We start from the raw sequence: 143,335 nt of genomic DNA on the forward strand, positions 1-143,335 counted from the left end.
GAGATTCTTTAACCACATCTAGAGTGGCTCACAACCTGCTGGGAAAATAAAATTTACACTGCACCAGGGATACTGCTAGCACTTTAATTAAAAAGTAGATCAGTATAGTTAAGGGAATAAGAAAAAATATATCACCTCCTAACCTACATTCTTCTTAGTGTTAGTGCAGCTAAACTGGCAGCTAAGTCTTGCTGCTGAAATAACTTATCCCAGGCAAGGGACTGATTTAGACATATCGGCACAAAGATTTGGGGTTTATTTGCCAGGATAGGGCTGCATTTTCACTGGGCCAAACTAGCAAACACTTTTTGTCGCAGACAAGCCCTTGAGCATTGAGTAACACCACGTAAAAGTGAATAGCCTTAATATAAACCCTTTCACTTCATTCTGTGTAAGGCCATATTGTGAGAAGGGCGACATTTCCAGCCCTGGACCTAGTCTGAGGTTAAAGATGTTCCTTTTTGCAGCTGAAGGAATAGTAAAGCTGGTAGGTCTGTTTTCTCACCCTTTTACTGTGGTCTGGTTGGCTCCTGCTGCTTCTTTCTCCATAGGGTGTTCTCCTGGGAGGCTGGGAACGTGCCCAGCCTCGGGCCTTGTACACTGGACTGCAACCCTCTTCCTGCCGGGCTCGGGGACCAACAGCGCTCCAGCCTGGTGGCCAAGGATCTGCTGGTTGGTCTGCAGCACAGGGAGCTGACTCAAACGCTGCTGCCAGGCTGGGCAAGACATCGCACTTTGGTGAAACGCAGCAGAAGGGCCCAGTTTGCCCACCCTTGAGCACCCTAGAGCATTCGGCCGCTCTCAACCGGGCACCGATCTCCAGTAAAGTTTGAACCAGTTTCACCCATGACCTCTTTTTCCCACCCCCAGCTTAACCTCGGGGTGAGCCTGGTGCTGTGTAGGTACCTGGCTGCTGCTCCTCACCCGTGCTCAAAGGCAGGCAGCTGAGGCAGCTTTCCACAGTGTCCCCCCTCTAACAAGGAAGTGGAGTCTAGACACAGATTAAGCAGCTAAAGCACAAGACCAGAAACCAAAAAGAGAAAAAAGAAAAAAAGCAAAGAGAGAGAGAGAGAGGGGGGGGGGGAAAGCGCTGTTCTAGCCCCAGCTCTGTGTCTGCCACAGATTCCTGTGAGAATTTGGGCAGGCAAGGTAATTTCTTTGTCTTCCTCACCTGAGTCATATGGGATAATATTTCCCTTTCTGGCAAGGCTATAGTCAGCGTTCATTAGCATTTGAAAAGTACTTTGAAAGGGAAGATGCATTTGGAATAGTGAAGTATTATTACTGGAACTGGGTGAATGGCTCACAGGGTCAGGAAGCATTTCACTTTTTTTGCCCTGTGGGTGGAATAGCTTGGAGAATATTGTGATTCCTTCAGATTTATTCATTATTCACATATCTCGTACATATCAGGTATCTGAAATAGAACTTGCTTTGGATTTTTATTGTATGAAATACTGGATTGCAGATACATGAAATCCAACCTACGTTGTCCAGACAAATAAATCACATGACCTTGTTTCTCTTCACCCACTGGCAACAACTCTCTTGGCAACTCTCTGCCCAAGGACGGGCATTTAAAATCTGTTTTCCATGACTCCCTTCACAAGATTTTGAAAGGTTTGCCAGTTAAACAAGCTCTTGCAAGAGTCTCCAGGAAGCAAAGTGAGGGCCCTGTACTGAAACAAGTACATGTAAAAATATCAAATGGGCATGTTTTGTTTGCTTAGGCCCTGATTCTGCAGGATGTTTTAAGGTATTCATTTGCAGTCTTGTGATTGCTGAAGTGAGTGGAACTGTTCCTGGGCAGAGTCAGGCAGATGCTTAAATACCCTGCTAAATACAGCTTCCAGTTATTATTTCATCGGCCCAAGTGCTCTTCTACTGTATTTTAAAGACTTCCTGTGTATTTTTTCACCATCTTCCCCTGTTCATTCTAATGCCAATTGCTGCTGAGCTCAGGTTGGAAACACACCATTTCTGTTGCCCATGAAACACACATTAGTCTATAAAAAATGTGTTTTTCATTCCAGGAAACTTCCAGTAAATTAAAAAAAAAAAAAAAAAAAAAAAAAAAAAAAAGGTTGTGGAGCACATTTTCAAAGCTGTGCTGGGTTGGGAGGGAGGTTGGATGGTTGGATCTCTAGCTCTACGTCTCTCATTAACCGCAGTTGAAATAGCCTAGCTACCCATGCAGCTGTGGCACAATGCTTTGGAAACTCGCTTTGAAAGAGATGCATTTTGGAAGCAGAGCCTTCAGGTTCCTGTATGGAAATGCAGATTGGGATTGATTTGGACCTCACATATACAGAGCTTTGCTTGCTTTGATCGCATTGAGTTCAGTGGTGTTACTCCAGTTGACTCCTGCATGTACAACAGGCATATCAGGCATATTTTTAGATAAACCATGGTGCAATAGAAGTACCTAGTAGATCCCACTTAGAGAGGAGAACACAGATTAAAACAATCCTCTAATCCCAGGGGTTTCTATCCTGTAGTCGAGTCAGAGAGATCACTCACTGCTCAGTCTGCACCGAATCAGCTGGTGCCCACCTCAGCCAAGAGAAGTCCTGCACATTGGATAATCGAAAGATATTTAGACTGACTGCAGTTGCCCTCCTTAGCTGCGTATGCTTTCTTTCTTTGAGGTCTGAGGCAGGGGCCCCACTGTACATGGAAGTAGGTTGAAACCCCCAGGTTTGCAAGCCACCAGCTGCAGGGTGATGGCGTATGTCCATAACATCCACCCTGTGCTTGCGTAGTGCCAGGACAGGGAAAAAGCCACAAGGAAGATGGTGATCAGGGCTTTGGCCTGGTTAAATTCCTAACTTATTAATTTCAAAGGGAAATGGCCTTCAAAAGCAAGGCTACAGGTATGGCTAAACACCCTGGGGAAGTTAAAAGTCACAGATGAGTATGCCACAGCTGCCCTGCAGTAACTGCCCATGCTCACATGTTGTATCAGAGTACACATGAAATGGGAGACCCCTGACCTGACTGAGCTATTTGCCCAGTTGGCAAGTGTGTGCCCTTAGGCATTTACCTCCAAATAACACACAACATGACAAATTCATCTCCTGGCTCAGTACACTGCTGTTCATTCATGCTGTCAGCACCTAGCTCTCTGTCTGTCTTCATCTCCTTTCCTCACAAATTCACCTCTGAAGGATTTCAGTGCAGTTAACATGGTTATCTACCGAATTGTATCTAGGACTGCTGGCAGAGGAATGTGTACTGGTCCTGCGTGAGTGCAGCTAAATCTCATCACCCATCTGCACCATGGTAATGAGGTCTATATGGCAAGGGAATAGCAGTCCTTACTTGCCTCAGGATAAGTGCTTCTGAGTCGTGTTATCACCATACTATTTTGTACTCATGTACTAATTCTGAAGTACCCTCGCAGCAGCAAAGGGCTCTTAAATGCAGCACTAAAACCACACAAGTTCTGGTCCAAACTGTAGTGCTGGAGTTTCTTTAAGTGCTTCCTGCTACGTGCAGTAGGCCCTATACCCCTGTGACGTGCCTCTCTGCTAAAGTCTGTGCTTCACCTAAAAATGCTGCAATATCCAGCTGAATGGAGAGCAACATGGACACTGAAGCAGAGCTGTGTGAACAGCTGGGTCTGAGGCAGTCCCATTGTTGTTTAACCCAAATTCTCCTCTTGAGAACACCTGCCCGCTTCTTCACCCTCAGAGGCAAAGATGGACAGTCCCAATTTAAACATCCATTTAAGCTCCTCTGTTCCTCTGACTCATGATTTGAGGTATTTGTGCCAAGGCATACTTTCTCCCTTTGCCTTATGAAGCTTGCTCCCACTCACAGCAAAAAGGAGTGCGAGCCTACTTTATCCACGGGAGACCTAGCCTCTTGCTGTTAATATTTAATGACAGCTCTGCAAGCTGGTGATATTCTCAGATTCAATTTCAGCTGGTCAGGTTTCATACAAACTATTTTCAGCAAACACTGTAAATCTACAGAGCATTAAGCTATTTAGTAACACTGGGACAGATTCAGAGGAATCTAAAGAAAACTTAATTGGTGTAACTTACCTCTTCTGAAGGCTTTCCCTACATCCAGACTTAATATTTTTCACCTTTCATATGCAAAATGCATGGTCTAGCGCTGTGCCACTTGTGCAGTAACAAACATGAATCCAACAATGTGCACCAGAGGGTCATAACTAAACAGGACAGAAACGTCCCCCCATCTCTCCCAGACAGGTTACTATTCTTTAGCAGAGTCCTGCATGAGAAGTGGTGTCAGATGGCTTCCTAGAGTAAATTAATGCAGCTCCACTATGTTAGGCCAACAGATAGCAGTGGAGAATTCAGACAGCTAATTTTTAACCTTCTCCGATTTCGCTTTGGCTCATGAAACCATTTCCTGCCCCAGTCTTTCTGACAGTTCCCTGGTTACCCTCCAAGTATCTCTCCAGTAGAGAGAAAAAGCTAGTCATGATGTGCAAGAAGTTTAGGGCTTAAGATCATGCTAGTGTGATGTTAGGGAGCCCTAACACATCCTAAACTGATATTACTTAGATGGCCAGCAGTCCAGAAAAAATGGTAGGCCACAGCAGCTTAGCTAGGAATTTAAACCTATAGACCCAAACTCTGCCTTCATTTAAATCTCATTGTGGCCATAGAGGTGCTGCTCAGGGTAAATTTGATGCCTGCACTCTCTACTCTAACTGTTAACAATGATTGACCCAAGGTGCACATGTTTTCTGTTGATATTATTGGCAACTCACATCCAAGAAGGAGATTTGTAGCTGAGGGCAACTGCATGAAAATTTTGAAGTGCAAGAATTGGTCCTGACTGACTTGATGTTCTGTAAAGACTTTGGAAAGGTGTATGTTGCTTTGATTTTGTGAACAAAGTGAGCTTTTCACAGATCTAGGAACCCCTTCTTGCACACGATGTAGCAGTGATGGATTTGCCATGAGGGAAATCCTGGCTTGCAGCTGGTTTGCCCAGTCATAAACCTAGGCATCAGGAGGGAGTCAGACGGGTGTTGGCTTGGTGCAAGGACAAAGTGGAGGAAAGACTGTCCAAACCACGAAGATGAGCTTAAACACTTTCTTCCCTTCTGTGTTTCCTCCTCAAAAACCTAAAGGCTGTTAAGAAATGTGTGCCAAGGTATATTTCATCCATAAGCCAGGGGGGCTGAAAGTTGTCAGTTTGAATATCAAAGAAGAAAGTTCAGCAAAAAATCCCATTCTGACAAGCTGTCTGCAGCCACGAGTACTCCAGGCTCCACGTTACTCTGAAAGCCAGGGCCCTTGCTGTGCAACACAGTAAACAACACATCACTAGTGATCATGACTACCCCGGAGACTACCAAGCGAGAGCGTCTGAGGGAATACAGAGAGAACCAGTGTATTTTATTTCCTCCGCACATCCATAGCGCTGTTTCTAAGCGATGGGAAGAGCTCCTCTGCATGTATAGAGTTGCCTACATTCAGCTGAGCCCCAAACTGCCAGATGTTCACATGCACAAAACTCCACTTAAGCGTTACAGGAATAAGTTTGGACAAGATTTCTTGTCATGTTTGCTCAAATGTTCAGGCTCCTAGTTTGAACTCATTGGTTCAAACCTATGCCTAGTGCTGATTATAGTTCATGGCAAGGGACGGGTGAGCAAGCATGGTGGAGAGAGCTGGTGAGTCCTGCAGAAGATGCCTGAGGTAGGTAGATGGAGGCTAACACTGTGAGGCCACTTCTGTGAGTGCTAGTTTTAAGACATTCTTTTCTCTTTTTCACCCCCAGGGTGAAGGTGCCAGTCTTTACTATGGATGATTCTCCAGGAACAGCAGCAGACAGGGTTGTATCCAGTGAGGAGAGCTCTTTGCCCACCACAGGGCTCCTACCTCCTGCTGAAGTGCTCAAGCTGTGCTGCTATTATGAATCCTTTTTTTCCTTCTTCTTCCCCTAATTCTGTTTAAAATCATCTTTTTCTTAGGAATCAGATGTTCTCTGTCAAACCAGACGTGTTGTCTGTGGCCACTATAAGTAACCATAATAATCTGTAAGGCAATGTGCAGCTCTGATGTGCAAATGGGATTTAAGGAAGCTCTGCTAACGGAGTAATGCAGACAGCAGCATTTAAGCAGGGTTTCAAAGTGATCTTAATGCTTCATTTGATAAATGTCTGATTCTGAACTTTTTTAAGTCTTCAGAGCTTTAAGTAGAGAATGACAGTCTCTTGCATAATAAATCCTTAATATTTTGGGCTTTAAGTTAGAAAGAGAAAAAATCTAAGTAGAGGAGAAGCCACAAGGAGTATCTGATTTCACAACCTTCATCACACACCACTATGTATCATTTATTTTCCTTCCAAAGCCAGGGGCATATCTTCTCTAAATATTTACCTACTTTCTTTCTAAGGCCATGTCTGCACTGCAGTCACCTCACTGATTTGTGTTATAGACATACCCACCTCACTTTTGATCTAGTACCTCCAGGATCTAATAGCAAGCTGATAAAACCAAGGTCTAATATTTACAGTTTGCAAAATCTACTGGAATATCTTCTAGTCATTGGACTGTGGTGAGCAACTTGCTGCCTGACCTAAAGCTGCACCATGCTGCACTGCAGCTCTCGCAATGATACTGAGGACAAGCACTCTTTACTGGATATGAATATGCAGTTAAGGGAAATCCTTGCACCACACAGATCTCTAATGCCTTTCTGATGTGGAGCCACATCTTTCAGATCTCGTGATCCTAGCCCATAGAAATCCGGCTTGACTTCTTCAGGCACATCTTGCACAACAATAAAGCCCCATTTTTGTCCCAGCAACAATGTCAATGCTGTTCAGGGTATTTTCTACCTCACATCAGCATCTCAAATCAAGGGTATGAATTCCTCAAAGACATGTTGTTTTTCCCTTGTCTCACTTTCTTGTAGATGGGCAGTATCTCTCTGTCTTACAAAGGAAACTAAGGCACATTCAGACGCACAAAATGGCTCTATTTGAGGAAGCAGAAAATATCAAAGTTGATGAATCTTTGCATGGAAAATAAGGGTGGATGACCAAAAGGCTCACAGTGACGCAGTTTAGTTTTATCAGTACTGTGGGAGGCCTTTGCCATATCTTAACTAAAGTTGAAGAGAGATTTCCATTTAAAAGAAAATTTTCACAGTGTGACCTAAAACTAACATACAAACCCCACTTGTCCTAAGATTGCTGATTTCCTCAAGAGTCTTGCTGCCACCCTAGGCGAGTAATGTTTTAAAATGTTTCTTAAAATGTTTTGACCTTTATGTCTTGCCTAAGTTACATCTATGTCTATCTTGCTGCACATGATGCTAGGCAGCTAGTTTGAAAGCCTGAGTCTTCCTATATATGTGGCACAACCTGCCAACCAGGCACGGGGAGAGGGTTTGCAAGCCCTAGGCTCTATTTCCAGGATTGGCACTGTCTCGTTTTGTGTGACAGTAGCTCACTTACACCAGTCCTTCTCTCAGCTTCCCCCTGTAGAAAGTGGAAATAACTATCAACCCACAATGGACTGCAGATCAGAATATTTTCATTTCCTCAACTGGACAGTGCTGGAAACATGCAAAGTATTCTGTGCACGGTAACAGCCCCATCTCTTCATCTCCCCTTCCCCTGAGAAGACAGATCTAGCATTACTAAACTTCCTGCGCAGTTATATTTCCTGCATCCCCTGTAGCATTCTGGCTGTGCTCTCCTGTTTCTTTCCACTTGAGCTGCATCCTTTCTGTAACAACCAGAACCGTGCACGTATTCCAAATACGCCCTCAGCCAGCCTTTACGCGGTGCTCTGTTCTCTCGCCTGACCTACATGCCATACCTATGCGAGCCGTTTTTTCTGTTAGGCACTCTTTCAGAAACTTCAGGGAATACTTAGTACTTAGCTGTCTGGATGTCTTGCCCTGTCTGCCTCTTGGAGCTCCACGGCAGATCCTCAGAAGACAGGCTAAGACTGTAATGCAGTCACAAATGCAGCAGTCTGAAGTGCTAGCAGCACTTACTAGCAGCACTATCCTTTTACCTCAATTACCAACACTTCACTTCCCAAAGGTAAGAGGAAGGGGAAGATTTTCCTGAGCCCCTAATTAATTTAGGGGCAGTATTTCAGGAGTCTTAAAAGCCTAATTTTCAGTGGTTCCCATGAAATGTAAGAACCTGTTCACTTAGCTCTTTGTAAAATGGGACTTGGGTGCTCTTGGGAAACTCACCTGCAGCCTTTTCCCAGACTTTATGGTGGATTCATTTGAAATGTCTCTACATGTGAGTGACACCTACATGTGAACAAAACACCTTAGGCTCACTTAACAGAGAGAAACAGGTAGTTACAGGAAACAATTCATCTCATGTTATGATGGATACCTAAAATAGCCCAGAGCAATCACAAAATATCTGCTTCCTTCCATAAACTGTAAATACAATGTAGAGAAGCAGCTCAGCCCTCAACGTGTAGAGGAGGATTCAGTTGCATAGTGCTTTTTGAGCTATCGTAGGTTATATGAGATATTCGCATGGACAGGCAGGTGTGTACAATACAGAAGCCTGCAGGAGACAAATGTCCTTCCAGCATGTCACCTAAATGACAGGCAGGAGGCTGAACTAGTCTCAAAAAGCACCATTTTTAGGCAACTGAATTCCCTCCCACAAACACTACAGATTATGTTTTCTCAGGGATTTCAGTCCTACAGAATCAAATGGAAAAGTCCTATCTTTCTGCTCCTGGATAATTTTCCTTTCATTCTTCATTATGACTTTGTTGAGGAGGTTTAAAAACAAACCTTCAGCCTGCACATGGCAGTATTTCCAGGCCTCTGGCAGTATTCTCCCAGCAGTTTCACTCCACCTCCACTCACTTATCTCCCCTTACTCCTCCTGTTCAGATGCACAACTAGCTCCTGAAATCCTTTATGGGCTTTCCACAGGGTCCTGTTGTACCCAGGCGCTGGTTGCTCAGTGAGCACTGAAGGAACATTTGAGCCTCAGCTACAGAAGATATGCTTCTGTTTTGGTCCCAGCTAAGGGCTGTGAGACACCCCACCAAGACCATGGCAGTCAGAGTCCACACTAATGTCGGTGCCCTTCAGAGCAGGTGCCTTTAGCTGAGCCTGTAGTGACTAATACCCTTAGCTACGGAAATCCTGACTTCCACATCCCGTTACAGCCAAGATGACCATTGCCACTTTTGGGGTGGCTGAAATAAATACCGTCCATTGCATTCGAGTGTATATCTACTGCCTGCTAACACAAATGATCTGTACTGGTGTAGCTGAAAACCAGTAATCTGGCCCACAGCTAAAGAACAAAGCAAGGATTAGTAAAATAGCAGTTGCTTTTATTAAAAAGAAATGAAATCAAGTGAATTTTATGGAAAGTGCCAGGACAATGTGCAGGGATATCATTCAGGCTCTGCAGATAACTACCCCAACCAGGAAATGCATGCAAGATGTCACGTTACAAGTGTTACATCATCAGGAAAAAATCTCAGTGGTTGATCATAGCCTGAGGGGGATGTCAGTGCTCCTAGCTTCTGTGCAGAGAGTAAGGTTATAGGAATTAACTCTTTCCTAGGTTATATATACTGCTAGATTTTACCACTATTTCTTCCACTTTGCTTGCCCAAAATGGATCATCATTCTTTTTCTTTCTGTTTTTGTCTTTCATTCAGGTTGTAAACTGTGTGACTCTATGGTGACCGTAGTTGTCTGTCATGTCCACTGTGCTATTCTGGGGTTTCTCTCCTCCTCTTCGTGAGCAAATTTCACCGGACATTCAGTGTTCATTACATACAGCATTTCCATAGAAGGCAATAGATGTTATCCACTAAACACACAACAGCCTCCAGACAGCCTCCCTGTTGTCTGGAGAGCAGCTCTTTGTCTTACATGAAGAGATACTCGCTGTGCATGGCCAAAATGACCCATCCTGTGCTAATATCCAAGGCAGTGTGAAAATGGTGTGTTTTCTGTGAAATAAGTTCTGGGGGAACAAAGAATACATACAGGTTTTTCCCAACTCAAAGAGCATGCGCTTTGGCTGGTTACTGCTGACATTAAGGGAGCAGTGCCATGGCGATAGATGCACTCCGTTTCACCACAGCCTCACACCCAGCCAGAGCAGACCTCCAGACCCATTCCCAGAGAGGAAGCTTCCCCTCATCCTGGGGAGACAGAAGTGGCTGGGCCTTTCCCCAGCCCTCCAATCTCCAGCCCCGTAAAGATGTCCTTTCAAAGTCAAGGGAACAATAGACAGGATATATTTCCTTCTCCTCACTGACATTTTGTATATAAAGAAGCTGTTCTCAGCTCCCAGCAGGTGCCATGGTGCCTGAGTTATTCTTTACACCGGATTGCCATGGTTTATGTCTGGAAGCTGAAAGCTCCACTACAAACATATGCTGTAATTAATGCATGTGCTATCCTGTTGAAAATTCATCTTTGTTTCCTCGGTCAGCTTCACATAAGGCAAAAGGAGGTATACCTCATGCTCTCAAAGTTACTGTAACTTTCCCCCTCCCATTTATATTTTTTTCTTATTTGTTTTTCATCACTCTCTTGAGTGGAGGACATGAATTCATAAGTACCTTGTTTTGTTATATTCCCCCTTTTTTCCAGATGCAGAACTCTACTGCCTCATCTCTCCATCTCTCCAGGGTTTCCAAGCTGTCTATAGCATGGACAACACAGCCCACCTCCCCATTAATATCCACTGTTGAGTCTCATTTTTAGTTATCTTCAACCTACAGTCTGTGTCTAGACAGACGATGTTTCCCAGTTACCCAGTTTACTATCAGTGTGCTTTTTGCCCTTGGCATCACACTGAGAAGCACAGTGAAGTTCACTGACTTTATACAGATCTTCCAAACTTTAATTCTGTTCCTTAAATCTCTTCCTCTATACCAGCTCCTAAGCAAACCCTTTCCCCTGCTTTTTCTTTCTTGAGCATTAAAATACTATTTCTCTCACTTTCCTTCCCTCTCTTAACTATTCAGCTGCTATCCTCTTTTAAGCCGTGTGATGTTGCAGTCAGAGTAAAGAAGTGGAAGTCTAGGGAATTAATTCCTATTCCTAGCTCACAGCCACTGAAGCATAGGGGAATCCTCTAATGAGCCAAGCTCTCAAGTCTTTAGTTGGAAATCTGTAAAACATAAAACATGACCACACCTACTCATCACACAAGGATACGTTGCACTGCAAGGGCAAAAACCATTAGCATTTGAAGTTCTTGCAGGAGATGAATTTTATTACTAGCTTTTGTAGTCTATTCAGATTTCTCTGCTGAGCTTTATGTGGTGCTAGTCCATAGTCATAAATACAAGTTCCTAGAGTTTCCATGAGGAAGATAGATCTTATCCATATCCACTGAGCAACGAGGAAACAGAAACACCTCAGCAGCAGCTAAAGGGTCCCCCAGAGCTCACCTCTTCTTGGGCACCAAAGTCTGTCAACCTCGAGGCACCCAGGGTCGGGCCCAGCACCTGGCAGGAGCCCACCTTGGCCAGGACTTCTAGCTCACCCCATGGAACCTGTGCAGGCATCTGCAGGCATGCATCTGTGACCCCAGCTTCTTCCTTAGAAGATCCTTACTGACAGAAACCTCATCCCCTTACTGCTTTCCTTCTACCTTCACCAACCACAACATCCTCCCCTGCCTGCCCTTCTTCCTTTCCTCTTTTCTTTCCTTTTTTCTTCCTTCCTTTCTTTTTCTCCTTCCTTCCTCCTTCCTTCTTTCCTTCTATATCTTTTTCTTTCTCTTTCTCTCTTTGTTTCTCTTCCTTCCTTGTTTCCTCTTCTTCTCTTTCCTTCCTTCTTTCCTTTGAATTCAAGACCTTTATGCCCTTTCATGTTGTACAACCTTTATGTCTCCACACAAGCAACTTTCTTCCAGGGGAACTGAAGCCTCCCCCAGCACAGAGCACATACTGCGCTGCCCCTGAACATCCCATGAGCTCCAGGAAGCTTCAAGCCCCCATTGTTTGCAGTTCACAGAGTTCACCTGCATTTTAGTCTCCTCATCTATTAAAGAAAACAAAGTGGAAAGGAGAGAGAAGCAGAAATGTGGCTGTAAAACCAGCGGTCAGTCAGAGAGCACTCACGGTTTTGGTACCAGTTGTGGTCCAATCAATCAGTTGCAAACAGCCCACAGGAGAATAACTGCCCAACTTACCCAAATTTATTTTCTTTAATAACAGAATCCTCCTGTGACCCTGTGGTTAGTGCTGACACAAAGCAAGGCCTGCTTGAGTCTGATATCTGCTCCCCTGCTCCCTGCTGTGTGCTGAGCAATGGAGCCATCGTCCCCTTGTTTTCTGCAGACAGCAGCTTTAAATCACCACCAGCCACTTCTGTCTGCAAGGTCTGGCAGAGACGTTCTTATGCAGGTCACTCACTAGTACGCCTTTGCCCATGCTTGCTCACAGAGATTTCAGCTCTGTTTTTGCCTTTGCTATGTAAAACAAAGGCCAAAATGTCTGGGGATATCTGCTTGTTGTTTGGGTACTGGGCTCTCCCAGGGTTACAAACATGATTCGGGCGGTGCAGGGGCTAGACCATCACTCAGTTACCAGGTACAGGCAGAAAAGCACCGTAAAGTCTCTGTACACATGCCCTGGCCAAGCCAAGATTGGTATTGCTAGTCAGGAGACCAGTGTACCCCAAACAGCTAGACATTGAAATTAAATAAAGGAAAACTGAAACTTCAGGGTTTTAGGGCAGGGCTGTTCCAAAATCCTGGCCGATGGGTGTTCTCTGGGCAATACTGGAAGAGAAGTCCTTCTCATCCCTCAAGGTTCAGCTGTAAGGTAGGTCTCTGAAAGGTAAACAAAAGATTTTTTTTAAAGGACAAATTGAGATTTTCTAGGACTGACATAAAAAACACATTGTTCTTTGTGTAAAAATAGTCTGTTCCCATGTCTGTCTATACAGCCATGTCTGTAGGATAGGCAGAGTGGAAAACATACAGTCTGAAGCCTGACTTTTCTGAAGAACATTTACTTAGAAAACTGGAGGAGATACTAGTCCCTACAGACTTTATCCCAGATTCGAATCCTGCAACGCAACCTCTGCACAAGATCCGCAGCCCTCCACTACCTCCTTGCAATGCTTTGGCCACACTGGAGGAGACTTCTACCACTATCCAGAAAACTTAGTGGATTCCAATAAAAGATCACTCGTTGACTTCCACTCGGGGAATCCCAGCACTGGGTACAAGACATACATACTGCCTCAGCCACTTTGCCATACTGCTCATGGGGAAAGCATAGGGCTCCCTCTGTGACGCTGCTGGGATATACAGCTCTCTCCCCAGGTCTGTCTGCCTGCCAAATGCCTTTTCTCTGTGGAAAAGCAAGGGGAAAGAAAGAGTCCATGTCATCACAAACTGTACATTTGGTTTCAGCAGGATGAGTTAAGGTAGGGATTGCTATCACTGCAGTGCTATGCGTCACTGAAAGGGAAAATTCACATGTTACTCACATGATTGGCCTTTCTGCTGAACTTCACTTCAAGGTTACATTGAAGATTAAGCTTTGATTTAAGCTCCCTATCAGACATCTCTGAGAACAGGCCTGCTGCCCAAGGATGGAGATAAAGTACTTTATCCACTGAAGGAAAGAGAATTTTTTGCACTTGAGTTTTCTAATTTGGTGAAGGGGAAGGTTTGAGTTGCATTTTCTAGTCATGTAGGCACAGACCAGATCTCCTGTTAACAGTCCACAGGAGGCCAGATTTGACCATGCAGAGACAGTAAAACCGAAGAGCAGGTCATCTTGGACACTTCAATGAGAGTTTTAAAATGCTTTCTTTCCAAAACTGAGCTTTCTAAAACTCAAGAAATAATTACATGGAGAAATAACTGTGTTGTGTTTGAACTCAAGAGTAAATTCTGGAAAGAGAAGACGCACTCTGAAAGTGTAGGAACAGCCCTGAAACACAAAGTTTGGATCTAAATCCAAACCATTGCGTGAATCGGGAAAGGATGTCCTTCCCTTGGGAGAGCAAGGATAAGGCTGGGCCCTTGCCCTGCCAAAAAAGCCACTGCAACCAGGTAGGTTTAGCAAGACCAGAAGGGAGAAGGCTGAGAAATGAAAAGCTGGAGCACGAAGTGGACAGGTTACCGAGTATGGGGGTGCGCTATAGTGAGCCTATAGTAAGGAAGCATTTGTGGCCAACAAGTATTTCAAGTATTTCCAGGTGAGGCAATGCAGTCACTCTCTTACCTGTGTGCACGGGACGGTGTGGGTGTGCGCTGCAGCACGCCCCGGGGTCCGGGGCCTGTTATCAGCCCGATCAGAGATCTGGCTGGAGCCTGGCGCTCCCCTATCTGCCTCATGCACTCAGGTTTCTCTTCAATGAAAACCAGGGCGTGAAGAAAAGAGGAAAGGGGGAGGGAGGCAGCGAGCGGCTAATGTGCATCTGGATCTTATCTTGCTGCGGGGCAGGGATGTAGCTGGGGCCCGCACCTGGAGCTGGGAGCACTCCTGCATAGACGTAAGCCTGGGACCCCGGCCATTTAGGCTGAGCATGTCCCGTTGACAGCTGCATATCCACAACTCCTACCGCGCCGAGCGTTTTACATGGCTGGTCAATGCCTGCAAGGCGGGCAGGAGCACCACAGGCACCTCGCACGCATGCGAACACTGCTGTGTAATGCCCACATGCGTTGTGAGCCAAGAGCCTGTCCATGGGGAAGTCCTGTCTCCTTGTGACACATGGATTGGTTAATGGGCTACCAGCTAAAAAACTGCCATGAGCTGCAGACAAATGAATTTTTCTAGTCATCATCGTGTTTGCACTTGGATTTAATCCAAAGTGTATAAACCTTCCTGGGCCATTAATTGGCTTTTTATTGTGTGTCCCTCAAAATGGTGGGGAGCTTGGGGCTGATGCTGTTTAGCTTTTTGTAGGTTTGCTCAGCCCCCTAATCTTATGTGAAATTTATCTGGCATGAGTTCTGCAAGTCAAGAATGGCAAAAGTGTAATTAATTCCCTGTGTGAAATGAAAACCACAGATTTTCCACAGCATCAGCTTGAACATCAATAAGTCACAAAAGTAATAGCAAAAAGCGGATGAAATTTGCACACAGACAGCAAATATACTGAATTTTCATGGGGTAGCAGTGCTTCATATGCCACTGGATAAAAATATAAATACAGATCTGAAGTGCTCTTCATTCCCTTCAGGTAGTCAACTGAAAGTCTGGAACAGCCTACAATTACAATCTCTCTCTCTCTCTCTCTCCCTCTCTTTTCGGATTGGCATCTTAATACGAAGAACCTGTTGAGAAAGCATGTTCCTGTGAATTCCTACACTAACATCTTACAGAAATCTCCCCCACAAATCTCAGTGCAGAATGCAGATGATTATTTTTAACTGGGAATAGGGATTTAAGATAAGAAATTCCAGAAATCCAAACCCATCCATTACACTACCTAAAGTTTTCTCTTTGGAGAAAGGGAGCCTTAGGGAATTTCTCTGTGGCTATGAGTCATCTTCATTCCCATCTTTCTGTTCAAGGGCTGGGCTACTGGACCGTTAGAAATTGATTTGCACCATCTGCACCTGATTTAATAAACTCTGGTAGTTCTATCAAAGGTCTTCATTCCTCTTTCACCCCCTGAAACACATAGCAGCAGCCCCAGTTTGGCTGTCCTGGAGACCAGCTGGCATCTCTAGAAGCCAGCTAAAATGTCCCCGTGGGCTAATCTCGAAACTGGAACTACAGATTGCTCCGCATGGCCAACAGCTTAATTTGGTGAGGGTGGTCTCTGAAGGAAAACCCAAGCTGTTCACATGCCGGGGAAGCCACACTGTATTGCCAAGTGTAATAAGTGGTTTTGAAAAGCACTTCTCTAATCCCAGTCCAGTTCTGCTACAGGTGAGTTGCAAAGCAGAGATGAGAACTGAGTTATACTAAGATAGTGTCAAACACAACTTGTTCCTATTATCTGGGCTCCAGTGAGTATTCAGAACAGATGCTACTTATATATATCTCACCTCTTTGAAACCCTCCTGACACTTCCTGTTACATTCTGAAGCAGTAGTGATATTAAGTATTAATATTGATGTTAGACAAACTAGCATGTGCAAACAGTGAACAGAAATTCCTTATCTATTTTTTAATCTCTGTACTTAAAATAATTACCAGCTAGCATAGGTGTATGGCATGTATTAGTAAATGTGAATTTGTGGGAGCAACCACTATCCTATGTATTACAGTAACAGTGCCAATATTTGCAGTGTTGCTGTCTGTGATACTGTAAACCAAGAATTTCTGAAGAGAAGATCTGCCAGAGAGGGCATGTGTTCATTAGCTATTTTGCTTTCCCCAACATACATAGAGTGTTGTTAGTGGGTCTAATGGAGAGGGAAACCCATCTTCACCCTCTCCTGATTTCTGCTTTGTACTTTACACATCCCAGAAGCTTCTTCAACATCATGGAGACCTCTTTTATGCCTGTCTTTGCTGAGCAATTCACAGTGTAGGGACACGATAGCCCTTTGTGTATGTAAAGTGTAGCAGAAATGCTAACCCAAAGATCAAAGGCAGTTCTGTTCCTCAGATATTTTCCCTGACCCTTTAAACTGGTTAGGTGCAGAATGAATAATACGGACCAGGCTCTGTTATCAATTACATGGAAGTAAATCCAGAGTGGGCTGTTGTAAATCAAGTTACTTTGGAGTTGCACAGCGTAACTGGGAGCAGATTTGGGACCCAGGTCCGCAGGCCAAAGCATCATTTTGCAAGGGGAGAATCCTGCCTCTCTCCCACTCGGTTTCCTCTAAACACTCAGGTTCTTCAGACATGCAGCCCTGTCCACCTGCGTAAAAGAGTGCACAAAACGGCAGCCTTCCTATTTCAACCAGCCACAATAATCTCATCTTCAAGTACAGTTCCTGGATCACAAATAAATAAGAATGTTGTATAACTAATGCGGCAACATGCAGCCCAAAAGGACCAAGCACCAACTAATTTTTACCAGCAGCTATGAGGGGTGGGAGGGAAGGCTTGAATAGCCTGGGTTCAAAGGTTATTGGAGGAGAAATAGAACCAAAAAGTTCAGTGTTGAGTAATAGGTGTCTGGAAACCCATTTATATAATAAATCCTGTCTCTTCTCTTCCCACTACATGATGCTTCTCCCCCTCACACAAGCCTAATGCCTTAATCTAGCTAAATATTTGCAAATTGGCATCACATCTGATCAAGACAATAGAGGGGAATGAGCAAAGTGCTTCAAGCCATGATATACTTCTTATTACAGAGATAGCGTTTCACAAGATTAAAGGGGATTTTCTAGGCAATGGAGACAAATCCAGTGCCAGCTTTACTGAGCAAATGTCACAGATGCTTCACCCATTAACATGTGGTAGTGGAAACAAAGGAGATTATCTCCTTTTCCAAATGAGCACTATCAATGCTGCTATTTTATTTATTACACATTTTCCCACTCGCCCCTTCAAGTGTTCACTTTGAAAGTCAATGTATGTTGGCTGCAGAGACTTGGGTGAGTCAATGGAATATTCTGTGAAGCAGAAATTCCAGCCTGACTGCAGCACCCAGGGAAATTATAAATCAGTAACATCACTCTTGGGAATAACACTGCCAACTGGGATGAAAAAAAAGGGGGGCGGGGAAGAGGGGAAAAAAGGCAACCTCAAACCCCTCCATCATGGAGATTTTAAGAGCCATGTGTCCTGAGAACCTCCATTCTGGTCCTCCCATTGAGACAAAGCTATTTGTAAACACCAGATTGTGCTATCTTTCTGCCACCCTGATTGCTAATTAGTCAGAAACAGAAGGGCCTGGGTGAGGAATATAAAGTGTCAGGTGAAAATGAATAGGAACCTGCGTAACAATTGCTGTCCTCATTTTGGAAACCCTTCTGAAGTCAATAGATTCAGCTACAAAGCAAATGGGGGCTTTGGTTAAACAAGGACAGTCAGCTCCAGCCCTCTTCAATGCCAAGCACCTTTTTGTCCTCTATATTACAGAAATAACATCTGTCAGGACTGTGAATAGCCTCCACTATCCCGGGACACTACTCAGTCACTGCCCTGATCCTGCCCACTGCTACCACCATGGTCACTTCCATTTCTTTTATTATGCCCCTCTCTTCTCCTCGGTCTTCAGGACCCAAAGATCTATAGATCAGATTTCAAGCCTTGTAAAAAAACTCTCAGCTGTACAGTAAAGGGATGCAGAAGACCCATGAGGAAGTTGCTGTGGCACTTTGATTAGCTTTGAACTATTGTGGATCAATAAGGATCTCTGGCTGCTTCCTGGTCAGCCAGGCCTTGTTCCCACCAGAAGGTTTTACCTACAAAAGCCACCTCCCGTTCGAACAACCTGATCCTAATTAGGACAGCTCTACTGCACTTCCAAGGGGTTTTAGTGACCAATACTTTTGATGCTGCTGCTATCAGAAGTATTGAATTTAAAAGCTATCATCTGCTTTGATTTGCAACTGTAAAATACCTTATCATTCCTACAGGCTGCTTCTCACATCCTGGTAGTAAGCTCCTAGTGTGACAAGGGGGAGTTTAGTCTGTATAAAAACAAGGCTAGAGTCCAGCCTGATTTGTTCTTTTGCGCATTTCCTGCTAAAGGTAGCAGTTAAAATAATATCATACTCCGTTTCTTGCTAACCTAGTCAAGTGTTCCCATCGCCTGAAGTCAAACAATAACCAATGTGCATTGATGACAATTATTGTTGGGATAATAATAATGTTATTGTTGAAAAGCTGGAATCATAACCTCCCAGAATATTAGGAATATTTTTAAATTAGTGGACTAGATCTGCTCTCTAGGATCCCATTACAAATATTACACTTGCACAAGTGCCTTTTGTGATCAAACTTACTATGAGAACATTTCAATGTCATTTTGATAATATTTACTGAGTTTCCATTCTAACTAGGCAAATGATACATTCTGCACAAAACAGGTGTCTAGCCAGCCAAAACCAGCTTTAAGTTACACTTTAAACATGGATATAGAGACCCCTTTGTCAAAACACATTTTTAATAGAATATTATTTTCCACTTGTGCTATACCTTCCACCTGAGGCACCTTGAGCATTTTTATGGTTCAAAGGTCAAACATTTCAAATGTGACTGGAGATGTGCACAATCAGATTTAAAATATTGTGAAGGGGCCTCCTTTTCACTAGGTAGGTCATCAGCAAACCTATTAAGGAAGGCCTGGTTAGCTAACTATCAAAGGAAGTAGCCAAAAACTTGAACCACACAGAATTGGTAAGGTTGGAAGGGACCTCTGGAGATCACCTAGTCCACCCCCCCTGCTCAAGCAGGGTCACCCAGAGCATGTTAGACAGGGTTGCGTCCAGGCAGGCTTTGAAGATCTCCAGAGAAGGAGACTCCACAACCTCTCTGTGCAGCCTGGTCCAGTGCTCCGTCACTCTCACAGGGAAGAAATTCCCCCTCACGGTCAGGCGGAACTTCCTGTGGTTCAGTTTCTGCCCATTGCCTCTTGTTCTGTCACACGGAACAACTGAAAAGAGTTTGTCCCCATCCCCTTGACACCCTCCCTTCAGGTACTTGTACACATTGATAAGATCCCCCCTCAGTCTTCTCTTCCCCAGGCTGAAGAGGCCCAGCTCTCGCAGACGTTCCTCACAGGGCAGGTGCTCCAGCCCTCTGATCATCCTTGTAGCCCTACGCTGGACTCTCTCCAGTAGCTCCATGTCTCTCTTGTCCTGGGCAGCCCAGAACTGGACACAGGACTCGAGATGAGGCCTCCCCAGGGCTGAGGAGAGGGGCAGGATCACCTCCCTCCACCTGCTGGCAACACTCTTCCCAGTGCACCCCATTGGCCATTGGCCTTCATGGCCACAAGGGCACACTGCTGGCTCATGGTCAACTTGTCATCCACCAGCACTCCCAGGTCCTTCTCTGCAGAGCTGCTCTCCAGAAGGTCAGCCCTGACCCAGCTTGCACTGGTGCATGGGGTTATTTTTCCCTTGGTGCAGGACTCTTCACTTGCCCTTGTTGAACTTTATGAGGTTCCTCTCTGCCCAGCTCTCCAGCCTGTCCAGGTCTCTCTGAATGGCAGCACAGCCCTCAGGTGCATCAGCCACTCCTCCCAGCTTGGTATCATCTCCAAACTTGCTGAGGAGGCACTCTGTCCCTTCATCCAGGTCACTGATGAAGACGTTGAACAGGATGGGACCCAGTACTGAGCCCTGGGGGACGCCACTAGCCACAGGTCTCCAACTAGACTCCACGCCACTGATGACGACCCTCTGAGCTCTCCCTTCCAGCCAGTTCTCAATCCACCTCACTCTCCACTCATCTCACCCACACTTCCTGAGCTTATCTGAGAGGATGTTATGGGAGACAGTGTCAAATTCCTTGCTGAAGTCAAGGTACACAACGTCCACTGCTTTTCCCTCATCTACCCAACCAGTCGTTCTATCACAGAAGGCTATCAGATTGGTTAAGCAGGATTTCTCCTTGGTGAATCCATGCTGCCTACTCCTGATCACCTTCTTTTCCTAAGTATGCTTGGAGATGACACCCAGAATGAATTGAGCTATGTCTGAAAATCTTGGCCTAGCATACCAGAGCCTGATAGTACTCTAGCACAATAAGAAATTTTCCCTATCTATGTCCTCCTAGTTGAGGGGTTGATGCAGATAGCCATCATTTGCTTTTATCCATTGTAAGATCTCAGATTCACAGAAAAAAATTGTTCAGAGGAGTCCCTGGGAAGCTTCTGTACCCACCTGCCCCACCCCCTGCTCTTGCAGTGCTGAACCACTCTCACAACAATATTTCCCTTATGACCGTATGAAGGGTAGATGCTACAATAAAGAATAAGATCATGGACCACATGGATAAATACAATCGGTTAGGAAAGAGCTAGCATAGCTCTTCCGAAGGGAAACTCTGCTCAAAACCTGCTGGAGTTCTTTGGAGCTCTGCGGGGGTGATGCTGAGCCTGAGGACAGCTGGGGTCCAGGAACAAGGTATAATATGAATGGATTTCCAAAATGTTTTAGACGAGGTCCAACACCAAAGCTCATTGAAACAAAAGAAAAGGGGGGGGGAACATTAAGCTTTCCAAGGAAGAGTACTGGAATACAAAACAGCAGGTATGACTTTTACCAATGGTTCTTCTCTCCACCTGTCAGATCGGGAATGGTGGGGTTAGAGGAAGCACAGAGGACAGCAGCTGAAATGATCACAGGGATGGAGCAACTGCCTGAGGAGGAGAGATGGAAAAGGCTGGGACTCTTTAGCTAGGGAGAGAAAGGCAAAAACCTCTGTGTTTTACAGAACAAAGAAAGTGGTAGTTAAGGCCTCACCACAATTCACTTGGTTATCTGTAAACTGCTATTCACCAAATCCTGCAGTACCAGAGCTAGGAGGCACTGGATAAAGTGAGCAGGAGGCCAGTTTAAAACAAATAAAAGGATTTTTTTTTTTTTATGCAGTTGGTGCTGATCTTCTGCAACTGGCAGTCCTGGACAGCTGTATAGGCAGAGAGTATCGGCAAGGCATTAGACAAACTCATGAGCAATAGGTCATGAGCAAACAGATACTGAAAGGTCCAGGCAGGGATGTATCCACTGACATCCCTAATACAACTGCAGGTCTGAGTCAGATGCTAGAAAAGTAATCTAAACAAAAACAAAGCAAACAGACAAAAAAACCCACACAAAACACGGAGTTCCACATTACTTTATGTTTTCTGCCTGAATCCTCACTTATCTTCTTGGGTGTCATGGGGCTAGGTTTTGGCCTCCTTCTGGGTTACACCGACAAGATAAACATACGTGCTGCCAAAACTGTTTTCAGGAACTCCTTCCTCTCTTAGAAATTTCTTATCTTCTGATGGAGATTGTCAGAGGGTACTTCAAAGCCCTTTGAAAATGGCCAGGGCTCTGCCTGTCGCAGAGCAGACACCATGCCCACCCCAAGATGTCAACAGTCACCCCGCGTGCAGGCGTCCGGTGCCTCCTTATCACGGGCTTGTGCAGCTGTAACAAGCACGGGGAGAGACTTTACCCCCTTGCAATCATCGGCCAGTCTTTAGTCTTTGCTCTGAAATATGCTGCCCATTTTTTCCCCAAATTCATCCAGGCTGATTGCTGCAGATTATGAAAATGAGGGGAAAGAAAAGCAGTAGCTTTTCACGGCCCTGAGGAATAGTGAAGTCTGAAGCCTGCTGAGCTTATAATTAAAATGTGAAAAGGCACAAAGCTCAAAAGATACAGGAATGTGATACAGGGTGCATAAAAATGTTGAACATCAGACTTCAGGCAAAGTGCCATTTTGAATTAAGACTAAATGAGAAAATAGCCTATAGAGAGGGACGATGCAGGGGGGAAAGAGAGATACAAGGCACTGCAAAGAGAAGGAGACTGGGGGGAGCTGTTTTTCACGTACTACCATCAGATAAATCTTGTTTGGTGCTCCTCCACCAAAAGACTGCACGAAGCAGAGAGGTAAAAGAAAGCGATGCAGCTGCTTCATGGTGTTATTACCTTTGCTGTGCCATCAAAGAGTAAGTGCCAGGACAAAAGCAGCACAAACCAGCCTCTGTGTATCCAGCTCTCACTCCATCAGCAATTTGCAAATGGAAACGTGAAACATAAAAATCACATCTCTGTCTGGAGCTTGCTTTACCTGCCATCATAAACAACTAGCTTCGCTGCAGTCGCTGGGTGCCCAGGACACTGTCCAAGGTGGCCACAGAGGGCCCAAGGCACGTACACACCTGGGGATGTCCCCGGTGAGGGGAGAATGAGCAGCTATCCAGACTAAGATCCTATTTCATCTTGGGCACTAGTATCCATATCAACCCTGTTAGGCCATTGCTCCTAAAATTAGCATCTCAGAGAGAAAGATTTTAAAAAAGACATTTGAAATTAACAGAGTAAATAGTAAACCGGGAGTAGAAAGTATCAGATAAAATTACAGGGAAATTTATGATGACAATAATTTTAGAAAGGGTGAGCAAAATAATTTGCAAGAGGTTTTGGGCTGGGGCTGCATGAGTTAAGCCTGAGGGAGACACTTAAACTAGCTCCTTTGGGTAAATTAATGCTTATGCATAGAAATGGCAAGCTCAGATTTATGGGAGGCATGAAGCAAATGGGCTGGACTCAGGGGAACTCCCAGAGGACCAAAACTCTGAGACAGGAGATGATTAATATTCACCTCTCACAGTGAAGTTAGGAGGAAAAGAGCCATACACAGGTATGGCGACTACAAGCCCTCTTGCAACTCCAGAAGCTTACAGGGATCCCCCACTTCTGAATCCTTTCCATGCTACATAAAGCTTTGTAGGTCTGCAACTCTGTTGACCTCAGTGAAACGACTCCTCTTTAGCCCCCAGATAATAAGATCAGGATTGGGCCCAAATGCACTGAAGGACCACAAAAGCCTGGTTGCACTCTAGCACCCAGCTGCTACTGCCTGCACTGGCATTTGGGCTACATCTCCCAGCTCCACGCTGCAGGACAAGCATGGGCTCCTGGAGATTACTGCTGTCTCCTGCCGATCAGCTGGGCTGCTCCATATGGTCCCTTTCCTCATTTTCCTTGCTGAATTAAGGAGGTATAAAATCCAAGCTGGGGCTTTACACCTTTTCTAATACACACCACTGATTTATTTATCCTGTTAAAAGAGAGTGGGGAAATGAATCAGTAACACTGAAGATGGCAAAATTCATTGAATTACACAGTTGTTTGCTCCCCAATTTATACCATGGAGGACTGCACTAAATGGGTAATGAACAACCCTAATCATATTGCATCTTCCCACTAGCTGCCAGCAATATGGGAAGCTTAATCTTCAGAAGGTCCTATTGGTTCTTGAGGCCCTGCTGTTGGCTGGAAACCTATCCTGCTCTTTCAAAAACATTAAATACATTCGGACAGCCGTGCTGGATGATGCCAAAAGTCCACCTCATCCCATATCCTGTCCCTAGCCAGTGCAGATGCCTGGGGAAAGACTATGAGAACAGAGCAAACACAGAGTGATTTTTCCCTCCAGTCTGCAATGGTATTTCCTCCCAGCTTCCAACTATCCTCTACAATGATGGTTGCATTTTTGTACCTAACAGCCTTCATTGGGGCTGTTCATTTCTGTATGCAATTGTCTAGTTGAGCTTTTAAACTACTTATACTTAAAGTAGGTAGAAGTATTTTCTATCACACTGGCCCAGGAGTCCCTTTGCCCATTCTTCTGAGCTTTATAACATCTCTCTCTTTTCTGAGTAGCTGTTTTTGCCCTGCTGCCTACCTTGCTGCATGACAGGCCAGCACTAACAGAAGTTGACAGAGGTTTCTTCCACACAGTCATTCGAGCACGTGGATTACCTACTAGAGCTCAGAATTGTTGTTCATCTGTAAGGTCACACACATCTGTAACTAAGGTTCAACATTCAAACATAATACATATGACAATATCGGGTCACCTGCATGTAGCCGGACCAAGAGGCTGTCCCCTCCAGCAGTCTCTCCCTCCCTGTGGTCACTGACTGACGTCTAGGGAGCGAATAAGCAAGGAGGGTGGTAAGGCTTCCTTGAAAACACCCTCTCCTAGCTGGATCCAAAAGCCACATTTGTCAAGGTCTCAGCTCGAGATGACCCTCAGTCACACCCTCAAGGTGTGTAACAGACAAAATACATAGGAGAAATGGTAAGGGTAAATTTTTTTGCCATGCAAAAATAAATCCTTTTCTTAAAAAAAAAAAGGGGGGGGGAGCACTGGAAAAAAAATCACCTCTTGGCAACTTCCGTCCATCACAAAGTAGCAGTGATTTCGGCATTCTTGGTAAGCCTTATTTACAGCAGGCTTACTTCAATATGTTCTTATCAGCCTCAGCTGCCACCCCATTCAGTATCTCAGGCTGGGCCGTTGAAGGAGCCTTTTGATCACAGCAGCACACACATGTATAAAGTTACCATGCTGTAAAGGATGACCCGAGCTGGCAAATCCACACTTCGCCTTGTCCATATACTGGGATGCTTAGGAGAGCAGCCCAAAGAGTAGAGGAGCAACATGCGACAGGCAGCGCTAGTTTGAAAAGCCAAATACGTTTTTGCACAGGAATTCAGAAACAGTGGACTCAGAGCGTTCAGCTAACAGTCTCTTTTTCTGCAAGTCAGCATGCAGAGGTGCAGCAAGTTTGCCTCCAGTGAGCACACCCAGAATTTAAGCAACCCAGCTGAGGCCCAGCCTGATGTCATCTCAGCAACGTATGTTTCTGATTACATGCACAAACCAATGGGAACTGATTCTTCAAAGGCACCAGCAATGGCAGCTGCAATTAAGCAGCAGGTACTTACCAGAAATGAGCCCTGCAAACAGTTCGGGCACTAACAGAGGATCGCTGTGCTGCAGGTAGCACAAAGCAAACAAGCCTTCTAGCAATCTGCATTGCATTAGTTAATGAAACAGAAAAGTCAATACTTCATTGCAAATAGCAAGGAACAATAGGAAAGATGGTGTACAAATCTCCTTCCTGATGGTAACTGTTTGCAGATGCAAGCCCAGGGTGAAAACACCTTTTCTTGACCTGTACAACAGTCAAGTGCTTGAAGGGTCACAGGGCTCTTGCACTAAGGTGATGGTGACCTGCAAGTGAACAAGACCTCCACCTCCAGCCCAACATTACCCTAGGCTGAGACCTGTGCACAGCCACGGCTGTGCATGGGCTGCTCTTGGGGGTCTGAGCTCAAAAGCAGATGGGATCTCTGTCCTGAGAGCAGGAGGGAACAGGCTCAGCTCTTCCCAAAGCCCCAACTTGTGGCTTCTCCAGGGCATGTCTGGAACAACCGATTAAGTGGGAGATGTTGCACTTGTCCGAATTTCCCCTAGCTTTTCTGCTGAAGGCGCTACGCTCCTCTCGTCCTGTGCTCAGAGGCCGCACGAGTCCTGCTGTCGGAGGGGCCAGGTGCCATGCTGCGAGCCTGCAGAAACGGGCAGACGTGAAAGGCTGCCGCGAGCCCTGCTGTGTCCTCGGGCAGTGCCACCTGTCCTTCGCCCCCTGCACGGGAACAGGGGGGCCATTGGCATCTGCCTCGGCACCAGGGTATTTAGCCTGCAGGAAAAGCTGAAGGAATGGAGGGGAAAAGGCAGTAAGCCCCAGCAGAAAAGGAGCAAAAAGGGTCGATGACAGCACAGGATCAGCGGCGCTCCTGGGGAAAGGGCTCAGCTCAGCTGCAGGGTCAACCCGCGAGCTCCCAGAATTTAAAAACCTATTTTTAGGGCCCTCTGCAGAGGTTCAGAGCTGCGGCAGGCGCTGTCACGGCAGGGGCAGGAGGGGGGGCAGAAAGCCCACGTCCGCCCCTTCTCCACCCACCCACCCACGTCCCCATCAGGGGTGGGGAGCATGGGAGGAAGACGCTGTTTTTGCGCGCCGAAGCTTTCGCCTCCAGCCAAGGGAACGCAGGCCCCAAGCTAGTACCCAAGCAGCTGTGTCCTGACCCTTACGTAACGGCACTAAGAAAAGCAAAGTGCTTCCCTCCAGCCTAACCGGAGCAGGCAGAAGAGGCAGAGGCATATGCAGATCAGAATTTATTTCCAAATACCTCATTTATATCATTTGCACATGAAATATTTCTTTCAGAATATAGCCTACACTTAGAAGAGAATTTTATAAGGCACATCAGATTATAGACTACATAGAGACACTTCCCCCTCACTTGCGCTCATAAAATACTGGTGATTTTAAAAGTAATATTCTAAAACCTAGACCCTGTGTAGCCCCATGTAGAGCAGTATTCATAAAGTTATTAGACCTCAGTTTACATACACCTAGTAAAGGGCTATAACAAGTTGTATGTACATCACATTTTCAGAAATAGTCACAGCTGGCTACATTTAAAAGTAACGCTACTCCAGACTATGAAACAGGCTGCTTATAAAATATAACCTACTGTTTCCAGTATGGCATGATACAAAGCATTCTGATCTTGTAGAACAAATTCTGTTATTCTTGCAAGTAGGAGCTGCTCAGATTCAAGTCTTTCCCCTTCCAAAATCCACATTTTAGATCAACTGAGACCACTTTACAAAGAAGCAAAACACCCATGAGAAATTTGGCTTAATGGTTTTCCCCAAGATGACTGTATATCTGAAATCCAGTCAAACATTAGAGTAGAAAATATAAAGGCTCAGACGTTAACTTCATGACTAGTAAACATTAAATTATTATGAACCAGATGCAACCAAATTAAAGGCATTCAGCTTCTGTGCTATAGAATCTGCTTTTCCAGGCTGTTCCAATGCAGAAGCCAACACATTTTTATTGAATCAAACTCTATGTAAAGATTTCCATTCCACTTCAAATTTTTCAGTGCTGGAATGTTAGCATTCTGCACTCATTTTGCTATAGAGGAGGAAAAAATATTGCTTACGGAGCTTGCCAATGTATCCCAGAATCCATTTACATAGTGTCATTTTCCTTAATGGGCCAGAAGGTAAACTGTGGTTAGCTTTATCAATTCTAATGGCTTCCACAGTTCCTCTTTGTATCAGGCATTGATTCATTTCTGATGAAAAAGGTTCAGATTTTCTGTCACTGCAGTTTAGTTTAAGACTATGAAAAAGGTCACTTGAAGGCTATAGTCACATGAAAAAAAAAAAGAAAGAAAGAAAGAAAGAAAAAAGAAAGAAAGAAAGAAAGCCAGAAAATAATTTGATCTTGAAATACCTAGGAAAAAAGTAGTCAGGGCCATGAAAAGATAGACAGACAACACAAACTAAGTGTTTTCTGCAGAATAAGTTAAAGTACTGATACCTGCAGAGAGTCACGTTACCCCAAAGGTCTCCTGAGCCCAAGGGGGCTGGAATTAGGCTTAGTTTAGCAGGAACCAGATTTAGTCAGAGAGCAGGTCACACTCAACTCCACATTGTGTTAATCACTCAGCAACCTTTTGGGCACATTTCACTTTAATTTGTTGGACTGATCTGGGAAGGAATTATCAGTTAGCTTTCCAGAGTGGCCTCAGCCAGTTCCCAGAGTATGATCTTGGACAAGATTCAACGACAAGCAACTGTTGCCTTTAGAAGGGAAATACTAACTCGGTTGAAAACAGCATCATGAAGAGGACACAAACAGTCTCAGTTTCTAGAGTCCAGCTGGTTATAATCTTTATCTGCCTGATTCATGATTTGTTTAGCAGCCTCAAAAGGTGAGGAGGGGTGTTCTGAAACTCTTGGTTGCAGACTTAAAGAACGGATACAGTTTACATGGTGCTGCACGGATATTTGTTACAACTCTGAAAAGAAAATTTAAAAACTCAACACAACAACATTTACATTCCTTTCAGCTGAAATATATGAACTATCGTCATATCTGTATAAATACAAAGGAACTCACCACTATTCGAAGCAATGAGTTAAAGCTTAGTCATGTTCCTTGGGCTTCCATACAACTGCCAGGGAAGGATGGGGGAAAGAAGGTAGAACGATTTTCAAGTCAGGAGGTGACAAATGAGATGTCAGTTCCGTAACGTATTAGGTTCCCTAACAGCATATTGGAGGTATATGCATGACCTTTCCAACTACGGCATTTGCACATAGATTAGACCTCTTGCACACCCTTTTTAAAGCGATCTCTAAGAATATTGCTTTGGGAAGACATGGAGAAGAGAGCAGGAGCAGGTTTTTAAAGCTAAAAATGTCAGTTAGGAGGCACAGTGTTATTTTTCCCTTTAACCGTCCATGTACAGAGCTCTACATTTCCAGTCACCCACACGTTTCTCCTTTGTAGCCCTCGCAGCAAATGCCTTTGAGTTGTTCCTCCCCATCGCATATGCATTATGGCACAAGAAGTCAAATCCGTTGTACAAATCCTTCTAACCTCACAGACACATGGTGCATTTCTTCCTTAATGAAAGATTTTAGTCATGAAACTTGACGCCAGACCCGATTTATAGTAATTATTCAACTAAGAATCCTTTCCTTCTGTCACCCTCAAAAGGGCAACTAAGATATCCAATAGCAACATATACATATACATACAGATCTACACTATACACTCGGGACAACACAGAATGAGATTTCAGCTAATATAGCCTCTATTTGATTTCCTCAGAGCAGCACTTGGGTCTTTGCAACTCCTATACAAAACAGCAGTATTTTTTCCACCAAGATTTTGAGAGGTTTTTCATCTTGTCTGGAGTCCTACACTTTGATTTCTTTGGTTGCTGCTGGGTATCCGAATACTGAATACCAGCCACAATGGCCGCATCAAAGACCTCCTTGAGGTTTTTCTGAGTCAAGGCAGAGCACTCGATGTAGGATGCAGCTTTTATTTCCTCGGCACAGAGCTTCGCAGCCTCCTCTGAGACTGGCTTTTCTTTGCACTTGTCCAGCTCGATGAGAACTTTGACATCCTCTCGGAGGTCGGACTGCGTCCCAACCAGGATGATAGGCGCTTTGGGGCAGTGGCATCGGATTTCAGGAACCCACTTTTCACTCACGTTCTGGAAGGAGGAAGGGCTCACGACGCTGAAGCACAGCAAGAAGATGTCCGTATTGGTGTAGCACAGAGGCCGAAGCTTGTCAAATTCATCCTGCAGGGGACGACATTGCATTAGCACCCAACAAAAACAGCACGACCCTGGAGGATTCCCTAGCGTATTCCCTGCTCTAGCCTACTGCAGGCTTCTGGAGAAATCAAGGATCACATTCGGCTGCTGGCTTTAGAGATACCTAGACATCAGCCCTGAGACCACAGAGTGTTAGTAGCAGCAGTCACCCGTAACAAGTCTGGTGTTTTGTCCTGCACCACTGCTAGCCAAGAGGCACTCTGCCACTACGGGACACACGGAAGGAAGGTGGTAGCCTCCTGGCAGAGCTGAAATTCTCCAACTGATGCTCCAGCTTGTTTCAAGTGTTCAGGTATTTCTTTCAGTATTTGTACATAGGCCCTCTGCCCTGTTCCAGCAAAAGAGCAAAGCCAAGGAAAGCAGGTTAACGTATACTAGTGACAAAGCTAAAAATAGAGGAGGGAACGGCCACTTTATAGAGCTCTACCTTTAACAGGGCTGACGTCACCGAGCAGCTCCGATTCAAAGCACACATACCCCAAAGCCGCTTGCTCGCGCTGCCGTTCCTACCTTGAGATATGGGCAAGTGCAGAGCAGGCAAGTGGCAGCAAGTGTACATTGGCTGGAAACGTTTTAAGCTGGTGACTACTTAATAACATCCCACAGGATATGGGAGTAATTTCCCTGCTATTGTGCCCAGGGATTTAAATCTGATGGCGGCAATAACAAATCACAATGTGCAGGCTTAACATGCCAATGGCATGGACTAAGAGCTTTACCTTTCCCTCCCATCCATGCCACATCAAACAAACTGCAAACAGCTCTCCCAGCGCTATCGCAAGGCTCTCTTTTCAGCTTCAGGAGTTAGCCACAAGAAAGCCAAACACCTAAAGGTAACAAAAGACCTTGCCACAGAGGCATGCTGATCCTTGCAGCAGCTCCCAGAAGGGCAAGTGAAGAATGCAGCAGCAAGCAAGGGTTAATTCCACGCAGCCCGCTTTCATGCTGACAGCAGGATAAAAGCGCAGTAACACTAGCAGCCTGAGCAGGTAGGATTTGCCTCAACTACGGTGACATTTTAATTAAAATGCACTGTGTTCTCAAAAGCTCTTAATTTAAAGAAGTGGAAAGAGCAAACAGTTGAAAACATCTCTCTGGTACTGGTATTTTACTGCTCGGTTGCAAGTTACATGTAATTTTTAAGACTTGAGATTTTGTTTTAAAGCCTCTGAAGGCCTATGATATGCAGTTTAAAGCCCACTAGAAGCCTCAAAAGTCTCGTTGCACTTGAATGAATTTCTTTCAGCAGTAACTCTGAGAAAGACAACGATTTATAAAACAAGAGTCAAGAAAGCAAGCTTCATTAACTCTCTTGATTCTCAGATTAAGCCTCACAGGAAAACAAGCTCTCACCATTTGGCTTGAGAGAAACCCTATATTTACCAAGAATTGCAGCTCCGTACAGAGTGACGGGACCATTTAGGGAAAGGCACCTTGCCATGTAATTGCCTGTTCTTGCAGTGTGAGAAACCCTGAAGAGCTAGATTTAATGGCTTTGAAAGCCAAATCCAGATCTTAATGATTTCTACCCAGATGAAATAGGACCCTTTATATTCCAGGTACACTCCTACAGTTTCAATACAAATACAGGAACTGCAGGGACTCCACCTCTCTTTGAGCTCATGACACTGAAACACCTATAGTGTCACTGTACTTGGAGTGTCTTTTTAGCTACAGATTTCAGCAGCACTATTTTGCTAAAATATCCAGCTAGGTATCTTTTATTCAGGATGACTTCTGTCATTTAGATAGACCCAGTATTTTTAAGGAAGTGACTATACCCATTCCAGCTGCACTTGGACAGATAAAACAAACATCTTAGCCATTAACAGCAGCTAAGGCAAGAGGTGACTGGACCTGCTGATCCCTCCCACAACCTGCGGTTGCCATTTCATGGGCTGTCACCATGCCAGGATGGCCATTTCACCTGCCATGCTCTGTGTATGAATGCATCTCAACTAAGGCTGACAGTGTGTTATTGTACTAACCTGCCCTTTTGGCCAGGTGCTAAATCATGGGACAGCTTTGCTGTTTCATCTCATGTTATATTCCACGGGAGACTGTTGGAAGTCTATTAATTTAGGTTTGTAGGGCACAAGAAAGAGTCCTACAGTGTTGCCTAGGACTATGAGGCTTTTCAAATTCCTCCCCTAAGTAGGGCGCCCAGTTACAACTCACCTAAATAGGTCTGTATGTTAAGGCCACTGAGATTTCCCAGTATGGTTTTGGTGAAGGTGTAGACCCAGATTTACACATCTATTTAAAAACCTAACTCCCATGGCTCTCAAATGGGAGATCGGTACTGAAATACTTTCAGCCATCCAGCCTCAACCCCTTTCTAAGAGCTAACAGTGCTGTGCACTGCCCATGGACTAACAGAAAACATAATGCAGTAAAAAGTGGGTTTGCTTTACATACTGGACACACCAGGAGTTGAGAAACATTAGTCACTCTCAGATCTGCAGGAGTTAGACTAGTGCAGAGCCTGGCTTTGGGACAGGCAGCAGCGCTTTTCACGGAGTGGGAACAGCAAACGTGAAGTCTCCACGGACAACACCCAGCAGGACTTTTTTCTCCTGTAAGCTTCTGCCCCTTCAAAAACATGGCATCTACCTCTGCACACCTACAGCTCTGAGTGCTTTGCATATGTGTATGCCTCAAATATCACAGTTCTTAAACCTGCAGTTATTTAACAAAGAGTGACAACGAGTCTAGTGGAAAACCAGGTGGCCCTGAATCCCCAGTAACTCAGTCTTTCTAAGTGGAGCAGCAGTTTGAGCCAGCAGAGCAACAGCCTGTGCCCAGCCCACATACGGGAGGCACAGTATACCCCCCCCCGCCCTTCGACAGACAGTGGGGTGAAAATGCAGCAGTGAAAAGGATAGCAGTTTAATAAGATGATCAAACACTGGGAATCCTTTCAAATCCATGAAGTCATTAGCAGGACTACTTTGTGCAACAACTTCTCCCCTCCCGCTGTCTCTGAAATCAAATAAGTGGCTTCACTGACCTGACCAGCTGTGTCGCAGAGCTGCAGTCTCACTGGCTTGCCGTCGACAGACACGACAGCTTTGGGGAGAAAGGAGGAGGGAGGGGAAAAAGCATGGTGAATCCAACCTCAACACATTTCCCATTAAAAGAAAAAAATATATACAAAAAGAAAAAAGGAACGAAGATTTGCTATCCCTCAGCACTGACAGTCTTCAGTTAGTTTACATTTAACAACTTACAGAGCTGGAGCTGAGTCTATAACATTTGGGCACGCACAAGCCCTTCAGGGCTTTCCAGTGCATTTCAGCGCAAGTGATGAGGTAGTAAGTCCCCGAACTAAACCTCACCTAGCAGCGGGTGAGAGTGAACCAAACGCTCTGGCTTCTTTTTTCTGCTGCAGAGGATTTAGTTTATTATCTTCTTTACATTTTCAACAAGTCTGGAACGACCGAAAAATAAAACCCACGCCCGCCGCTGATCCAAAGGAAAACCCTGCAACTACAGCCTCTCCCACTGCAATTGCATTTCGCCGGTGAGACAACACATATGTGTATGATTTCCTTTCGGGTGCTCCCTGTCCAGCGGAGAGCTGCAAGTTTTGACCCGAGCTCATAGTTAAAAACCGGCTGTGGCCGGGCGGGCGAGCGCAGACGCCGGCTGCCAGCGGATCGCCGCTAGACGGGGGGACCCGCCGCGCCGCCCGCCGCTCCCCGCTGCGGGGCGAGCCACGGGCTGCCAGCGCCGGGGGGTCGCTCCCGAGCGGGCAAACACTGCCGCAGCCGCGCACCCCGCGCCCGCGGAGCCCCGCCGCGCCGCGCTGCGCCTCGCCCGGCCCGGCCCCGGTGGTGCCGCCGGCGCCCCGGGGGACGCCGCCGCCGCGGGGAGACCCCGCCGCCGGCTCTTACCGGAGAAGTTGTCGAAGGCGGTGGGGATGTACTCGGTGGGGTAGCCGTTGGTGGTGTAGCTCACCACCAGGCTGGTCTTGCCCACGGCGCCGTCCCCCACCAGCACGCACTTGATGCTGCGCCGCGGTTCGGCCGCGGCCGCGGCCCCTGCGCCGCCGCTCGCCGCCGCCCCGGCGCCGGCTCCCGCCGCCCGGCACCGGCCGCCCAGCGCCGCCCCCAGCGCCGCCGCCGCCCGGCCGCTGCGCACCCGGCGCGGCGGCACCGGCGGCACCTCGCAGCCGCCCGGCACCGGCTTGCTGATGTAGCCCGCCTCGCCCTCCTGCTGCGGCGGCATCCGCCCGGCGCCGGGCAGCCCCGCGGGGCGGCCGGCCGGGGGGCGGCGGGGCGGCTCCCGGCGGGGCGCGACGGCGGCGGCGGCGGCGGGCGCGCGGTGCGGGGCCGGTGCGGGGCGGCAGGCGCGGCGCGACCGCCGCGAAGCCAGCCCCGGCGCCGCTGGCCGCTGCCCGCGGGGAGGCGGCGGCGGGAGCCCGGTGCGCTGCGCTCGCCTCGCTCCGCGCTACCGAGTCGCGGCCGCCGGCCCCGCGCCGCCGCGTGACATAATGGTGCGCGGGGAGGAGCCGCGCGGCGGCGGCGGCGGCGGCGGCGGCGGCGGCGGCGGCGGCGCGGCCCGGCAGGCGGCGCCACAGCGCCCCGCGCAGCCCCGACGGCCGCGCCGCCGCCGCGGGGCGGGCGGCCGCGCTCGCTCCTCATTGGCCCGCCCGGCCCTGCCGCGCGGGGCCGCGCCGCGCCGCGCCGCCCCCGTGGGCCGCCCCGTCGGGGGCGCGCGCGCCCCGCCGGCGCCCCGACCTGCCCGCGCCCCCGCGCTGGTTTGTCGGCATCAGCCCGGCGGGATAGCGCGGGCGGGGAGGGGGGTTACCTTAGCGCACCTCAAGGCGCCCTAAAACCGACGTGGGCCGCGGTGCTGCGCTACCCGCTGCCCTCCAACCTGCGCAAGGCTGCGGGCCTCCCCCCCCCCCGCCAAATGCAAAGAAGTCGACAGGACTTACCGCAGCGGGACCACTCTTAAATTTTATATCTATGATCTGCTGCACGCGCATTTCCCGGGAAGCAACGCGTGCTCGATACATTTCCACCTGCAGAGCTGGGGAGGGAAAAACGAGGCCGTGTGTGGTGCGAAATAGGAGAACGCATTTTTAGCACCGTTGAAATGAGCTGACCTCGGAAAGTTTTGTGGCTGAAGCAGAAAATAAAATGTTGCTAATAGATTTGGCTCTGCCCTAAATTAGGGCAATTATTAACATGTATGCATGGTTTCTTCTGGGGCTCTTAGAGCACTGTACAAACATGAACGATACCTCCCAGAGAGCCGTGAAATACAGATCCTATTACCCTTGTTTTTAAGACAAAAAGCATGGGTAGCCTGAATGACTTACCCAAATCAGTGCTGGTAATTCTAGGACAGAGTCAAGCTTTCAGTTTACGCTTTTCAGCATCGTTCAGTTCCCAGCATCATCCAGTATGATATTCCCCACTTCCCTTACTTAACCAGAAATCCACATTATGCATCAGGGTTTGTACTGGAGTATGTGCCGCAGCTGCCCATCGTGCTGGACCACCTGCCCCACCGCTGCTAGGAAAGAGCTGGAAATGTCAGGCTTACAGGGGAGCTGTCGTCCTTCTGCCTCTATAAACCCTACAGGCTGCGGCCAAGAAGCGATTCTGTGTCAATTGCTTTCATGTATTGATCCACTGGTGATGAAGCCTGAGAAGAGAAGCTCACTCAGGTGGCTGAGCTTTGCCATTCTCCACAGACAGGAGGATTGGAGGAGGAGCCAGCCTACGCTCAGACATGCACCAGAATAACAGAAATGGCTTAATTCTTACCTTTGGGTATTTTGGTGCAAGTCCTCATGGGGATGCTTAGGTTAGAACAAAAGCATTCTGTTTTAATTGACTTTAATTATAGCTTGTCTACCTACAACTGCTGAATTGCTTTAACAATACTGTTACTCCCCAGAGTATGGATGCAGTTGTCCCAGTCTAAAGCTTACATGGCTTACTCTTGTCAGGAAAGGGAAATACGTTATGTGTGTAGGTGCAGGCTTGTTTTGCAAACAGCTGTAGCTGTTTAAAAGGTAGCACCGCGGCAGCCTGTTGCCGTACGTGTTCCAGGGGCTGCTCCCTCTGTAGCAGAGTCCTGAATCTGATCGCCTGGGTGATCCGTGATCCACAGCCACTTGGCTGCAAAGTTGCAGGGCTTGCTTAATTCAATATTAGGCTATTTAAGCCCAGTAGATGTTTCACTGAAGTGGATGAGAAGTCTTTACATAGGTGCTCTGCTGAATAGTTGAGGTGAGTCAGAGACCTGTGGTGTGGTGATAACTTGAGCACCAAAGCTGTTTCGACCGTGAGCTGCATGGCTTGGTATAGGAGTGGCTCTGTATGGGTAGCTCTGATCAAAATAGCTTTCCTAGTACCAAAAAATGTTAGAGATCATTCTTCCTTTTCTTCACCTGAGCAAAGAGGAAATGGGTGAACTGTAAAGACTTGTGTCTTTTGTTCTGAATTAAAAAAACAGTTTTTTTCAGTGAAAAATGGAATGTAGCCAGGACCTACCTGAGACAAGGAAAAACATCTTTTTTAATTTCTTTTCTTTTTTAATTAAGCACTTTGTAGGCCTGCATGGAGCATGGTTACTTGACCGTTTTATGCCTGATGTGTTTGCTCTCTACTGCTCTATGCAGAGGTCAGAGTCACATTTGCAATCCAATGTCTCTGTTTGGTCATTTTGATTTTGTGCTGTTCTGAATGTACACACAGCTGCACCTCTGCGCTAGACAAGGCAAGGTTAAAGAAAAGGGCATTTACAAGGGAAAGAGGTAAGGCTTGTGGTAGTTCCTTGTGCCTAGATGCTTGCTGCCCTTTCCCTTTGCTTGCCAAAGCCCAGCAGTCTATAGCTTTCCATGACTGGAAACACAGAGGAACTTTCCACCTCTGTGAACAAGAAAGTAGTAACAATTCAATAGGACAGACTAGGCTGACACCACATTTATGAAAGGAAACAAATAGAAGAAAAGAACTGTGATTAAACTTTAATGATTAAGGTATGGATTGTTTTATTAGCAAATGCATTTTAATCTTGACAGCATCCCATAAATCGTCTACCTTGATAGTGCTGTGAGGTGGCATGTGATCTGATGACGGAAGTCAGTGTAAGGCAAATGCCACCGTTTTAGTCATCTCGGGCAGCGTGTCAACACAGCAGACGGATTTCTGTCCTTTACGTACAATGCGCCAACTGAAGGCAGGCAGATGTACTGCACTCTCCAATGCCAGGTTGGAATATGACCCAGCCGAGGGCACAAGGATGTCTGAGCAGTGTCACCTCTTATCTGCCATGACAAATGGCAAATCCGTGTCCTGTACCAACGCGGTGAGGAGACGGCACGGAGAGCAAAGTTGCACAGACATAGGAAAAACTCCTGCAGGTGGAAAATGGGAGAGTGAGCGATACACTCTGGGCGGGGATCAATTGGAAGGGTGTTGAAGATGATTGACTTAACAAAGCTCTTCATGCAAATGCCGCAAGCAAAAACTGCCCGGGGTAAATGTTTAAACCTCCTCAGCAGACAAATACAGTCTGTTGAGCTAAACAGGCTCAGTTAGACAACTCTAAGTGTGTGCACTGTTCCTGCGCTTTGCTGGGGGCGGGGGCAGTGGATCCGGAGCTGCATGGTTGCACTGTATTGTAATGTGCCCTGTCAAACAGAGGAGGCTTTTGTGCCGGGGCTGAGCTAACTGCTTGTTTTGCAGAGGGGGTGCCCGGGTGCACCACAGTAGCAAGCCAGAGCAGCTCCCCGGCGGCGCTGCTGGAGGTGGGCTCAGGGCACGTTTATTTACAGATGCATGATAGATCATTGCTGTCCTCAAAGCTTTTGGCCACAGCCGCCATATCACACAGGCACATCTTACAGGTTTTAACCCCGTTGTTTTCCAAGCACTGAGCTGTGGGATAAGCAGGCTTAACTGCACGTAGGTCAATAGGGTAGCAGTTGTCTATCTCAGGGCTGAATTTCGCCCACTATCAGTTAGTTCACAAAAAAGCTCTTGCTCTGTCTTTTGTGCTGCGTTAGTCAAATATTATTCTTTCAGAAAAATGACAGAGAGAGGAAATTATTTTATCAAGACGTGAAGTAGGTCATTGTTATTTCCTCGGTTATCATTTTCCCTGTGATACAAAAAAAAAAAAAGAGAGAGAACTGGACGCAGGCCTTGGAGAATGAAAGCTTTCTTTTTTTGCTCACAGAAACTTGAAAAGCCTGACACGGAGAGAGGCGAGGGAGCGAGGCAGCGCGCTCCGAGCATGACGTGATGCGCTGTTGCCTGCTCAAGGGAAGAGCGCAGCCTGCGCTGCGGGGCTGTCGCCAGGATCCTGCTCTTTGTAAGGAGAGCAGCCCCCTGGTCTGAAAAAAAACATCTGTGAGGCACTTCTCCTTTTTTCCAAAGGGCAGGATCGTGGTGACACTGCTCAGCTGGCCGGTGGCTGGGGGAGGTGGGGAGAAAGGAAAGGGGAAGTAAGAGGGAGCAAAGAAAGGGCAACAGCCTGGGGAGGAAGAGGGAACTTGTATAAAGGACGGACTGGACCTGCTGTGATTCCAAAGAAGGGGTTTTGAGACTGTTCTTCCAGGCCAAGGAGTGAGAGGCCCCAGAGAAACACTAGATAGAAGTAGTATGAGATGTACTATATAGAAGTATTATAGTTTCATGATATATTTGAATTGTAACTTAACAAAACAAAACAAAACAAAATAAATTTGCCAGGACTACTTTTAAGGAATATTTTCAAAACCCAAGACACTCCTCTCAGGGAAGTTTTCAATACCTGAGAAAATGGATCAGTTATGGACATGTTACTAACACCATAATATCTTCCCACTCCTCATGTGGAGTTGTGCTTGAGAAGACACTATCAAAAATTCAAAGGCAAAAAGGCTTGTTGAGATAAACCTAAAAAGAAAACAAACCAGACCAAAACATAATGATTTCAAGCCTCATGAATTCCTGGTTAACTCAGAAAACAAAATAACTCAATCTCGTATCTGCAGTGGCTCTGCAGGGGTATCACCATGGGAGGTGAACTCTTTGTCTTGCTTTCAAAATCCTCTTCATCTGATTTTGGATCACAGCAGCTGGAAGATCATAAAGTTTGTGTGATAGTCACCATTCTGTCTGCTTGTCCTGAAGATCCTCACCACCCTGGGGCTGTCCCATCTGCACCGAGGCAGGAGGTCTCCTCCTGGCTGCTCGCCTCAGCACCCTTCCTGGTGGGTCAAACCAGCGGAGAGCAGGTGGCAGCAGTGGCACCAGCAGGGTGCCAGGCCACTGCTGGGGACAGACAGGGTAAGATCTTCGCAGTGGTGGCAAAGCGCTTCAGTAGGTGATATCAATATTGCCAAGCATCCAAATGAAGATGTTGAGCCTCCCTTTGCTCTGGGCACCCTGTGACGCGTTGCACTTCCTTGTGGTCCTGCTCGCATAGTTTTATAGCATGCTGTGCTATTTCTGTGCCAGGACTCCCTGTTTATAGGGACAGTTGGTAAGCAGGAGGCAAATCCAAGAGCTAAGCTGGACAACTCAGAGGAGAAAAGAAAAGAAAACATGCTTTGGCAATGTGCTGAGCATGGATGGGGAAGGTAAGAGTGGTAAGAATGAGAGCTGAGCAGAGAAACAACACCTTAGTTTGGATGCACATCTCCGAGGAACCTGGGGCTTGTGGCTAGCACTGTAGAGAGGCAGGGTGTCTGCAACAGGGACCTTCTTTGCTTTGCTCTGCTGGTCAGCCCAAATGTGAATCTCCTTACTAGCTTCCCCAAGCTGCTGCAATCTTAGCAGTGCTTCAGGTGGAAGATCTCTTCCCAGCACCCCTAAAACAGCCACTGAGTCCCTAGCCCACTCTATTTCTGGGCTCTAGGGGCTCTTTCCAGCAGCTGGGAAAAACATTCCTAAGTCCCTTCCTACTATGTAACTCCCTCCCTGTCTGCACACAGTAACGGGTAACTTTTCTTCCAGAGCCTTCCCGACATTTGTAGCACTCCAGGAGTGAAATGTCGCTGGCTGATGCTCCTGGTTCCTGTACCAGCCCTGCTCTCATCCCTGCTGTGAGCCCTCTCTTCATGCTTCACTGTTAACCCATGCTTGAGCTGAGGAGGCTTGCATTTATAGACTCTTTTATATGTGAATCACACAGGTAGTTCTCCATGGCATTCATGCTGTCCCGTCTGAGCCTAAACTGCAATCCATCATCTCCTGTGGACACTCTTATCCCAAACTTCAGTTTTCCTCAAATCATCTGTATCTCAAAGATATTTTCTGTACATCAGAGACATTTTCCTTACTAGCCAAGTTCAAAGACCTTTGTCTATTTGCCTCGCAGGATTATGTTAGACATCTGCTTTATGCTGATTAGAGTCATTCTGAATGGGGATGGACCCCAGCAGTCACTGTGTGCAGCTACTCCCTAATTAAATTTATCACACACCTTTATGCATGCCGCATACATGCTGCACATGGAAACCTCACCTTGCTGGCTTTTCAGGCCTCAGAGCTGTTTCAAACAGGAGCTATGTTGCAGAGCAGCCTGCCAGACATGGTTTTCTCCCCAGCATGTGCATGCTGGCAACACGACAGATTTAAGGAGTCAATTGTGCAGCATGAGAATAGATAATTTCAGGGGGGAGATTCCAGGTATGCAACGGGAGATGCAGAACTTGCTTTTGGACCTAGGAAGCCCTGAAACACCAGACCTAAAATTACTGACACTTTTAATAAAGTAAATGCAGGGATATTTCCTTGTGTTTTAGATGCAAGGCTGTATTTAAGAATAAGGCCCAGTTTGCAAATGAGCCATGACAGATGATGTGATCAAACCTGGCTGGAGGAATGTGAAGAGGCAGCCAAAGGGCAGCTTGATGAGGCAGAGAAGGAGACAATGAGGAATAAGCAAGGTGGAAGGAGACAGGCCTCAGCAGCATGCTTTTCCCCCCCCCCCTTTTTTTTTTTTTTTTTTTTTTCTTTTTTTTTTTTTGGTCTGAAAGCTAAATACAAACTTTACCACAGGAAGAGAGAGGGAAGGAGAACATAAGGGAGTGAACTGTATGGGTTTTCCATACACATAGATCTCCTGTACACATAAAGAACCAGCACACTGAATAACCTCATAATGCTGAGTGATGTCTTACAGTGCTTTATAAAATAAGTCCAGATCATGCTGCAATGGTCAATAGCCAGTGGGAACAGAGATTAATTTGCTCTGGAGATCTTTGCTGCCTCCCCAACATCCTCTGGGATAGATCCGGGTGTGAGAGCAGCTTCCAACCATGGGACTTCCTCTATCCAAGTGCTGTGAAGTGAGGGGACAGAAAGACCTATTTGCTCTTCAGGGAAGCTCGTGCTCTGATTTCTGTACCTACCCTCCCAAGTCAGGTAAGCCCCAACTCATGGATCTGTGATGATTTGGCTCCATTTGGCCCATGCATTTTTTGCTGGTTACTATTAAAATCCTCCCTCCCCCGCAAAAAAAATGGTGATTTCTCCTGGTGTCATCTTTTCTGCAGCTGGCTGCTTCCTCTTGGTGTCACACACAGAAGAATCCCATGGCTGCTGCTGAAAATCCTTTTCCTTTCCCATTTTTAAAGATCTTTTCTGAAAGCAGTCGCTAGGATCTTGTTGGTGGGGATTAAGACTTGGAATGGCCCAGCACAAATGTTGGTTTTATTGCAGGCTGTGCTTCCTTGATAGCTGCCCTACTTGCAACCCAGAGGTGCATCACAGGACAGCTTCTGCAGCCAGCTCCAGGACAGCTGAGCTGAGGGGAAGAAGCCACCTCTGTTTCTTTGCTGTATGGTGAAACAAAGGAAAGAAAGGAAAGAAAAGGCCGTGATTCACTTAGGCAGGGGGATCGTCTGCTTGGAGGAAACAGGTTAGCAAACTTTTCCATCCAAATCTCCACTGTCCTCTTTCATGCATTTCTAGGTGGAGGGTCCCAGGCCAGTGGCTAGACCAGATCTCACACTAATTCCCAGACTCAGAGTTGAGTCTCTGCCTACCTCCCCAGCCCTGGCTAGCACAGCTGGGAGGACAGCAGATATTTCTCAACATGCTGTTCTCTACCTAACTGCAAATCTACTTTGGGAGAGGTTTGGGATGCTGAGGTTGTTGTGTTTCGCTTCTTTTTCCGGGGAGGAGTAAAGACCTTCAGTTTCCAGGTTCCCAGACCAGAATTTTCAGACATAATAGGTGTACATAATTAGATGTAGAAGCCAGCCACAATATAAGTTACCTTTTTCCTTTCACGCATCCTATCTCTACCTGTGAGTGCTTTGCTAACTATTTTTGTAGCAGCTAGTGTGTCACCTGGCTAGAATACAGGGCCAGGATCAGGAAATCATCGATCCAGTCCCAGCTTTCCTGCTCACAAACCTCTTTTTGCCACAGGATTTAGCTGGATTTAGAGAGAGCTGGCAGGACAGTAGTACCAGCAGAGCTCCTCAGAGCAAACCCTTCCAGGGAAAAGGTGGTTTATATTGACACAACTGTGTTTTTACCAGCCTAGTTTAAAACAGCTTTCTGAACAGAATGAAATTCAGAGGACTTCCTTGCTGGATAACCTTGTCAGACTATGGCCTCTGCTAGCTGGGGAGGGAGGGAGCAAACAGAGTTCATACTCCCAAGTTCATACATCCAAGAAATGTAGCTGTGCAGGAAAACTTGTGCAGCATAAACTTAGCTTCAGTTCATCAGTGTATGAAAAGACATTTCCTGGATGTCTTGAGGTCCTTGGGCTGAAGATGTGCAACAAGGGTAAAGCACTGCTAGTGGATAAAGCAATACTGACTTAAAACCCACCTCTCACTACTTTACCGTTCTCCACATCTTTGAAAGAATGTATCAAAGCAGGAGAAACGATTAAACATAATGCAGACCCCCACCCCCCACCCAGCAGTTAAGGAGAGGGGGTTTCAGAGAAATCTAGGAGCTTTGAACACCAGAATCTGTTAAGGATAAAGACAAACCATTAAAATGCACTAGAGCTTTCCCACTAAAGTGAAGGCATTGGGAGCAGGAGATTAATAGGTCGCCAGCTGTGCAAGTGTGATAAGGCAAGCAAGGCCCCAGACGCCTTCAGTCGCGAGTGGATTGAGACCCCAGCAGGGACACTTGGCAAAGCAGCACAGAAGCCACACGGGGAAAATGCGCTGGGCACCCTGGGCAAACACTCCCTGGCGCTGGCTTGCGGCAGCAGGAACAGCACTGTAAAAGAGGCAGCAAAATATTTGCCCCAGAAGAGGAGGAAAAGGTCCAAAAGATTTTTAGGGGCTGTAAGTATGCATTTTAAAACATTGCTGTTGTCCTCAGAAACTTATCATTGAAAATGAACAGGCAAAATCAGCCGACTTCTCCCTAAAGGCTGGTTGGTTGTTCGCTTCACTTGATTTCACATCGCTGTGCTGGCAGGAACGCTGCCTGCCGGTACTGCTGCCTTCCAGAGGCAGCCAGGAACGTACAAAACAGCCCAAAACACGGCTGGGATAATTACCCCATCTAGGCTGATTTAGTACCAAGTAGGACTCCAGGGAGAGGCAGAATGCAGAAGTCTAGGGCTTTCTGCAAGGTGATGTTCCCTCCCTTTCCCAGAACTCCTGCACCTTGGGAAAGCAGCCTGTCCCAATTACTTCCCTCGGCTTTTGCTTTGCTTCCCAGATTTATTGTCTTCATTAAGGCTAATTAATGGAGCAGTGGGTGAGGCACACATTTCTTGGATGGACTTTTTTTGTTCCTAGTAGTTTTCATTGTGCTGGGTTTTTGTTGTTGTTGTTGTTGTTATTTTGGAGGGGGTGCTTCTAAACTGTTTTGGTGATGGAAGAAAAAAATCTTTCCTATCAGAGGCAGTGCAGATAAGACTCATCAAGGACAATAATAATTAGAGAAAGGTCATAAGCAGGTTCCACCTCCTTGCTGGGGTCTAATCTTGCAGCTCCACCCTGGGTGTGATGGGTCCTCACTGTGCCTCAGCCGGGAGTGTCCTGGAGCCAGCAGAGGTGCAAATATTCCCACCACGCAGGAGGTGGGCAGGTGTGAGCAAGAGGTGAGAAGAGGAGAACAAAAGGCTGAGATAAATGCAGCTGAAGGCTCAGAGCCTGGATCTGGCCAGCCAACACACCCCACACTTCACCCCTAAGTCCTGCAGGGCCTCAGGGTGGCTGCTGATCTGAGCAAGGCACCATGCCCAGCTGTGGGCTCAGCCACATCCTGGCCACATGCCACACCGCCAGCGCTGGCGAGGCACCACAGCTCCCCATGTCCTTGTCGTCTGCAGTAAACCCACACAGGGGATGGGCAAGCCTCTAGAGGGCTTTTAAAAATGGATCTGGGCAATTGCTGTGGAAAAACCATGGGAATTCTATTAAAAAGTCCCAATCGTGACTTTTCAGATATCAAAATACCAATACTGCTTATCACAGAATCCCAGAATGGTTCAGGTTGGAAGGGACCTCTGGAGATCATCTAGTCCAACCTCTCTGCTCAGCAAGGTCACCTAGACCATGATAGACAGGGTTGCACCCAGGCAGGCTTTGAATATCTCCAGAGAAGGAGACTCCACAACCTCTCTGGGCAACCTGTGCCAGTGCTCTGTCACTCTCACAGGGAAGAGAGGAAATAAGTTCTTCCTCATATTCAGGTGGCAGTTTGTGCCCATTTCCTCTTGTCCTGTCACATGGCACCACTGGAAAGAGTCCAGCTGCATCCTCTTGACACCCTCCCATAAGGTACTTACACACACTGATAAGATCCCCTCTCAGTCTTCTCTTCCCCAGGCTGAAGAGGCCCAGCTCTCCAAGCCATTCCTCAGAGGGCAGGTGCTCCAGCCCTCTGATCATCTTTGTAGCCCTACGCTGGACTCTCTCCAGTAGCTCCATGTCTCTCTTGTCCTGGGGAGCCCAGAACTGGACACAGGACTCGAGATGAGGCCTCTCCAGGGCTGAGTAGAGAGGCAGGATCACCTCCCTCCACCTGCTGGCAACACTCTTCCCAATGCACCCCAGGAGACCATTGGTCTTCCTGGCCACAAGGGCACATTGCTGGCTCATGGTCAACTTGTCATCCACCAGCACTCCCAGGTCCTTCTCTGCAGAGCTGCTCTCCAGAAGGTCAGCCCCGACCCAGCTTGTATTAATGCCCGGGGTTATTCCTCCCTAGGTGCAGGACTCTGCACTTGACCTTGTTGAACCTCAGGAGGTTCCTCTCTGCCCAGCTCTCCAGCCTGTCCAGGTCTCTCTGAATGGCAGCACAGCCCTCAGCTGTATCAGCCACTCCTCCCAGCTTGGTATCATCTCCAAACTTGCTGAGGAGGCACTCTGTCCCCTCATCCAGGTCACTGATGAAGAAGTTGAACAGGATGGGACCCAGTACTGAGCCCTGGGGGACGCCACTAGCCACAGGCCTCCAACTAGACTCCACACCACTGATGACGACCCTCTGAGCTCTGCCTTCCAGCCAGTTCTCAATCCACCTCACTCTCTACTCATCTCACCCACACTTCCTGAGCTTATCTGAGAGGATGTTATGGGAGACAGTGTCAAATTCCTTGCTGAAGTCAAGGTACACAACGTCCACTGTTCTTCCCTCATCTACCCAACCAGTCGTTCTATCACAGAAGGCTATCAGATTGGTTAAGCAGGATTTCTCCTTGGTGAATCCATGCTGCCTACTCCTGATCACCTTCTTTTCCTCCATATGTCTGGAGATGACATCCAGAACGAGCTGTTCCATCACCTTTCCAGGGATGGGGGTGAGGCTGACCGGCCTATAGTTGCCTGGGTCCTCCTTCTTGCCCTTTTTGAAGACTGGAGTGACATTGGCTTTCTTCCAGTCCTCAGGCACCTCTCCAGTTCTCCACAACCTCTCAAAGATGATGGAGAGTGTCCTAGCAACAACATCTGCCAGCTCCCTCAGTATCCGTGGGTGCATCCCATCTGGGCCCACAGATTTGTGGATATCTCTAACCCTATCCTCTTCAACCAAAGGAAAGTCTTCCTTTCTTCAGAGTTTCTCCCTTGTCTCCAGGCTACAGGATTCCTGAGGGCTGCCCTTAGCAGTGCAGACTGAAGCAAAGAAGGCATTTAGTAACTCTGCCTTCTCTATATCCTCCGTCACCAGGGCTAAAGCTGCTGCATTAGACTGGGAATTGAACCCAGGCCTGCCGCGTGGCAGGCAAGAATTCTACCACTGAACCACCAATGCCAGCATGTCAAAATTACAAAATGTAATTGTAGATAAGTGCATTTCTGCATGAAACTCTTGGATAAAGCCTTAGTTTAAAAATGTGGATTCTCTCTGTTTGCTGTCACTGACACTGTGGTGATGAGCATGATAGAAGAGCAGAGCCAGTTAATGCAGACATGGAGACACTGAGCAGAGAAGAATCATGATGCTGATCTGCTTTTTATTTACAAATTACACGTGTACATTTAAAATGTGGACTCAAGAGTCTCTAGTAAGGCAATAGTGTACAACGCGGAGGACACAGGTTCCCGTGTAAGCCCATGAAAGTCCCTAAGAGTCATGTGAGATGCGAGCCTGACCCTGTCCCCAAGGCCAGACTTGCCCACCCCAGGGTCCATTTGCTGAGCCTAAGGTCCACTGCTGTGCTTAACGATCCCCACAGCAGCTATTTCTTGATCCTCCAGAAGAGGAGAGCTGCACACAGCCTGCCTGCTGGGAACAACCCACGCCAGCTCCCAAAACATGCCTGGGCACTGGCAGCGAGAATATTTGTTGATCTGGGACAAAACCATGAAAGGACAACACAAAGCATTAGTACTGGCAAGAGCTTGGGCCTGTGCCCTGCCTCTGTTTTGTTTATTCATGTGCTACTATTATCTATAGGCTTATAGATAGGGAGCCTGTGCTTAAGGTCCATAAAGCACCTGTGAGGAAAAAATCCAAAGCATTTCATCTGCTTTTATAAAAAGCATCCCCTACATCCAGCCGCAACGTCCTCCCCGGCGCTGCTGCGGCTGTGCTCCGCGGTGGGTGGGCAGCTGGGGAGCCCTCACCGCCCTGCGTTTCTCCTGACCGGTAGTGTCTCGCCGTTCCCCCCGGGCCGCCTGCTGCATCTGCCTGCTGGTTGCCACGTTACTCACTTTTCAAAGCACAACTAGTTTTTGTACAGTGCTTGCCCAGTGAGTGCCGGCTGTCGTGCATCACTGCCATCCGAGCAGATGCGGCTGCTAATAAGAATAATAATATGACCTGGTTTAAGACCGGTCTGCCTCGCAGGAATATAATGATCCCAGTGGCCAACTTGCCAAAGGGAACAAAGAAATGATTATAGGTTCAAGGGAAAAAAAATGAAAAGAAAACTAAAATGAAACAAAGAACCATTGACAAGAGGCACAAATTAGTTGGGTCTTAAGTGTCGTTCTCCATCTGATAAAACAAAAATGTCCAGAGCAACGATTAAGAAAAAGGCCTGACGGATGAAATATCACTGCTCAGCCCAAGGTAGTGGCTATACAGAGAGCTCTTGTTTTGTGCTTTAGGTTATCTTAGTTCTGTGTTAATGCAGAGCTGGTTGCATGCTTAAGTGTGTGCAATGCAGTTTTAGGAGATGGCTTTTGCCTAGCATACGCCCCAGGAAGACGGAGGAGAAGCAAAATAACGAAGTGAGTGCAGAGGAAGTGGTAACGTACCTGTGAAATACAGCTAGGAATGAGATCTTGAAAAGGACTCAGAGCTGGAGGTACTCCATGGTGCAAAGGTAGCGAAAGTTGCACTGGACAAAACCAATGAAACAGGAAAGGCAAGCCATGGAGCATGCCGTTCTGGGGCTGCTCCAGGTGCCCAGGTCGTGGCTGACTCACGAGCCACCGGCACAGAGCAAACGGGTGGACAGCCTCCGTGAAAGGACTGTACGAGCAGCGGGTGCAGCTAGAGGGGTGCCGTACGCAGCCCGGCTGGGCCTGCGCTTCTGTCTTGCCCCATTGCAGGAACAGGATCCATCTGATCCAGAGCAGAGAACCAGGGGCATCACCGAACAGCCTTTACTTGGTAAAAGCCACACCAGAGAGAAAGGGAAGGGCCTGTTCTCTGCAGCACATGGAGGAGAATAGGACAAGAAACAATGAGCTCATATTGCAGCAAGGAAAGTTCAAGATAGGTATCAGAGAAAGCTTTCTAATAGCAGGGCAGGGACATTACATACGGCATTATATACGGGACATTATGTATTCTTCCTGGCAGCACAGTCACCATGAGGGTGAGACATGCCAGGCATTGGGAATGGTTGGGTACAACCAATCTTATTGCAGGGCAGCAGGGGATGTGCTAGTGTTTCCTGACAGCTTCTCCTCCAACCTCACTTTTGGAAAGCAGTCTAAGGACTGTCAAGCCCTGGGGCACCATGGTGATTTTCCAGCAAAGCCTAAATATGTGTCAATACTCTTGCTCCCTTGCTGTAGTATTTGTTTACACATATGGAAACAGGTGCACCTGCTTGGTTTGCTTTTTCTCCATCCACTTCACTGACCACCTTCTGTCACCCTGTGGCTCCCCAGTGTGTCTGTGAAACACAGTCTGAAAGCTGCAGGACTAGATGTCCTCCTGAGCACCCTCCTGGCTCTCTCCCCATGTGAGCATGAGCTCAGCCAACTGGTTCGTGGTGCTGACTGCAGACCGGGCGGTATTGCTGCGGTCTGGTGCGGCGCACCATGACATCTGCCTCCAAAGAGACTTCTGCCCCACTCAGACTGCCAGCCCGTTTCCAAGAAATCAGCCATAAGATACAATCGAGAGCCTTCAGATGGACAGCTAGAGCCTTTTAAATGCCGCCTGTTCTGGATTTCAGATTACACTTTATCAGAAAGATCATAGGAACAGTAAATAACACTTGCCTCACCCTACTTAGTGTTTGCAGGCAGCAGCTGTTTTTACTTGAATTTTGTCATGGAATTCCCTGCACATTCTCACTTTAAGAATGTGGTTTACAGAGACTCTTTTTCCCCAGATGCTACAGTTAAAGACTCAACTTGTGCCCTCAAAATTGGTCTGGATTCCTCCTACTTTTGACAGCAACTACTAGCACTATAGATTATCCAGTCAAAGCTTAGCTAACAATTTTGTTACCATGGTATGAAGCAGAAGAGAGAAACCTATCTTTACTTTTGCTGCATTAGGTTCTGTAGTGCAAATAATAATTAAAGTTTCTTTTGTCAGGAAACTGAGCAAACATGAATTGGCGACGAACAAACAAAAATATGGGGGGGGGGGGAATGATACTAATGGCACAATTCTGCAAACCCTGTTTTTCTTCCTTCACTGTTAACCTGAGCGTAAATGTTCCTCTGCTGCCTGCCTGCCTCCTCTGGCTGGAGCTCCACTTTAAAAGAACTATTGCTTCTGCACAGCCTGTCCTTCAAAAGCTAAATGACAGTAAGAAAATGTCCTGCTCAAACAAGAGACCTGTTTCACCTTTTCACTACACTCATAAAAACAATAGCAGTGCTAAATACACCTAAAGATCAAAGTCCTGCTGTGCCAAACAGATTCTGTGCACCAAATTGACTGGCTTCTTACAGATTTGTTGCTATGGTGCTATTGCCTTGACAAGTTAAAATATCCCTTGTCAGTCTCCATGGGAGCTCACATATAGAAGAGTAACTATCAACAATATTGGAACATTTCTTTGACTACAGTCATTGAACAGTTAATTTTTTTTTATTTATTTTTTAAAACAGCTTTAATCATCCTTAACTTCATGTTTTAGTACTAACCCATCAACTGATCATTAATTATAGGCAATGAATGACTGCTTTCCAGAGGATTGTTCCAAAGCTGGGTTGGTATTTCATTTTTTCCTGAATGACTTGAGTATCTCCCAGCAGCACACACACAACCTATTGAATCCCCCTTGAGAATCGTGGCTAAACAGGGAGGTACTTGCAGGTTATCTGCCTATAAACACACTGCTCGGAGCTGATAAACTCACTGCGGCTGTATCCCGCTTGCCAGTTGAACTCAAGCCGTACTAAGTGGCAGGAGTAACCTGCCTGAATTGCTGTGGGTCACAGCGTGAGCTCTTTAATCAACATTCCCACCTAAGTCATCTGGGGCTTAGCTGCCCTGAAACTCCAAACAGGATTTTGCTCGTGTTTACCTGAGTGCTTGTCCTTTTTATTTCAGCATAACTGATTTAATGTTGCTTTAGAAATGATCAAATGCCGAGTGGATTTCTTCCCCCCCCCCAACCTCCAGCTTAAAAACGCCGACCCCGGGAATTTTCTAGTGGCAACTTGCTTAGCCTGATTACAGATATCTGCTAATAAAAGAAAGGAGGATTTTTTTTTTCAAAAATAAACTCTTCTGACTCATAGTCCTTATATGAAGCCACAAGACCCAGACTAGCCTTCCCTTCTGACTTAAAATCCGTAAGACTGAAGAAGCTGACTCTGACTCACCACAGGAGGGCTGGGGTTGGCCGCTGTGGACAGCCTCTCTTCCTGCCACAACATGGCCAAAAGCAAGATGAGAGAAGGCCTCCACTATGCTGGCCTTGATCTCTCTTTGGGAATCACTGCAGGGTTGATGGCTCCCATTGGCATCAAGCTCATGTTTGTAAGTAGCAGTCTTAAACGTCCTTACATCTGTAGGCATAAAACATAAGAAAATATGTATTTATTTCCACGATTGATGCACATTTGAACTTTATTTGTAAGTACCTCTGTCAGACCAGTAGAAGCATAACAGCAGCTTTGGAATTAAAAACTTCTCGCTACACCTTTCAAGCTAAGTATTTCCAGCTTGTTCTGCATAGCAGTTTTCAGCAAAATAATTTTCACCGAAAAATACGAATTCCTTAAACCATTGGGGTGTGTGTGTGTGTGCATGTATTTTTGTGGGAGCAAGGCTGTGCTGCTGGGGAGTGCTCCAGGCGAGCAAACAGGCCAGTGGCCATCTCAGAAACTGCTGCCAGCCTGAGGCTCTGCAGCACATGAAACTGGGCAGGAATCGTCTGAAATGGGGAAGAATAATTCTTGAATTAAACGAAGTTTCCAGTTGCAGAAACGCGATCGTCATTTCATAGTCAGCAGGAAGAATGTCCCAGTGCATCGAAAATACTAAGTTCCCTATTTGTTTCTAGTGCTAAAATCCTGCAAGGAAAACAACCAACAACAACAACAAAAAAAATAACAAAAAAAAAAAAACTGTTGCTGTGCATAGGGAGAGACTGCTCCCAGTGGGGACAAAGTTAACAGTGATTTATCAGGTTGTAGCCAAGAAGGTGTAGAGGTAGCTGCTGCTGCATTTTACTCACATTAAGAGTATCTCTCTCCAGCCCTGCACCTTGGTGGGACCAGGACTGTAAAGCAACAGTCTGGCTTCACCTCGCACCTGTGTAAAGCCGTTTCCTTGGACTCTGCAAGCCACACTAGAAAGTTTTCCACCTCCCAGCAACAAATCAGCGCTTTGACTGGCACCGTTTATAACAGGGCCTCAGGCAAAAAGCCCTGGTATAACTAAAAACCCCACTTCCACGCTCACCGAGCCGCCAGCGCCCCTGCGGGCAGGAGCCCCAGTAAAACCCAAACCCCCGAGCAGCAGCGCTGCGCCAGCCGTGCTTGCCGCACGCACTCGGCACGGATGCTGCGCGGCCGGGCCGGGCCGGGCCACGGCGCTGCGCTGCGCTGCGGAGCCCGGCCCGGGGGGCTGCCGGGCTGCGTGCCCTGTGCGGGCAGGGCTGGGGGGCTGCCGGACTGCGGGGGCTGCATGGCTGGGGGGTGCTGCAGGGCTGGGGGGTGCTGCAGGGCTGGGGGGCTGCAGGGCTGGGGGGGGCTGCCGGGCTGGGGGGCTGCATGGCTGGGGGGTGCTGCAGGGTTGGGGGGTGCTGCAGGGCTGGGGAGCTGCAGGGCTGGGGGGGGCTGCCGGGCTGGGGGGCTGCATGGCTGGGGGGTGCTGCAGGGTTGGGGGGTGCTGCAGGGCTAGGGGGGCTGCATGGCTGGGGGGTGCTGCAGGGTTGGGGGGTGCTGCAGGGTTAGGGGGGCTGCATGGCTGGGGGGTGCTGCAGGGTTGGGGGCTGCAGGGCTAGGGGGGCTGCATGGCTGGGGGGTGCTGCAGGGCTGGGGGGGGGCTGCCAGGCTGGGGGGCTGCACGGCTGGGGGTGCTGCAGGACTGGGGGGGCTGCAGGACTGGGGGGCGCTGCAGGACTGGGGGGGGGCTGCCGGGCTGGGGGGCTGCATGGCTGGGGGGTGCTGCAGGGTTGGGGGGTGCTGCAGGGCTAGGGGGGCTGCATGGCTGGGGGCTGCAGGGTTGGGGGGCTGCAGGGCTAGGGGGGCTGCATGGCTGGGGGGTGCTGCAGGGTTGGGGGCTGCAGGGCTAGGGGGGCTGCATGGCTGGGGGGTGCTGCAGGGTTGGGGGGCTGCAGGGCTAGGGGGGCTGCATGGCTGGGGGGTGCTGCAGGGTTGGGGGGCTGCAGGGCTAGGGGGGCTGCATGGCTGGGGGGTGCTGCAGGGCTGGGGGGGGGGCTGCCAGGCTGGGGGGCTGCACGGCTGGGGGGGCTGCAGGACTGGGGGGGCTGCAGGACTGGGGGGCGCTGCAGGACTGGGGGGCGCTGCAGGACTGGGGGGGGCTGCCGGGCTGGGGGGCTGCAGGACTGGGGGGGCTGCCGGGCTGGGGGGCTGCACGGCTGGGGGGGCTGCAGGACTGGGGGGCGCTGCAGGGTTGGGGGGCGCTGCAGGGCTGGGAGGGGTTGGGGGCGCTGCCGGGCTGGGGGGCTGCACGGCTGGGGGGGCTGCCGGGCTGGGGGGGCTGCCGGGCTGGGGGGCTGCACGGCTGGGGGTGCTGCAGGACTGGGGGGCGCTGCAGGGTTGGGGGGCGCTGCAGGGCTGGGAGGGGCTGGGGGCGCTGCCGGGCTGGGGGGGCTGCCGGGCTGGGGGGCTGCACGGCTGGGGGGCTGCAGGGGCGCTGCGGGAGGCGGCGGCGGGTTGCGGCGGCCGCGGTCGCCCCCTGCTGCCGGCGCTAAATCCCCGTTAAGCGGCACAGCAAACTCAGGCGTCCTTAGAGCAGGATGGGTCTAACCGGGCTCCCCCCCAGAGACCACCAGGACGTGCACAGGCACTGCCGACCCCCTGCCACAGCTGCAGCTACTTTTTATCCTTTTGCTGCATTCTGTTGCTTTCCAGGCTTAAAAAGCCCTCTGCTGTCAGAAATACTGTCCCGGTAGATGCACAAATAGACTGTGCTGCACTCACCTCTTAATCTCCTTTCAGATGAACTAAAAAATTACTCGCGTGGTTAATTATTTCTCATCAAATAGAGGCAGTACTAACCTCTAGTACGCTGCATGCAGCCCAGCGAGTTTCCCAGAGCTGTTCTGTACCACTCGGTGCAGTGTCAGCAGCACAGCTAGGACTCAGGGGGCGAGATCAGGTACAGCATGTTTCTCAGACTTTACATCACCTGCGGACCATTTCTGTAATCTTTACAAGCAGACAAAAAATAATGCTTGAACTGCTTATGAACAGCAGGAGCCAGAGACAGCAGGTCACGTCCCAGGGCAGGGTAGACATGCAGAAGTTGCCCTGTCAGTCCTCCCTTCCCTGACAGACTGTTCAAGCACTGGACTAAGGGAAAAACATTTCCCTGCACAGATTGTTAGGTTTACCCTGTTTTAAATTACAAACCCTGATAAGAAGCTTTTTCCAGCAGTGGTGCAGACCTTCTGGCATGAATTTAAGCCAATAGACAAGACGGTTGATTTTTTTTAGCTCCCTTTCCCCTATAGATAACCCAAAGATCCCCTCAGGGCTTGCAGACAATAGCTTGCAAACTGTTGGCATTGACAGATGAGTTACCTCCTCCCTCCCCAGAGCTTGGAAAAGTGCTTGCTTCTCTGTTACTTAAACAACTTAAATATTTAACTCCAAACAATGCTGGAGAGAATAACAGAAATATGGACTGGTTTAAGATTTGTGCCTCCTGATCCCTTCCATTCTCCCTAATGACCCACAGGAATGAGATCTTGTCATAGGCAGAAGCAAATACAGACAACTGCAGCACCAGCAGGGAAATATATATACACAGAAGCAGGGATATATCTAGTGCTGTAGACTCCTGGAGGCAAGCTCGGCTTACAATTCCCATACCCACGTGCCAAGGCACTAGTACACGCTGTGGTATAGCAAACCCATCATGGCAAAACTCTGGAACTGCTTTAAGAGTAGGAAAAGATCTGTCTAACAAGCAAGCTTTGTGTATTTGGGCCTGGCTCTGTTAAAAATCTTCTTGTTTCCTCCAGAATATTGGAAATAATGAAACAACCTGCAGTAAAACACCCGACAAGCCTCTCCTCCTATAGAGAGAGAATAAATGCGTGTCATTTTCCAATTAGCTTTTGCTCTGAGCAATTATGCTGATCAAATAATTGAATAAGTGACAGGAATGTGAATCTGGAGACAGTTAATTTCATTCATCTGCCAGTTTATAGCTTGCCTTGCATGAGCACAGGAACCAGGCTGATGTGTTATTTATAATTGGAAATACAGTTATAATAGTCAACATGAAGAGTTGTATGTCCAGTGCGCAGAGAAAAAGGCTTCTGCTAACAAATTGTAATGCTAGCGGCATAACGGGTGAGTCCGTAGTTTTTAGGCCAGCCCATAGGACAGGAAGGATGTGTGTCTTGTGTTTGAAAAAGTGAACAAGGTTGACGTCACTGCTGGTAGGGGTGGAAACGTCCCTGACCTGAATGTGCAGTGGAATGGGATGCACAGCCCAAGTGCTACTTCCACGTTTTATAAGACACTGCGTATGCACTGCTCCAGGGACTGTCAATGCGGGGCAGCATCCCCTGCAGCTGGCCCTGCCCGGGCACATACATACCTCTCTGGAAGCGAAGCTGAGCATCGTTTGCGAGGGAGAAGCAGAACTGCGATCCTTTGCGGTGAGGTGTGGGCAAAAGACACAAATGAGTTATCTGTTACATTGGGCATGTTGTGAACAAGCACCAGGAAAACTCTGGAAGAGCCTGGTGCAGCATGCTTGACCTCTAAAGCACTGGAGTGACCTTCACAAACCTGGCCCTACCTTACATTAGGAGAATGGATTGTGCCTGGGAGTTTTCTTTAGAAATAAGGAAAAAAAAAAAAGAGCAAAGCAGGAAAACAAAGTGTTTGTTTTTCATCTTAAAGCTAACTTTAGATTGTCTTAACTGATTGTAACTTTAATCTGAAATTCCTGTAGCAATCTGGCTTACCATCCAGCAGGAACTAATTAGCAGAGATGCATAGCAATAAAAGTAGTGCACAGGCAAGAGCCATTGCCTCACATGTTTTACCTGAATAAGTGCTATGCTGACTGCAAAGAGGAAATGTGTGCAATTAATTGTTTCCTGGTTAAAGGCATTTGCCACCTGGCCCTTAAATCTTCAAGACCTAAAAATACGCACTAAGGTAAATCTGGAATTACCCCATGCTAGTCAAAAGCCTTGCCCCAGACAGCAGAATTTGGTGCTGTAATTTTGCTTGTGAATCAACACTTTCCTGTCTGATCACATTGTACCATAAGCCAAGGCCGAAGAAGGTGCTCCACTTATCAAAACCAGCAGCCCACAAAAGGTCTTGTGGGGGGTTTATTAAAACAATTTCTAAACCAGTTTAGTTAAATTAGCATCATTGTCCTGTGAGGACAAGATCTTATGGGAATTAATTTCAGAGACTGTGAAGCAGCAGAGCCAGAAACCCCCCAGGATGCTGCAAGCGGGAAGCCTATTAAAATGGTAATAAACTTTAGGGGAAAACAAAAAATGGTCACTGATTACAGACTCACCAGGAGAGGGGCTGCTCTGCATGAAGATGCCAGGCAACACAGGAGCCTTCTGCCTACTCACATAAATCACTTGTATCCAAGCAAACAAGACGGGTCCTAACCCCTATGAGGGGAGGGAGAAACCTATCTCAGGCGGGATGGGAGGAGTGAACACTGGGGACAAGCCCTAGGAGATGGAAGCATGAGGGAGAGGTTGTGGCTGGTGCCCCTGGGGCCTGCCTGCTTTGGTGTCCTGTTCAAGTGAAGCCACATCCCAAACCAGCCAGCTGATTTACCATCACTGTGCACCTTTCCTTAAGCTCTCTTAATATTCAGGAGGGCATCTCCTCCACCCTACGTGTAGTTTCACCTGATACACCCAGTCGAGTGAAACAACTTTATTTTAGCACACCCAACTATCGTTGCTGCCTCCCAGGAAGGTGCAATGCTGGTGATTTATGGACCATACTGTTCCCTCTGAAGCGGAAGCCCAGAAGGAAGGCATTTTTGGTACCCCAGCTTGTCACACCAAAACAGGTGTGACTGAAATGCATGCTTGGTTTGCTCATCTGGAGCTGTTGTTTTAATATTTCCCCTTTATCACTTCCTTCCAGTTAGTTTTGCCAGATTCAATAGAAGTTGACTGATGTTCCAAACAAGAGAAGCAGTTTAATATCTAATTAACTCCGAGGACGTCACGTACTGTCAAATTCAGGGGGACATGTCTGTTCTTAAAATTAGGCACGAGCTTAAGCACCTTGCTGGATGGAGGTCTGAGGGAAAATGATTAAAAATCTTTCGAAAACCCTCCAGCTCCATGCCTCTCCACATACATTGTCATTAGTGAGTGAAGATGGGGACGTATATGGCCTTAATTATGTAAGACAGACATACACATTGTAATTCAACGTGCAATTTGGCTTTTTTTTGCAACACCAGTTTGGCACCTCTGCTGGAGAACTTACGCTGTGGAGCAGGAAAATAAACAATCCTGCCACTTGTTAGGTCAGAAAAGCAGAACAGGAGCTGCTTATCAGAGACCCACATTTTGAGAGGAAAAAGTCGCTGAATCCTGAGGAAGGAAGGATTCTCTGGAGAGTTTCAAGTACTCCTCTGACAACCTCATCCTGCAGGAGCTGGGCCCCTTCCTATTGTGAAAACTGAGTCCAGACAACTGGAAATGAATGTAACAGGAGGAGCCGCCAGAACGCAGAGGTGCTCTAGGTCAGTAATTAAAGGAAACCTCAGTCCAAACAGTTAAAACTGATTGGCTCAGACAGTTGTCTATCAGTTGTGGTTTTAGAAACAGGAGGAAAGACTCAAAGCCCAGAGAACTGAAGTTCCGAAATGTTAGAGGCAAGGTTTTTCCTTGGCCCGCAATCAGGCTGGCAGCTCTCTGTGAAGTTCGTATCTCAACTCTGCCCAAGTTTGCAAATGTTTAGGTATGTGTGCTTCATGTCCCGAAGGGTCCAGTTTACTCTCTTTCAGCTTCAAGAGAATCTTGACTTTGGCTCAGTTTGGATCGGCTTTCTGGAAGGACAGAGGAAAAAATTATGTTTGTTCTGGGTGCAGATAGCCAAGACTCGAGCAGCTATGTGATCTTGTTTTAAAACAATTTGAAAACACCTTCAATCCAAGCATCTGGTGAAGTTAATTCTACCTGTTCTGCTTCTTGGCCTGCTTTCCTAATGCAGTGCATTTAATAATAATGTGCAACATATTACCACATCCGAACCAGCTTCCTAACAGCTGCAGGGCCAAATTACATTTTGGGTAATCTAGAACCACGCCGCTGAGTCCAGCTCCCATCACTGCATGAAGAGATCAATATCTCAACTTTCATGTGTGTTTCCAGGTCTTGTACTGGTTTATGAGAACAAACTGGACATAATCGTATGTGCTTGCATACACAGCCGATGCTTGTTTTGCCCGCACTGAGGTAACACTCACCAGTGTAGAACTCCGTGGGACCTCCGCTGGTAGTGATGTGCCATCACAGCTCTCATCGAGCAGTTTTGGGAGCAGATTCTCTGCATCCTCCCATATTATCTTCTGCTTGGGAGAGAAGTGGGGGGCAGGGGGGATAGGATAAATCACAGAGTCACGCAAAGTGATCTAAAGCTGCCTTAAAGGTGTCCTTATCAGTCACGTTAACCACTGAGAAGAGGAATGCTGTTCGGTGGCCAGCACAGGCTAGGCTTTCCACTACTTTCTGCTACATCAAACTGAGTGTATTTGTAGCAGAGAATCTAGTCCAGACTGCAATCCTGTAGTTGAGAACTGTACTATAGAGCACGGGCATGTTAAAGTTGCACTACCAGAGTTCCCTAAATAGGTAATAATCCTCTCTGTGTCTGAGATGGATGAAGCAAATTCTGACCTATTATTCTAGTTAGGTTCCTTTGTAATTACATATGACATAATCTATTTTCATAAAAACAACATATTACATACAATTGGGAAGGGTTTTTTTTCCTGATTGCAGTGTTTATCATCATTTTTCAGAGTTTACAGGCATATATATATATATATATATATACACACACACACATTATATATATAATGTGCAAGTATCAATATTTAATCAAAACATTTGAACCCCTAGGGGAAAAGGATGTGCCTGCAGCTACATTGACAAAGCTCTTCCAGTTTTGGATAGGCCAGATTCTGGATTTGATTTGCTTTAGGAAAAACATACTGGGAATTTGTAGAACTACTAATATTTTTAACTCAAAAACAACTCTACTAAAACATAGGAGCTGTACAGTAAAGGGGATGTAAGGAGTTTGCATGTAGTTATGAAGATTGATGGTGGGGACATTCTGCATATTCTGCTAGAGTGCAAAACTGCATTATGAGGGTGAGATTGGTTGACTTCTCATTTGGAACTTCAGTCCAATATTGAAGTAAAGGGACTACAAAGGGTGACACAGGGTTGACTACTAGCAGTCATTAAGCTGAACATCTCCCACTTAGCTATAGCTATCATGAGAGAGCTGAAGTGGTAGCTATCATGAGAGAACTGGCTATCCAGCTTTTCACACCTCTGTTAGGATTTGTAGTCTAGCAAAATGTTTCGGCAGCAGAACAAAAGTCAGGTGTTGGAATATACCTTAAAAAAAAAAAAAAAAAAGCACAAAGCTGAGAAGGTGATATCCTCCGCAGGATGACTGCTAATAGTAGAGACATAGGAGTAAAAGAAAACATGAAAAGATTAAAGTGCAAAAATCAGAAAACACAGAAAAAAAAAAAAAGCACTACCAAACAAAAAACAAAAAAATTGTGAGATGTTAGCGCTAGCATCCAAATTACTCAGTGCACCATCTTCATCTCATGGTGCACTATAAAAATGTTCCAAAACACATTGCAAGGTGAGACAGCTTTAATGGCAATGCCAGCCCACAGCATACTAATCTCCCAACTTGACAAAACTCCACCTGGTGAGATGCCAAGTGTACTACATATTACGAGTTTACTCACATACTCTGATGATGAAATCAACTTTGCAAGGTAACAAACATTATGGCATTACATGTTCTACATTGACATGGCCTCAGGTATCTAACCAAAGTCATACAGGCAGAGCCTCTCCTCAGCTCTACAGTTATATCTATAGTGTTGAAAAATGGTTTCTTTAACTTCACCTTAAGCCATGTACCAGCTTTGTATGAATGCAACTGAAGTGACATTACTTGGATTTTATCACTTTCCTGCCTCCTCCATCTCTCTCACAGATGTTCACTGACCTGAAGCTCTTTGATATCACTGGAAATTTATTAATGGACTTAATAAACTTTGAACCAGGCCCCCAGCACCCTCTTTCTGATCATGATGTAATAAAAACAGAAATACATCGCTAGTGATATATGTCCAAAATTTTTAATATATGTTCCTTGCCATTCAGAAAAGTTATTGCATTAAATTCTGATACATAAATTCATCTAAATTAAAAAATCTTCATTTTACACATCACAATTTTGTCACAGCAGCTAAAGGAAAACAGATTTTATATGTAGTTCTCTTAAAGTGAAGAAAATACGCTAGCAAAAATACAACTAGCACTTCCCCAAATCAACAAAATTGCTAACGTATTATTCAGTAGTTCCCACAAACCCCAACTTGAACAATCTCCATAAGTGTACAGCTCAGGAAAAGAAAAGTGCCATTCCAAATTGCAGTCTATGGATCTGAAATTTATTAAAAAATAACTTTCAGCATATGATGACTTTATCTGATAACAATTAGCATACAATGTGTTTAATTTAATTACACACCATTTGCCTTAAAACATTGTTTTCCTTTAATTATGACTTAAATAAATTCACAAGTTACAAAATATCAATGCTACCTACAGCAGTTTATAAAATTCAGAAACCCTTGTGAATGTGCAACAGGCATGTAAACACAACTTCATCACCTACATGAAAGGCCAGATTTTCTGATCCATTGAAATCAAGTTCCATGTAAGTCAATTGCTCCACAGATGATGGTAGAGACAAATCAGGAGGACAGACATGTCCTAAATAGACTGAAGAAGAGTGTGATGATAAAGACGTAACACTGTGCATGGCAGAATTATATTCTACATTTCATCCACTGAACTGATAAGAATAAGATGTGCTTTACCAGCTTGTAACTGAAGCCGGAACAGAGCTCTCCTCCTATTCAATCACATGCCAGTGCTGGGAATCAGGAATCTATACTTCAGCTTCTTACACAGAATTCTCAAACATAACAAATAATCAGAGCCTTGAAAAGTAGTTCCACAGGTTATGTTTCTCTTGCACAGCAAAAAAGAAGACAAAGAAAAAAAGGTAAGGCTCGTCTGTATTTGTTCTGTGATTACAAGTAAAGATGCTTTCTTTTGCTGTAAAGCAAACAACAAAATATATTTTTCTTCAGGGAAAAACAGTCTCCCTTTTCCCTTTCCTCTAAAATAGCCATCATCATGGAGCACTCTCACTTACAATCCACTTGAAAACATCTCTTAGGTTAAGTAAGGCCTGGTTGCTACCTTTGCCTACTTTAAACAGATGAGATAGAATATAGTACTTCAATATACTTCACTAGGTTCTGGTATCAAAGGTAACTCACTAGTGAAATAACACCCAGGTGGCTCTCTCTTAGAGGTAACGTTCACACAAGTACTAACTCTCACCATCACTGTAATTTAAGATAAAAGCAATAGCTATTTCAGTGGTTTTTGATCAATTTAACCAAGAGCACTGAGCTACCCTCTAGAAACACCTTATTTTTTTCCCTGTGATTTGCTAGCAAAACACCCAAACATGGGAGAACAAATGAATAGACACAGTAGGATGCTTTGTAAAATCTGACAACTCAAAAGACATCCGAAGATCAAGAGGATGAAAAATAGCCATTAAGGTGAAAATAAACCTGCAGTCAACTAGAAGCATGAAAATACAGAAAAATGAAGAGGCTCCAAAATAAGCAGCTACCAAGAATTTTTACTAGTTTTAACTTTTGTTTGTTCATGCAGTCATGGGGCATTCATTACCAAGATACAAATTGCAAAACCTTTCATTTAAAGAGATAAGAGGAATAGAATATTCAGTTACTCCAGTTAAGATCGCTTAAGAGTCTAATACAAGGTTATTAATTGCAACATCATTTTCTCACAGCTAAGGTCTGTGCTAAAGTAGAGGTTTAAGCAGCTTGGAAGATAACGCCAATAGCCTTCTGAAGACAGTCTCCACATAGGATTTGGCTTATTTTATTTTCAGAGATATCTACTGAATGAGGCAGCCATCACTATTCATCCAAGCAAACAGGCATTTGCACAAATGACCCTCACCTGGCACTCAAGCCACAAAGTAGGTCTTGAATAATCCAGGTGTAAATCTCGTTGTAAATCTCCCAAACACAGGGCTGAAGCACACTTAAATGTGGGAGAACACTGCTATTTTAGCTTTGAAATACATCGTCATTACCGTTCTCAACCAAATACAGTACTCAAGTCTTCTGTAATAAGAATAGCTCTTTTTAGTTATTGCTGTATTACAGGGAATAACACAAATATGCTCAGGAGAGTTAGAGTGTATATTTTCAAGACTGTGTCATTTCTGAAGAGCATTACTTCTAGACTCTTTCTCCTGTTTTGCTTCTGCACAGCAGAACTAGAATGCCGTTTTTTCCAGAAAAAAAGAGTACCTTGATTAAAACCCTCTCCTTGCTTTGCACTTCTCAGGAGCATATATGCATCCTGACTATAGTTTCTACCAGTGACCTATAATGCATTTATGACAGTGCCTCAAGCAAGAGAGCATACTCCACTTATTGGCCTTGACTCCAATGAATTCTATAAGAAAAAAAAAAAAAAAGGAAGGGGAACGCAAAGGGAATAAAATTATTCTTACTTCTTCTCTGAAGGGACCAAGTGTTTCCGACAACAGAAATTTTGTCTTCAGAGAGGTGCAACTTAAGCTGACAGGTCAGCTTATTAAAGAGAACAAGAAGCCCCTTCATCCGAACACAAATACTTACTCAAAATGATTTTTAATTTAGATTTGTCTTTGAAGTGAACAAAAAGTTTTTGTATGTCAGAGAAACTAAAGAGCCTGCATCACTGCCAAACAAATCAGACTGTACAAATCCATTTTGTTTATCCGTAGTGCTGAGTCATATCTGGACGGTGGACAGGCTTCACTGAATACCACACCCTGGGAGTGTTTCAGCACTTCCCCTTCTGCAAGAATACTACTTTAAAAAAGAATTCATAGAAGTGATCTTTTCCTGCTGTATGGTGTTCATATATTTAAGACTTTCATAAACATTTTATTTGGCCAAAAATTGTATATTATGTTATTTCCCAAGTCACAAACACTATACAAACCATTCTTAAAGGATAAGCTGTTCAAGGACATGTGACTTCAATCTTAAAAAAAAAAAAGAAAGAAAAAAAAAGACTTTTCATCACTGCAGGCTTTGATTTTAAGTCTTCAGCTTCAGGTAGGTTGCAGTCAGACTTCCATGTTTTTCAGGGACTCAGAAAACATTTAGTTCTTATTTCAACATACAACATTTTCAGTAAGTGCTTTCATGCTCTGTCCACGGGAACAGTTAGATCACTTCACACCACAGAGGTGGTACTTTCTGGATTTACACGCATCAGTCTTGAAGCATTTCTCAGATCCTGTAGCTGCTTGGCTGGCTTTCCAACTCCTTCCTCAAATCTTTTTTCCACAACAGGAAGGACAGTTTCATAAAGGAAGGATGCATTCTGCCTAATGAATGCTTTCTTCTCAGGGTCCTGTTCACATCGTAAACTGTAATCAACATGCTGGACAGCCACAAGGATGATTTCCACAAGACTCTCCAGAAGAACCATATGCAGCTCTGGAAAGTAAAGCTTTAATGCTTCCTCCAAGAAGGCCATAGTCTGCTTAGTGAAAGCTACCACAGTATAGCTAAGGTTGACCCAGCAGTCATCACCAGTGTATTGGTCAAAATTGCCTACCCCACAGCTTCTCATCTCCTCTCTAAGTTTTCCCAGAGCCTCTGGAGTCATTAGGTTCATCCTTCTCCACATCTCTTCAGAGTTGCGATGCTTAGTGGCCTCAATGATGATATCCTTATAGCTCTGCAAAGCACCTTTGATATCCTTTACCAGAAGGGCATGAATGACGAAGGTAAGGTCCAGTCCAATCTCACTGAGCTGCTTGCAGTGCTCTTTAGCTACCTTGGGTATTAATGAAAAGTGAAGTATGTTATCAGTTTGCGTTCCCTCTTAATATTTTAAAAGTTTAACCAAATCTATCATTCTGAAAAATTAGGAAATGTTAGTTATGTTTTACACATTTCTTCTACCTTAAGAAACTCCTTTTTCATCTGAAATCAGTAACTGAAAGATAAACCTTGCCTGTCAAAAATACTACAGACAATTACATTAGAAACCTTTTTCTCTTCCTATTAGTGGCTGAAAGATACCATAACCTGAGAAATTAAGAAAGTCCTTAAGTCTTTAAAAAAAATGAAGGAAATATTGTCCAGCACAGATTTGGAAAACAAAAGTGTTCGCAATACTCATCGTTCAGCTGAAGCTTATGTAAATTTAAGGATCTCCTACAAGTTAAAGGCAAATTAAGAATGAACACATTTTGCATTTCTCATATGGTCAGTTTTTTTTCTTGCTCTGTATTTCAATCTTAATGCTTTTTTTTGTTAAATTGAAAAAAACCCAAAGAAACCCCAAATGAATGATATTAACTTTTCAACACAAGAAACTTCTTCAAGCAATGTGCTCAGAGTCAACAACCAAGCGAGGGTTAGAAACAGGGGGATTACAAGCTTTCCACCCTTTTGCTTAGCCCACCATACCATAGCACCTTCCCTTCCTTTCACTCTTACCTTCACACACTCTGCTGCAGTCGACAAGCTCTCTTTACTGTCGAATACCTGCTTACTGAAGGCATCCACAAACATCCTCATGGAAGAACGGGCCCACACAACGAAGGCAGAGTAGCAGCCGTTGTTGCCAGCAAAGTCTGTTTCAAACTCTCTGGCCGTTTCCAGGAGGCTGGTGAAAAAGACGTGGCAGAGTTTGTGGATGTAGAGTAGCGTGGCACCTTCGATACGCAGCTGTCGGATGGCTGTGTGCACAGCAGCTGCCCGGTTCTTCAGGAAGAGCTCACAGGCCTTGGTGGACTGGCCCAAGCGAATAAGCTGGGACACTGCCCGGCGGGTGGCCCGTGGCCCTCCTCGCAGCGAGCGGTCCGGAGACAGCTCAAACACCAGTACATCCGTGAGCTGCCGGACCCGCTCATCCACCTTGGCCCGCAGCTCCTTCACGGGTGGGCTCACAGGCTTGTCCCCCAGGTACTCGTTGAGCTTATCCAAGAGGTCCACTGCTCCCTCAAAGTCCCTCTGAGCGATGCAGACATCCAGGTCCTCAGGAAGCTCCTGAATCCACTCAAGCGAGAGGTCAACCGTCTCCTCCTCCGCAGGGGGCTCCTCATCCTCCTCCTCATCCTCCTCGAAGGGGTTGGTGGATTCAGGAGGTGTTGGGGCGGGCCGGGGCAGGGCCTCCTGCTCCAGGCGGCGCTTCTCGCTGAGGGCCCGGTTGCGCTTGGTCTCCTCCAGCACCTCCAGCCACTCCTTCTTGATCTTGGCATTCTCAGCCTGGAAGATGCGGCTCTCAGGGAACATGAGCAACTTGAACATGTCCTTCATGGGTGGGTTGTCCTTGACATTGACCACAGCGAGGCCGTCGAGGGGGTACAGGGCGTCGTAGCGGTAGGCACCGCGGCGGTTGGGCAGGGCCGTGGCCACGAGCAGGCAGTCGTTCATGAGGAAGGCGTGCACCCGCTGGATCTGCGCCATGTGGTCGGCGTCGTACTCCAGCAGGTCGCCGTTGTACACCAGGTACTTGCCAGGGCTCTCGGGCAGCAGGTCGCGGCAGCCCTCCACCTTCTCCAGGAGGGTGGTGAGGGTGCGCTGCCGCCCCTCCTCACTGGCCGCGGCCTCCTTGGCCGAGAGGGGCAGGAAGGGGTCGGCGGCGGCGGCGCGGCGGGCGCCCAGGGCCGGGTCGTCGCGGTCGGCCTGGAGGAGCAGGGCCTGGGTGACGGCCTCCATGATGCCCTTCTGCTCGGTGAGGATGTGGCTGAGCTGGTACATCTCGCTCTCCAGGTAGCTGATCTCGCGCGCCGTCTCGATGAACTGCCGGTAGTTCTGGTAGACGTTTCGCTTGAGGCTCTGCGCCGTCTCCTCGCTCAGCGCCTGGATGCGCTGCCGGTGCTCCTGCAGGTCCCGGTCGCCGTCCGACTGCTGCGACAGCTGCTTCACGTACTCCGCCGCCACGAAGCCCCCCGACTCCAGCTGCCGCCGCAGCCGGCTCCCGCCGCCGCCTTCGCCCAGCGACAGCGCCATCGCCACCGCCACGGCGGCGAGGCCGCCCCGCCGCGCCGCGCCCCCACCAGCCCCGAAGCCCGGCGCCCGCCCCGCCGCCGCCGCCGCCGCCGGGGACACCGCCGCCGCGCCTGCGCACAGCGGCACGTACGCCGCTTGCGCCAGCATGGCCGCGCCGCCGCGCACGCGCACTGCCTCAGCGCGACGCGTCTGGACGCGCAGGCGCGGCGGAAGCAACAGCCTCCCCCCCCCCCCCCCCCCCCGCCCCCAACACACCCACCCACCCCTCAGGCCGCGCCTGGGGGGAGGAGTCGGGCGCCGGGACGGCCGTGCGCATGCGCCCGGCGGGGAACACCAGTGAGAGGGCGAGGGGGCGTGCCGCTGGGGCAGCGCATGCGTAGTCGAGCGGTGCCGTGCGTCGCGTCGTTCGTGACGCACTGCGCGTGCGTCCGAGTCCGAGTCGCGTTGGTGCTGGTCTGTGGGCGGGCGGCGGCGGTTGGCCTCGGATGGAGGAGGACGGGGATGGCGATTTCCTACTGGCGCTGCAGCTGCAGGAGCTGTGGGAGGCGGAGGACAAGGAGGCGGCGGCCGCCGCCGCGCGCCCCGAGGCCTCTTTGGACTCCTCGCCGCTTCGGCCGCTCTCGGTGGTGGACGAGGCCTGGGAGCTGCTGGACCCCAGCCCCGACGTGCACGGCCTCTTCGTGCAGTTCAACGAGGCGCTCTTCTGGGGGCGCCTGACGGCCGTGGAGGTGTCGTGGAGCCCGCGCATGACCCTGTACGGCCACGGCTGCGGGGGGCGGGATGGAGGGGAGCGCGGGGCCCCCGGCCGCGTCCGTGCGGGTGTCCCCTGCCGCTCCTCCTGCGAGGGGGCCGGAGTACGCGCGGGTGGCGGGGCCGGGAAGCCGGTCCTTCCTGAGCCGCCAGAGCGGCGACGGCAGGTCGCTTTCACTGGCGTCGAGTTTCTCCCCCGGCAGAGGTTTGGGCTGCGATGCTTTCCGCGAGCGATCCAAGCAGTTTGTTACTGCTGTGTCGGAGCCTTTGGTGAAGGTGGTGATTCTTCAAGGGAGCAATGACTCATCTAATAGTACAGCCGTACCTTTGGGGGGAAAGGAGGAAAATCGACCTGTCGCTGGTCGCTATATGATGTTGCTAACTATGTCTTGGTAGAAGAGACTTACTAATTCCACAGCTTAAGTTCCAGGTATTTGAATTTCCTAAAATAGGTTGTACCTCTGCTCAGGATGTGGTTCTGTCACTGTCAGTATCTGTTTTCTCCTTCATTTGTAAACTTTGGCAGCCCTAAATGGCTTTCTCCTTGTGCAGACAAAATTGTTTTAGTGGAATAAATAAATTAGTCTTAAATTATGTATTTTAAAACTTACATAAACTTACTTCTCTTGCTGTTATTTTTGTTCCTATTCTGAATTTCTTTGGTAGTTTTACAGCATGGTAAAAGGCAAATGTGAAATGGTAATAACATACTAGCAAGGATCAGAGTAGTTTTAGGGAAATACATAACAAATCTGAGATGCCAAAAAAAAGGCTGTAGTACTGCAGTAGATCAGCTAATAGGGTTGCAGGATGTTGGAGTCCTACCCATCTTGTCCTATTCTGATAGCAGTGCTCTTCAGGCATTTGGAAATATTTGGATATACTGCACTTAAAAGAAAATAATCCAACAACAGAAAAAGGAATTTTTTTCTGCTGTGTTACTGTGCTGAAGTGACCATGTAAAGGCCCAGTGAGAGTCAAAACAGGGAGACCGTGCAGCTGACAGCTGAACTGCAGCAACCAGCAGCTAGGTTAGAGCTGGCTACTGTGAAACAACAGCCTCTTTTCTATGTTTTTTGCCCCGTCTGGAGTCTTACTGAAAATGTTAATTTGCCTCCTGAACAAATGAGCTTGGAACATTCTGTTGCGATTTTCAGGATTGGTAGCTTTGAATTAAGTAGTTGTAAGAGATCTAGTAAGTTGCAGTTGAGCTTCTGATAGCCCAAACCAATTATTCTAAAGAATTTACTTACTCTTTTTTCTTGATTAATGAGGTTGAGTTGTTCAGGTAGCTTCTAACAGTCTGTCTTACTCTAAGTTATTTAGCATGTGTTGGAAGGGACCAGCATTTTAACTCCAACTCTTAATATTATTTGCATACTATGGAAACAAGTAACTTGGATATTTTGTTTCTGCATCTCTTTCAGCTGTGCGGGAGTGTGTAGCTATGAAGGAAGAGGTGGAATGTGTTCCATTCGTTTAAGTGAGCCACTCCTGAAGTTAAGACCAAGGAAGGATCTTGTTGAGGTATTTGAAGATTATTCATGAATATGTACATAAAATGTATTAACCTTTTCCCACCACCACCCTCTCCACATGCACACATTTTACATTTCATAGTGATATGCTAACGAGCAGTGACTTATAGATTGTTAAATAGCGATGGGTTTATTGCTATGTTTCTGTTGCTTATGTGGGCAATGTTGCAGTGTTCTCAGTTGCATGTTTCTAAACGGACAACTCCTGAGTGGGAGTCTACAGTCATTTATTTATTTTTACTGACTTTATAAAGGGAGAAAAGACTTTTTTTTAGCTCCTAAGGTTTTCTACAATATCAAAACTACAAAAGTACCCTGAAAGTACAACCAGAAAATGGCTCGAGTTTCACCTTTTAGGGTAAAAGACCATTAACAGAAAATAAGGACATAGGATATGACTGTGAACATAACTTTGCATTGGTTTTCATGCCTTTGCTGGGTCTGCTTGTATGAGTTGGCTCAACATTTCCATTCACTAAGCAAATCTAAATGTAGAGTTTCTGCGGTCTTCTCAAAAGTATCTTGTTTGGTGGTGGGGAGGGGTGATGTTTTTGAATATCTGACTTGAACTTGGGGATTATTTCTACTTTTCAGAGAGTCATATGTTAAAATAACGTTCTTGAGCATATTTAGATGGTATGGAAATAGTTGGTTTGATTTGGCAGGTAGAATAAGTATTATGTTTCTATGACCGAGATTTAATAAGTGAATGCATGAGAGTAAAATTAGTACCAAGGTGAATGTAAAGTAGCATAGATTAAAAAATGCTTCTAGCTTAATTTAGAAATTATATGGAATACTTTTCAGTAAATAGCTAATGATTAGCCTTGTTTCAGACACTGTTACATGAAATGATCCATGCCCTGCTGTTTGTTACTAATAACGACAAAGATCGTGAATCTCATGGGCCAGAGTTCCGCAAACATATGCGTCGCATTAATCGCTTGACTGGAGCCAATGTCACAGTAAGCATAATCCACTTCATGCTATGTAATACAGCCTTTTTGTTTGGTGCCATGCGTTGGAATATTTCAAGTGTAGTACGATTAACACACTTCTGTTTCTTAATAGGCGCTCCGCAGTAGGCACCAATACAAATTTGCATCAAACTGCTTGCCAGTTCAGTAGTTATTTTGTTGGTGAGGGTGGAGGGAACATGTTGAGGAAGATGTGAAGGGAGGATTGTTAAAAGAAAATAATTTCAGGGGTTATATTTGAGAATTATATTATTTTTAAAGTTTATTTTAAACTTGAAGTAATTTAATGAGTTCAGAGGACAGAAATTCAGAATAATCTCTTTTACTTCAGTTTTGTCTCGGTAGGAGCTAATGGGTGGATGAACATAGCTATTTAAAATTCATATCCCTGACAAGATCAATTAAGATGATGAAGTGAAAATTTACTTTGTTACGCTGTTTTACTACTCTCGGTTTGTCTTTTAAAATCTTTGTATCATGTACAGTGCATTCTAAACAGCACGTAATGTAAAAGTCTTGAAGGTTATGTAATAAAATGTAAAGCTGGGATGTGGAGAGAGGGAGAAGCTGTTTCTCACAGTAGTGGTAGAAAAAGAAATTGTTCAGAGAGGGATAAACTTTGGAATAATACAAATGCTTCTCAAATCATGTGCCATTTGTTAATATTCAGGTTTACTAGTATAATAAATCATATTTATTTTGGAGGGAAGACAAGACTTAATGGACATCAATCCATTAGCAGACGATTTTTTTCCCCTTTTTGGTATGCAGGAGAACTTTAGGTTTTATGAACTGCATTACAAAGGAATGGAGAGCTATTGCGTTTTTTTAAAAATGTAAAGCTAGTGATTAGTCTTCTGACTTAAAAAAATTAGAAATTTTCTGAATTTTCTGTTCTTTTCTTTCTTTCTTTCTTTTTTAACCTAGATTTATCATAATTTTCATGATGAGGTGGATTTGTATCGCCAGCATTGGTGGCGATGCAATGGCCCCTGTCAAAACAGAAAACCTTATTTTGGATATGTGAAACGTTCAATGAATAGAGCACCTTCTGCACGAGACTTTTGGTGGGTTGAGCATCAAGAGTCATGTGGAGGTACATTCACAAAAGTGAAGGAACCAGAAAACTTTTCCAAGAAAGCCAAAGAGAAAACACAGCCAGCAAAACTTTCAAATTCCAAGTCAACTAACAAAGGTATTCGACATAGTTTGTTCTTTTTTTTCTTCAAACTGTTCTTGTCCAGACATTTCCTTGAACAAATACAGATCAACCACTGCAAAAGATTTGTGTTAGATATTACTATAATATAACAAAGAACAGGACCCCTTTTATTGGTTTTTTCTAGATTCCTTTTTAGCTTAATTGTTTGCAAAAGGGGTTTACTGCACTGTTTTCAAACAGCAGATTTTTCAGATAAAGCACAAAATACTGAGCTCATGGTTTATGTATGAAAAAGTTACTAACTTTTCATGTTTTGCAGACAAGATGCATGTCGGTGATGCACAAAATGTGATTCCTTTCAGTGGAAAGGGGTATCTGCTTGGAGGAGGAGATAATGGACTCTCAGAAGGAAGCGTAAGTTCCAGTAGCAGGAACAGTGAAACATCCAGTTCACAGCATCGTTCAGTAGGAAGCACAATACCAATCCCTAAAAATGAGATAAAATTTGAAAAATCACCCCGTAATGGCACCTTCTTTCCACTTTATACTGATGATGCCAGAGAGAAAATTAACTTTGCTTCCAAGCATGAGTTTCCTAAGCTCTCTGTTGCTAACACAAAAGCTTACAAGAATGTTGATGGATCACCTGTTAAAATTGCTCGTATTAGAGCAGAAGAAAAACCAAAGCAAGTCCCTAGAGAAGGGAAGAAGGTTTTGCCATGCCATAACAGGACACCTAAACAAACTTGTTTTGAGCAGACTACAACAGCTCAGGTTGTATCCAATAAAAAAAGACGTTTAGAAAGTAGTACTACACTGCGGCAGTGGCCAAAAATGGAAGATCAAACTGCCTTTGAAAACTATTTTATGAAAAAAGAGGTTACTGATGGCACTTTAAGAATAAATACATCTCTGAAAACTGAAGCTGAAACTGCTGTGTCCTCTGCAAGTTCTAGCCCTGTTGTAAGGCCGGATAAAAAAGTCAGTTGTCCTGTGTGCCAGATGGAGGTTTTGGAGTCTAAAATAAATGAACATCTGGACTCTTGTCTTGTATAGACATTTCTGGAAAGCAATCTCAAAAAAATAATGCAGGGCTGAACTGTTACCTGAATTGTTCAGGGTTTATTCAATTGCTCTTTTGCTGCGTGTCTATCCCAACCTAGAACTTAAATTACTATCAACATTCAGAAAATAATGGCAATTTGAATTTTGTGAAGTTGTATATTAGAACTGACCAGAAATGTGGTTATTCTTTGTGTTCCAAAGAGCCTAATGCTTGTGTTTCACTAGGTGGATGTTTGTGCTAACATTTTCCTGCAGAACCCAGGTATTGGTAAACTACATATTCCTAAGACAGTTTTTAATTGTGCTAATTTATCTTTCTTCTTTCTTACTTCTCCTGTATGTTTTACAGTGAATTTTTGCCATTCTTGAGTGTAACCACTTATAATGGCAGATTAATTGCACCATAGTAAATAGAAAAAAAAAAGAGTGCTTATTTTTAGAGTAACAAATATGTTACATAAGCCACAACTATGCTCTCAGGTGGTCATTTTCACCCATGACCTTTTTGAAAAGGTAGATGTGAGGAAAACGTATGTTTGAGATTCTCACTCACAGATGGGAAAGGTATAGACATCAAAAACAGCAAAATGTCTGCTTAGGTTTAATAGATAGATAGGAGCATGAAAAGAAAATCCAGAGAGGAAATGAAGATTTTGAGAAATCAAGCACAAGATACTTGGGTGGACAAGGAGAAGGCTCTATGCTTACAGACTCAGTTTGAAAAGAAAAAAAAGTAATCATTTTGAGCTCCTTTTCAAAGGGATTTAAAATCTTTGGAGTGGTCAAATGGAAACTAATGATCTTCAGTCTTTTATGTCTGCTTTGGTCAATTAATCAGCATCCAGCTAGGTTCTCTGTCCTCTTTTTCTGATGTTTTGTACAAACTCTGCATGTGTTGAAAGTTCAGTAGTTTTCAGGATAAAAGTACTATGTACGTGAGTAACTGATCTCCATGGGCAGACACTAGTAGGTAAAAGTTTTGATGAATATTGGTAGCAAAACTGGGAAAGACTGTTCCTGGCCCTATCGTAAAAATCTTTGTTATTTTTCAGTTTCCAGTTTAAACTTTCAGTGCTTTACAGCCTGAAATGGTGTTAGACCTCAGCTGACAATTTTTGTTTTACTGCTTCCATACACCAGCCAGATTGGTGTTAAATACTAAAATAATTATGCTGTAATGTATTATGAATGCTGAGCAGCTGTGTGTTCTATATAAACTTCTGAAATATTTACAGTTTTCTTGCTGCATTGGAAGTATTTAACTGGTTAAGCAGGCAACTTGATTGATTTCTTACTTACAAAACTGATTATAAATATTTTTGATAAAAGGAAAAAAATACACTGTTTCATATGATGTTGTTGCAATGTTAAATGGCTATATTAGCCGTGGACGCATGTATTTTTGCCTCTGTATAAGGAGTTATCTGCAATGCACTTTTGAGACTGGAAATAAACTGAGTGCAATGGAATTTGACAAATTATACCTAACTTCAGACTTCAGAAAGCCTAAGAATACTTAAGATGTTACTTTTTAAAATATGATGTATTTTTCTAAATATTGACACTACAGATGTTTTACGTAAATTGGAATGTTCTTGCATGTTCTAAATAAATTGATGATTTTAAAATTTTCATTAAGTCTGTTTTTTTTTTTTTTTTTTTTTTTTTTTTTTTAACATACCAATTATGATCATTGTGTGTTACTCATCAGCAGGCGGCTTATTTGTATATTCAACGGTGTTGTCTTTTAATGGATCCCTTCTGTAGCAGTATTTTTCCCTCTTAAATTTCCCCTTTAAAAAGCAGTCTTTGGTAAATAAAGACTATATGGACCTCCTTTCTCCATCTTGTGTTTAATACCATTTCACTTATATTGGACTTCTATGGAAAACAGTGATTTTACAAATCCTGATTTTAAAACTTGATATGTCAATTTTCCATACTTTCCTCTTAAAACTGCAATATTTATTAATTTCTAGTGAAACGTGACATTTGGAAGGACAATATTACTCAAAAGTACCTGTACTATTGCATCCTTTTTTTTAAGGCAAGAACTGGACTGTAATGGTCGCTTGTATCGTGAAACTTTTTTGAGTGGTATTTGTCTTGCTTTTGGTTTTATCAGCTGAAATAGGAAAAACCTAAACAAGGAAACTGATGATAGTAAAGGAGAAAGGAGGATTATGGTATGTCAAATGCATTTTCATATTCAAATGGATTTTTTTTCTATTTTTTTAAAAAACTGTTTATATTACTTCAAATAGAAAGCAAATACGGGAGTTGATCTGTAGAATTCAGTGATCAGTATAGCCTGTCAAGGAGGGAAAAAACCGTAAGCTATAGGAAGGTCTTGTCTCAAATGTACAAATAAATGTCTTAGTACCTGCCCTAAAAATACACATTTTTTTTCAAAACATTGAGCAATACTGGACCAGCCGTGGAAAAAATCTCACCTGCCCATGTAAGCTTTTAAAATAAAGTAGTGTGGCACCAGATTCTCTCTTGCACGGAGATGCAGGTTAACTGAAAGAGCTGGCGGGTCAGCTGTATAATTCCTAGGTACGGCAGGGGGTGAGTGTCGGGGCATGGCCTCTCTGCGGTATGTTGCTGCGAATGCTGCTTCTGAATGTAATGTCCTTCCCACCGTTATAGCAATGAGCGCCCGGCGTGCTTTTCAGATATGCTGAGAGATCTGAGTCAAAAATGAAAACCTTTTCTTTTTGTGTTGGGTTTTTCTTTGTCCTGGGTGAACTTGGATGCTGCCTAGTAACACAGCCAATCGAGTAAGAAATCTTGAACAACTCATGCTTCGCTGTACTGCAAAATAAGTTGGCTGACTGGAAATCTGAGAAACGATTGCATGTGCTTGACATTTGAGACAAATTAGGCGTGAAAGAGCTCAAACATACGCATGCTATGGGCCAGCAAACAGTTCTGCAAACTGAAGGTAAAAGCAATCCCTGCACGGGAGTATTGGAATTACCCAGAACAATTCAAATAACTATTTCTAGAGGTTAAATGTATCTAAATAGAGATTGCTTAACTATTTCATTATTATTAAAGGAGGTACTCTAAACTTGCATTGAAGTTGTTCATCAAGAAATCCTAAAGATTAAATATTTTTCCTTTTTATGGAAAATTGTCTTAAAAGTTTTCATAATACTTAATGTTTTTTGATGGAGGAGTTGGAAATAGAATTTTTTCTCCAGCTTAATAAAAATGAGATATTCATGCAGGAAAATAGCTACATAACAGAAATAACATGTTTAAAGTGACAGTGTGTTGTTGTTATAACTTTACCTTCTCATCACATATTTTATCCAGTTAGGGAATCTAGATCATACAGGAATTAGGGTTGAACCCATTGTCAAAATACTGTTTCTGTAAGCAAGCTGCTGAGCAGGCTTTTTATGTCTAGGTAGACTCACGCTTCTTAGTCATGGCTGGTACTGCTGGTTGAACAGCAGAGAAATCCATTATCCAGGCCTCCAGCCTAGGCAAATTTTCAGTAGAACAACTAAATACACTTACACTGGCATGCTACCTGCTGCCCAGCCGGTGTTAGGGAGATAAGGGATACCATGTGACTGAGTTTTACAAAACTGAAGGCTAGAGAGGGTTTAGTGATAGGTGAATAGCTAGTGAATAATTCCAGAAATACTAAGTAGCTGTTTGAACTTCAGACTTCTCTTCCTGCAACAACAAAGAATCAATTTCTTGCAAAGGTGTTCTTTATACAGTCTTCTGAAGCCATGTGGGTCTGGTGCTTTTTCTATACGTACAGAGCAACCCTATACATCCTCACTGGCAAATAAGTTTTTGCCAACTGCACCAGAAAATGACAGTGAAAAAGAGCAAGTGATGAGTTTCTGAGAGAAACTCAGGCAGACGTTCTTCTAAGTAGGTTGGAGCAATTTACAGTGAAGACAGGAGACCATAGACTGCTCTTGCTGCAGAGTTTCAACATATTTGTCACCCCAGCTGTTTGCTTCATCTCTCTGCTGGGCTGGAGACAGTCATCCTTGAAGCAGGTTTCCATGCTTCAGCTGCCCCAGTGCACAGTCTTTTAATCTGAATGGCTGACGGTTGGACTAGATGACCTCCTGAAGTCATCCTGTGATCGTATGATTGTTGTTGTCTGACGCAACAATATTAGAAGTGAAATAGTTGATGCTAAATCACCTATTTTTTTTTTTTTTTTGCATGCTAGCGAGCAGTCATAAATTTTTCGCTAAAACACTTCTGTTCCCACTTGCATCCAGGTTATTATTCTTTGACACCTCTAAGCTTAAATAAAATATTTTCCATATAAGAACTTAAAGACTGTAAAGACTTGCATTTCTCTCTCTATGTGCGTGTGTATATATATATATATATATACACACACATTTATGTATATTTAAACATGTTTTTATAGACATGTGTATAAAAAGGTACGTATACAAACGAGGCGGTGGGCAGAGGCAGTGCAGCGAGGGGGCCGTCGCTGTGTGCTGGGCTTGGCATGCCGCAGCGTGCCAGCAGATGGCTCTCCTCACGCCTGCGAAGACGTCTCCTCCGCGTCCAACCTCCGTCGGAAGAGGCAGCCAGAAGCGGTGGGTGGGTTCCTGCTTCACCTCTAGCTGCAATCCGGCCCCAAAGGCTCACGAGCAGGGGGACAGGCTAGACCACACACGAGTTAAAGGAGGAATGGCGGGGGAGAGGGGCTGCAGCCACGCTGGGGAGTAAAATTTACAGTCAGCAGGGTTTTCTGCGAGCGTGTCTTTCCGCTACGGCAAGCGCAACTTGAAAGATGACCCAGTAGCTGCTCGGTCTAGTTTGGGCTTCAGTGAACAATCCAAAAGGCGTCTTTTTGTGGTGTACGCACACACACACACACACACACACACACACACACACACAAAAAAAAAAAAAAAAAAAAAAAAATCCTGCTTCTGGTGCTCTGCAATGCATGGCAGTTTATGTCAATTTGATGTCAACTCAGCTCCACAGGAGAGGACTTGATAGGAGCCAGAGGTGGCCATACAAAAAACTCTTCACCTTGTTCCTTGGCTACAACTAGGAACTAGACAAGTGATAGGCCAAGGCAATGGTAACATACTGTAGGTATGAAAGCTATTAAAAAAAAAAAAAAAGAAAAAAACAAAGGAGAAGGCCATGGCCTTAATCCCCTGTTTCCCTTTTAGCTTCTGTGCCAGCCCAGAGTGCTTTAAGACTAGATTAAGTTTCTAAGAAGGTGCAGCAGCTTGGCCTGAAAAGTCTCACCCTGTCTCTGTCCCAACTGTCCCTTATCAATCATCCATCTTTTTTCTTTTCTTTTTTTTTTTTCCTGGTAAGTATTAGACCTGTCATTCCGTAAACTCAGAGAAGGAGCAAAAAACAAAAAAAACAAACAAACAAAAAAAAAACAAGCCAAATATTTGGCGCAGTCATTGCCTAATTTAGAAGCAGTAACTACTGCTTTTTTTTCATGGCATCAATTTCTGGCCTATAATTTGTGTATTCACTGCAAATACCACGTCTTAGGAGATCTGTCAGCAGTCACACACAAAGTCTGGGGTAAAACGAGGACTAGAGGTGAGTGAAATCCCAGTGCAGTATCTTAACTATAGGAATATGGTTTAGTTTGGATTTAAACTTAATCTAGAAGCTAGACTCAGCAATTCTAAGCGCAGGGGGAACAGGGAAAGAGGAAATAGTGTTGTTGCGGTACCAAGAGGAAAAACAGCCATACGGCCTCCGCGCTCCTATTCCGCTACCTCGCGCTTGCTCTTTTCCCCGTCTTTGCCTTTCTGGGTATTACCCCCGGCCTGTTCCCAGGAGCATCCCAGTAAACAGCCATCTGCCTCCCACAGGGAAGCCATTTGGTGGGCACAGCCCCACCGCTCAGCAAGCAGTTGCTGAGTTCACCAGGAGCGTGTGGGTGATGCTCTGAGAGAGAGACACAAGGCAAAAAAACGGTGCTGAAAACCGCTTGCTGACGACGTGCCCTGAATACGCTCTCCAGCACAAGGCAGCGGCAGAGCCTTCGCGGCACGTGCCCGCGGTGCGGGGCGCGCTGCCGGCGCGCACATCCCGCTCGCAGGAGACCAGCGCACTGGCTAAACACCTCGAAATAAGACAGTCCAAGCTGAGGCTCTTCGTACTGCCCCCCGAACGGCTCCAGCTCTTCCTACAGCAGCTCCTGAAGCTGCTGTCCGTTGGATATTTCACCAGCTCAGCTATGTCCCTGTGAAAGCAGGAACAAATTTAAAGCAGTCTAAAGGAAGGGGGGGGGGGGAAGGGGGCCTGCCGACCCTTCTCCTGCGGGAGCAACAGCACCCGCTCCCCGCCGCGGCAGGGGCCTGCCGCCCGCGGCCAACGCCAGCGCGCGCCGGGACGCATCCCGCCCGCGGCCCGGACACGTGGCGCGGGGAAGCCCTAGCCGTTTGGTTCCCCTCCTGCTCTCGCCCGGCTCGTGTGCGGCTCAGCACGCACCCGATCTTTCGCGGGCATTACCGCTAAGGCTCTTAGGGGCAGAGCTATTCACGGCGCGTCGCAGTCTCGCGCTGGCTGCTTTCTAGCCAACAGCAGGACAAATTCCCCGGTGTGCGAACGGAGCACGCAGCTTGGCACGGGCTGCTGCAGACGACGCAGCAGCGGAGGGATACGGTGTGGAGCCCAGGCTGTTCTCAACGAGCTGGAGGGGAAGAGCGCTCCTGAGGACGCCGGGACGCTTCGGCCGAGAGAGCGGCTGTCGTGGGCTGTGTCCTCCAGCCTCCTGCCCTGCCGCTCTTCTGGCCGAAGGAGGGTGGGAGGTGCAAACCCGCTGCCCACGGGGCCCGATCCAGCCCTTCGGTGGGGGAGAGCGATCGGCAGTTGGGAGTAGGCAATTTTATTTTCAAAGCTCCTGTCTTCTGCAGGATATATCTCTAAGAATTATTTGGGTTGCTCCTCAGATTTGCAATTAACAGCGCCTGTACAAGAAATTCCATTTAAACATAAGAAAAACCGCTGGGAGAGTGGCTGAACGCTGCAGCGGGTTACCTAGTAAGGTTGTAGAGTCTCCATCCTTGGAGATATTCAAAACCCAGCTGGGGACTGCCCTGAGCAACCTGCTTTAAGCAGGGAAGTTGAGCCAGATGATCTCCAGTGGTCCCTTCCCACCTCCTCCATCCTGTGGGTCTGCTAAACAACCCCAGGAGCACTTCAACTCAGGAAACTGCAGTTAAAGGTGGTTATGGTCAACCTGTTTGACTTTACACTGAAACAGCCTGAGCACACTCTCACCATCTCTAACCATCAGGTTTTTCCCAACTGCGAGTTTCTCCCTGCTGCGAGGTTTTGCCGAGGCAGCTCCCGTCACTCCCACCACCTGGACCATATCCAGGAGGGCCCACTCTGCCATCACAAACCGGGATTTCAGGTAGGAGCACAGCACGGGCCACTGACGGAAGAGCTGACACAAACACAGACAAAATGAAGCTCTGCTCCATCCTGCTCACAGGTAATCAGGTCAGTGCTTCTTCCTGCCTGGCCTGGCAAGCCATTTTTTAATTGCTGGTGCCTTGCTGAGCTGAGCTGGGGGTGGGGGAGCCAGGATTATCTGAGCTACAGAGTTAAAGCTCAGCCATAATTAACTTTGAATGTAACTGTAAGAGACTTAGAAGGTAGGAAAAGCATCTGATGATACAGGAAATAGGTGTTTAATGCACCGTGAAGCCCCAGAAGACTAGTCAAGCTCTGTGGCAACACTTTCTAGATAATTTACCAGAGTTAAGAGACTAGCCACCCAAGAGGTTTTACTGGCAACATTTGGGGCTGGCACTTGGCTCTCAAAGTGCAATTTTGTTAAAGCAGATACCCATCCTAACTGATAAGCAATGCTGTGACTTTGGAGCCCTTTACAAGGCATGATGGAGACCAGCACTTTGCCACAGAAACCAGAGGACCTGAGGTTGGAATTGCCTTGAGCCAGCCTTCCTCTTAACCTTTTTTCATGCTCTACAAATACTGACTTGCCTCAGACTCTTCTCTAGCAGAGCTCTCCCACACTGGGTGGGGATGCTCCTCACTATTAGCAGTGCAGGCACTGAGCTTATCACTGGGGTGGTGTCAGCCTGTGCGAACCGCCAGCGCAGATGCCCAGGGAAATGCTGGTTTGAACTTCCTCAGGAAAAGCAGAGAGATCACAGGCCTCTGCTGGTGGGCTAACACCCTCAATACCAAATAGCTATACAACAGGCAGATCCTAGCCCCAGGAGTAGTCTGTGTGTGGCTGCAGACACCTGGTTTCATACTAAAGTGATGCTGTTTTCAGGAGATTTACAAATAGATACCTCATTTGTGAATCTTACACCAGGTTCCAGTCTCCTTGTGTTTGTCCCCTTCCTTTCTTCAGTGGAAAGGCTGCCTAAGCTTCATGTGAAATTGCTCCTGGACTACACCAGACAGGTCCTGGCATGGTTAGATCTATGCAACTGAATACCAGCTGAACAGCTTGCCACATAAACTGCAAGAGCTCAGCAGATGTGTAATGCCATCTTGCCAGAAGAGGAACATCTTCAGCGAGCCAAGATTAATATGTTTACTTTCATGAGACAGGCAGCAATATCGAGCCTTTGCCTAACGGCGGCCACGTGAGGTGCATATAGCAGCAGCGTTGAGAGGCTGCACTGCTGGCGTCGACTCCCCTCCAGGTTCTCCAGCAGCAATGCACCATTTTTCCCAATCTTCACACAGTGGCTCAGGAACCACTTACATTTTATTCACCTGCATCTGCAAAACTCAGATACTCAGAGTGGCAGCTCCAGGCACTCTGGAAACAGGCAATGTGAGGTCACACTTGGGCAAAGAGGACATCCAGCATCCCTTCATGGTCAGAGCCACCACCTGCCCCAATGGTATGCGTGGACATGTTGTGCTGCCAGAGGGGATTTGCAGTTGGTCAAGACCTTCCTCCCCAGTTCTGGAGGCCACAGGCCCAGGGCACCATGCTCAGCTCAGTTGCTACCTCCACCATCAGGGACCACACAAGGAGAGCCATGCCAGCAGCAGGGATGTCAGGACCACCTGGAAGAGCAGCTGCCTACAGCATCAGGCTACCAGCCCCCAGAGAGGGTAAAGAATACTCATTTTCTCTTGGAATAAAAATGCCAAACATCTTCCTCAGCCAAATATTTCATAATTTAGCTTCTGATCCAACACCCACTTGAGGGCTGGAGTGTAAAAGCCTGCTGACAGGCTGATGGACAACACAGGCTGCAGGGACAATGCTTCTAGAGCAAAAGCAGCCTGGAAACCACGGCCCTTCTTACGTGAACTGAGGGATGCACAAGTGCTTAATTAGCAAGGAGGCAGAAAAGTCTTCCAAGCATGTGCAACAGCAGAAATGGTAAACCAAACATGTTGAAGGTTTATGAAATCAAGCTATTTTATCCGCAATCTTACCTGAGAAAACCAGAACAGATTTTCAAACCTACCATTACCCCTAGAAGTGCTAACCAACCTCCCACCTTTCCTTGCTCCTTCATCCCTGCCCCTAGTAGATATATAGTTATAGGTGACATCTGATACAGCAAAACAAAGCTGCCTTGCAAGTATCTAGAGTTTGCACTGTCACAATAATAGGCAACAAAAAGTCTCCCAACAAAATACACATCCCTTGATTGTTAGAAGTTAAAAAAAAAATCTTTTCTTTGGTAGTGCAAAATTTTCCATGTAAAATGGATAGAATAACCCATTCTTTTATTATATCTAGGATATTAATAATACACATTTTTCTTCTCTGACCTTAAGGATTTATTTTTCCCAGATTAGAACAGCAGGGGGACCCAGTTACTTGCTCCCATTTCAGTCTCTTCCTTTCCAAGCAGGTTTCGTAAGTATTTCTGCATTCGTGCTACGTGCACTATAGATAAGAGCTAATGTGGCAAGTTTGCTGAGTCATAAGTAAAAATGATCACATTAAAAAAAAACACACACATGTACACTATGTATTTTCCTGGGTTTATACAAGCCTGATTTTTACTGTAAAATATATCCCTTATTAGCAATGTCACACTTGAAGTTGTGGCAATCTTCACTATACAAGGTTGTTTTGTACTTCTGCCGTTTTAACTAACCCTTTAAAAAATATTCTGATAGTACAGCTGAAAGAAATTTTCAGTTGCCTACTTCCCTTTAAAGAGTTCTACATATAACAAAAAAAGGACAAAAGAGAGTTGACTTACTATTTTTAGACTTTTTGCTTGTTCATTAAAAATATGACTGTGTAGAAAAGCAGAACATGTGCCCAGTACAATATTACTTATTGTATGTTGTGGTCAGGGAAAGGGAAGTGAAGGGGAAGAAAAAAGCCCATATGACAGCTCAAACTTTGTTCTTTGCTATGGGAACATCCTCTTTGCTAACAGAAACAGTCAGCTTGACTTTAATCTCAGAAAACAGGTTCAAGTATTACACATGCTCCCTTCTGCAAATATTTTCTCCTTGATGTGTAATGGTCGTGACATATGAAAATTCTTCTGAAATATTTTTCAGTTTTGGTAACTTAAGGTACTGCACTTTTTAGGTTTGGTGACAGTGGTTGTTTTCTTTCTTTTTCTTTTTTTTTTTTTTTTTTTTTTTAAAAAAAAAAAAAAAAGTTCATTCCCATCTTCACTATATGAAAAAACTTCTCAGGACAGCAACAAAAATTGATCAGGATCCAAAATTCTAGTTTCCTTATCTCCTCTGCTATAATGCAAACTTTGTTAATAGCTTTTTAAAGCTTACTTACATACACTAATGTAAGCTAGAGACATTCACAACTTAAGTATCTTGCCCTATGCTTATTTATTTTATTTTTATTATTATTATTATTTGCTTGGTCCCTTGTATGACATTGGCTTTCTCAGGCACTGAAATACCTGAATAGTGCATTGAGCTGTGAGCTGGTATTTGCCTTTCCACTTGTGAGTAAGGAATCAAATCGCTGCATTTCAACTATTTTGGATTCATCTTTTATGTAAAAGCCAAGCTGAACCACACCAGCTCTGGAAACGAACCCAGGAAGGAGCTGGTTCTGCCCTAACAAGCCACAGGGAAACAGAGGCCCAGAAGGAACACTGGACCCACACGCTGAGGTTTCAGACCCAAAATGTCATTTACCGCTTCCAATTGCTTTAGACAGGAAGGAAGGGTTTCTGATTTAGGCACAGCTCTGAGGCAGTGATTCAGCTGTATGTGGTACTGGCAAGTCTTTAGTCCACCTGTGAATGTTGTATCCCTCATCACTCAGATGAGAGACATGCCCAGCAGACTTTCAGCCATGTGAAGGTGTTGGTACTGGGCTTATAGGTAAACAAGCTGGTCACCTTTTCCAGCATTAATACTACCTTGTTCCTACAAGGTAGTTACAGAAGAACCCATACACCCACACTCAAAATAACAACAACAACAACAAAGTTAATCCTGAACTACACATTTAATAAGAGAGAAAAATCCCCAAAGCCCAACTTATACCGGAAGACAGACAAGAAAAATTGCTCGTTTATAGAAAAGGTTAGGAACCTTTCATCTTCCAAGACTAAATACCCTATTTTGCAACACACATCCATGGAAAGGCTGACGGGACACATGAACAATTGTCTGCTCGTGCACATTCTCCTTCCTGAGGCAAACATATAGGATATTCTCTTCCTGCACATGTTTTGTGTTCCTCCCTGCAGGGAGCCATCCGTAAGACACGCTTTTGCTTGGTATGTTCGTACTCCTCATACTCACCCCACACAGGTGCTTTACTTCAGTCTCAAGTATCAGTCTCTTCCCACCCTCCTTTGCCATTTCTACTCAACCTCCTCCTTCGTCCCTGTCCTGCTAAGGGCTCAGGTCTGTCCCTCACCGGTTGGTGATATGCATCTCATTGCTCCCTCCGCTCTCAGAGCCAACCCTTAGTACCTGGCTCTTCCCTGCCAGAGCTGTGGGGGCTTTTACGCGTATTTGAGGAAAGGGATAAACGTGCTCTCTACTCACTCATCTTCAAGGCTATGGGGAACGGCTTGCTGGAACTAGGTGGTAGCAAAAGTCAACACTAAGAATTCTCTGGGATTTGTTTTGGCTGCTGGAGAGAGGACCTCGAACCTGCTTCTATCAGCTGCTCGTCGCTCCCACCATATGGGGCCAGACAGCTCAGACGCAGTAGATGCTTCAGAGCGAACACAGCTCCTGCAGTGGTGTAATAGCACAAACAGGCTTCAGCGCATTTCTGGCAATCACCCACATCCAAGGTTTACTTTACACCCACAAAACAGCTAAATGTGCGAAGTGCTGTGAATTCCTTCGAGGTATTTGCTGCGGTCGTCACGAGTTCTCACTGTGTATTTGCAAGTGCATGCAGCTTACAGGCGCAGCTATAGGCAAAGCACACGTGCCAGACTTCTGGGTTTGGGGGACTGAGTTTGCAACTGTCATTTAGTAATCTCACCTCATGTAAAGCCATCAGCAGGCACAAAAGTGGTATTTTCCAATCTGATTATGCTCACAGCATGACTTACAGATGTGGTCTTTCGCTCCTGACCTTAAATTGATCTTTTACGCAAGGCATTTGTCTCCAGTACTTAGCCTGTCAGCTAGCTTCCTGTCAGGTTTGCATGTGTTTTTCTTTCAAACCATACACCAAGGGACTTTACCTTTCAGCGGCGCACTGTTCAACTTCCCTGCGCAGACTGGTCCCCCTGCACATCACACTTAACTCCGTGGGAATTAAAAATCACATCTCTGTAGGATGGTTGCAAGTGCAAGAAGGTTTCTTCCTTGTTCAGCACAAAAGACAGACGGGGCAGAGAATATTTGGAGGGAACGTGCCAGTAGTTACACAACACTGCAGTATGGAAAAGCCTCAAAGTATTTTGAGGCCAGCTCGGTGCCGCTGCGCTTAGGCTCAAAGCCCAACACGCTGACAGCGGTGATCACCTCGGACCAGAACTGAGCTCAGCAGGTATCCGGGTGACACAGGAGACACGTAAGGCCGGCAGCCTCCCCCAGAGGCGCCCGTAGCTGCTGCTGACCCAGCACGAGAATTATTAAATCCCGTCTGTGAGAACCTTGTTTTGCACCTCACGTACCGATCAAAAAAGCGGTGGAAAACAAAAGCTGCCTCTGTGTGGGTCACCGCTCTCCAGACAGTCTAAACTTGGTGCCATTTCTAAGGGAGAGAAGCATCAGAAAAATGATCACCACACCCAGATAATTACAGACAACTTACAGAGAAAACAGATGCTTCTCCAGAGCAGAAATAGGTCTAGTAATAATAATAATAAATAAATCCACATACCTCCTTTATCAGATTAGAAATTAGTTACTAAGGAGAAGTCACAGATTACAAATAACCACATTGTTTTCAAGAACCTTTATACATCGTCTTTTTAATTAGATTAGCTTTACAAGCAACTTGAGAGCTCTTTCATAATGAACACTGCTTTTCAAATTACACAACTTTATAGGCAACCTGTAAATGAATCCTGAATTTCTTTGCCTGCTATAGATAAAGGTCTCGTATTTTACAGCTGGCTAACATCATGAATAAAAATAGCATTATGAAGCTGTATCTTTAACCAGGACTAGACACATACAGATCATAAGACAGTTTAAAAAATAGTTTTAGAACAAGGACCTGCTTGGTGATGCTTAAAACTGAATATTCAACCGACATGAAATGAACAGTTTCTAAAGGATAATATTGAAGAAATGGCTGACCTGATTTGTTGACCCTATTGTAATGACTTAAATGGAGTGAAAAATTAAGCACTTTTTAAACCTGTCTGGCAAGCTACACCATGGTTAGAATTTGATACGTTGTGTAACTGCAGAAGTTTGAATGACAGTGGGACTGAAATGAAGTTTAAAGGCTTATGCTTTTCCGAAACAAAACCAACCAAACCTCCATTAAAGTAGTATTAAAGAAGATGAAGTAGAAGTGGTGGTTTTCTTTTTATTTGCCTTTTTTTTTTTTTTGGCTTGTTTCATTGGTAGCCTAAATGCACTGCAGACCAGACAGTAGTAAAGATTTGCACTCCTTGGCCAGGTTGGCAGAGGCACTTACAGTAAAGGTATCCTGTCTGATTTTCCAGGAAGAAAAGAGGAAAGAGGAAGAGAATTGTGAAGGGCAAGAACTTACTAAAAAAAAAAAAAAAAAGTGAAATCAAAATAAACCTGGAATTTCTGTTGGTTCTCCTAAAATATACACTAATACTGAATTTTTCCCCCTTCTGTCAGTTTGCTACTAAACAATTAGCTTTTTCATGTTTTACATGAACAATAGTAATCTTTTTAATAAAAAATTACTGAGCTTTCCATAGAAAAGGTCTCTAATTGAATACAAACTATACAGATGCTAAAATTGTCACAAGTTGTAATATATACAGAAATATTTCTGTACACTCACATTGTTTTGGCTAAGTAGGGAAATAAGGGACAGATAGAAAATTGCAGTGGGTAAGCTGATCAACCCCCAAACTCCTGTAAGTGTGAATGCTGTATTTTATAGCGTTTGTTTTTGTTTTCTCAAGCTTTTAAAGCTCAGGGTAAAAAAAAAAAAAAGTGTCCAAAACATCCATTTCTTGAAAATAAGAATAACACAGCTTCTGCACATATTACTTTTAGTCTGTGATGTCCCCTCTCCTTCAAAAAATGAAAACAATGTAAAACAAAGTAACAATTTGTTTACTACATAGATATCTCAGTGTTGATCAAAGGGCAGTGCCTTTCTGGGGAAATCCTTCAGCTCAGTGAAAATCTAAAGATGCACATGGAGCCTGCAGTGATGCACTTCAGCTTCAGTGTGCTGAACATTTCCTTGATACTATATAATAGATCAAGGAGTCAACTTACAGACTGGATGGGACACCAACATTTGGAAAGAAAGAAAAAAAATGTATTTTCGGTATTTCGTTAACTTATATACAAAGGAAAGGGGGATGGCAGGTACTCTTTAGAAAAGGGAGAAAGCTCAAAATTTTCTGTCAAGTACATAAGGAGGTTCTGGGTACCTCTAATAGCCTAGGAAAGCCCTTGTGTATTCTTGTAACTCGATGGTATTTACCAGGTCCCCAAAGCCAATAACAGCAACCGATAGTGTCAAGTTCACTTAGTGCCAGTCACTTAGAAGAAAAAAACAACAAAAACCAAAAACACAGGAGACAGAAACTTCCTCTCCGTGGATTTAACATACAAAACCACAAACTGAATGTTACTAATAGCGAGATATTGATTTGCTTCTGTTAATAAGGTTCAAGAGGACATAGTCAAAAAAAAACAATACAGCAGCAATCTTTAAAAGTTAAGATTAGTGTGAGATATGAATACAAAACAATCAGGTTTTTAGCTGGTAATTAAAGTGCTCCTTTTCTGACTTAAGGTGTAAAGAAAATTAAAGTGATTATCAGTTACTGGCAACCCTTATATTAAATTAGGTCTTTCATGGCAGAGGAGAACAGTATGAACAGTTTTACAAAAATAGATCAATGTTATTTTGGAGAATACTGCAATTTTTTTCTTTTTTTTCCTTTTTCTTTTTTTTAAACACTCAATTTTGATAAACTGTACCTGGTCATACAAAAATTACCCAAAATTCAAATTTTTACCATATAAAAAAAGGGAGAGATGAATTGGATTCAGCTGGACGACAGGTCTGGCAAAATATAAGGATGGACAAATTCTATGTAGGGCACTTATTTCATGTTCAGATGCATATGCTGTTTCTTACTGATTGCTTATCTTCTTCACATAAGCAGCCACAGGCCTGGAGTCACAATCACATAGTACAATGCTTCAACAGTCAAAAAATCTTCTATTTGATGCAACATTGAAACACTGTTTGCTTCTTTATTAAAATGTTGGTTTGTTGTCGATTTTCCTTTTATCTTGTTATTCACATTCAAAAGTTAATAGATAGCATCAAGATTTATCAGGGAGAATAGCAAGGGAAGTTGCTAAATCAAAGGCTTATAAAACGTCTTTCCCAATCGTGTCAGAAGGTTTATTTAGTTCCACCCTCACACCTTTTTCACCTGCAGAAATATGAAAAGGACATCAATATTATTTTTCAGTATTTATAAAGTATAGTTTATAAAAGGTTTTCCAGATCAGTTTAAAAAAAAGTATTTTCAAAGTTAACCAGTACATATGATCAATCAAAATAGATCTGTGTATGTTTCAGTACAGGTGCTGTATCCTGGACTAAAGTTAATGAGCCACAGTTATTCATCATCTCTGAAAACAGACATTTCTTTAGCTGCCCAAATTTAAAACTAGATACGGGATATCATATGTACAAAGGTGAACTCTGAAAACACCCACGTGAGAATTGTAGGAATTGGTCTATCATTCTGGATCAGAATATCCAGAGTTTCAGGGTATTTATCTTTGTAAAAAGACTATGAAAGACTTCTAAAACAAAAAATCCCATTTGACTTGCTGCTGAAAATCACCTCTTCTGTCCTTTCTTCCAGTAAGTGATCTGAATAATTTAAGAACCTCTCCCCTAGAAAGTCTGACTGTCAAAACAACAGACACTATCCCATATTCAACAAAAATTCACATAGATTATATATGGCTTTATTTAGACTGACATTAGACCAAAATTAATAGTTTTATATTCTTTAACATCAGTTGAAAATAGTGTCTTGCACAACTCTTGCAACAGAGTAAAGAATGTAATTTTAATTGCAAATAAAACTGGAGTCACAACAGTAGGATGATATGAATCAATCACAGACCAAAGCAATGCCAGAATTTAAACAGCCTCTTTACTCCACCCTTTTTCCTCCCCCAAGCAGATCACTCGCAGGAAAATATTGAACCCATTTACTACTCCCTGAACAGAGCAACCGACTGGAGAGCCAGACAGGAGCAAAGATGCAGAGAATTTGAAGCTACAGATTATGTGCCTGCTTACTTTTTCAGAAGGAAAACAGCTGTGCACAATAGAGTATATTTAGCATTGTTTTTAATTTTAAGTCCCTGCATTTTTCAGGGGGGACACAGTGGAAGAAGGCAGCAGAGGAAGTGTCTACCCTGAAAATGCAGGATGATCCAAACAATTTCTGTGCACTCTCCCTGAAACATCATCAGCGGAAGCTGCGTGGAAGCAGCTCTGATCCAGCAAGGCCAGTCCTAAAAGTAGCAGAGTCACGTCTGTGTGCCGTGAAGCCTGACTTGCACATGCACATACGCCACCTCCAGAGACGAGCTGTGCCGGCAGGCGGCCGGCATTCCCAGTAACCTGTGAAGTGCCACACAGCGCATGTGCCTCTGAGCGGCACACGCGTGCGCTGACAACCTGCCACTGCCACTGGTCAGAGGTTAGGTACTCAGCTCTCAGCATTTCTTTGCAAGTCTGACACGAGCTTCTAAAGCACCAACAGCAATCAACAGAAATCTGATCTGGACTGGCTCGTGTCTTCAAAACAATATAAATCGGAGCATTCAGTGAAACTGTTGAGAATCTGGACCTGTGAATACATGTCTACCTGTGCTATACCTATTTTGGTTTACAAGCAAAACAAGCACAATCATGATGGTATTTAAAAGTACAGCAGAAGTCCTACACTATTTCTCCTTATAATGCTAATTTGAACAGGAAAATTAGATCAACTTCCTCTTAAGGGAGAAGCCAGAAAAGGAAAACAGATGCTAGATATGTGGATTTGGAAATGGAGGAAATAACTCCATTCTTTGATTCCAGATTTTCATTTTAGGCTTTTGTTTTTCAAATATAGAGTCTCAAGTCAAGTCAAGTTGGATTTGACTGTTAAATCACTATATTCTATCAAAAATATTTACATGGCTCTCTATTTGCAGTACCTCACAATCTCTGATGCATTTATCCTCAGAACACAGCTATTAGGGACACAAAACCAAGGAGAAGCAGTACGCCCATATAAAAAGCCTGACTAGCCTTAGGTCTCAAAGGAAGCGTCTGCAGAACACAGAATTGACCTGGATTTCCCAAGTCACTGACTAGCAACTTAACCACTGGATCGGTTAAGTTGCTATTCCCTATAAAACCTGATTATATGAGTTATGGGTGTCTTCTCCCCTCTCATCTTCTCCCCCCATTTTAAGCACTGTTGGGCCAAGGAGACGAGTTTGGACTGTTTAGCTATTCTTCCACAAAACAAGAACACAGAAGATATTTACAAGAGATTACCTGTTAGATATTTTACTTTAGCTCGTGCTCTTTCATCTGCATCAAAATACCACACTGTTATTGCGTACCTAGGGAAATGGATGAAAAAAAGAATTCCTGAACTACTAATTAAAAACAGACATACTGAAAATAAAACTCAAATTAAATGAGACAATACTTCTGGAGTTTGACAGAAGAAAGATTTTCATAAAGGGTAAAATAAGCAGAGCTTCCCTGTTAGTAAGTGTAGTCTGAACAGCTACTTAAAGAGTATTTCTATTACACTTAAAGGGTAAATTATTGAAAGAGTGACACTGGTGTTATAGGTTTAGACTTCTCTGATGACTTGCTATACTGTTCTTGCCCAGAAGCTGTACCAGGTAGTACCTAGTCTCCAGGCATATCACCTTGCCTTGCGACCTCATCTTTGACTTTACTCAGTCAAGTCCAGTACCGAGTCACACTGCAAAAATCACCAAAAGGGAAAAATAACATCCCCTTCTTACCCAGCTCCTTCAACTTTCCATGGCCCATAGCTGCAGTATGAAAGGGCAGCTATAGACAAAATACTCTAAGGAGCTCTGGTAAATGGCATTTTGCCCTCTGACTCTGCTCAGAGTACAGAGGGGAGGGCAGAGTGGCACAGCCTCCAGAAAGGCTCCAAGCAAGAAGACACTAGGACTGCAGTTCTCAGATTACTTCTTGCACTGGTACTTGTGTTATCTCACTGCTCGAGTTAATGTTCAGCACCCTGACCATCAAAACATGTTACAACATGTGCAACAGGAAGTTTGGATTAATGGTTCCAATGATTTACCCATTAACACTATCTGGTAATATTACTCAATATGTTTGGGCAAGGAATGCAAGTATGTTCAGCAGCATTTACTGCTCTAAACAAAGTCACAAAAGATGTATCAGGTCCTATCCGCGAGTCAGACTGTGAGCAACTCTTGTAACACTGCATGTATGAGAGAGAAAGAGTTGACTACCAACGGTCATTTCACCCTGCAGCCCTCTCCCAATTCCCAAATTAAGTCACCTGTAGAATAAAAACAAAAATGGAAAGTGAGGGTTTTATAAGAACTCCTTCCCTTCCAATTAAAGGGAACAAAAAACTGCTGTAGCTAGTCAGTACATAAAAATATCTAAAAACAACAGTAGGCTGTGGACAACAGACAGGGACCCAATATAATGCCACTACGTAGAAGTAACAATTCCCCTCAGCTACAGAGGGTTCAGTTGGGTCCCTCTATGGCCTCATGTGCTCCTACCAGTTCTGTCTGATAGACACTCACAAGTTTGTGTTCCAAGTATTTCCCCTTTACTCACCCTGGTTCAAGAGAATGTTTTATCTAATAGAGATCAGACATCAATACAAATTCAGCAGTGCAAATGAAACCGAAACACAGCCATTAGAAAAAAAAAAAAAAAAGTTTTGGCATAGTGCACCTGAAGTTTATATGGAGGTTTGCTGGATCAGGTCATAACTCATTAGTTTCACTCATTTCTCATCAGGATTTCCTCAGCCCATGATCAAAGAGGCTTCATGCAGTACACATGAATCCATTAGTCCTACCTTGTAGCAAATGCTGGCTGCACTTCATGAGGGTTGCGGCGATCAGACCAGAAGAATAGCAGTCTATCAAATTTGGGTTCAATATCAGCGAATTGGGCTTTACCTTCTGGAAATATCCGAAGGATGCCTCCACTTACCTACAAATTAAATATTTAAAATCAGTGCTTAAAATATAATGAAACTTATTCTAAGGTACTGCATAACACAGTTTAAAACATTTTTTGACACTTGTAGCTGAGATAAAAGCCTTTATCAGATGCTAAAGAAACTATGAACTTAGTTTTCAATGTATTTCATTTAACGAAGTCTTACATATTTTTGAGTAATTTCAGAAAGCTTTACAAATATTAAACCTCCATTCCTGTTTTAGTAGAAAGCTGTGGTTTATAATTAACTGCTTTACTAACTTACAAAAAAACAGACAAAACAGATTGATGTACGCAGGTGGCTAAAAAACAAAGTAAATCTATACACTTTAGAAAACAAGGGGTTTCAACACTGTGTTTCATCATTCCCCATTAGACAGATTTTTAATTTAACAGCAGCAAAAGCTTAATGTCATGATTAAGCTCATAATTAAGATGAAGAAAAACTAGGAAACTTCAGTCTAAATCTTGAATCCATACTATTCCTGGTCAATTTAAATCTCTTCCAAGCTTTGAAAAGCAGGTGGACAAGTATGCTTATCTAGAATGTATCATAACTGGATCAAGTTAACTATTTTTAAGGTATGCTACGTTCTTCCTGCCAATGGTATCGATCTACGTTTTCTAACTATAAATAGCCACTCTAGTACTTCAGTGCGATGCGCAAATACTAACAAGGTACATTGATTTAAGTGACTGATTTTTAACAGTGATCAAAATCAGCAAGCAAGAAGCCATATTTCAGATTGATTTGTTCTCCTGAAGAAAGTTTGAGCTCCTTTATGTGCTAATCAATACACTTGATAATATACTGTAAATTAAATTTGATTTGGCAGTAAATTAAGTACCTCTGTTCATAACTTAAATATTCAGCTAGTAAAATTTTCATAGTTATTTTGAAAGTGCAATCTGTTTGACTTTTAAACTCTGATATTCTAGGGTGAAAAAATGAATTCAACTAAAAATGCCCCAAAGCTGCATTTTAAGATTTCAGTCCAACTAATATGCTTATATGCACAGATAGCTAATAATTTATTTCTTAAGTGTCAAATTTGATACTTCTCAAAATGCAGTCAGAAGCAGAAGGTTTTAAGTGCATCCATTTCTGACTCAGCTTTCAGATCTACAAGTTTCATGTATCTTACCAGTTTTATTGTCTCATTTAGCTGTTTTAAGAAATGGACAGTGTTCAAAAATGAAAATAATCACCCTTAGCTGTAACTAGTGCTATCCGCATTAAGTATACTCAATTCATGTGGAAACTGCCTAGTTTCGTGGTCTTCCACATTCCGTTTCGTAAGAATTATTACAGAACTACCAGTAGGGAGTTTATTCTATCTTTTGTATGCAATGAGAACAACCTTCTGCAGAGCAAGCACAGAATAAACAAAGCTATCTTTGCATATACTCTCTTATGCTACCATTACATCCAGTTAACTACATCCATTCTTCAGATCTACCTAATCCCACTGAATTGCTAGGATAATCCTGATTAAAAGTTCTATTATCATAGGCACAACTTCTAGAGGACAGTTTCAAATCATTGGTAGTATTTCTTAGACCATTTGACCTGGGTCATAAAGGTTTATCTATTCCACACTCTGTATCTACACTAATATAAAGACTTCTGTGGCCTTGAACTGTATTGATATTGCAAGAACTGTAACACTTGTTCATTTGCAACTACTGTATCTTTACTACTGTATCTTTATTTTTATAAGCATATTCAATTAAACCATCTAGTTGTATAAACAGTAAACTCAAAGTACAACACAAAAGTAAGGACAAATAAAATAATTCTCTTTTAAATAGTATTTATTCACTCTAAGAGTGAGTGAGTGACTGTTGGGAGGAGGAAGGGGAGCTCACCATACAAAAAGATATGCAATAAATTGCATAATTAGATATTCGTGAAGCCTGGATACCAGTAGATACTCACCTGTATAACTGAAACATACATGAAAAGTATGCAATTTTCCTTGAATCCAACCATCAAGACAATTTTGCTAGCATCTTTCAAAACTATGAAAATAAATGCCTCATCTGTAGAGCATCTCACGAAAAGCAGAGAAAACTATTAAAGTCATGTAAGAACACATCCAAGGCACAGAAAAAAAGGACAGGAACAAACACCTCTAGCAAATCTGCATTAGCAAATACACACTAAAAAAAGCTGCCTACCTTGGCATCCCAGTCTTTATTAAGATAATATATACAAGTAACACATCTTCCATCTCCATTTGGATTATCAACATGGCGAACGTATCCTGTTCCGTTGCCTGGATAGCAAGCCACCATAGCCTAGAGTTAAAGAATCAAACACAGTAATTAGCTTCTCTGTGGTAGGGGGGGAAGTCTGCATTTTATCCACATTAACACCTAAATAACCCATACATAAACAACATAAAAATTAAAGAGAGCAATAATGGAAAAAAAATTTCCAAGTTTTCTTCCTTGTTGAAAATAGTTTTGGACCGCAGATAGCTACAACAAAAACAGAGGTATAGAACGCACCAAAAGGAGTATCATTAAGGTTTTAAAGATGGGGTTGTTCCACTGTTATGGCTAATGATTTAGACTTTTCTCCCTTGGATGAAATACAAAAGAGGAAAAATGTCTTGTGTATAGCTAAGAAACAAATGTTTCCCCTTGTGATGAGAATACCAGTCTTACAGACTCAAGTTCACAGACAACTGTCGTTTGGTTGGTTTCCCCCTCCCCCCTTTCCACTGCAAAGAAGTTCTCCTCAAAAAGCGGTATCAAACTTTATTTTCAGTAAACTTTTCAGACAACACTGCCAGTCCATCTTACTCCCTCACTAATTGCATTCTTTGGCTTCTGTTTTGTCCTGTTCATAGGAGGTCTTTGAACCTTTGTTGAAACCAATCTACATGTATAACAAAACATCCTCTTTAGTCAAGAAGTGAGAAATTGAAAATAGACATTGAATAGTAATCTGCAATAACCTCACGACATCAAACGATTTTCAGTACAGTAGTATATTTAACTTCCTATGCTGCACTTATCCAAGTTGACTTGAAAGACTGCTGTAGAAGGTGGCTCAATTTTTTAGAAGAATTCGGGCATGCAGATGTGCCGTACAACAAATTGGCCATGCTTACTAACTGACGGGCTGTCCCCATTTGATTTGCTGGCAAGCATGGCCAGATTGTTGTACGGCACATCTGCACACCTTTATACGTTCACTGAAAAAAGCGATTATCTTATAGTTTTGAAAGAGATCTGAATAAAGTTTTCCAGGCCTAGTAATTTCATAATATACTTTTTGCAGAAAATCATAACATGAATTTAAAAGAAAAGCAAAAGAGTGGTTTTCTTCCAACATACACTAACCTCAATGATGACTACTGTATAAAAACAAACAACCAAAACACTCCTACTTTTAAATACAGGCCTTCCAGTCCAGATTCAGTCTGGTTAAGTCAGTCTCCTAGATTTTCAAGTTTCAGCCATACCACTCATGCGTAAAACATCAAAAATAGTTTTGCAGTTAAACTGTGAAAATGTACACCAAGAGTTTAGAAGCCTTTCAAAGCAACTGTTTCAGTGTATGCTTTTTGCCGATATAATTAACTTTTGTCTTTTTTATGTTAATAAATAAAGCTTTCTACAGTTTGCATTACAGGCAAGAAATTGCTTTGAGTAGGCAGAGAAATAAAGTATTTATGGTTCACTTGGTAAAATATTTGTACGTTACAGGTAAGCAGAATGGGTTTTGCTATAGCAGCAAACACTTAAAATATTTATTTGCTTACATACAGTACTAATAGAAGAACCAATCCTTTAGTGGATCCTTCTAGGTAGGAATAAGAACAAAGTTTGCTAAAAAGTATCACAGTGGTTTTAAGAAAATTAAAATGTAGACTATAGTCTACTTATACAAAATGGAATCAATTACACTGATAGAGCATTGCATGAGAAGTTCTCAAAGTTACAAAATCCAATTATGCTTGTAGTTTTGAGATTAGTGTAGTGTATCCATACTGTAGTCATCACTACAGGTCTCAGGTTATGAAAACATACTACATATATTAAGTAATGTGACCTAATATTTGGCAAAGCCATTATTTATCAGCTTTCCTGCAGGAAGATAAACCCACAAAAAAAATCAAAACAGTGAGTTGAAGATACCAGACAATGTAATAAGAGTTCTGTAATTTCCTTTTCTAAAAAAGAAAAAAGGAACCAAACAAAAGCAAAACTAGGCTGGAAGAGGAAGCTATTTGGTTTCCAACGAAAGGCAGCCCCCTTGAGAAAGGCCCATGTGCTGTAGAGACTGTATCACGTTTTCCTAGAGTATGAATCTTGCTGAAAGTGGATCCACAGTTTTGCTGCATCCAGCCCCACAGCAGACATCTCCAGCAATATAAAAATTATTATTTAAGACGTTTTATTGAGAAGTATCATGTAAATTTAACACTGACATCAACTGTTCCTTAAGATCTATGTGAAAGAGCTACTGTCCAGAATGAAGAAAAGGCTGAAATCAAGTAGCTATAGCAATTCCAATTCTCACTGAAATCAGTAGGAATTAGACTCAGGTATGAAAAGGTTGAAAGTTTGGAAAGCATTGTTCCCAGGCCTCTATATCCAATTCAATATTTTATATTGTACACACATTCATATAAATAATTTATATTATATATATATATATATATGTGTGTGTGTGTGTGTGTGTGTGTGTATATACACATATAAAATAGTATTTTTTTAAATGGCATAGTTAGACTACCCTAAATTGACATCCTATTGCAGTTTCCTTTACAAGCTACTGGAACAATCTCACTTGCTCGCTTCACTTAAGGGAAATCCATATCTATATCCACAAGTTCAAGCTCTACCTACTAAACTGAAAGAGGAATCTTTAACCTCAAAGCTGCTGGAGAAAAACAGAACTAGTAGCACTTTCTGGAAATTCTGGAGAAGGGTCAATTGTTGTCAGCTTGACAAAGATCAGTAATATTTAGTGTTAAAAATGTTTCGAACAATTCACTTGAGTCTAAAATGCTGTCACTGTTAAAAAATAAAAAAGCACTTGTTTTTGTCTTTATAGCCTGAAACTTCTGCTATCGTTAACTGCAAGAGTCGAGAAACAGTTTTGCTGCGATAACTTATCTAATATATATTTGTTATAACAGTAACAATGACTCAGCCTTTGGTGACAAATTGGAAAGCAAACAAATACCCAAATCAGCCACTGTAGCATAATATACGTTGCTTTCTCCAGCTAGTGTGACAAGTCTCCTTTCCCCAATTGAACTATGATAAGGAAAGTTACAAAACTTAACAATTTACAGGATATGTGAAATATATTGTTTTGTGAAACAAAACAAAGTGAGTTTGTGTCAAACTGTCATGTACTGCACGATTACTCACATTTTTATTCTGTGGGAAAGGACTGAAAGGTTACCCACATATGTAATTAAGTCACATATCTTTTTCTTGCTTTACTGTTTGACAATATATACAACTTCTCAAGCTGGCACAGAGCTTAGAGGGTTTTTCTGATTTATTTATTCTTTTTTAAAAACACTGTCATCAACGGAGGAAAAAAAAAAAGAGAGAGACACATTTGAGACCAGAATGTTCAAAATTCCCTAGCATTCTGGATTAGGAACAATAAAGGTGTTAGCTATCCAAAATGAAGAGCTACCTGTGTTATCAGTTCTTCTATAAAAATAATTGGTGAATTCAACACAGGAAATTACTGGCATCCAAATCATAGACACAGAAGTCTCCCATTTTTGAGCCCAGCACATGAGCACTGTCCTAAGATACTCTGGAATTCATGAGTAAGCAAAAAAGTCTAAAAGAGCCAGAGCTCCTCTGCACTCACTGCAACTTGGTATATCCAATGAAAGCAATCACACATTTAAGAAGTTGCTGCTCACTTGTTCACCCACATTCTACTTTCAGATGTTCAGCTCTGGAAAATTAAGTTAGCACCACAAACAAGAAATATTAAGCTATTAGTGCAAAGTTACATCATGCTAACTGAAACCACAGATTTTTTTTTTTTGCTAAATATCCTTGTCATTTGCCTGTTAACCATTATTCCAATTAGCAATTAAATGCATGAAAATAACAACCTCAGAGGGAATAATCATACAGTTTGGTTCACTACTTAAAGGGGCATCAACTAAGCAGAGCCCAGCAGTGAAGCAAAGAATGTGAATTTAAGGGGAAGCAATCTCAACCATGACCAAAGAGAAGAAATATGATCGTCTAACCCATATATAAAGAAGGAAGAACTACAGGTAAACAGACTGAAGCTTCTTCCTCTATCCTTTCCCATTCCTCTCACAGCTGGATACCTGCAAGTTTGGGTATTGTTCATAAGAAGAAAGCAATAATAGAAAACTTAGGAAAAGGAGGGGGGAGAAAATACCAGTGACATGACAACATCAAATCCCAAGGAAAACAAAAAAAAACCACACACAACAAAACAGAGAGAGGACATGTGCTCTGTCATATTAATGTATTAGTATAAAATAACTATTGTTTAGCTCAGATTAAAAAAAGCTGCATCAGTCAAGGAGATGTCACTTTTGCTATTTGCTTAAGGAACTGCAAGTCTCAGCAAGCAAAACAAGATGTCTAAATTTATCAGATGCTCTCACAAAAGACTTCACTGGAAATCCTTGCTATTTGATAGATTATTCAAAAGAAAAAAAAAGAAAAGAAAAAAATACAAAACAAAAGAAAACAAAACCACACACTGAACGAAGAACCAAAGAAAAGAACAACACATCTGACTTGTCCCTGTTTGGTACATTAGGAATGCATTTCTAGTTCAAGAATGTGTTCATCCCTGACAAACAACAATCCTGAAGGAATACATTTCAGTTTAAGCACACTTCAGACCAAGAACTATTTTCACAAGATACATAAAATAACAGCTAAACTGAAGGAAGACAGACTGTATTGGTACTACTTTGCTAAGTAAGGTCAAGGTTACTGACTTAAACTTACTAACGTGGTACAACTTCGCTCTGACTTTTAAGTCTTCTACTGCAGATCTTCCACAATCAGGGATAGAAGCTTTGAACAGAAAAAGATATCAGCTGAGGAGAAACTTGTATTAGTTCTACCTGAAACAAAAAAAAAGCTGAAATGGGAGAAAAAAAGAACTCTCTGGGACCAGCTAATCTGAGTATTTCAATATTAACTTCCACCTGAGTAAAGCTTCATACCAATACCCTCTATGATCTCATTGGTAAGGCTAGAGAATCAATAGTCACAGAAATTAAAAATACGAATCTAAAAAGGCTAGAGGTAGGGGAAGGGACCCTGAAAACGCTGAAAAGCTGAGAGTGGAAAAAGTCTACATATCTAGAAAACCCAGCGGGGGAGGAACTGTTAATCTAGAAAAGCTGAACAGGAATATGAGTATCTGCAAAGACTTTCTCACCAAAATTTCAATTGCAGTCAACTAGGGAACGTGCAAGAAGAAAGCAAGCTTCCTACTTACAGCTTAAAAATAACGCAACCACAAGAGAAAATGGGAATCTGTAAATCAAAGGAGTCCAAAGCTAACAATGGAGTAGACTGATCATTGCAGCAACTTTGAATCATACACCTCTGAGCTCTCCCTCCTGATACTAACTTACTAATTAGTATGGGCATCCAATTTGTCTATCAGCAAAGGTCTAAGAGCTGTTATTTTCCATCGCATTTCTCTGCAGATATGGTAATATATGTAGCTGCAAGTAACAACAGAAAGGAATATCTTAATTCAAAAACCAGCTACATGGATGAATTGAAGCATGAGTTGAAGCAGCTTCTTGCATTATAAAGAGAATCAACAGATAGTTATGTACGTGGTTTATTTTCTCTATGAACTCCTAGGTAGTCCAGAAACTAATGCTTAATCTGATCCATCCTACTCCTTCCCAGACCTTTCAATGCAGTAGATAATACAAGATTTCTAGTTGCTTGGACAGAACCTGATTTTATGTGCATTTAAAATGAAGTAACTCAGTATACTACCAAAAGTTTGGCATAACAGATAAGTACTTTTACTACATACTTTATTTCTAACTGTTTCAACCACATGTTGACTTCTCTGACTGAAGGTCAGAGAAAACTTTGCCAACTGAGCAGTGTCACTGTTCAGCAGTAGAGTCTTTTCAAGTCACGTCACTGCTTTACACATTAAAACAGTCTTCAGCTTTAAGCAATATCTATTTACTTACAACATTCAGTTTATACATACTTACAAATTGATAAATCTGAAGGTAGAAATTTTCATGCTGCTTCACCGCTGTATTCAACCCAGCAAGCTAGAGTTGGCAATCCCACATCTAGTTTGAGTTTAAACCAAACATCTTAAGCCTAATTTTCAGGAAATGACTGTGAACACAGGATGTGCTCACACTTTAATGAATAAATTAATATATAAAACATATATAGGAAAAAGAAGCTCCCATAAAACTATCAGATAGGAGCATTAACCTAGAAGAGAGTATGCAGATTCTCGGAAGCTAGGGCAAAAACCCCTTAAAGCTTTGGCTGAGCACTGAGGAAAGCAGGGCAATCAGAAACACATCTCAAACAGTAAACTGATAAGCAACTGAAACCAGTGTTAGACAGTAATAACAGGATGACCCAGAATACACTCCTAACTGCTAGACAGGGATTTTAAAGTCTTAAAGCCCCTAACTATCAGCTACTCAATGGAGATACTAATGTTTAAACATTAAAAGTGTTCCCTCCCCTCTCGTACACCTGAATTTTTAAAGGTTACAAGTCTCAGTCGCCAAGTGCCAAGAGAAAAGACTGCTGAGTGAGCTTACAAACTTCAGGAAAATATAAAGATTGTATCTTCCTTAATAGTTAAAACACTGGCATTTTCTAGGCTGCTAGCCAAGATAGGACATGCCTTATTCTCAAAATCATGCCAATTTACCCAAAAGGTGTTGTTTTAACACTGATTCAGTGAAATAAATGCAAACGCCCTTGCAGTCATTCGATCCAAATAGAACTGGCTTTATTTAATCAAATTCCTTATTAGGAAAATAAAACTGTGTTCAGACTTAATTAAGAAAGTCTACAGGGCTGTACACTGCCTTAAACAAAAGTTTTCAAAAAAAATGTAAAATTTATCTAGTGCATCTCTGAATATATACAATGTTCTCAAGCTTAACACACCTGCATTCTCTTAAAAAACAACAAAAAACCTCAAAAAATATATAAGCATATCTGAGCAATATTACTTGTCAATGTTAGTGCTTCAAAGCACTAGCAGCCTCCCTGAGGTTCAACACATTCTGACATTTTTGATACGAAAGCTTACTATGAGCTTAAAGTGAAAAAAAAAAAAAAAGCGCAGATGTCAACAACCCAGAACAACAACCACCAAAAAAAAAAAAAAAAGCCAAATTTAGCTAACTGAGGTCTGTCGAATAAATTAGCTGAAAAGCTGCCATCACTAAAGGCAAAAAAGTCCTCTTTTAAAGGCCTAGGAGCAAACAAATCTCCACTTTGCAGCCAAGCAAGGGTCTAAAGTATAATTTGTTTTGTGGAAACCTAAATCTGTCTACTTTGTGATAAAACAGGTTGAATAATACCCTTCAGATTCAAACAACTGTTAAAAAACATAAAGTGTGTTTGTACAATTGATTGGCTTCCATGGGTAACTCCACATCTCCAAGAGGAACAAACTAGTGACTCAATATTTTGGCACTGTACTGAAATTTGAAAGAGAAGTCAGTCAGTCACCACAAACTTTAGAAGTCTGTTTTTAATTTAACATTGTAAATGCTTTGAAATGAATAATATTATAGTTCCAAAGTTGTTGCTTTTTAAATATTCTTTTCCAAGAAAGGGAAGAACTTTTTGCTCCTGCATAACTCTAGTCAACTTATTTGCATCATTGTCTGTTCTAGAATATGGAAAAGAATCATCTTTAAAAACTAAAAATAATACATTAAAAAAAGTTATGATACTGCAGTAGATTAGTAAAACATTAACTGTCACTCAACTACATCAGTTAAAATATATTTTTACAGTGCAATGTCAGAGCTAACGTGCATCTTCAACCACAAGGCATCAGCAAACACACTAATGATCACACAGGAGAAAGAGTGATTACCTATTTTAAGATTATTACACATAATCAATGCATTTGTTTGGTTGGAGACCTACTGGACAAACTGAGCTTAGATTACCTTCAAATAAAGGTTGCAAAAGCATGTACATTAGCCCAGACTTTAAAGCTGAAGACCTTTTATACTTAACTTTAGGAAAGGCTTAAGAAGGGGAAGGAAACCCTAAGGATTACAGTTGGGGTAGGAAGGTGTGGTGGGGCTTAACAAAAACAAAAAACAACACACAAACAAAATCCAACCTACGACTCTATAACATTTGGAAAAGTGTATGGCTGTGAAATTTGCCATTTAAAGAATACTCAGCATCACCAGTATTCTCCCCCTCCCCAAAGTTACATTCTGAGAAGATTAAAATGTTTTCCCTGTCAAAGATAAGAAACCATACACAATAATTTTTCTAATTACTAGGAGATATATCATTTTTTTTAAAAAAATGACTGATTTTAATAAATTCATTTCTTATTTAAAAATATCACTGTACTCCAACCTTAGGGTGCAAAATAACTGTAAAACTGGAATATAGCTTACAGGAAAGATTTCTTGATGTAAGCATGAATCTTGTGCAAGGGCGCGAAAATAGGATTGTATTTTCAGTAGTAAAGCCAGTCACTTAGGAAGATACCTGTATAGTAAGTATCTTAGATTTATACTATCTATATGAACACATTTTAAAATGTACAAGTTGAGGTCTCAGCTACCACATGTAGGTCTTAATCTATAGGCAGCATAAACAGTGTGTTGATATAAAGCTATTTTAAAAATAATTTTTAAGGATATTTGTAAGGAGACACAGTATCCAGCAATGCCCACAGTATTCCAAACTTGACATGATACGCTATGTATCATTTACTCCTACTACTTGGGTTCAGATCATTCCTTTAAACTACTTATAGATTAAAAAAAAAAGCCTATGCAGCAAAATGATAATAGACAAAGTAGCGCTGTAATTAACCTTGCACAAAAGTCTTATTGAAATTTATAGCCAAATAGCTACAAGCAGCCAGCAGCATGTTTCAAAGCCACCTACCATTTAAATCCAAGCAGTGCTGACTCTGTCCGTACTGCTTTTTCACACATAAGCTGCCTTTACTCAAGCTTTCCTTTACTATCCCACCATGACATTTTAACAGGGCCTCTCTCACAGTACCTGGATTTTTGGTTCAGCCAGATCACCCGAGCGCATCCAGATCAAGCGCGCGCAGGCGTTATACCAATACTGCTGGTATTCCTTCTGCGTTAAATTCCCACCAGTACTGGTGGAGAGTCACGGGAGAGAGCAGGTAAGGCCAATTAATTAAAGGCTGATCACAAATGCAGCGGGTATGTTTTAATGCTGACAACCACATCAGAAAATACCACTCTCATATAACGTTCAAACTGAGATACAGTACTTCAGCTGAAAGAAGCATTCTCCAGTGCTGAACTCGGCCTCAACTACATCGAAGGTATTTCCGCTCGAGAAACCAAAACGCTGCTAGAACCACGCAGGGCAGAGCCGCCGGGGCAGACAACTTGCTTTTCTTCGCCTTTTGCGAACGTGGGGCTAAAACGACGCCGAGCCCGCCCGTTTGCCACACGCGAGCCGGCAGCGCCGAGCCTGCCCGCCCCGCTCCTCGCCTGCACTGCTTTCGCTCGCCGGGCTGTCACCGAGCTCACGTCACATGTGTTGTGACGGGAAAGCAACGGAGGCACAACGCAACTCCAGGGCAAGACCGCCCCAGGAATGTTATTCATTTGCTTTAGGAGTACGTGGGCATGTGAACACGAGCGAGATCTGAATGTACCAAACACTGACTGCAGGCAGCGAGGAAAACTTGAGGAAACTGCCCATCCTGGCCTAGGCACTACAAAAAAAATTCCATCTTTTTCCAAAAATTCAGCTGAGTCTACAGTAAACTTAAGCTCGGGGAAAATACCAAATATCAATAGATTATGAAGAACCCATCTGGTGTGCCCCAAGTCCCTTTATACTGAGCATTATGAAACTGCTATGGAAATAGGCAATCCAGTCACAAAAATCAGCTACTCTCCTCCTTAACATTGTTTTGATAATGAAAGGAATATTTTATAGCTTCATGAAAATAAATTTTTCAGCCTTCCTGGAAGGCAAGAAGGCTTTTCCAGACAGATTAGTCTTTTTGTGCAAACCACCACTAAAAGAATAAAAAATAGATTAAAAAAAAAGTATAAAATAACTATTAGTATAAACTAACTATTCTGTCAATCAAGATTCCTATCAGTCGTCATTGCTGTGGTCATGACTGGACAAATACCAGAGTTGCAAGCAGGGTATTAATCTCAAACTACGTATTTCCCCCTCTAAAAAATCAGAAGGGAGCAGAACTGAAACTGCACGTGAAGTGATGACACAACAGAAAAGAGAAATCCGCACTGATGGGAACAAGAACAAAAACCTCTCTGAAATGGAACCTACTACCCAAACGTGTGTCCTCTCCCAAGACAGTCACAAGAACTAGGACTCTGTGCTAGAAGCTCTCAGGCAGAAAACCAGAAATTCTAACCCTGGCTGAGTTAGCATGTAGCCAATGCTTAAAACCTTTCTAAAAACACTGAGTTTGGTAAAAAGGGAAACACGTTGATCCAGACTCCATCCTGAAATGATGGATTTGGAGACAGGACAGACACAACCCATCCTCTCATCCAAACTGCTTTGGCAGAGAGGTTTTAACATATGCCACCAAAAATCCAAATAGCAATAACATTTTTAGTAAACTGAAGGACAATTAGGCTTTACAGTACACTGTACTCACTGGAGAAAGATTACAGGGATTAGCACTAATAGCCCAGATCAGAAGTGTCTTGTCAGCTCATGAGATCTGAGCCATAAGACAGATTTATGCAACCTATATGGAAGAATTGCAGAACATAAGTTTATATTTTTCAAATACAGTTTCTAGCTTTACAGATGTGACCAAAAAAAAAAAAATCTAGAGTATACCAAAGAATAAAACTGATGAAACATTATTTGCACGCATCCGGAAACAACTCAAGGATATGAACTCCCCGTCGCTGCTGTCTTAAGCAACAGCAGTGGAAATTACTGAAAGAACAAAAAGCAAAAAGATGACGTACAATGAAGGAAAAGGAAGACAGAAGAAAGATACCAGCAGTAGCAGCAGCACTGCCAAAAGAAAGCATTACCAAAAGGGGGAAAAATAATGCTGAGTACCACAAAAACTAATAAACAAGTGAAACAATAACCAAGTACACAAAACACTACATTACACTTCTCTAGACAAGCAGCAAACTACCAATTCAAGCCAAGAGGCAATCAGGATAGATATCAGGGTTGGATGCAGTTTATTTTTCAGCCATAAACCATAATTTAAAATGCACTTTCTACATAATTACTGAAAATAAGCAACAGATCTTCTAAAATACAGATTTATTATTTTACACTATCAATGAATAATAATTTCTTAATAGGAGACAACATTTCAGGAAGTTACCTGTGGACGGTAACTGATTCACTAACTTTTTTTACTCATAGTAGATGGCCTTTTATCTTTAGAATAAAGATAATACAGCTCCCAGGGCTCACTCTGCATCCACTGCAAGTCTTCACTTGATATGAGACACACAGAACGAGGCGGGGGGGGGGGGGGGGCGGAGGAAAGAGGAAAAAAAAATTTAAACAAGAGAATGACCGAGGGGGGAAAAAAGGGTGGAAAAGGAGGAACGTGTAAAAACTCGTGGAATGCTTCGATACTTGCCAAACACACGCTTCAATAATGAAAAGGAGCAGGTTACAAAGCACAGTTTTTAATTGTGACTGCCCTGCTATTAACCCCATGAAATCAAGTTGCAAGCGCTAACAACCGAGACACCCTGCAAGGCCTCAGCTATAATTGCTTTCCTTTCCGTGTCCTCCAGTCCCTTAATCAACTGTGCTGCAAAACAGGAGGTTACTACTAGCACACTGAATTGCAACGAAAAATAAGAAGCTACTACTAGACAGTAGTCTAGACCTGGCAATACTAGTACTGCTGCACTCTTATCCATCTGTTGCATTCAGAAGGCTACTCATATGATTTGTCTCCCAGATAAAAAGTTCACACAGAGCTTGCAAAAAGCTAACTAGGATGAAAAGTAATGCAATGGTAGGTACTGCAGCACTCCACACAGAATTATTCCACTAGTTGTATCTAGAATCAATTTATTTATCATTTTAAGTAATTACTTCTAGTACTTAGTTTTTCAGTACTTCAGTTTTTGCTAGTGGATAAAAACATGGAATTATTAGAGCCGAGAATTTAGCTTATAATTAATTATTAATTCCTTAAAGTAGGCACTGTTTTTATATCATTTATTTATATGAACAAAATAGGCATCAAGTTGACAGGCAGGAACACATGATACTATTAACTGGTTATCTGAACACATTTTACAACTAAATTCCCCTAATACAAGAACAGCTCAGGCCAGGGTGACAAGAGCTGGCAGCGTGCCCCGGCGGCAGAGGCAGCCAGCGGCGTCTGGGGCCGCCTTCCCGGGAGCGCAGCCTGTACGCTGGGACCAGATGATCCCCACTCCCAGCGCTAGCTAACCCCAGCCAGGTGCTGCCCAGGCAGCACGGCTGCACGGGGCTCCTCCTTCCCAGGTGCAGGACGTTGCATTTCTCCTTGCTGAGCTTCACAACACTTCTGTTAGCACTCTCTAGGTCCCGCTGAGCGGCGGCCCTGCGCTCAGGCATAGCAACTGGTTCGCCCAGGTTGGCGCACACAAGAGCCCTAAACTGCCAGTAAAAGGAACATATTGTATTTTATTCCCAGAATTAATACAAACAATTCTATGCAAGTATTGGCAAGATTGCTGATGGTTATCCCAGAAAACAAGAATTTTCTTCCATCTGTAGAGGCAGCCTCAGTCGAGAGCTTCAAAACAGTGATAACTCATCCTGACAAAATAAGAATAAAAAAAAAAAAAAAAAAAAAAAAGAAGAAGAAGAAGAAAAGTATAAGAGATTTGTCAGAGAGGGAAAAAAAAAATCTCAGAAGGATTGTATCTTCCTATCACAGGCAAAGTCTGTTCCCCACAGAGTCCCTGGAGAATTCCATTACTTCCTCTTGAAAGCTGTACCCAAACTGAGGCGGGGGGGTGGGGGGGGGGAAAGCATTTTTGTAATATTCACTCGCATTCAGAGGGAATTTTTCTCTGGAGTTTTACTATGGAGCTATTATTAGTTGAACTGTAGAACCTGAAGCCTCAATAGTGAATAGTCATTTGTTACTAGCTTTGTCTTTTCACGAGTACAACTTTGAAGTAGCAGGACGTATGTATAGAAAAAGCAACGGGGACAGTAGAAGGTAAACACCAAAAACACCCCCTCCGCAATATTCATGTTCTACATGAGAAGATTAAATAGAAAATAAGGCTTGCTGATAACATTTTCATTTACATTTCTTCTCCTCCAGGAGATTTATTTTTCACATTTGCAAGGCTCTTTATACAGCTATAGGGCTATGGATAAAAATAAGTATACATTTATTTTACTAATTCCTATATAATTTACAGTATAATTTCAGTGCAGCCTTTGGCTCATGGTAAGTAACCACTTCTGTTTTCTATTTTCTCTAAGGAAAATGACAAAGTCAGGACTCCAGTCTAGGAATTCCAGTGTTGTTCTTGAGCCTGTGCCAGGTGTTAGGAGGTCTAAGGGAGCTACTACATGTCATATTCTCCCAGCTATAATGGAGATTTAATACAAACTTATTCTACATGCTAATTCTAATATAAAAATTAGAAATGTTGAAGCATAGAGCACTTTAAGCATTGTTTTTTTGATAAGATCTTACTCTCCAGGCATTCTCAAGCACTGCAGTAGACAAAGAAAATAGCAAACTAATAGTAAATTGCAATAGCAATTTCGTTACAGGGAACTAACCTCCTTTTAATGAAAAGTGAGAGTTACTGACAGAATCCCCACAGGACTGCTAATTTTCAAATAACTATATATATGTCCAGGCAAAAGTGGGTGAGCAGCAGAGTGACTGTGCTTACATGTAACACAAAAATATTTTGCATAATCCATTCTACCATCGACTGCAGAAAAGTGCACAGAAGGGTAAAATGATACCAAGTACCTGGACAAGAAAAAGGTAGGCAAAATTCAGCAGGTGCAAAGGACTGCCCCTGGGAAAAAATATGTATATATTCTCCTTATAAACATACAGTGATGGACTCTAAACCTGTTATCATCACTTTCAAATGGACTCTGTAGTAAATAGAGGCAGTTCTCTTAGAATAGCACCTCAGCAGACCAGTAGAGGCAAATAGTGTCAGAAATTGTTAGACAAGGAGAGGCAACATAGACAAAACGCACCATTATGCCAGTATACAAATTCATAATGTACGTATACATTAGTACTGCACTTCTGATTGCCTTATCTTGAAGGGGCAAAATCAGAGGGGGGAAATAAATAAATAAATAAATAAAATAAAAAGCACAAGAGCAACAGCAATGACCAGAAGCATGGGGCAGTATCCATCTGAACAAAGACCAGCAAGACTAGGACTCCTTAGGTTAGCAGAGAAAAGGCATCAGCTGAAAAACGTAAGGTAGAAAATGACAGATTTTTAAAGTCATGAAAGGTGAAACTACAGGAAAAGAATTTTCACAATCCAAAATTTAGAAGGTAGTGAAATCATCAGGCAGTAGGTTTTAAATAAAAGGAAGTTCTTTTTCTGCCTAATCAAACTGCGGGACCCATTTTAACAGGATGCTGCAGAGGCCAAAAGTACAAACAGCTTTTAAAACAAGATTACATAAATTAATGGCACATATGTTCATCCCTGGCTATTAAGAACTGTAGCCAAGATACAACCTCTGGTTCAGAAAGTTTCTGAATTGCTGGAAGCTGGAAGGCATACAGGAGCATCATTTTACATTCCAAAACCTCATATACACACATCGATTATTACTTACAACAAATACACAAAGCAGTATAATCACACATGATAAATACCTATATGATGGCGAGATGTCTGATAAGTGAGAATTCTGATCCGGCAAACACATAGAAAAAAAAAAAACATATCAAATTGCAAAAACCTGAAACTAGATTATTCAGACTGCAGAAACCATACAAATCTTGAGCAGAAAGGATCATTGTCATCTGAACAATTCCATAATGGCTGTCTTACACTTTGTTTCACTGGATTATTTTTTTTTTTAACAGTAAGATTGGCTATTCTTCTAAAATACATAGCTTTGACCTACAGTTCACACTCTACCATCTAGTTTATACAGAAAGTCACTTTAAATGAGCACAACTCCATCTGGCTTCAATTTATGAGTAGATATAGGGCACGGATAGTCAACTGGCATCTCATGAGGCACGTGCAGCTCTTATCTTTCAAACGCAGTCCTTGCAGAGGATAGCCTATTGATAGGGTGCCTGCTACTGCTGAATACCTGATGGAAAGAAATAACGGAGGAAACGCCGGTCGTCTGCAACCATCACAGGGCCAGCAAGTACTGACTGGCAGGGATGCCTGCCCCTCTCAGCTTCTGCTCCTTCTCCGTGGAGTCAATAGATAAAAGGCTCCACCACTGCTCACCAAGATCGGCAGTGGAGCCCAGGCAGGAGGAAAGCAAGCAAGAGGAGCTGACAAGTTTATATGGGGAATACAGAGGAAAGAAAATAAATAGCTAGAAGCCAAAAGGGGGGCGAGGATTGTAATCTGAGAGCAACAATTCTTTGATTTATATAACAGCTTAACAGAATATATAAGCCTGACTCACCAGTGTCTTCCTCGTATTTCTGCGAAAGGGTAACTGCTCTCAATATTAAGCTGGTGCAATCTTTCATAGAACCAAAATATACTGAAAATAAATCTGCTTAGATGCTTCTTACAAGATTACTGCATATCATGAAACAAAAATATGAGTAATATTACAATAAAGTACTTCTTGATAGCTTGTGGTTTTGAAACAGCACATTATATTTTTCTGGCTCACAAGCTGAAGCAGTATGCCTATGCCTGGTGCAGCATGTGCTCTCACTACAGAAAAGATCTCAAAAGAATATCTAAGCATCAAAATACTTTCAGATGGACAGTATGAGCCCCTCCCATAGATAAAAAAAATCGCTTTTAACGTCCTTAAACATTTAGTTAAATCAGTCTTGTGGAGTGTACACATACTTTAAATCAGAAACCATCCTAGGACTGCAAAATGGGCACATATACACAGATTAACTGTAAAACAGGTAACATGGGAGAGAACAGTGAAGAGGTGGCAGCACAGACTATAGTACAAGTGATGACCTACGTAACTAAACAGAGATCCAAGTCAGCAATATTTTAAACTGATGTGTTAATTATTTATCCAACAACAATGTTCCTTTAAGAAGCAAATGACTGCTAGTAGGAAGACAGTTCTCCTCAGCTCAATCTAGCAGAGGTGGAGTAAGTAGGAGTTACTGACCATGCCACTGCTGGGAAAAAAAGAAAATATTCCCATTAACTTCAAAAATTGACTCATTTTAAATCTCCGTCACTCCAAGTGGCAGTATTTGCTTTTCACAAAACCACAGAACGGCTGAGGTAGGAAGGCACCTCTGGAGATCCTCTGGTCCAGCCCCCTGCTCAGGCAGGGTCAGCAACAGCAGGTTGCCCACAACTGTGCCTCATGGGGTTCATGGAGACTCCACAACCTCTCTGGGCAATCTGTTCCAGTGTCTGTCCACCCTCACTGTAAAAAACTTTTTCTTAGATTCAGGTGAATTTGCTGTGTTTTGGTTCTGTGTCCATTGCTTCTCGTCCTGTCACTGGGCACCACCGAGAAGAGTGCTCTCTCCCTCACCGTCCTATTTCACTCCCTCTGTCAGGTATTCATACACATCAATCAGATCCCCCCTCCAGGCTTAATGCTCCCAAGCCTGCACAGCGTTCCCTTGTATGACTTGAAAAAGTAAATCTGCTTTGACAAAGAAGAGTGCTTCTGACCGGCTGACATTATATCACCTACGGGCTACAGAAGACAAAAAATAACATTGGGCCGCACAGAAGTAAGGCCACAGAGATCGATGCCAACATCGATTTCACTGGGCATTGGATAATATGCCGGCTGAAACTGAGTAAGTTCAAGATGCCCTTATCAACCGCCCCCAGTTTCCTTTCTCACAGCGGCGAGGCTGCGTGCCAGCTGCTTTAACAACAACGGAACAGCAAACTGGAACGAGAAGGGCCTGATGCTGTTCCTACGCAGCAGGAGCTGCTTGTGGGGCCCGACTTCCACGATGGACGTTAGCAGAACAGATGTTTGAACAGGACACTGAGCAGCAAGAAGAAAAAAATATTTTATTAACCAACCGTAAACTGCTTTGGGGAGAAAGAAAAAAAAAAAAAAAAAAAAAAAAAACAACCCACTTTCACATGCTCCATCCCTGGGCTTTTTCGGAGTGCAGTGTTACAGAAGAACTTCGGTACGTGAGAATTTCTGACCCAAAATGAGTTTGCACCAAGATTCTGATCTACAGCAGTTTAAATTCTGCACTGTCACATCAGTCAGCTTATTCTATTACTGAAAATTTACAGTTAAATTAAACTAGTAACTTCAAGGCTGATCTAGCTATGTTATCTGCAGCTTTCTGAACTATGTAAGCATGAAGATAATAGACCCTGACTCATCAGAAAGTCAACATGTCCCAGGAAATGTATGCCCAGGAGAGAAGCCTCCATCCTCTGCTGCTTCACCAAGAACTTTGAGCTACAAACAGAACTAAGTGGAATGAATCGACAGTGCAAGCTCCTCCTCTAAATAAGTTTAAAATACTGTTATAAACGACAAGCAAACGCACAAAAGCCCCTCAAGCTTTCAGCTAGTTTACTGCATTTTAATGAACTTCTTATACAGTGATTTGATGCTTAACTCACCGATTCCTCTATGCTGTTACGAACAAAACAGAACAGCTCCCTGAAATCACTCACTGCATTCACTTCATATCCTTTTTCAGTATAATGTCCATCGTTGCTGAAACGAGGCAAGGCAGTTGCACACCCTACTCTCACAGACAGCCTACCAGGGCCATACAATATTTCCTCAAAATTCAAGCCATTTGTAGAAACCAGAAAGTCTTTAGGGTCAAACTGTGTGCTCCAAATTGACTAGACCCCTAAATAAATGCATATTAATCCGCAGGTGCAAAACAGTCTTTTTTGTTAGGCCCCCGTTAAGCATAACCATGAAAGTAGGACCTTCATAACTGCCCTACATTCACACACAACGCCCATAGAGACATACAGACACACACTTTCTACACAATTCCTATTTATAACATTACTTGCTAACAAAAATACACCTGAGTAATTTTAAGTTAAATACCAAAGAGCAAGTAAGTCTTCAACTGTAAGTAGCTGTTACGTGCATAAAAGCATTGCTCTATTTTTGACAGACACTGTCCTGGAACAGCGAGTGAATTAGCTTTCAACCCGAGGCTTGTGACTGCAACTTACCAACTAATTCTGGCACAAGCCAGCACTGAAAATATGCTCCATCAACTATCATTAACCAGTAACCCTCAGAAACTGGAAGGTAGTTTAGCAGGACTTAATGAGCACCATAGAATATTTTCAAATATCCACAAAGACGAGTATTAGCTCTCCCTTTGAACATGTAAGAAGTAAGTCACAAACCGAAAGACACTAACGGTATCATAAATAATGATTACTCCATTTAGCGGTAGCTGGAAAGCCAAGTAACTTTAGCATCCTGTTCACTGAAAATACTATTTTTACTATATTATTCCATCAGCACAGTTATGAAAACTCATGCCAGTGATCGACAATCTTAGATTGACATCTTTGGATTAAAGTTATCTCCAAAAAACATTTGTGAAGTCCTTGGAAGCAGTGAGCCACTCACTTATGATACAATAACAAAATACTAAGTGCAAAAAACAGGAAGCCCCAGGAGCATCACCTTTAAGGATTAACTAACCAATCCACTCATAGCAGTCAAAAATGAACTATTTTGAATTGAAAACAAAAAATCTGAGTTAGTACAAGAGCTCTGAGAAGTCTGAAGAAATCCATTGGCTTAGTTTTTGGATAGGCATAAAGAAACTATTTGCTCTACAGAGTACTCGTTTCCCTTTGTAAAACATCCTTCCTTTCTGTTAAGCAGAAAGCATTCAGTTAAGCTACAAAGTTGGACATACTAGCACTCAGTAAAGGGCAATATGGTAGCAGCTAGAAAGACAACATTTTGCAAAAGGTCAATGGCAATCTAGCCCATATGAAGCCAAAAGCTGTCCAGATTAACCAGGACGTAGTCTGAACATCAAGACTTTTTAGTAAGTCGTGATATTTGCCTGTATTCATAAAGAGAATAATATGCTATGGATTTCTTAGCAGGAAACGGTTGGCACACTATTTAGAAGTTACACGTGATGTAGAAAGAGAGAAAGTATCTCAAACACCCCACCAAGATTCCTGACACAACTAACCTAGCAATGAGAGGAGAAGCGCTGTTCAGACAGTCCTGTGACTTGGCAGGACATCGTTTTCCAAGAATTTCTGTCTAGGAGGCCACAGACAAGGGAAGACAGCTCTTCTTCTCAAGCTGTAAAGCTAGGACGAGGAGTCTCCCGCTCGATCTGTGGGCAGCTCTGAATCGAGCCCATTGTGCCCAGGACAGACAGCACAGCACGTCAACGGCGCTGTCAGAAAACACTGATACCACCGACAGGGAATAATGAGATTAACAACCCACAGCATACTGAAATCACTGACGTGCATGAACCACACGACAAAAAGTTTCTCTGAAACAGCAACAACTCAAAAATTAAATGCAGTTGCACAGTCAAAAATGACTGGAAGAAAAGCAAGCTAGAGAAAACCAGCTTCACAGAGCTATCCCAATGCACCAGGGAATAGAGAGGAAACAGGACAAGAAAATGAAATAGTACAGAAAGCGTGCACTTCAGAGCGAGCCTCTGAAGCGGAAGCAGCGAGCTGGACCCGGCACAAGGGGCCGCGGCTGAGCCGGGACCGGCCTTTCCAGCAGCAGTCAGCAACGCGCTGAAACAAACTGCAGCACACCGCCGCTAGCGGAAGGCCGCCAAGCCAGCTCTATCTCGAAACAGAGAAACGAAGAATCTTTTTGGTACTAGTGGAAACTCTAGACTAACTGATAGGGCTCAGCATTAAGCATAAGAAATCCAGCTTGTCTGCTTTGAGGGTTTGGAGGGTTATTTTTGCTGGGGCAGAGATGTGAGAAAAAAAAAAAAAAAGTAATTTTTTGTTTGGAAGAAAGTATGCTACATGTGGATAGACCAGGACAACTTTCATAGAAAACAGTCACAAGGAAGAACTTTGGAGAACAGAAAAATACATTTTTGATGGCAAAAATCAAGTCTCACGCTAAACACGGATCAGCAGAGAAAAAAAAAGTTTAAGAAGGAAAAAGATTAAATAACAAGCAAAGATTTCTTAAACTGTACTCAAATTTTCATGGGTAAGTTTTGGGATAAGCAGTCCTTAAGTGTTAAATTAAGGCTGTAGTTTGGCAAACACTTTAAGCTGGCATAAACTTGCACTGCTGCTGAAAGAAAGTCTCACCATCTGCCAGTCCCCTGCGCCAGCACAAACACCCAACAGAGAACCAGGAGCACTTCTTCTGCCAGTTTATTTTTCAGATGGATCAGTTCCCCAGTCCAGTTCACAAGATGGCCATGTAAATACTTATGCTGGCAAAGAGTGACTCCTTCTTTGGCAGTGCCAGCCTGAAGTGCTCACGAAACTACAGCTTACAACACAAGGATATGGAAAAGTTAACAGCAGTCACAGATAGTCCTCCCGAAATTCAGACACACTATAGTCACACCACACCCCAAAGCTACAATCCACTACGATATGCAGAGGGCTTTTTGTTGTTGTCAAAGTCCTCTTCGGGTTTTTTAAGTCAAAGTATGAAATCAATTCAGGATTACAACCCCTTATAGTATACATGTATGACACGTGCACTCACATACACACCTATTCCTGGAGGTCAAACCGATCCTCAGTAAAACTGATAGTAGTGATATAAATGATCTTGAAATTGATGTCTGTGTTGTCATCAGTTAACACGGACTATAACTGAGGTCTTCTGAATGATCCCACTAACACAGTTGCCTCTCAGAAGCTATATTTTTGTAATACTTTTAGTGTGAGAACTCACCAGAACCTCCAAGAAAAATCCAAGTTTTAGTTTTCAGTGACCCTAAACAAGTATCCTTCCCAGACTTTGTGCTTCTCAATCAAAAGATCACTTACATTCAAGAACAACAGACAGGCTTCTGATCATCTGCTCTACTGGGGACCCAAGGCCCTTGTACATGAGGAAAAATGAATGAAACTATACTCACCAAATCTCAGAGCTCGACCTCAACATGAAAAAGATTTAATTATTAAAAGAAATAATAATAATAATAATAATAATAATAACAACAACCCCCCCCCCCCAAAAAAAAACGTGGACTGAGTATCCGTGAATCACTAAACCACACATTCATCTACACCAAAACACCATCTTCACCAGAACCACCACCATTAGGAAAGGAATCAATAAGCACAGGCATCTGTAACATTCAATCAAATTCAAGCAATTCAAAAGTAAATACAGATTGAGAAAGACCCAGTCACTCTTTCCCACAAATCAATGGCAAATTCAAACCCAACACACTCAGCCACTGTGAACCATTATGAGCCTCTGTGCTCACTTTCCCTCTACCAACACTCCACCTGCATCATTGCCTTTCAATACCTACTTGGTTGTTGTCATTCACTCAAGTCAGTCATTTGCTACCTTTTACTTTCATCTGTTGCCTTATTATTGCACACATACTCATTATTACATTCCGCAGAATAAAATCTAGTGGAAAGAAATCTCACTCAGGTTTCCTGTGCACAAAAGATATCTGTAAAACTCAGACTTCTGTATTCTCTTCTCATGTTCTCTGTGCAGCTGTTTTGGTGCCACATTAGCTGTTGACAGCTTCACTTGTATCAGCTGATCGCTGCTTGTTAGTTATGTTTGTCTTTCCTTGGTAACATTAACCCAACATATTTATATGACAGCTGCTATACAAGTAAATGGCTAGAGCAGAAAAATTCTTCTTTCCAGCTTCTAGAAAAGCTGACAGCAGGGTACGAGAAATTTACTCACTGTTAGAAGAGTATTTTCTAAAGGAATATTGCTAACTGTGAAAGAACCTAGTTTAATATGACACAGTCAGGCTGGTCTGCATCCAGAGCACGCTAGGTCTTCAGAAGACTCTGGACACTCTGCTATGCAGCAGCTTGATATTGAAAATTGACTGGTACTCAGGAAACGATAAGCAGCAGTGGAAGTATTTAGAATCAGTCAATATCTCTATATTGAGGTGGGAGAAAAAATGAGAGATGCACAATTAAGTAATTCAACAATTTCAAGAAAAAACACAAAACCAGGTTTGTACAACACACAGCCTATAAAGCAACTCGAGCCTCTGGTGGCTGAACAGCAGTGACTGTCACTGGCATACTGCTGAGACAGGAAAGCGCTAAAATTGAACAGTGAGAGTTGTAGCTCTTTACGTAAAACGTGCAAAGGAGTGGGAATGAAACAAAAACTACAGAAATGTAATAGGAACTCTCTAGTCAATCTCCAATCAATTAAAAGCCTGGGATAGGGTTAGGAGACGGGAGGCTGGAAGCAGGAACAGCCTGGTTTACATTGTGATTAATAGGGAAACTTGGTTCACGACTGAGGTCTCCCAATGTTATCACAATACTAGTAAAGAATGCAAGCTTCCTATTTATGAAGCACTTGAAGTTTTAGATGAACAGCAGTCCACAATAGAGGAAAGAAAAATCTAGCAAAAACAACAACAACAAAAAAATCACAGTGTTGCCCCCCTCCCAGCATCTGAGTAGGGAAGGAGGGGAAAAAAGACCTTTTCACCTGGATGAGATTCTGGAACATTTAATTCCCCAACTTTGATAAGCAGATTTATACCTCTGCTAGCCATCTGAGAAAGGGCAGGCAGGAAACAGAGATATTTGCATGTACAAATGTGGGAACAGATAAGAGAAAGGAAAGAGAGAATTAACATTTTAGGAGGAGAAGGAAGAAGAAAAATCTAGAAAATAACAGGAAGTAGAAGAAGGACACTGGAGCTCACGTATACAAGTACGTGCCGTGCCGTGTTCTGCTAGCAAAAAAGGAAGCACAGTCTGGAAAGAGACAGACTAACAGAACAAAAGCAAGGAATGTAGTAAGTCAAGACTTTTAAGGTGAGTAAATAGCCAGCCGTTGTGCTGTACCGGCTACAGTACTGCTGTATGCTCACATAAAAGGTGGTTGGCTAGTTTATACCCATTGCTATATAGATACTTGTCGACCTGGAGAGTAATCTGATGATGAGAAGGCCTAAACAAAGTCGCATCAGGTTACAAAGATCAATTTTAGGTATCCCAGTCAGTCTAGACACTAGCAGAGATTTTAAGATGTAAAACACGTAAAACAAACAAGAAACCCAAACCACTCACAGTCTGATTACAGTGAAGTTTTTAAAATATTTTTGTTGGGTTTGCTGCAGTGTGTTCTTAGAAAACTGGCTTTGTTTTTGGATGTTGTGCAAGGGTTGGCATTTTGTCATAGAACTCACAGGAGCTTTTATTGAATCTTTAACCTTTATGAGATCTAGTTCAAGCTCTGTAAACAAGTATATCCTATTAGAGGGAATGAATCATAAATAAATCCACCTCAATGTGTGCTTTAATTCCTACCCTCTTTCTATATTAAGTCCTCACAAATTAGTGGAAAATAGAAATTATACCTAAAAGAATCCTTTAGAACTGTTAATACAAAATCACCTCCTCCCCCTAAAGGCTACAGCACTGCTCCTTAAAATATAAGCATTTGATTTCTCAGTAAATGTCTTTGTGAGAATGCATATATTCCTAGACTGCACTGCCCCATATCTCACCAGCACAACTATGTACCCTCATTGCATGCAACCCATTTTTAACAGGTTACCTTCTATACAAGGTAGCACGCCAAACTGCGGATATTTGATACAGTTTGATACAGATGATAACCCATTATCTTGTGTGACTAATACTGGTAGTCTTACAGAAAGGGCCGGGGGATCCCCAAGGGCTGGAATTGTTTTGTTGGTTCAAATGGTTGGGAATTACAAATCCCATCAGTGATGCTGTAAATTGGTTTATTCAGTGTATTACTCTACTGAAGGTGTTAAGTCTTCCGCATACAAACTCTGCAGACCACAATACTGCAACATAAACATACAGGAGGAGTAAAATTATTTGGTAAGAGCTTAGTTTGTCAGGTGAAAATGAGAGCTGCGTTTTCATAGATTTCTGTTCTGTTACTTGGAATGAAGCCTGTAAGAAAGAACAGGTATTTACACACAGACTGGTCCTTTTTAAAGTAACAAGTTTTTGCTGTGACTTGCAGAGCCACAGTACCCATAAAGATCTGGAAAAGGACTGCATTTGACTAATTAAGTGAATCAAGTAGCCTCCACCAAAGCAGGCACAAGAAGTGAAGAAGAAATGACTTCAGATAACCAAGAGATGCCTCCATGTACATTTTACATCTTCTCTTGCCAAACTGCTAGGAGCTTGGAAGAGACCTGTATAAAAAGCATCTGCTGCTGGACTGCTTCCCCAGCCACAGCCTCTGGATGATATTTACTGTGATGCTAATGGCAGAAGAAAACATACAATTCTTGACAGATATAAAAGGAGAGAGAAGGTGAAAGTCATTACTCTTCTCACCAATTGTTGTTCTTTATTTGACTCACTTTATTCAACTGGCGAGCTAGTGAAAGTTACTGATAGCTTTCATTCTGCTCTTGCAGAACCCGTTTAAAAAACTGAGCTCTACTGCAATACTTCCAGCATTGACTTCTGCTTGGAGATGAGCAAGGAGACAATGAGAAGACAGAAGGCAATGCATTTCTGTACCACAGAGGAATAAAGGAGTGCACCTATTCCGATACCTGAAATACCTGTGTATTTCAGCAGCAGCTGAAACCTATGAGGGCTCGACAGCCTTCATCACTTTACTGTCACGCTACAAAAACATGCAACTAGTTGTACAAAGGGATTCTCCTCTATCCACACACACTTTTTCAAAATTAGCGAAGTAATAGTTACTACCTACAAGATAACAATACGCAAGAAATCACAGTTATAATTCCAAAAGTTCTTTTCTAAAGCCTCGGTGTATATTACTGACAGAAGTGCACCACCACGCATCAAATCAGAAGCAGTGTTCCCCTTTACCGCATAAAATTGAAAACCAGCAAAGCCACAGATATTTTTAGAGTGCAAATTTGTTAAATCTGTTTGAAAGATAAATTGGCTTAGAAGAATCCAAGCTAACAGGGATACAGGAGAGATCCAGACTATATTCCACCTAAACTTTTGACATGGTATTCATTCAGCTACAGGTACACAAAAACAACAGTTCAAAAAAAAAATCTCGCCCACTTTTCTTCATCACAGGAGTTCAAATTTACTGTGCCCGGAACAAATCCAAGGCTGTTTTTTTTTTTGCCTTCCAGTTTCTCCCCTCCTCCTTCTCACAGCTTCCTACCAGCTGAGATTCTGCAGCTGCAGCAACAACAGTCTATCTGTGACAGATAGTACAACTACACGTTGGGATGGTTCTCAGTAATTCACTAGCTTCCTTATATTTTAATAGAAGCAGCAAATTGTGAAGGGGCTTTCCCCCCCCCTTGCCTTTTTAAATGTGAAAAGATACTAATGAATATTCATTACTAGTCCTTTACTAAGGGTGCAAGTTTTATTTCAAGGACTTGAAGAGAATTGCAGATTAGGCTGATACAATGGGAAATTTTAACTCAGTCCTTTGATGCCAAAATGCAGCTAAAGAGAAAAATAAGACTTCTACAGAAAAAAGGAGAAGACTGAATGATAACCAAAAAAAGGTCTCTCCCAACAACTACATTGCTCCTCACTGATCTTGTTCTGCTGCACACTGTAAAACAGCACCGCGAAAGGACTCCACTGCCCATCAGCAAGTGACTTATCTGAAGTGTCATCACGGTGCTACTCACCCAGCGACGCAGCTCGTTTACGCCGGGCGCAGCCGGTGCGCTTCAAGGCCGGCACCTCGCGGCGGGCCTTCGGAGCGCCGCTTTGCCCGAGCGCAGCGGACCCACGCGCGGGCGCATCGCGCGCTCCCCCGGCACCTCCCGCACCGCTCGGCGCTGGCCGGGCCACGGCACGCACGGAAGCGGCGTGCGGGAGCGCGGCGCCTTCACCGAGCAGCACGCGCCGCCGCCGCACGCCCCCACGGGGGCCGAGGAGCGGGTTACCGCCGCCCCCTCGGGAGACTAAGGCTGGACTCGCCTCCCCGCCGCCTGCAGCACAGGCTTCCAGGCCGCGCTCCCGGCTCAACGAAGGACCTAAGGGAGAGGGGTTTCCCGCCCCGAGCTGCCCCCCCGGAGCAGGGGGCTCTGGCCAAGCACAACGCCCCGACGAGGCGCACGCGTGGGGGAGAGGGACACGCGGGGGGGGGGGACACACCCGTGGGCCGGCGGGACGGGCCCCGCGGGAGCGGAGCGGACGGGGAGGGGGGCCGCGGGGCTGTGGCACTCACTTTCGTCCTGCCGTTGATCTTGTAGTTGCCCAGCTTGCCGTTGCAGTGGCGGATGAGATCGTCCATGCTGTTCATGAGGAGCCGGATGGTCTGGCAGCCGGGCTCCTTGCCCTCCACCCAGGTGATCTTGTCGCCGCGGATGTCCTTGGAGGAGTCGCTCTTCTGGCTGACGAGCTGCCCGTCGGTGAAGCGGCCGGTGTGGTGGAGGGCGCGCACCTCCTGCGCGACGAGCCCGCCCAGCTCCTTGCCGAGGAAGTCGTCCACCACGCAGATGCCGTGCTTGTTCATGCAGGGCACGATGTACTCCAGCGCCAGGCGCTGCGGCACCAGCGACTTGGTCTGCCCGTTGGGGCGCAGCGCGGCGCCGCCGGGCCCCGCCTGCACGCCGCCGGGGTACAGGTCGGACTTGTCCCGGTACAGCAGCGCCGCCTCCCCGGCCGGCGCCGCCGCCTCCGCCGCCGCCGGCCCGCTGGCGGCGGCCGCCGCGACGTGGTTGTTAGTCAGCGGGGCCGCCGCCGCCGCCGCCGCCTTGGCGGGGGCCTCCGCCGCCGCCGCCCCGGCCGCCGCCTCGCCCGCCCCGGCCGCCGCCCCGGCCCCGGCGGCTCCCCCCGCGCTGCCGCCGCCCCCCGCCGCCGCCGCCGCGGCGCCGCGGGCACGGGCCGGCGGAGCGTGCCCGCCGCGGGGCTCCGCGGCGCCCCCTGCCGCCGCCGCGCCGCCGCCGCCGCCTCCCCCGCGGCAGATGAGCTTGTGCTTCTTCCAGTCCTGGCGCTGGTGCTCCTTGCTGCAGTAGAAGGAGCTGCGGCAGCGCCCGCACCGCAGCAGGTTCTCCATCTTCCCGCACAGCTCGCAGTACTGCCGGTCCCGCTCGCTGCTGCCGCCGCCGCCGCCCTGGCCGCCCTGGCCGCCGCCCTGGCCGCCGCCGCCGCCGCTGTCATTCGCCATGGCGCTGCTGCCGCCGCGGCCCCGCCGCCGCCGCCGCCGAGGGTTATGTAAGGAGCGGGCGGGAGCGGCGCTGAGGCGGCCCCCGCCCGGCCGCGCGGGGAGGGGAGCGCTCACTGCATCATGGCCGCCCGCCGCCCTGCGCGTCCGCCTGCCGCGGCCTCCTCGGGGCGGCCGGGCGCGGGGCTGCCGCGGCGGCCCGCGCCGCCCTCCCTGCGCCGCGGGCGCCGCTAGCGCCGCCTCATCGCCGCCCCGCGCGCGGCGGCGCGGCCCGGGGGGGGCAGAGCGGCGGCCGCGGCGGCGCCGTGCGGGGGGGCCGCGGCCTCGCCGCCAGCCGCTCGCTCTTCCTGCTGCGCGGCGCGGCGCGGCCCGGCGCGGCGCGGCCGCCGCCTGTGTCGCGGCGAGGAGGAGGCGGAGGCGCCGCGCTCGCGGCCGCCGCGCACGTACGCCACTTCCAGCCCGCCAGCGCCGCCGGCGCGTCAGGCGGGCGGGCGGGGCCGCGCCGGGCCGGGCGGGGCCGCGCCGGGCCGGGCCGCGCCGGGAGGCGGGCCGGGCGGGGCGGGGCCGGGCCGGGCTGCGCCGCCCACGGCGTTGCGCCGCGCCGGGCCGGGCCGGAGTGGGGCCTGCGCAGCGGGCAGCGCCGGGCGGCCTTGCCGCCTCTGCGGGCCCCAGAAGTACCCGCCGGTACGGGCGGGAGGTGCGGGGAGACCGCGCGGCCGCGGCCGGACCGCGCTGCGTGCGGCTGGGCGGGAGCGGAGCACGCGGCGAGGGGAGGGAGGGGATGCAGAAAGGAGGAAGGAGCAGGTGATGGCCCCGCCGAAAGGGCTGGAGCGAGGAGTTAGGGCCAGTACCAGGGAAACGTGACAAAGCCCCCGAGAGGAAAAGGGAAACTGGTTGGGCAGAGCAGAGAGGAGGAGGAGGAGGGCAGAGGGGCCAGCGGAGGAACCACGGTTCGGGTGCAAGGCCGTTGCTCTCAGAAGTAAGCCGAGGACCTGGATCCCTCTGAGGTGATGTGTAAGCACTGAGCCATGTAGCTTAACCGTAGCTTTGCTTCCGTGTCCTAGGTGTTAAGGTAGTGTGTTCTGCAGTTCCCTGCAGTGAAGTCCAGCAGTGGGTGACACGGTGTTTCACTCCGTGCTCCAGAGCCTGGTGGTCAGCTGGAATAGCTGTCCCTGGTGGGCCGTGTCCACTTCCTCTAGGAACCAGTTGGTGACCAGACCAAAAGCATTTGCTCCATGAGCCGGGCTGGCTGGGGAGAGGCAGCAGCCCTTGGTTGGTATGTATTAACTTTAAGTTAAGAAGTCCAATAAGTGTCAAAGAAATGAGCCAATACACAGATTTGAAGGTAAAAAGGTAAAAATGAATTCTCCAGTAGGTAACCAGAGATGAGTGATTCAGGAGGTTTCTACCCCTCCTCTGCCACAAGTTTTCATGTGATTTGGGATAAATCAGTTCTTTGCCACAATAAAATAGGAATGGTGGTATTTTCACACCTCACAAGCTTCTGCAATCCTTAAAATGGTAACACACTTGTTTTATAGTAAGCTGGTGTTAGGTATGTAATTAAAATGGCCTGGTTCCTATCATCTCTCTCTACAGAACTTGATTAAAAAAAAACTGACATAGTAATAGGACTTGGAGGAATGTTAGGCACTGCATGTACTACGTGAAGGATTTACAGGAGAAACAAAGTGTGCCAAGGCTACAAATGCCTGTGGTACATGCACAGAAAATGAAAAGGAAAAACAGTGTAAATTATTAGAAAGGCAAAAGGAGAACTGAGAGGACAAGGCCATGAAAGCCCAAAGGACCAGATTTCAAGGTGAATATGATCAGCATGTTCCAAAGCTGATAAAAAGAGCTGAATTAACCAGAAAAGCTGGGAAAGAAAGGAGAAAGAGTTGCAGATTGGTAGGCTTTTTGTTCATCGGCCTTAAAAGAAGGAAGATACATCGGTAGAGACAGAAGTGGGTTAAAAACAAGTTTTAAGACCACAACATAAAGTGGATGAAATTTTAATCTAGGTTTAATGAGAGCTGTTCATTAACTACAAGAATATGAGTTATGTTACAAATAATAGGCTAGGCATTCCTCTTGCTCGCTTTAAAAATCTGAATAGTTCAGCTGAATTTCTTGGACTCGGAGTATTGTTAAACCAGGCTAAACAAGAAGAGAGTCAAGCTTGTTCTTTTCAAATCGTTGAGAAATACAGTAGAACAATGATGTTTTGCCAGAGAGAAACTGAAGAGTTAAAGACCTTTCGCTTTTGTTGCTTACTGCTTCAAGCAAACATGCTGGAAATCACAGTCACAGACTCAGAACTCGGTGGTTCGAGTATGAAACAAATTTTAAAAGGACAAGATAGATGGTGTCTGGCTAAAACCTGCTGATAGTCATTAATTCATGAGCTAGTCTGGCTTCAAGATTCTTTTGTTCTTTGCCTGTCTTTCTCACTGGTTTTAGGGGATACAGTTGGTCTTTGTCTTAGTTTTTACATTTGCTAATGTGCTGAAATACATGAAGTCGTCTTGACAAATTGTTCCTCAGTGTTGTCAGCAGAGGTACTAAACTTAACAAAAACCGTCTTCAGGTACATGAAGCATTTGCCCTGTTTTATGATTATGGGACTTCAGCAAGGGCACGAAACAAATTAGTAAAGGTTCTTGTCCAGTAACAAAACTGGGGAAAAAAATGTGTTGGGGTGGGGGGAATTGTGAAAAACAACGTGTATTTATGTTACAATAGTGGCTACAGCGTGCTAGAAAATGTTTTCGAAGCATATAAAGGCTCTATTCATTGTCAAAGAGCTTGTTCCTTAAAAGACTGCATAAGGACAAAACATGAAGAAAAGGAACATACAGTATACAAAGCAAAATGACCAACATGATGGTTGCCAAAAGTGAGGGGGAAGGGACTCTTCTGCAGGTTACTCTTCATTCCTCCTTGATCTGACATTTCCAAGATAGCTTATTTTTTCATATATATCAGTGGATATTGTAAAAGAGCCTGAGTGATGACTACGTAACAATGAGATATATTGGTTTGCAGAGAATGCAGATAAAAAATCATAAATACCAGTCATGAGGAGGATCTTACGGAATAGACTTAGTGCAAGGTCATAATTTTTTATCACCAACTAGATAGGGATCCGATATGTTTATTATAATGACTAAAAATAAGTAGGTTGCTCAATGGGTAACTTTTCCGCTTTTATTAAGCGGTAATAATGGGTGCATTTATACCATGTTACAATGCTTTATATATATATTAAGTACTGCAGGGTACTGCAGTGGTAGGGTTATATAAGCAACCGAAAAGAATCTTTGAAGTTCAAGGAGAGGAGGGAAGTGCGGAATAGTAGGATTAGAAAAGCTTAATTCACAAAACAAAATCAACTTGGAAATAAAGATTTAAAAAAAAAATCCCATCTTCAGGTATTTTTACTGTGAACAAGAGAAAATCAGTGGGACTCAAGGAAACCTGAACTTTTTACTACTGTCAGACAACCACTTGGAAGCTACACAGATACTGCTGTGATTGATGGACTCAGGCAAACAGGTGTGTGTCCATGACAAAGTCATGATTAAAATTCAGGACATCTGGGTTTAGAGCATTTATGTGTTCTTCAGCCTGACTGGTTTTATTCCACTTAAACCATTACTTGTTGATTTCAAGAGCAGCATTTTTCAAGCTTTTCATACTACCAAGTGAACTGTAACAGGTTTGCAGCTTTTCCAAATAAAGCTGGAGAACTGTTTGTCTGAGTTGGATTCTCTGTTAAGCTCACTTCCCTTCTAATCAGGACAAACTGTACAAAATACATCCACATGACTATGCAAGTGCTTCTTTGTTGAATGCATGCTCTTGCCGAGGTAGTCAAAGGAGTTAACACAGTTTTTTTCATCTCCCAGCTACTCCACCCCCCCCACACACACACACCTCCAGCTTATTTTTGCAAAGCTCGGAGCGGTTCATCCACCGGAGTGGCTGAGGAACACGTAGAGTTATTGCTTAGCAGTGCTGGCGGTGACTGGTACAGAAAAGCACACCGGGTCTTGTTCTGTGACTGCTGAGATACTTCATGTCGCTTTGTGGTGAACACAAATTGAAGGATCTAAGCCGTTCGTAAGATCCAGGCTACAACTCTGATAAACAAAGAGCTTGATACCCTGCTATCGTGGTTATGGACCCATGCAAGTGAAGTAGGAAGTGGCCCTGTATCCCACTGTTCTGCATGGGTCCAGGCTGCAACACAGCCTTGGGGACAACAGAGATTGGGCTCAGAGCCTTGAAAACAATCCACAATATTCTGGACCACACTCCACTCTGCATATTCTTTTGTTTATACCAATATAGAGTTTCCCTGAAAGTTTTTGCTGAAATTAAAGTAACAGAATAATTTGGTTGTTTATCACTGAATATCATAATGTTGCAATGTTTAAAGGAAAAACCTTTCATTATAATCTTAGATTATAAGGGTTGGGCTAAATTATAAGGAGAAGTACTCTCAATTACTTTGTATAAACTTGTGTAGGTTAGTGCTTAATATTGCAGGATTCCTCCAGGCTCTTCAACTAAAATTGTTTTTGCTGTCCCTGAAATGACATACATTTGCTTCTCTGGGAATATAGCCTATTATACAAAAAATATGATTAGAGGTGAGCCAGAGAGGTTTATGCAGATTGAAATATTTGGCTGCTTTAATAATTCTGTTCATTGTTAAATAAAAAGAATTACACTATAGTACAATGTTCCGTTTTTTTCAGAAAATACTGCTACCAGACATCCGTGTCTGTAAAACGATGAAAATGCAGCAGAGCATTCTAGTTTTGTCTGACTCATTCTGGTTCTGTCCTCGTTTTCAACTTTGTACCATGAAAAGTTCAAAAGCTTTTTCCACATTGTGAGGTTTCTCCAGAGGGAGTATTTCTGGCTTTGGTTAGAAAAGAACTCCCTGTCTTGCTAAAGATTGACAATTATGTACATTTTTGGCCTGTAACTTAAGCAAACCAGCAGGCCCTCAGGGTGCTTAAAGTCCAGTTATGAACAGAAAGATACTTTTAAAGAACATTTTTTAAACACTATTTGAAATCCATGCACAGATACAATGATAAGCAGTTCTGAAAAAGAATTCCTCTTTTATCTGTATATAGGTCAAATTTATCTGAACTGGTCCAGAAGCGTTTCTCAGTTTTGACATAGACAAGTCTTCTAGTGTTAGAATGAGGGGCTCAAATGTAAGGAAAGTCTTTCCAGCACTTCACAAGGTCGCAGAGGGCCACAATCATAGCATGACCTTTTTACGTTGCATCTGACATGTGCTTCCTGTCCCGTGTCATCATGATTCAGCATCATGACATGCTGAAAGATCATTAAGGTGGAAACAATGCAGAGCAGTGTTAGGGTGATGTGGCCTGCCATGATTATTTTGCGTGTACCTAATTTACTGCACATCATATTTTCTCTTTCCTCTTCTTCCAGCTGCCAGGCACGTAGTTCACTCTGTTGCCAGTGCCTTCCCTCATGTTAGGAAGGGAGAAGAGAACAGGCATCCCTGGGATGTGGGCAAGAAGGACATTGCTTTGTGACCCTTGGTTTGGAAAGCTTGACAGAGCCTCAGCTGGTGTATTACAACATATCTTATTATTTAATGGGTTACGGTCTCAGATTTTTGTTCCAACTCCCTAGGAACTATTAGCCAGAGGTCACAAGAGAATCAAGAACTGTTATGGAAGTCATAAAATTGTATTTGTTAAAGGACTGGACATTTTATCTTGAGGTGAAGATGCAGCTACTTTTCTCATTCTCCAGTTGGCTAGCAGTAATTTTTAATATCTCTAAATTCTTTTTCTGATGAAGGCAGTTGTCTTCTACCAGTAAGAGAGACTCTGAGAACAGAGTCTTAAAACATTTGCTGCTACAGAAGGAGAAACGTGTCTCAGTAATTTAAAAGAGGAAGGAAGAGACAATAGTGAGGGAGTTTTTGAACTGATAACACCAGCCAGGTGCTATTCCTCAATAGACTTAGGGGGTTGACTTTTTTTTTTTTTTTTTATGAGGCCATTTCTAGAAAAGAATGTGGCGGGTAAACATCATTTTTATTTGTTTTCTAGGTGAACAATGGTTCTCCCCCCCCTTTTCTTGAACAATGGGAATACAATATTGTAGTTCATATTTTCTGAAACTATCAAGATAGCACGTCTGACCTAAAGAGCTCCCCTTTGCCAGGGCTGGCTACCTTCACGCACACGTACGTAAGCACTGTGAGTCTGACCCCTGGACAACCACCCCAGGCTAGATGTATTCAGCACCGCTTTGTTCCCCTGCGCTCCCTATTTCCTCCTCTACCAGGATAGGGGCTGAGTATTCCCATGTCCCATTTCTATCCTTCCCGGGGATGCAGATTTTTATTCTGCACCACTCTCTTTGCCTTCAGTGTGCTTCTCGTGCACTTCTGTACTATTTATGTAGGCAGTGGTTTGATGATACGTCTGTGTCACTGTGTTGAGTGGCTGCCCACCGAAAAAGGTGGTCCTGCTCCCTCCAGCAGCACTCTCCTTCATCCTTCCTTACGATAGCGCCACCCTCATCTAGCTCTTGGTGAGTCAGTTCAAGAGAATAATTTTCTGCTGGATTAACAAGTTGGATCTGCTTACCATGTGGTTTGAAGTGGTGCAAGAGAGGGTGTGGGCCAGCAGGGCCAGGAGTCAGGGAGGGAAAAGCAGGACCCCCCAAGTCAGAACTGTAAGCTGACTCAGTCATGTCATGTAACTTCACCCTTACTTACTTCATATTATGTAGTTTGACCCATTTCTACTTTCTCCTTAACTGAGAGAGAAGTCTGTACAAGTGACCTTTTAAAATCATATTGAGAGAATTGGCAGATCCAAAGTGGAGAAAACTGTTATGTACTGGAACATGATAATGGTTGGCGTCAGCTGGTTTTTCTTTCTAAGGATGTGGGGAGAGGTGTTTTAGGTTATTGGCTCTGAGAACAGCAGGCCAGAGACTCAAATTTTACAGTTTTTGCAGTTTTTAGCAGTTGGTAAGGTTCTGTCTGTTGATTTAAATAGTTCTTGAGACTTTGGAACTGGACAAATTCGATATTAAAAACAGTGATATCGATAAACACTCATTATGCTGGTGCTTCTACGTCTCCTTGCTCCCTGTGGTAACAAGCACAGCCCTCTGTGCAAAAACACTTACTCTAGTACCAGAGTAGAGTATTTCAGAATATTTAAAAGTACTTCTCAAGTGTCTCAACTTATAGCAAGGACAGATATATACTAAAGCAGGAATACCAATATGAGGTTTATAATAATTTAAATTAATATCTTACCATGAAAAATCTAAATTCACACTGTTCACCTCTTTCAATAGACATTTGGATAGCACTGTGCTGTTAATGCTTCAGGTAAAACAGAATGCTGGAATTGTACACTGGAGAGTCTTTACAGAATGGTACCTTAATATTAGATCTTGGAAAAATTAGAGTTAGCAGGAGCTCTTGCAAGTCCATTGGCCAGTATGAATTCTTAACATCTTTGGTTTGTTCTTGGAGCAATAGTATGCGTTACAGAACTGTAATTAGGGCTGAGTTGTATCTGAGTCTTCCTATCACACTACATCAGTTTGTCACTGTTAGAATTATTACCCCTGAACCTGTTCCTTGCTCACCCAGCTAGCTAATTAGTGACCTAGAGATAAGATGGCATTTATTGGTAGTAGAAGAAATGGCCTTTCATTTTTACACAGAAGCAAAAAAACAGGTCAGCAAGCAGTTTACACATTCTTCATCCACCCACAGTGCAATGGAAGATGATAATGCTTATCTTTTCAGGAGGCAGATTTCACTTTTTTCCTTACTGTTCCAACAGGTTTGCATTTTCTCCCTTGCACTATTCTTTTCTTTTTTCCTTTCTTTTTTTTTTATATATTTTTTTATAACTTCAGACTGTGTCTAATGCTAGGACCATGTTCAAGATTTTTCATTAAAATAGATTCCTAGGAGGGTTCCTCAGAATACAGTTTCCTTACTATGTGATATAGATAGAGTTGAACTGGAGGGAATAAGGAAAGAACAGATAGAGACTCTGTCCTCGCCTATTTACCAAATTGCAAGTGTTGTTGAAATTTGGGTGGGAGGCACAGCTCCTCCCTTGTGCAAACATATCTTCCATTAAAAGCTATGTGGTGTGAGCAAAAGTGGGTAACGGCTTTCTTTTATTTATTTAATTTTTTTAAATAAACAACAACTTATCGATGCAAGAGGCCTAAGATGGCTAGCTCATATACACACAAAGGCTTGTGTGTCTGTGGATATGCCTACTCTGCACACCCAGCCTGCCATCACCTATTTTAGCTAGGGTGACCATTCCTCCCCTATTTTAAGAAATATTCCTTATTTCATTTGTCACATGAGTAAAAAAAAATGCTGAATCATATCTTTGTAGAGCAACACTCAGCAATGCCTCTGTTAATTGAACCTTAGTTTTAGTTTAAAAATACCAGCCTCAAGAGACTGAGTCTTGTAAGAAAAAGCTACAGCACAAAGCTAAAAACAGTTCTTCCTCTTTATTATCTTAAGATAGCACAGAGTTGCACACCTAGAATAAAATTGGGAATCTGGGTTCCCATTTGAGAATCTGCCCCAAACCTCTGATTTTGTGTTTGTAATCCAGATGAGGAGGAGGCACAGAAGGAAGATATTTTTTTCAAAGGTTCGTTAATGGCAAGGTAAACATCATGCTTGCCTCATACATGCACTATGTATTTTACTGCAGAGGTTTAGCGAATGCTAAATGCAAGGGAAAGCTTTGAAGCATGGTAGCAAATTAGTTTGCCTTTGTAAACCTTCAGTGCAGCTAGATGGGAGCTCTTCCAGAAAGCTCCCTGGAAATTTTCATCCAGCTTCAGCAATCTATAAATAGAGGAGGTCTTCATCTCCTAGGAGGTTTTGCAATGCCGTTGTGCAGACGAGCGACGAGCTCCTCCGGAGGCCGCAGAGGGCAAGTTACAGAGCCATATGTTGGCGCCGGGAAGCAAAACAGGCTCTCTTCGAATTTAAGGTGAGATCTGCTGACAGGTTCAGAGGAGAATTAACATGGAAGGCTTTTCCTGAAAATGTGCATGTGTGTGAAAGGAGAAATTCCATTAGATCCTGCACTGAATGTGCTGCTGTAGACCAAAAAATCCAGCCACAATGAGCTTCAGTTGCAAATGACTGAGAAAGATATCTGAGAAAGATGACTGTAAGACACTCTTCCTGAAAGCTCTTTCATTTCTCACAGAATAATAGTTCATGTTTAGGCTGAACATTTAAAATAGAAGTGACTGTCATGGAAATACAAAAAGGTGAGTTTGAAATACATTCCCAGAACAACAACTTAAAATAGCTGCACCAATGTTTTCCCCATATGTGTACCTTCTCGGTATCAAAGATAATTTTACACCATGGGCAGATTCTGGCTGCATGGGGCACAGTATGAGCCATCTAATTACCCAATATACCCAGCTCAGAGCCAGCTGTTACTATTCTCCTGGATGGATCACAGCCCTGATTACAGTACTAACATTCCCTCAATCAGTCAAGAAACATCCCTGAAGAGGAAAAGACTTTCCAGAATGAATGGAGAAATTATTTCACTAGTATCAATGAAAACAGCAATAAATGCCATATGAATTACTGTAGCTTACAGAGATGATTTTTTTTAATTGCTCAGCTGCAGTGTCGTGTGTGAGATAATACGCCAATCACAAATACAACTCCAGAGTACATTCCTAGAGCGAAATACTTGAACCTTGTTTCTAAGAAATAGGTAGATATAAGAGAAAAACAGCTGACTGCTACAGAAGCTAGAAAAGTATGTCCTACTACCACCCATTTTCATTAAGAGGGATCCCTTTATCATGATGGCAGATTAAAAAGTATTGTCTTCCAAATTATAGTTTAAATGTGGGACAAAAGTCTTGATGGGGTCAAACTTTGCCTATTATTTTCAAAAGAAATAACTATAAATTTGATTGGAAAAGGAAAATCTCGCTCTGCCACTTCTGATATCTCAGAATTCTAGAAATATCAAAATCTATGTTGCTACACATTTGAAAGAATAATTGTACCTTATTTCCTTGATTATTTTCTGGTAACTTCAATAGGGAAATATGAAAATATGAGAGGAGACTTGATTTTGACAGATCACCATAATTTAGAGCCAGTGATGGTAATTTTGGAGACAACAGTCTGTCTACAGAAGAATGAAAATTGAAAACAAATCATTTTCCTGCTCACAAACTGCATATTGAACAAATTGAACTATAGATAAGTTATTGTTTGATCTCAAAAACCTTTGATATGCAATCTTAAACATCTTCCTTCCTGCCAGTAGAGTTTCAGAATTAAAATAAATCTTTATTTTGTTGACATAAAAAGAATATGGGAATGATAATGTGGGAAGATAAAGCCCTTGCCCTGTAGGACAGCCATTTCTTGGCCTTCCTCAAAGTGTCAGCTGGGTATAACTTATTTAAAAGTAAGGGAGACTAAATTTCAGTGTCAGAACATTACTCATTTCTTTCAGTGTGCTACAGGTTTTATGTTCATCTTAAAATTGGAACAATCTGACCTTACGTGTGCTAGAGTGTATGATACAATGTACTAATTAAAAGGTACATTAAAATAAAAATAATAATGGCAAATTACTTGGTCACATGGATGTTTCTTAAGTAAAAGTACATCATAATAAAACATGAAAAAAACGGAGAAGTATTTCATGCACTAGTAGGCACTAACTACCAACCATTTCCCTTTGCATATTGTTTCCAGTTAACATAATTACCCTTGGCTGTTTCACCTGAAAAATGGACCTTTCAGAAAACAACTAGCCATTCTGAAGGGCTACATCTTACTAAAAGTCTGCATTATTGTTTCTTTGTATGCTGATGTGTACTGAGGCATTCAGGAGAGCCCATGTCTGCATGTGTCCAGAAAGTCTTGTATGAGGAGGAATTCTAAAATACAAATTTCAAGTCCTAGTTTTCTCAGTTTCTTAAACTTGTGGATTCCTTGCCTAGTGCAATCTCAAATGCAAGAGTGGAAGGAGTTTTCATTCTGTAAACAACCTTGTTTACATACATATGAAGAGCAGTTATTCTAATGTTAGTGTAATCCCTCTGAGCAGCTTCACAGAAACCTTAAGGCTGTACTTTCTAAGTGGTGCACACGTAGCTCAGATGTGTACAGTGGTTTTCAGAATATTTTGCTAAGTACTGAAATACGTTGTTCATAAGTTGGTCTGGCTGCACACTGTGTTGGTGTGAGTGTGCCTGAGAAGGAAGGGAGAGGCCAGAACTTTCCAAATGGTTTAGTGAATATTAGACTCTCATATCCAGATAAAAGCAAATAACCTGATACATGCGTTACAACAGTGCACAGTCTCACGTTCTCCCTCCTCGCATCGTATTTCCTATCTGGGTCATGGTGCAGTGCGAGGCTGTTGGTTTACCAGATGTTTCCTCACGTTAACCCAGAGGCGGTGATGCCAGGCATGCTTGCAGGTTGCTTATGCGAGCCACTGGCGTCTTGAGCCTGCTCCTGGCACAGATTCCTACCTTTTTCCTTGCTGGTTCAGTGCCTGGTACAGCTTGCCCAGCCTTACAGAGGGAATTGGCTATACTGACATCTGAACAGCTTTGCAGATAAAGCCATCTTGCTGTCAGCCTGTCAAGCATAAATTCCATCACTATCCTGCTACTACTTTTTAATTAAATTTCCTGCCAGGCATACTCTGGTTTAATGAGTTTCATGAGTCATGGCAGCAACAGGAATGGAGAGTCCCTCAAAACAAGAATGGGCACAAACATCTTCTTGATAATCATCTTATTTGGAGAGAATAAGGTTCTTGCTTGTCCAAAGAAGCAAACAGCAGCTCTCCTCAGACCCTTTGTCAAGGCATCTCACACTGATGCTCACCAAAATGCCCAGAGAAAGTGATTTTGTGGTTCTGAATCACATAAAACTCTGATTATGAGCACACACAAGGAAGCTGGCTGTTTTGATGGTGCAGTGTATCAGCATGAGAGCGCTTGAGGAGGAAGGAAGGGGTGATAGCATGCAAATGCGGATATATGTTCTCATAAGCTCAAACCCAAACAAGTCTATATGCCAGGACATTTATTACATGTGTGAGAAGAGCATTTCTCACTCCCTTACCTTGCCAGATCCTGGCAGTCAAAATCCCAGAGTTTAAAGCAGCACAGAAACAACTCCTTCAGAGGTACAAGAAACTAAGTGTGTGAAATGTTTTGGTGCACAAAGGCAGCTCTGTGACCCCATTCTCCTGACCCTTGCAGAGGCACAGGGGTGCATGCTGTGTGTCACCAGCACCAGCCACACTCCAGTGCTTTCATACCTTGCTCCAGCAGATAAGGTCTCTGTCCCAGAAAATTTCCACAAGGCAGTGTGGCTTTGCTGGCCCTGCAGGGAACTGTACCATTTAGCCTTAGATACCTGCCAAAGCAGGGAAAAGACAATCCAAGAGTGCATAGGGATGAGAGTGAGCTGTGCACATCTGGAATCTACCTGACCATACTCTCCCTCTCAGTGTAGCATACATCAAACATGATGAGCAATCAAAAGCAAGAGTCGTGTGCTGTAGCTACCTTATGCATGGAACAAGCTACCAAACTGGTGCATAGGCCAATCTTTCAGCTCTAGTTTTGTCACCTGAACAGATTACCATCCTGCCAAGCAGTCAGATCCCTCCCCTCACTGCCGCCAGCTTTCCTTGACCCATTTACTAACAATGAACTAGATTCAGGCAGACCTTGTATTTCAACTGTTCAAGCTAACTTGGCTCATTTTAACTCCAGAAGTCTGAGGGAAGCACACACAGGCATTTTGGCTGACAGACTTGGGAGAGCAGCTCCAGCGAGCAGGAGAACAGCAATGAGCAGCATGGGGTAAGCAGGGGGCACTAACCGCTTCAGTTAGAGCAGGAAGAAGACTTGGGTCTCCAGCCGGGTTGTAGCCATGTGGCTAGGCGCAGGCTATGATTGTCCCAGGAAGGGCTTTGAGAAGGGTTGTTGCCTCTCTTCTTTCCCCATGGAGCCCAGAAGGTGTTACAGGTGCCCTGCCTGCTCCCCTGCTGCTGCCCTGTGTCCTCATGGCATTGCCCAGGGCAAGCGCTGTGTCCTTACACAAGGCTGAGCCAAACTCTTCTGAGCCAGCTTGTGGCTGGTGCTGGCAACGATGCACAGCACGAACAATGTGGCTATCTGCCTTCCCCTCGAAGGGCTGAGGGTCAGCCACAATCACGGTCCCTCTGCTCACCTTGTCCTTTCACCTTAAGCTCTGTCTTGGCCCTTTGCAAATGCCAGATTAAACCCTTAGTGCCCTTGAGCAGGGATGGAAGGTTAAATCAGATGAAAGATTACAATACCAAAGCAGGATTTATGCTGAACTAAGTCTAAAACTGAAGTCCCAAGTGCCCCTGTCAGCTGGCTACGCTGCTGGTGGTGCTCCTTCTCACTGACTTCTCCCCATACGAGTCATTAGCTCCCAGCCGGAGCTGCTTTTGTGGGGGCAGCCTGACGCCTACCTGTTCAATATCAGGGCGCTCGCTGTTCTCTCACTTGAAGCCTCATTTGGTAGGCATCCTAATACCTCAACAGGAGCACAGGGCACAAAAATAATTTGCAACTATTTTCTTCCAGTATCATGGTGGTGTATTTGACAGGGGCCTAGTGGTTTGAGCACTCACGCAAAATCCGAGTGTCCTAGGCCCATTTTCCCCCACACCCAAAGCAATAGCATCAAGTCTTGTGATCAGAGTATTCCTGAGGGAGAAGCAAACTTAATCCTTCTCAGGCTTGCATTGTAAAGGAGTGGGTTTTTTTTTTGTTTTGTTTTTTTTTTTTTTGTTTTTTTTTTGTTTTTTTTTTTTTTGGTTTGGGTTTGTTTTTTGATTTTGAGTGAGTCTTCTACCCACAAGCTCTATAGAATGAGAGAAACACCAGGCATTTTTTTAGAAGTAGCAAGTGAGCTGCTGTCAGTTTTCTGAAAGCCAGCTAGTAGGGGAGATTCAGCAATACAGACCCCATACAAAACCCCATAGTTTATGGAGTGCAAAACTTTGCAAACATGAGCTGGGTGTGTGGCTTGCCAAAAGGAGTAGGACTTCACACACAGCCTTCTCTTCTAAACACAGCTAATCATTTGCTTCTCCCATTTTCAGCCCACCAGGTAGTTCTTAAGATACCTGCTTGAGGTGCTAGCAGGAAACAGGCTTGTACAAGCAGGAAACATGACGCATACATGAGAAGCACAGAAGGTCTAGCATACAGCTCGCTCAATGTGTACGTGCTAGGAAGAATGAAAAAAAACAGTAAAGAAAACTGCTTGTTTTGACTAGAGATTGTGACTAGGTAATATCATTTAGTATAATTTAGTTTTAGTTTCTTGGTCTTTTATAAGCTGTGAAGCTCATGTTGATTTTCTGTATCTCGTATGATTTTCTGAATCTTCATAGGCATCAGCTTCAATTCTGACCTCTTTTTAAATCTTGACATCCATGCTATTTTTAGCCTTGCGGATTATTTTTGGATAATAACTTCAAGATACGGTCTTTCTTATCCCACTTTACAGCACAACTGTGCCACACTCTTCTTGTTTTGCTTGCTACAACATCCTTTTCTCTTGTTCTGAGACACATATGCTGTTGCCTTGCTGATATTTATTCACAGTGCTGCTGCAAAGATTATTTTCTTTGCCTGCCACTTTGTCGCCCCTTGCTGTGTATCATTCCACTGACATCGTTATCTCCGTAAGAGAAGCACTCAATCTGCTTGGCTACACAAGCCTGTATGTCTTCTGGCTCAGTGTGCTACTCTATACGTGCAGGTTGATTGTCCACACATGCAGAGCAGATCAAGCGATTTTGCTACGCTCCAGGTTACTGCGGGAAAGAGCATGGCTGGAGGTGCCCTGCTGCTAGCGCGCTGTTGAGTGCAGGGCTCGAGGGGAGGGAGCTGCAGGCCATTGAATTGCTGACAGTGGCTGTTGGTTTCCAGCACCGCCTTTCCTGGTGTCCCAGGGGCCCCATCACTGTCACATCAAGGATATGCACCACTCCCAGGATGGGTGGGAGCACAGGGAGCCGTGGGGAAAGGCGGCTGCAGGGTGCCAGAACAGGCTGCCACCGCTGGAACAAATTCCTCCAGCCTGCAGCCTAATTGCTGTGAGATCCCAGCTGCCTCAGGAAACAGGTCACCAACCAAGGGCTCTAGGCCAAATGATCTGATTTTCACTTGTATAATGCATGAATTGGTCACTCCGAAGCAAATTGCATATTCAGGTGGCCCAGAGCCCCTTCCTCTCTAGTAGTTTCCCTGAGAGGAACCTGCACGGACTCCTTCTCCTTCACCAGGGCTCCTGTCTCTGCTCTAACACCGTACACATTACCTGGAGACTTATTTTAAGGAGCAGTACAGCACGAAGCTGTTCTAATGTACCTGCTATACGTACGGAAATACCGCAAAGCTGCTCTCAACAAGCACAGATTGAGTATCCCCTGGTTTTATATTATCAAACACAGCTGCATGTCTTTGCTTTCAAAGCCCTCCAAGCCAAGCCTATATCCGTTCCCTTCACTGACAAATACAAGGTGAAATCCCACCTCCAAGGACGCAATGTTCTCAATCCCTACCGCGTACTTCTTACATTTTATGCCTGCAACTTTGTGCTCTCTGTCATGCAGCTTTCTGCTTTCAGGAGATGCTTGCAGTGAACATCCTCTTTCTAAAAACTTCTTAGAGCCATCTGCAGCCAAACTGATAATGCCAAGGCTGCTGGTACCCCCCCACACACTGCCTCTTTGGCAGGCCAGGCACTGACAAGTGCAATAGTGATACCGCAGCGGTAGCGTATTTCCAAAAGGATATGCTACTAAGTAGTATCACATATAGAATGCCACTCAATTTCTTTGCATGTTGCAAACAGATTAACTCAGATTTCAAAAAAAATTAAACAGAAATACATAGGTTATGGGTTCAAGCAGCTGGTTGTTCATGTAGCTTGGGATATAAAGATCCCAAGCCTGATAAAAAAGCGGACACATTCTAGATTTCTTTGTGACTTCTATTTTCTTGTATCAGATGAGATTTGCATTGCAGATTAATTTCCTGGGGCATCAGTCTACTTTATTTTTTATAAGATAGTAGTTTTTCCATTCCAAAACCATGTTCTAATGTTAGGATTTAACAAAGTATAAGAAATATTTAGACATTTTAGCTTGTCTGTGATATAGAATGGTATTGTTATAATGATGCAGAAGTAATGATCCCCACATATTGTGCAGACAGAATAAAACAATTTTATACTAGAATAGCAATTCCCATATGGTAACTGAAAGAAATTTAACAGTATAAGTCACCTCTCTATCATCCAAAATAGGCCTTTTGCCAGTATAAACTAGTTTGGTTACAAAACATCACACCCCTTACTGCAATTATTATACTAGGAAAACTAGTAGATCCAGACTGCCTGCAGAAACGTGACTCCAGCAGCCACCAATATCCTGAGGACTTGTTATGCCAAAGTCAGGCCAGTTGTAACTCTTGATTTCATTAAAAGTTATTCCAAGAATCACTTTGTCCCACTGGACTGGATTCCCTTTCATAACAACAGGGTAAGTACACTTCTAGTAAAATCATATATGCCAGGAAATGTGTAAAAAGTAAATTTTTTGTGGTTGGGGAGGGACTGCTGTGTGCAAATGAGTCATTTAGGTCTTGCTGCGGGAATTTTGCCACTCTAGTAAATATCCAGCCTCCTGCGAGGATGCTACCCCCGCTATTTTGCAGGCTCTTGAGATTTTGCAGCTCCAGCCGGCCTCTTTTTTTTTTTTTTTCCTCCTAGATAGTACAGCTTGGCCTTAGAGTCAAAAAAGCCAGCTCAACAGAACTTTTTTTAGCCTGATAAATATATCTGCCGTGAAGGTGTTGCCCAGCGTGTGTGCCTCCTGACGGGGCTGAGGTGCGGGCTGGGCAGCGAGCAGCTCGGGACGTGGCCGGCCACGTGCTCAGCAGGAGGCACCGGCTATCCCCGCTGCGAGAGAGAGGCTGGGATGCGAGCGTTAAAAACTACTGCCCCTGCTCCCATCTCCGCTCTGTCCCCCTCCACCGATGGCATTAGGGGCGCGTCTTCTTCCAGCTCCCTCTTTGCTCAGCCGTCCCCGTCCTCCCGCGGCTGGTGCGAGCCAGCCCCAGTCCTGAGCTCCTACCCGTGAAGCGGCCGAGCCCGCTTTGCCGGCTCCGCTGAGCAGCCCGGCGCGCCAGCTTCGCCCCGGCAGACCCGGCCGCGCATGCCCCGAAGTGCCGCGCTCCCTGCGTGTGCGCCAACAAGCCCGAGGCCCAGAGATAGCACGTTTTGGTAAGTTTTCTTCGCTCGCAGCTAATGCTCACTCGTTTTCTTTCGTTGCTGCAGCAGCCGGGGAGAGCGCCCGCGGTCCGTGCCTAGACCTCAACTGGGAGGATGGTCATGTATAGAAACGCCTTCGCTCCCGGCCTTTGCACCGTGCGTCAGACGCTGTGCTCGCAGCTGAGGGGTGCTCGCCCAGCCCAGCACAGGCAGCATCTCCCCCCGGGCTGCCCCACGTGGCGCTAGCTCGGACTGCGTGCACGTAGGTCTGGGGCGCTCTGGAGAGACGCTCTGTTGGCAGGACGTGTGCAGCTCCACGGGATCTATGGCATGGCGAACCCCCTCGCAGGCGGGGGACCTGCTCTGCCCTGAACATGGCCCAGACTCTCCGTGTCCCTCACCACACCGGGTGCCCGGGGCATCTGCGCACAGCGGGTGCAGGCTACCACCGTTCATATTTACAGATGACTTTGCCCTGATACAAGCGACTCTGTCACCTGAGGTGGTTTACCTCGGTGGAGAAACATGCCTTGGACTTCTGTGCACCCCCTTGCCTGGATTGGGGTTACTCCTGCCTGCTGAGGCTGCAGACTTGCAGACACAGGCAGGCATAAGCAGGAGGACTGAGCGACCACCCAGCCCGCTGCCCCCCTCTGGAAATCATTCCCCCCCCACACCCCATACAGCTGAGCCCTGCGTGAAGCAGGTCCTGAACCACTGCAGCTTACGATCTGCTGTATTAAGCTAATTCCACATCAGTGTCAGTTCATTGTAACATGTCAGATTGTAAGCTTTGGTGGTACAGGAGCTGCTTCACATGAAGTTCAGCTACCCCATCTCAGTGGAGCACCCTTCAGGGCAAGAGGAGAGTGGAAAGTGAAGCAGAGACCCTACATCTACGGGACTCTGCCTGTGTGGATGAGTTAACTTTCCTTGCCTGCTTTTGTAAAACACTGCATGGTTTATCCATGGCATTAGGATAGGATGTTACCTTTCTGTTATAAACCTCGTGGGTAGTCCCCTTCTTTATCCATTGCGCAGAACTGTGGTTTCTCCTAACTTGGCATTTGGAAAAATTTTGTCACCCAAGTAACATTAGTAGAAGGTGAAAGCAAGCAAGGAGGAAATAAGGACAACTGCATTTATTCCATGTGGGTAGATTACTTGTTCTTTTTCTGTGGAACAACTGTGGATGTTTTCTTAGTTAAAAAAAAAAAAAAAAAAAAAAAAAAGGAAATACAACACAAAACACAAAACCTCTGGCTAACTACCAGCTTCAGCTACACCAGCTATACCCAGCTGTATGCGTGTAGCTGAGTGATCCCTCCACAGAGCAGGACACATTCCAGTTACTTGGCTCTTTGGGATTAACTGTCCCTTCCATCAAGTTGGCTTGGACTAATGTTGCTGTTGATCATGTAATGCAAATCTTCCTGAGAAAGACATTTAGGCTATTGATTACAAAACATACGCATTTAAACAACCATTACATAACAAAAATTAAGCCCTAGATGTTGCAGACATTTGTTATAATTAATAGCAACTGTTTACTGATCATGGCCAGGTACGTAAATATGCATCCTTTATACTACGTGATCTTGAATATCTAGTGAAGCAAGATGAAAGTGATCATTGATGTCACTTGGGGGAAGGAGCTCTGCCAGAACGTGGGAGGACGTACGATATCTAACATCCTACCGAACACGTAATGGCTGAGAACAGCACGCAGGCAAAGAATTTACACTGCTTCTGCATGGGAAGCATACTGCCTGAGAAGCAGAAGGGCCTGGATTTACCCCGGCCTCATTTTAGGTGTCTGAATGAGTATCTGTGTCAGAAGCACAATTGTCCTGGGTGCTCTCTCAGAAAGATACACTTTTGATTTGAGGCTTTCTGTGGGTACCTCGCAGTCTGTGGATCGCAGAGGAAGACTAGGTTGCTCCTCACCTGGCACGAGTCTAGCTGCAGCTGGGGCGGTGGGAGAGCAGAAACACTGTTGCAGGGAAGATAGATAGTGCTAGCTGTTTGGGGCCAGTCTTAAGAAGGGGAAGGGGAAACTCTAAAATGAGGTGAGGGGGGACATGCAAAGCCCTCAGAAAGCAGCATACACAGGAGATCCTGCTAGCTCCAGCCCAGAGGTGTTTTCAGAGAGGAAGGTGCCAGGCGGAGTGCTGGAACAGTCCCCTGAGATAAGAACCTCCTGTGATGTCAGCCCCAAAGCTACTGTGATTTACACTAGGATCAAAATAGCCCTCAGAGGTTTTACGCTAGCAAAAGGTCAGCCAGACTAGGCGATTAGGAACATCTAAAGGAACAGGAGGCATGGCAACTTTTCTCCCTATGTGCTAGACTTCTGCTCTAAAAATGGACTTTTGAACTATTTCTTGGGACAACTGTCCCCGCCGCCCAGGTTTACATCTGAATGCTGTAGCCATTAGTATTGTTATCGAATAGTTTTGTAGGAGCACCGGGCTTAGGCCAGCACTGTACTGTGCTAGCAGAGAATTTAAACTATGTTCCTGTCCCATGCCCCCTGCCTCCAAAGAGTTTGTTCTGAATGTGTCCTCTGTTAATGCTTTCTGTGACGAATGGCCAGGTTCCCTTCTCAAAGTCCATAGAGTGGCACCAGCACAAGAACTCCACTACACTAACTGAGCTTAACCAGGTGAGCTGCAAAGACGTAAAGTTTCAGTGCGGCTTCTTGATGCAAACATGCTCGAAGGAAAAGCCAGCTTTTACTTTCCCAGCAATCCCTGCTTTCACTGGCAGCAGGGGAATACCCTGGAGGTGCATACTCATTCCACTGACCACAGAAAGCAGCAGCCAACAAGGAGGGAGAGGGAAAGGGGCCCGGCTTCAGTGAGGACCTGGAAAAGCTCCAGTTATTGCAAGGCCAGTTCCATGCTCAAGAAAAGAGGTGGGTGGTTCAGTAAACCTGGAACGGCGAGCCGTGCTAGAGTAACAAAGGGCATTTTCCTGGCCATCAGCCTCGAGCTTGTGGTGTGGGCCAGCAGCATGTCAAGGCAGCAGAGGCAGAAATGTGCATAGCTGCAAACACATACACAAAGCCAGTCCTTGGGAAATTTTCAGTGGTTTTGGAGGTATGAGTTTCTCCAGCTGTGTTGACTTGACTGGCAGAACTCATGTCCTGCACTCGCCCTGCTCCTTCTCCCAAGCATCAGGCTTTAGAGTTCATAAATAGGAAGTTGTGCTTCTGTAATGTGCTTTACCACTTGACCAGCCACCATGGTAAATGCATTGTTTTTAAAGCAGTTGGATCTTAAAAAAATGATGTTATATTTTTCACAATATACATTTCTTTCCCACTGTGAAAAAGGTGGCTGGCCCACCACAGACATGTAGCTCAACATGGATAGTTAGCAGTAGCTGCATGCCTTCTCCTCTTCTCTCTCACTATATGAGTCCATGCGCACTCTCCTGGTAACTGCACTGACTTGTCTGGTAAGTCCCCACAAATGCTTGTGCCACCACAGTTGAAAGCGGGGCACGCTGCAGCCCCGGGCGCAGGCACGAACAGCAGCGAGGTGGCAGGGGCAGAAATATTGGACGGAGGCTCAGTGCACACCTCCCTCTTGCAGAGCCTGGTTATTCCCTGATAACTTGGCAGAGGAAGCACCAGGACTGGAGAAATGAGCCATTTAACTACCTACGATTAACTGCCTACGATCAAAATGGAGTGCCTTTGGAATAGTGGCAAGTATTAAGTAAGGCCTGGGGCAGCTGGAGAAACAGAAGAGTATTTTGTTTTGCACAGCACTGTGAGAAAAAGGAGCAACCTTCCTCGAGGGCTGGGAGACAGAAGTTCAAAGATCTGCCTCATAGTCTGTGCAACCAGTGAGACATCTGCTTGTGAAAGATCAGACTCCAGGAGCACGTTACTGGGACACCACCAGCAGCCACTCTGGGAACAAGAACTAGAGAGAGATGGAAAGGATTCCTTGAATCATTGCGTCTGCTCCTTGGTCACTGCAGGCAGCCACATCATACAGGGTCTTTAGAAATGAATTATGCTTCATACTGAACAGCATTAACATTTGTTTACCTCTGTCTCCATCAGTGGGAAGACTGTTCTTCACACCTTTGGTGGCTAGGAGCTTCCCTCTACTGTCAGGACACAGTCTGTTGACAGCCAGTTTGCACTCACATATTTTTATGTCAAACTGTCCTTCAAATTGAATAATTCATCTTTTTTCTTCATGTTTCCCCCAGGTATTTATGGAAATAAATCATAGGCCATCTCACCCTTTGCTTTGTTGAAATACTTCCAGTGTTTTATAGGAGAGGCTGGCCATTCTCTATAATTATCCTGGTATAATCTCTTCTCAGCACCTGTCCCAATTTGATTTTTTTTTTAATACAACTAACCTGAACTGTATACAATACTCCAAAGTTTCTCCAGCACCTCTTTTACAATGCCATTAGCAGCATTTCTGTCTCTTTTGAGAATGTGTTAACTGTATGTCCCAAGACTGGATTTGTCTTTTCTGCAGTTGCATTACACTGGGGGCTCACAATCATCCTGTGGCGATCTTCAAGATTCAAATTCACCTTCTCAGTCATTTCAAGCCCTGCTTGCTGCAGAAATTCTTGTTACTAGTTCCCAAGTGTGTGCCTTTGTACTACTACATTTCACTCTATTTGTATAACTTCAGCACCTAGGGATCTCTCTTTATGATATCCGTAATTTCTTGAGTACTGGCCACACCCTCCAGCTTTCTGCTAATGACAGATTTCATCACAAATCTGACTGACAACACTCCTGCTTTTCATATTTAATCTGTCAATCAAAAATACTAAAAGTGCTAAGATTAGTTTTGTGGACACCCTCATTTCAGCACAATACCTTTCCAACATTACTTGTCTTCCATTCAAGCAGCTCTTTTTACCCCTTTACACTTTGCCTACTAATTTCCATCCTTTCAATTTGCCTTTCAATCACCTAAGTGACACTTAACCAAATGCTTTATTGAAGTCCAGTACGTGAGATCTACCACGTTTCCTTTGACAAAGAGATTGGGTTATCAGGTCTAAGAAAAGTAATTGCTTAGTTTAGCATGATCTAGTTTTGAAAGATTCACCTCGCATCTCTCCTATTTTCTACCTATTATATGTAATTTGGAATTATTCATTCCTCTAAATTTGTTCCAAAGGTTTCGATATGCAGTTGGTTGATATCTGGTGAGGATGTGTTTCATGCACTTTCACGCTTTCTTTAGGTAAATCAGATTTTTGTGTGACAGATCTAAGTAACACACTATGCCTACTTGCATTTTCATCAGTTTTTAACATGGTCTGTTTTTAACTCTTACTAGTTGGGGGAGTGCTTGCCCTTGAAGGTGTAGGTAGACTCCCTGACCTTATTCAGGACCTACCATGCAAGCTTTATGTGTTTTCATATCTTTTATGAGTTTAACTCTCACATTGTGCTCTGTATGAATGCTTTATGCCTTCAGGCTCTGGGGGGAATGGGTTGTAAAATTTACAAAGCGTTGCTTGGCTGACTGTAGAATATAAAAGTAGTGTTTGAAAGGAGAGAGCAAAACAGATAGAGTAAATAGAATACTTCTGCATCGAGTCACTCGGGTTCTTTGACAGCTGCAGCAC

General features: G+C 44.3%; 4 protein-coding genes and 1 non-coding gene across 7 annotated transcripts; 1 reads left to right on the forward strand and 4 right to left on the reverse strand.

Annotated features, from left to right (window-relative positions):
* Positions 1–26,525: 26,525 nt before the first annotated feature.
* RHOU (ras homolog family member U) lies at positions 26,526–33,811 on the reverse strand. Its single transcript, XM_062573682.1, has 3 exons — positions 33,478–33,811; positions 32,592–32,650; positions 26,526–29,545 (listed from the first exon to the last, which is right to left on the reverse strand). Exons 1-3 carry the CDS (start codon positions 33,809–33,811, stop codon positions 29,090–29,092), a joined length of 849 nt encoding a protein of 282 aa, XP_062429666.1. The 3' UTR covers positions 26,526–29,089.
* An 11,894-nt stretch (positions 33,812–45,705) lies between these two features.
* TRNAG-GCC (transfer RNA glycine (anticodon GCC)) lies at positions 45,706–45,777 on the reverse strand. Its single transcript has one exon. It is a non-coding gene; the product is annotated as a tRNA-Gly (tRNA).
* Positions 45,778–59,212: 13,435 nt separating this feature from the next.
* On the reverse strand, positions 59,213–65,243 carry EXOC8 (exocyst complex component 8). Its single transcript, XM_062572259.1, has 2 exons — positions 63,703–65,243; positions 59,213–63,034 (listed from the first exon to the last, which is right to left on the reverse strand). Exons 1-2 carry the CDS (start codon positions 65,218–65,220, stop codon positions 62,426–62,428), a joined length of 2,127 nt encoding a protein of 708 aa, XP_062428243.1. The 5' UTR covers positions 65,221–65,243; the 3' UTR covers positions 59,213–62,425.
* Positions 65,244–65,656: 413 nt separating this feature from the next.
* Positions 65,657–72,308, forward strand: SPRTN (SprT-like N-terminal domain). Its single transcript, XM_062573683.1, has 5 exons — positions 65,657–65,974; positions 67,398–67,497; positions 68,345–68,473; positions 69,413–69,680; positions 69,967–72,308. The coding sequence occupies exons 1-5, from the start codon at positions 65,706–65,708 to the stop codon at positions 70,701–70,703; spliced, it is 1,503 nt and encodes a 500-aa protein (XP_062429667.1). The 5' UTR covers positions 65,657–65,705; the 3' UTR covers positions 70,704–72,308.
* A 9,831-nt stretch (positions 72,309–82,139) lies between these two features.
* Positions 82,140–120,473, reverse strand: EGLN1 (egl-9 family hypoxia inducible factor 1). Of its 3 annotated transcripts, XR_009957908.1 has the most exons (7): positions 119,359–120,473; positions 92,767–92,886; positions 90,440–90,576; positions 88,882–88,949; positions 86,315–86,740; positions 83,363–83,877; positions 82,140–82,898 (listed from the first exon to the last, which is right to left on the reverse strand). XR_009957908.1 is itself a non-coding variant. In XM_062572260.1 (5 exons), exons 1-5 carry the CDS (start codon positions 120,298–120,300, stop codon positions 86,676–86,678), a joined length of 1,332 nt encoding a protein of 443 aa, XP_062428244.1. In that variant the 5' UTR covers positions 120,301–120,473; the 3' UTR covers positions 84,067–86,675. The 3 variants fall into 3 exon arrangements, 1 of the variants encoding a protein (XP_062428244.1); XR_009957907.1 differs by having other exon boundaries at positions 82,140–83,877; XM_062572260.1 differs by lacking the exons at positions 82,140–82,898; positions 83,363–83,877 and having other exon boundaries at positions 84,067–86,740.
* Between the last annotated feature and the right edge of the window lie 22,862 nt (positions 120,474–143,335).

This window comes from Rhea pennata, chromosome 3 (assembly GCF_028389875.1).
Source record: "Rhea pennata isolate bPtePen1 chromosome 3, bPtePen1.pri, whole genome shotgun sequence".
Lineage (NCBI taxonomy): Eukaryota > Metazoa > Chordata > Aves > Rheiformes > Rheidae > Rhea > Rhea pennata.

Bases quoted from the DNA above. Each gene is read 5' to 3' on its own strand.
- RHOU (XM_062573682.1), bottom strand. From the start codon at position 33,811: ATGCCGCCGCAGCAGGAGGGCGAGGCGGGCTACATCAGCAAGCCGGTG. The intron at 32,651-33,477 runs GTAAGAGCCGGC...TTCTCCCCAAAG, and splicing joins CGCCTTCGACAACTTCTCCG to CTGTCGTGTCTGTCGACGGC. The intron at 29,546-32,591 runs GTCAGTGAAGCC...CGTCCCCTGCAG, and splicing joins TCTGCGACACAGCTGGTCAG to GATGAATTTGACAAGCTTCG.
- EXOC8 (XM_062572259.1), bottom strand. From the start codon at position 65,220: ATGGCGCTGTCGCTGGGCGAAGGCGGCGGCGGGAGCCGGCTGCGGCGG. The intron at 63,035-63,702 runs GTAAGAGTGAAA...TTAATACCCAAG, and splicing joins CTGCAGCAGAGTGTGTGAAG to GTAGCTAAAGAGCACTGCAA.
- SPRTN (XM_062573683.1), top strand. From the start codon at position 65,706: ATGGAGGAGGACGGGGATGGCGATTTCCTACTGGCGCTGCAGCTGCAG. The intron at 65,975-67,397 runs GTACGGCCACGG...CATCTCTTTCAG, and splicing joins TGGAGCCCGCGCATGACCCT to CTGTGCGGGAGTGTGTAGCT. The intron at 67,498-68,344 runs GTATTTGAAGAT...GCCTTGTTTCAG, and splicing joins CAAGGAAGGATCTTGTTGAG to ACACTGTTACATGAAATGAT.
- EGLN1 (XM_062572260.1), bottom strand. From the start codon at position 120,300: ATGGCGAATGACAGCGGCGGCGGCGGCGGCCAGGGCGGCGGCCAGGGC. The intron at 92,887-119,358 runs GTGAGTGCCACA...CTTTAACTCTAG, and splicing joins AGATCAACGGCAGGACGAAA to GCTATGGTGGCTTGCTATCC. The intron at 88,950-90,439 runs GTAGGACTAATG...CCATTTCCCTAG, and splicing joins CAGCCAGCATTTGCTACAAG to GTACGCAATAACAGTGTGGT.